At 44.3% G+C, this 131,792-nt stretch overlaps 1 protein-coding gene across 1 annotated transcript; it reads left to right on the top strand.

Annotated features, from left to right (window-relative positions):
- The first annotated feature begins 11,126 nt into the window (after positions 1–11,126).
- PCNX2 (pecanex 2) lies at positions 11,127–116,398 on the top strand. Its single transcript, XM_069954417.1, has 31 exons — positions 11,127–11,279; positions 16,004–16,191; positions 22,462–22,552; positions 23,959–23,995; positions 26,107–26,233; positions 26,650–26,773; positions 31,059–31,204; positions 33,057–33,210; positions 37,572–37,604; positions 38,372–38,543; positions 39,819–39,929; positions 44,752–44,843; positions 49,709–49,818; positions 50,639–50,741; positions 53,481–53,573; positions 56,224–56,374; positions 61,181–61,322; positions 67,739–67,916; positions 69,391–69,499; positions 71,033–71,162; positions 79,084–79,142; positions 82,958–83,173; positions 85,259–85,512; positions 85,726–85,959; positions 88,794–88,894; positions 90,071–90,215; positions 95,130–95,360; positions 104,297–104,571; positions 105,090–105,280; positions 106,847–107,286; positions 115,498–116,398. The coding sequence occupies exons 1-31, from the start codon at positions 11,127–11,129 to the stop codon at positions 115,549–115,551; spliced, it is 4,644 nt and encodes a 1,547-aa protein (XP_069810518.1). The 3' UTR covers positions 115,552–116,398.
- The last annotated feature ends 15,394 nt before the right edge of the window (positions 116,399–131,792 follow it).

Below are 131,792 nucleotides of genomic sequence, written 5' to 3'. Positions count from 1 at the left end.
ACACTACTATACACCATACTATACACACCGCACACTGCTATACACACACCGCACAATGCTATACACCATACACACACTGTACACTACTATACACCATACTATACACACACCGCACACTACTGTACACACACTGTACACTTCTATACACCATACTATACACACACCGCACACTGCTATACACCATACACACACTACACTACTATACACCATACACACACACTGTACACCACTATACACCATACTATGCACACACCGCACACTACTATACACACACTGTACACTTTTATGTACCATACTATACACACACCGAACACTGCTATACACCATACACACACTGTACACCACTATACACCATACACACACTGTACACTACTATACACCATACACACACTGTACACCACTATACACCATACTATACACACACTGCTATACACACCGCACACTACTATACACACACTGTACACTTCTATACACCATACTATACGCACACTGCTATACACCATACACACACTGTACACCACTATACACCATACTATACACACCGCACACTGCTATACACCATACACACACTGTACACTACTATACACCATACTATACACACACCGCACACTACTGTACACACACTGTACACTTCTATACACCATACTATACACACACCGCACACTGCTATACACACCGCACAATGCTATACACCATACACACACTGTACACTACTATACACCATACTATACACACACCGCACACTACTGTACACACACTGTACACTTCTATACACCATACTATACACACACCGCACACTGCTATACACCATACACACACTGTACACCACTATACACCATACACACACTACACTACTATACACCATACAAACACACTGTACACCACTATACACCATACTATGCACACACCGCACACTGCTATATACACCGCACACTACTATACACACCGCACACTACTATACACACACTACACTTTTATGCACCATACTATAGACACACCGAACACTGCTATACACCATACACACACTGTACACCACTATACACCATACACACACTGTACACTACTATACACCATACACACACTGTACACTACTATACACCATACACACACTGTACACCACTATACACCATACTATACACACACTGCACACTGCTATACACACCGCACACTACTATACACACACTGTACACTTCTATAAACCATACTATACGCACACTGCTATACACCATACACACACTGTACACCACTATACACCATACTATACACACACCGCACACTGCTATACACCATACACACACTGTACACTACTATACACCATACTATACACACACCGCACACTACTGTACACACACTGTACACTTCTATACACCATACTATACACACACCGCACACTGCTATACACCATACACACACTGTACACCACTATACACCATACTAACTATACACACACCGCACACTGCTATATACACCGCACACTACTATACACACACTGTACACTTTTATGCACCATACTATACACACACCGCACACTGCTATACACCATACACACACTGTACACCACTATACACCATACACACACTGTACACTACTATACACCATACACACACTGTACACCACTATACACCATACTATACACACACCGCACACTGCTATACACACCGCACACTACTATACACACACTGTACACTTCTATACACCATACTATACGCACACTGCTATACACCATACACACACTGTACACCACTATACACCATACACACACTGTACACTACTATACACCATACACACACTGTACCCACTATACACCATACTATACACACACCGCACACTGCTATACACACCGCACACTTCTATACACCATACTATACACACACCGCACACTGCTATGAACCATACACACACCGCACACTACTATACACCATATTATATACACACCGCACACTACTATACACACACTGTACACTACTATACACCACACTATACGCACACTGCTATACACCATACACACACTGTACACTACTATACACACACCGCACACTGCTATACACACCGCACACTGCTATACACCATACACACACTGTACACTACTATACACCATACTATATACACACCGCACACTACTATACACACACTGTACACTACTATACACCATACACACACTGTACACCACTATACACCACACTATACACACACACCGCACACTGCTATACACCATACACACACTGTACACTACTATACACCATACACACACTGTACACCACTATACACCATACTATACACACACCGCACACTGCTATACACCATACACACACTGTACACTACTATACACCATACACACACTGTACACCACTATACACCATACAATACACACACCGCACACTGCTATACACCATACACACACTGTACACTACTATACACCATACTATACACACACCGCACACTACTGTACACACACTGTACACACACTGTACACTTCTATACACCATACTATACACACACCGCACACTGCTATACACCATACACACACTGTACACTACTATACTCCATACACACACTGTACACCACTATACACCATACTATACACACACCGCACACTGCTATACACCATACACACACTGTACACCACTATACACCATACTATACACACACCGCACACTGCTATACACAACGCACACTTCTATACACCATACTATACACACACCGCACACTGCTATGAACCATACACACACCGCACACTACTATACACCATATTATATACACACCGCACACTACTATACACACACTGTACACTACTATACACCACACTATACGCACACTGCTATACACCATACACACACTGTACACTACTATACACACACCGCACACTGCTATACACACCGCACACTGCTATACACCATACACACACTGTACACTACTATACACCATATTATATACACACCGCACACTACTATACACTATACACACACTGTACACTACTATACACCACACTATACTCACACCACACACTGCTATACACCATACACACACTGTACACTACTATACACACACCGCACACTGCTATACACACCGCACACTGCTATACACCATACACACACTGTACACTACTATACACACACACCGCACACTGCTATACACACCGCACACTGCTATACACCATACACACACTGTACACTACTATACGCCATACTATACTCACACCGCACACTGCTATACACACTGCACACTGCTATACACCATATACACACTGCACACTGCTATACACCATACACACACTGTACACTGCTATACACCTTACACACACTGTGCACTACTATACACCATACTCAGGGGCGGTCTTGGCATTTCTGGGGCCCCAAGCGAAGTTATGTCTGGGGTCCCCCCCTCAACACGCATTCCAAAACAATAGACCGCTGTGTGTTGCCCCCAGTAGTATATACCCCTTTTGCGCTACCGCCAGTAATATATACTCCTTGTGTCCTGCCCCCAATAGTATATACTCCTTGTGTCCTGCCCCCAGTTGTATATACCCCTTGCTTGCTTCCCCCAGTAGTATATAGACCCCTGTGTGTTCCCCCAGTTATATATAGCCCCCCCCCCCCGTGTGCTCCCCCAGAAGTATATAGACCTCCTGTGTGCTGCCCCAGTTGTATATAGGCCCCCTGTGTGCTCCCTCAGGGGTATTTAGCCCCCCTGTGCGCTCCCCCACTTGGATATAGACGTCCTGTGTGCTCCCCCACTTGGATATTGACCCCTTTGTGCTCCTCCAGTAGTATATAAACCCCCTTTGTGGTTCCCCCAGTAGTATATAAACCCCCTGTGTACCCTTCCAGTATTATATAGACCCCTTGTGTGCTGCCCCAGTAGTATACAGACCCCTGTGTGCTCCCCCAGTTATATATAGACCACCTGTGTGCCTCACAAGTAGTATATAGACCCCCTGTATGTTCCCCCAGTAGTATATAGACCCCCTGTGTTCCCCACCAGTAGTATATAGACCCCTGTGTGCTTCCCCAGTAGTATATAGCCCCCCTGTGTGCTCATCCACTTGGATATAGACCTCCTGCGTGCTCTCCAAGTTGTATATAGACCCCCTGTGTGCTGCCTCCAGTAGTATATAGACCCCTCTGTGAAGCCCCAGTAGTCTATAGCCCCCCGTGTGCTCCCCCTGTTATATAGCCCCCCTGTGTGCTCCCCCCATTTATATAGACCCCCGATGTGCGCTCCCCCAGTTAAACAGACCACTGTGTGCTCCCCCTCCCATATAGTATATAACACAATAAAACAAACACTTATACTCACCTGGGTCCGGGCGTCTCCTCTTCTCTTCACTCTTGTGGCTGCAGGAAGGGTTTTCCCTGCGATCACAAGAGACCGCACTCCCCTTGTCCTGGTGCCGATGCTCCAGTGATGTCACTGGAGCGCAGACACCACAAGGACAAAGCTGCCACTTGTGACTGCAGGGAAAACCCTTCCTGCGGCCACAAGAGTGACAAACAGGAAGGGGGCCAGTGTCTCCCGCCCTGTCAGTGCTGCTGCATGTAACTATGAGCGCTCATTACGAGTGCTCATAGTTACAGTTCAAATGGCAGCGAGCGGGGCAGAGGCCCTGTCCAGCGGTCTTGAGCACAAGAGCGGGGCGTGGGGGCCCCCCTGGATGTTCGGGGCCCCAAGCGATCGCTTGGGGTGCTTGGTGCCAAAGACCGCCACTGACCATACTATACTCACACCGCACACTGCTATACACCATACACACACTGTACACTACTATACACCATACTATACTCACACCACACACTGCTATACACACCGCACAATGCTATACACCATACACACACTGTACAATGCTATACACCATACACACACTGTACAATGCTATACACCATACTATACTCACACCGCACAATACTATACACCATACACACACTGTACAATGCTATACACTATACTCACACTGTACAATGCTATACACCATAATATACTCACACCATACAATGCTATACACCATACTATACTTACACCGTACACTACTATACACACACAGCACACTGCTATACACCATACACACTGTACAATGCTATACACCATGCACAAACTGTACACTACTATACAACATACTATACTCACACAGCACACTGCTATACACACCGCACAATGCTATACACACACTGTACAATGCTATACACCATATACACACCACGTACAATGCTATACACCATACATACACCGCACAATGCTATACACCATACACACACCGCACAATGCTATACACCATACACACACTGCACAATGCTATACACCATATACACACCCCGTACAATGCTATACACCATATACACACACGCACAATGCTATACACTATACACACACTGCACAATGCTATACACCATACACACACTGCACAATGTTATACACCATACACACACCGCACAATGCTATACACCATACACACACCGTACAATGCTATAATACACCATACACACACTGCACAATGCTATACACCATACACACACTGCACAATGTTATACACCATACACACACCGCACAATGCTATACACCATACACACACCGTACAATGCTATAATACACCATACACACACTGTACAATGCTATACACCATACACACACCGTACAATGCTATAATACACCATATACACACACTGTACAATGCTATACACCATACACACACACCATATACACACACACACACACACCGTATAATGCCATACACACACTGCACCATTCCGGGCTGCACTGGGACTTTTCTTTAGAACACGATGCAGGATTTTTAAGCAATTTCCAAGTGATGTTTACGGTAGAGAATAGAATTTCATAGAAGGATTTACATGGTCAGTAACTGGTTAATATCTTTATCCAAAGCCAGGCTTGGGTCCGAAACACAGAAAGGTCTGAGTCTTATCATTATACTTTTTCTTTGTGTTATGTGTGTGTATGTTGTGTGTGAATGCAGCCTCGGGCTAGGGTCACACAAGGTTTTAATAGAAAAGGCCAGTATTTGTGCATCGATGGCCGTTGTTATGAAAGACAGCTGTCGTTTTTTACATAGTGTGAACCGAGCCTTATTCATCACAACAGTTATGCAAGAAAATCACAGACAGTATGTGAAAAGATTGGTGGAAACACTAGGCTAGGTTCACACTATGCTAACATGATGACAGTTTTATATGCAGGCCGTCCATTTCACTCTTTTAAGCAAAATTCTATTTAACTATAATACGAATAACCGCACCCTGAGAGTGTTAAACAACGGCCGTTATTTAGAATTTTGGGGTGCCTTCCCACGTAATGTATCGCAGAAATGTGTTGACAGTTTTGCAGTGAGATTCGTTACGTTCCAAGGTCCTGTCAGTTCCTATGTGAATACATACTTGCAGCGGATCTTTCAGATCGCAATATGTAATTCACCCGCCCCCTTAACCCACACCCCACCTGCACATACATTACCCATCCTTTCTCTTGCTTGCTGCGCGGGGTCTCGGCCTCCTTGCTCTCCCGCTCAGCCAATCACAGTGTGTGGGTTAAGGGGTCGGGTGATTTACATACTCACAGGGGTCTGAAAGATCCACTGCAAGTATGTATTCATAAGGAACTGCCAGGACCTTTGATCGTAAGGCTGCATTCCATTTTCCTCACGGAACATGGACGTGGAATGCCTGTAATGGACTCTCCCCCGCCGGGCAGCATCTGTAATTACATGCTGAGAGCGGGGGAACTGTACAGATATGCGCCGCGCTGTAATAAATCTGTCATTACAGCGCGGCGCATATCTGTACAGTTCCCCCACTCCCAGCATCTTATTACAGATGCTGCCCGGGCGGGGGAGAGTCCGTTACAGGCATTCCATGTCCGTAAGGTATAATTGGGAGTAAGAGAATGTGGGGGTCCAACCTCAGTAACCCCCCCCCCCCCCCCCCGGGTCTCTGTATTGGGCTGTGGCTCCTTTGTTTTGATTGAAGCTGAGAGTACGGCTCTATTCATTTCTACGGAGCCGTCGGAAAGAGCCGTACTCCGCTCCCTCTGGCAGCTCTATTTATTTTCTATGGAACTGCTGGAGAGAGCCGAGTACAGCATTCAGCTCTTTCTGATGGCTCCATAGGAATGAATAGAGCCATGGGTACGGCACGTGTACGGCTCCATTTAAAGGAGCAATGGGCTGATACTGAGATGGCTGGGGTGGTAGCGGTAACAGACAGCGAGCACGATGTCATAGATGGAAGACATAGATGGCACCCATCACACAGGGACTGTACACCAGCCGGCTATGAAACACATGTTACCAATTTATTTTTATCAGACAGCAAAATGCTAAGTGATCCATGTGAACCCTGACACGTCATCCGTGCTCTGAGAGGACTCCTTGTTCTTCTTTACAGAGACATTGCCTGTGTGTCTGGGGTCATTGTGCTGCTGCAGGATAAAACGCTTGGGCCATTTGGCCGCTAATAGGACGCCTCTTATTTTGCAGCATTTTGTCCACATCTGCCTAAGGCCTCTGTTCACACAAAGTAAAATAAAGATTTAAGGGGTACTCCAGAGGATTTTCAAATCAACTGGTGTCAGAAAGTTATACAGATTTGTAATTTACTTGTATTTAAAAATCTCCAGTCTTCCAGTACTTATCAGCTGCTGTTTGTCCTGCAGGAAGTGGTGTATTCTTTTCAGTCTGACATGCTCTCTGCTGCCACCTCTGTCCATGTCAGGAACTGTCCAGAGTAAAAAATAGCAAATCCCCATAGAAATCTCTCCTGCTCCGGACAGTTCCTGACATGGGCAGAGGTGGCACCAGAGAGCATTGTATCATACTCAAAAGAATACACCACTTCCTGCAGGACATACAGCAGCTGATAAGTACTGGAATACTGAAGATTTTTAAATACAAGTAAATTACATATCTGTATAACTTTCTGATCTGAAAATATTTTTCCCCACCAGAGTAGCCTTTTAAATACAACCGTAATTATGAGTAAACATAAAAAAACAGCTATATTTTGCAATAGCAAGTATGTTCATTAGTTGTAATCAGCTATGGCCGTTAATATATTATATACAGTGGAGCGCATTATTATATTAAAAATACGCCCATTTCCTTCACAAGGATCTCCGCACAAAGCATGCCTTCAGAACTCTCCCATAGAAGTCAATAGGTCAGCACCAAACTAGTGTCTCCTATTTCCACTGTGCTGTAAAGGGAGCTTCTAAATGCTGCTGCTAAATACAAACATAGAAACAATTTAGAAGAAAAAAAAACAGCATTTAGTTCCGTAGCTGGAACCAATCAGTGACAACATCCATATGTGTCTTGTCCTTACGTTACTGCACCCCCGCATCTCTGCCTTGTCAGTGCTAATGGGCCGAGGCCTGACCCTATACTGAGTGTCCAGCTGCCACCGCGAGGACAAGGTACCCTGGAGGGGACATGAGGAGGTAAGCAGCGATGCTGAGTATTATCACTGAGCGGCCATGCTGTGTATTATCACTGAGCGACCATGCTGTGTATTATCACTGAGCGGCCATGCTGTGTATTATCACTGACCCACCATGCTGTGTATTATCACTGAGCGGCCACGCTGTGTATTATCACTGAGCCGCCAAGCTGTGTATTATCACTGAGCCGCCAAGCTGTGTATTATCACTGACCCACCATGCTGAGTATTATCACTGAGCGGCCATGCTGTGTATTATCACTGACCCACCATGCTGAGTATTATCACTGAGCGGCCATGCTGTGTATTATCACTGACCCACCATGCTGAGTATTATCACTGAGCGGCCATGCTGTGTATTATCACTGAGCGACCATGCTGTGTATTATCACTGAGCGACCACGCTGTGTATTATCACTGAGCGGCCACGCTGTGTATTATCACTGACCCACCATGCTGAGTATTATCACTGAGCGGCCATGCTGTGTATTATCACTGAGCGGCCAAGCTGTGTATTATCAATGAGCGGCCAAGCTGTGTATTATCACTGAGCCGCCACGCTGTGTATTATCACTGAGCCGCCACTAAGCCGCCATGCTGTGTATTATCACTGATCGGCCACGCTGTGTATTATCACTGAGCGGCCACGCTGTGTATTATCACTGAGCGGCCACTCTGTATTATCACTGTGCCGCCATACTGTGTATTATCACTGTGCCGCCATACTGTGTATTATCACTGAGCGGCCACGCTGTGTATTATCACTGTGCCGCCATACTGTGTATTATCACTGAGCGGCCATGCTGTGTATTATCACTGAGCGGCCATGCTGTGTATTATCACTGAGCGGCCACGCTGTGTATTATCACTGAGCCGCCACGCTGTGTATTGTCACTGAGCCGCCACGCTGTGTATTATTACTGAGCCGCCACTAAGCCGCCATGCTGTGTATTATCACTGAGCGGCCACGCTGTGTATTATCACTGAGCCGCCACTAAGCCGCCATGCTGTGTATTATCACTGAGCGGCCACGCTGTGTATTATCACTGAGCGGCCATGCTGTGTATTATCACTGAGCGGCCACGCTGTGTATTATCACTGTGCCGCCATACTGTGTATTATCACTGAGCGGCCATGCTGTGTATTATCACTGAGCCGCCACGCTGTGTATTGTCACTGAGCCGCCATGCTGTGTATTATCACTGAGCGGCCACGCTGTGTATTGTCACTGAGCCGCCATGCTGTGTATTTGTGATTTATGTTTTGTATGATGTATGTGTGTTGTGTGATTTATGCCCGTTGTGTAATTTGTGTGTGTTGTATGATTTATCTTTGATGTATATGTGTTGTGTAATGTATGTGTTTTATGCCTGTTGTGTGATGTATATGTGTTGTGTTATTTGTGTGTTGTGTGATGTATATGTGTTGTGTTATTTGTGTGTTGTGTGATGTATATGTGTTGTGTTATTTGTGTGTTGTTGTGTGATGTATGTGTGTCATGTAAAGGGAACCAATTGGGCTGATATGGTTCCCTGAAGCAATGTATAAAGCTTTAAAACGGGATAAAATGGCGAGGTGGTCATCGGGGCGGCTCCCCACCTGTGTCTAGTCACAGCGCTGTGACTAGACACGGGTGGAGAACTGCCCAGATGACTACTTCCCCATCCGTGTCTGTCAGGAGCCAGGGGGATAAAAGTCATTCTTCCCCGGTATGTGCCACAGCTGCTGCAGGAGCTTTATACATTGCTCCAGGGAACCATATCAGCCCAATTGGGCTAATTGGTTCCCTTTAAGAGTCGGAAGGAACCAGCTAAGGGGTGGTGCCTGTAGGGAAACCTTCATATATATGTGGCCCTATAAGTTAGTGTAATGACGAGGGAAAAACCAAGGCCAGGCAACCATCCACATACAGCTGTTTCAGGGTGTTTCCCCTCATCAGTGTGGAGCAGGATTCTGGCTAGGTGGGAGCAATGCCTAGTAGAGCCATAAGAGAAACAGATCACTGGGAGACCAGCCAAACGATAACACTGTCAGCTTCTGGTCAAAGCGCTAAATACAGTGACATCCTAGGAGGGATTTCTGGCTAGCCCTGTGTTTCCAGACTCTTAAATGAGACTCCAGGGACTCCACTTTTTTGCATATTCATATTTCCCAGGGGGCAATGCACCAAGGATTTCACTGTATTGAGCTTTAACCAGCAGCTGGCAGTGTTCTCTTTGGCTGGTCTCCCTGAGATCAGTGATCTGTTTCCTGTAGTTGTGTGATGTATGTGTGTTGTGTGAATTATATGTTGTGTGAGTCATGCATGTGTGGTTTGATGTATGTGTTTGTTGCTTGTATGATTTATGTGTGTTGTACATCATCCCGTCCTTCCTATGCCCTATATGAGAAGTCATGTGAGTTATAGAGCAGGATGTATAGAGGAGCAGCCGACTCCATCCCGGCACAACTGCACGTGACATCAGATTATGTTCTCATCGCTTCACTCCATGAACAGGTCCTACACGGCCATCTAGTGGTGATCCCGAGAACTGCACCCCTATCTCTGCAGTGGAGCGGCGGCAGCGCCCCCTGGATCCGCTTACTCTGCAGTCAGTGGGTGATGATCCTGCGGGGGATACGCATTGCGATTCCTCCTTCCACAGTCATCCAGCTGCGGCTTCTCGCGTCCTCTCCGCAGCGCTGATGGGATCCCACGTCCTGCAGATCTTTAGGCAGGGGGTCTGGGCGGCCCTGACAGGAGGCTGGTACCACGACCCCCATGACAGCCAGTTCAATAACATCTGTCACTTGTATCTGTGGATCTTCCTGCTGCTCTTACCTCTCGCAATGCACTTGGTAAGTCTGCGTGTATATACCCCAGCACATGTGTATATATATATATACCCCAGCACATGTATATATATATATATATATATATATATATATACCCCAGCACATGTGTATATATATATATATATATATATATATATATATATATATATATATATATATACCCCAGCACATGTATATTGTATATATACCCCAGCACATGTATGTATGTATGTATATATATATATATATATATATATATATATATATATATATATATATATATAAATATACCCCAGCACATGTATATTGTATATATACCCTATCACATGTATGCATACCCCCCACATGTATATTGTATGTATACCCCAGCACATGTATATTGTATATATATACCCCAGCACATGTATATTGTATATATATATACCCCAGCACATGTATATTGTATATATACCCTATCACATGTATGTATACACCAGCACATGTATATTGTATATATAGCCCAGCACATGTGTATATATACCCCAGCACATGTATATATTGTATATATACCCCAGCACATGTATATTGTATATATACCCCAGCACATGTATATTGTATATATGCCCCAGCACATGTATATTGTATATATACCCCAGCACATGTATATTGTATATATACCCTATCACATGTATGTATACCCCAGCACATGTATATTGTATATATACCCCAGCACATGTATATTGTATATATACCCTATCACATGTATGTATACCCCAGCACATGTATATTGTATATATATATACCCCAGCACATGTATATATAGCCCAGCACATGTATATTGTATATATAGCCCAGCACATGTGTATATATACCCCAGCACATGTGTATATTGTATATATACCCCAGCAAATATAGTATACAGTATATTCATGTACCGTTAGTCCTATTACACAGAGCGATAATCTGCCGCCCGGCGCGCATGGCTGCGTGTTATAGTGAAGCGTGGACACCGGCTGATGAACATGTAAAGAAAAGAATAAATTATATACATACCTGTCCACGCACCCTGGAGCTTATGCCCCCTCCCTGGTGTCTTCCTGCCTTCTGCCCGCAGCCACCGGTCACTGGCCGCTCAGCTGATCACTGGCCGAGACGGGACAGAGCTGAGGCCGGTGATTGGCTGAGCAGCCTGTCACTTCAGAGACCGGTTGTGAAGTTTTACCCGCAGCTGTGAGCAGCGGGCAAAAGCCAGGAAGACACCAGAGGTATGAGTAAACTTTATTACTTTACTTTATTAAAGGAGAAGTCCGGCCAAAATTATTTTTTAATATGTTATTACTTATGGAAAGTTAGACAAATTTCTAATGTACATTAATTATGGGAAATGCTCATATACTGCATTTTCCCTTAATTTAGTGGATCATGGAGTGTTAGAATTCTCTCAGAAACAGTGACATCACAACGAAGGGTGTAATTCCCATGGAGTGTCCAGCAGGGGGCGCTCTATACACTCACCGGCCACTTTAATAGGTACACCTGTCCAACTGCACGTTACCACTTAATTTCTAATCAGCCAATCACATGGCGGCAACTCAGTGCATTTAGGCATGTAGACATGGTCAAGACAATCTCCTGCAGTTCAAACCGAGCATCAGTATGGGGAAGAAAGGTGATCTGAGTGCCTTTGAACGTGGCATGGTTGTTGGTGCCAGAAGGGCTGGTCTGAGTATTTCAGAAACTGCTGATCTACTGGGATTTTCACGCACAACCATCTCTAGGGTTTACAGAGAATGGTCCGAAAAAGAAAAAACATCCAGTGAGCGGCAGTTCTGTGGGCGGAAATGCCTTGTTGATGCCAGAGGTCACAGGAGAATGGGCAGACTGGTTAGAACTGATAGAAAGGCAACAGTGACTCAAATAGCCAACCGTTACAACCAAGGTAGGCAGAAGAGCATCTCTGAACGCACAGTACCTCCAACTTTGAGGCAGATGGACTACAGCAGCAGAAGACCACACCGGGTGCCACTCCTTTCAGCTAAGAACAGGAAACTGAGGCTACAATTTGCACAAGCTCATCGAAATTGGACAGTAGAAGATTGGAAAAACGTTGCCTGGTCTGATGAGTCTCGATTTCTGCTGCGACATTCGGATGGTAGGGTCAGAATTTGGCGTCAAGAACATGAAAGCATGGATCCATCCTGCCTTGTATCAACGGTTCAGGCTGGTGGTGGTGGTGTCATGGTGTGGGGAATATTTTCTTGGCTCTCTTTGGGCCCCTTGGTACCAATTGAGCATCGTTGCAACGCCACAGCCTACCTGAGTATTGTTGCTGACCATGTCCATCCCTTTATGACCACAATGTACCCAACATCTGATGGCTACTTTCAGCAGGATAATGCGCCATGTCATAAAGCTAGAATCATCTCAGACTGGTTTCTTGAACATGACAATGAGATTACTGTACTCAAATGGCCTCCACAATCACCAGATCTCAATCCAATAGAGCATATTTGGGATGTGGTGGAACGGGAGATTCGCATCATGGATGTGCAGCCGACAAATCTGCGGCAACTGTGTGATGCCATCATGTCAATATGGACCAAAATCTCTGAGGAATGCTTCCAGCACCTTGTTGAATCTATGCCACGAAGAATTGAGGCAGTTCTGAAGGCAAAAGGGGGTCCAACACGTTACTAGCATGGTGTACCTAATAAAGTGGCCGGTGAGTGTGTATATATATATATATATATATATATAAGTCAATGAGTACCCTTGACTTCTATATATAGTGCGCCCCTGCTGGACACTCTATTGAATCATTTGATGTGTATGTGAAAATGTTATGTACTGTACGTTTTGACTGAATACATTTATGGAATACTTTGGGGAGCAAGTGTCCTTGCTCCCCAAAGTATCCCATAAATGTATTCAATGAATACATTTGCAGAGCACTGAGCAGGGAAGGAGAGAGTTGCCCGTGCATCTACCTCCCCCCTCCCTCCCTGCTCGGTGCTGGGCACATATACACAGTACTACTCCCCCATTATCTGCAGATAATGGGGGAGTAGTAGCTGTGCTATCCCCAGCACATCGATGCCGCCGCTGCTCACACAAGGACTGCTCTTCATGGCCCCTCCTCCGCTTCCCCTCCTTCTCTTAGCTTCAAACTAACTATCCCGCGTTTTACTCCCCGCGCCGCTTCTCACACTATCCCGCCGCTGACTCCCCGCCGCTGCTCCTCACACTATCCCGCCGCTGACCGCCGCTTTCTGCTCCCACATATCGGCTCCCGGTCCGCCCTGCATGCCGGCCGCGTTTGAAGCCAAGAGAAAGAGGGGGAGCGGAGGAGGGGCCATGAAGAGCAGTCCTTGTGTGAGCAGCGGCGGCGTTGTGATGGGGATAGCACAGCTACTACTCCCCCATTATCTGCAGATAATGAGGGAGTAGTACTGTGTATATGTGCCCAGCACCGAGCGAGGGGGGAGGTAGATGCACGGGCAACTCTCTCCCTCCCTGCTCAGTGCCCTGCAAATGTATTCATTGAATACATTAATGGGATACTTTGGGGAGCAAGGACACTTGCTCCCCAAAGTATTCCATAAATGTATTCAATCAAAACGTACAGTACATAACATTACATTACATACACATCAAATGATTCAATAGAGTGTCCAGCAGGGGCACACTATATATAGAAGTCAATAGTACTCATTGACTTCTATATATATATAGTGCGCCCCCTGCTGGACACTCCATGGGAATTACACCCTTCGTTGTGACGTCACTGTATCTGAGAGAATTCTAACACTCCATGATCCACTAAATTAAGGGAAAAAGCAGTATAGGAGCATTTCCCATAATTAATATACATTAGAAATTTGTCTAACTTTCCATAATTAATAACATATCAAAAAATAATTTTGCCCGGACTTCCCCTTTAAGGCAAGGGCTGCACGGACATCACTAACTATTATATATAGAGAGATTCGCACTTGTTTACATTACTGATTGGGCCAAGTAATATGGCCCTTAGGCCATGAGAATCATACCTAATAACCAGCACCCATAGTGCTAACAACATAAACAACAAAAACAAACAAGCAAGCACAGGGAGGGAGTGTGAAGGAAACTAATGCATATACTATAAGTGGCCTTAAAAGTGACCCCTAAGCAGAGGGTAACGTATTTCCCCTTGACTAGTTATCACCTGTTAACCACTTGGCTGAAATAAGATCCAGACCCTCCACCTGGTGGTTAATTTCTTTTTGTTTTTGTGTTTTTGGGCCATGAGCTCCTCCATCCTCATCAAGTAAAGGGTCACTCTAGAAAAAAAAAATCTCTTAAATCAACTGTTGCCAGAGATTTGTAATTTACTTCTATTAAAAAAACTCCAATCTTCCAGTACTTATCAGCTGCTGTATGTCCGACAGGAAGTGGTGTATTCTTTCCAGTCTGACACAGTGCTCTCTGCTGCCACCTCTGCCCATGCCAGGAACTGTCTGGAGTAGAAATCCACATAGAAAATCTCTCCTGCTCTGGACAGTTCCTGACATGCACAGAGGCGGCAGCAGAGAGCACTGTGTCAGCTTGGGAAAAATACACCACTTCCTGCAGGACATACAACATCTGATAAGTACTGGAAGACTGAAGCTTTTTTGATAGAAATAATTTACAAATCTGTATAACCTTCTGACACCAGTTAATTTGAAATAACTTTTTGCCAGAGTACCCCTTTAATGTTTTGTGCCTCTCACTTACTATTTTCACAGGGCTTACCTCCTACAAGCTTTACACTGTGCCTTTACTGTATATCTACTACCATCCTGTTTGCAGTTATAAAGTTTGTAAGTTTTCGACTGCATCTTATGTTCGATAAAGGGATTGTGAATCATCTTAAAAAAAATAAAGAACAACCGAAAGAAGATGGGAATGTCACAAATTGCCGCTCTGTTCCTGGGTAAGAATTCTTCAAAAAATATACTTATAATTCAGTCTATTGGTATGCAACATATACTGGCATGTAAAGCACCAAATATCACACCAGAATTGTTTGTTATGGCTTACTTTTTCCTTAGTGTATGGATCAGGATATACATACATTATCTGAGGTCCATTTTACAGTTGTCAGGGATACGAGTTCTTCTTAAAGGGTCAATCTTTTAAATAAACTGCTGCTAGAAAGTGCCAGAGATTTGTAATTTTTTTTATTAAAAAAATCCAATCTTCCAGTACTTACCAGCTGCTGTATGTCCTGCTGTACTCTTTCCAGTCAGACACAGTGCTCTCTGCTGCCACCTCTGTCCATGTCAGGAACCATCCAAAGCAGTTGCAAACCCCCATAGAAAAACTCTCCTGTTCTGCACAGTAACCTGACGTGTACAGAGGTGGCAGCTGGAAGATTGGAGATTTTTTTCATAATTTTCTGACACCAGTTGATCTGTAAGAAAACATTTTTCGCTGGAGTATCCCTTTAAGGAGAGTGCCTCATAAAGACATGTGGAGACTTACAGGACATTCCTGTTCCACTGGAAGTTTAGGGAACAACGGATATGCAAAATAGCTCTCAGGGCTCTAAGGCAAAGAGGTGTCCCTTCAAGTCAGTGTTTCCTCTATCTAGGAATCTTAAAACATTAAATTGGCCGAGCCAAATAATCTCTCAAAGAGGAAAGTCAGTATATCTGCAGACAGCTGTTTCAGGGTTGTTGCCCCTCTTCAGCGCAGACCAGGGTGTTGGCTGGTTAGAGAGAGGCCTATTGACGTGGGTCAGAGGCAGGGGCATAGCTAGGATTTATGGGGACCCATAAAAAAACCTGTACCGGACATGAATCCTGCACAAGCCCCCCATACACATACTCACCTGGCCTGGCACAGTCCCTTGTTGTTCCATCATTCACTCAGCTCCCCAGTGCACGAGTAATGTCACCCATGTGTCGGGAAGCTGAGAGAATAAACACGAAGGGACTGTGCCAGGGGAGATTGAGTTATATAGCTAATTTAATAGTTTAGGTGTGTGGTACCAGTGCATAAGTTTAGAGTGGGTCTCTTTGTAGGTACAGATTGAGGAGATGGCGAATCTACTCCAAAGCTACACAGCTGTCCAAAATCTGTGGGCTTAGAAACCGGAGTGGTCCCCATGACAGCCAACATGTAATAATTCGTATATGTGTGTACTGCTCAGACCTAGGAAGGTGAGATCTTTCAGACAGTCTTTTACAAGGTAATAAAGTCAATGGGTTAACCACATCTGCAAATTGAAAAAGCCCCTTATCCAGGGGCGTAGCTAGGGGTTCAGCCTAGGGGGGGCGAGTGAGGCTGAGTGGGCCCCCAACCAACGTTACCCATAGGGAACCCCAGCAGGTGACAAGGATTTTTTTGAATAATAAAGGGAATATTCTTCTACATTTCTTATAGTGAATAAGGATACAGAGCCGTGTAAGAGGCTTCTACATCTGGAATATAGAACCACAAAAAAAGTAAAAGGGCTTAACATTAGAAAAATATAGCTGCCTTCTTCCACAGACAGCACCACTCTTGTCCTCAGTTTGATTCTCCTGGTGGCTGCAACCTGTGGGTGACAACCATCAGCCCTGAAGTTCCAGCAATACATCTGTCTACAGCGTCAGTTATCGGAGGATTGTACTACTGTACTACAACTCCCAGCATACCCTGAGGGCTGCAGACTGTCAACCTGGAGCCCCCCTTCCTCGACCAAGTGCATGCTACTGGTATATATATATGGTATTACCAATAATACCAGTATACAAGGGGGAAATATCGCCACAACCACTACCATCACCACCATATTGTTACTGACTAAATCCTCTATACTAAATCCAATAAAACACAGTACCAGATTACAAGTAACAAATAACACCACTACTTACTGACTAATACCAGCACATACCGACTAATACCAGCACATACCGACTAATACCAGCACATACCGACTAATACCACCACATACCGACTAATACCAGCACATACTGACTAACACCACTGCTGCAACTGAATAATCCACTGTACACAGAGCAATATCACCTCTTCAAGTCATTTAGCAGTAGCCCCAGCTCTACACAGGCTCTACACACCATATACATTACAGTGCAGATATATTTAGTGACTCACAGGTGGCGTCTTCTCTGATCGGAGTTCTTCCCTTTTCATTTTCTCCTCCATCCGTCCTGGGCCGTTATGAGAACTTCTCCGAGCCACGAATCCACAGAATCTGCCAGACAGACATATTAGGCTCCACACTCTTGACACCATCTCCATCTCTCTACACACTGCACATCTGTATTGGCCCCTTTACACCCTTGTTTAGTGGGTAGCCCTGACTCTTATAGATGGCTCCCCCCTGTATTGCCCCCTTATAGATGCCCCCCCTGTATTACCCCCTTATAGATGGCTACCCCTGTATCCCCCCCCCCCTTATAGATGGCTCCCCTCCCCTGTATCCCCCCCTTATAGATGGCTTCCCTCCCCTGTATCCCCCCTTATAGATGGCTCCTCCTGTATTCCCCCCTTATAGATGGCTCCCCCCCCCCTGTATCCCCCCCCCCTTATAGATGGCTTCCCTCCCCTGTATTCCCCCTTATAGATGGCTCCCCCCCTGTATCCCCCCTTATAGATGGCTCCTCCCCTGTATCCCCCCCCTTATTGATGGCTCCCCTCCCCTGTATCCCTCCCTTATAGATGGCTCCCCCCCTGTATCCCCCCTTATAGATGGCTCCCCTCCCCTGTATCCCTACCTTATAGATGGCTCCCCCCCTGTATCCCCCCTTATAGATAGCTTCCCTCCCCTGTATTCCCCCCTTGTAGATGGCTCCCCCCCTGTATCCCCCCTTATAGTTTGCGCCCTGCACAGCAGATTAAAAAAAACTAACACACAACTCACCTACCAGCGCTCCCCCGTCGCTGCTGTCCTCTCTTCTGCCCCCAGCTGATGCGTCCCTCCCTGGGGGATTCCCGGGCAGCGCACACATCCGGAAGCTGAGTGTGCGCCCAGGCCGGGACTTCCGGTACAGGAAGTCCCAGCGACGCGCACTAAGGTTCCTGATACGTGCGCTCCCTGGGAATCCCCCAGGGAGCGACGCATCAGACAGGGGCAAGATTGCCTCTTGCGGCCGCAAGCAAGACCGTGCTTGCGGTCGCAAGAGAGGCATAAAGGAGGGGGTGGGCTCGGCGGTTCGGGGGGCGTGTGCGGATGCGGAGCGCAGCCTCTTGTGGCTGGAGGCATAACGCTGCCTCCGGCCACAAGAATGATTGACACAGCCAGGAGCCAATGGCTCCTGATGCTGTGTCAATCACATCCTGGCCCAGTCGGAACTGTATGCGCTCATTAGGAGTGCGAGCGCATACAGTTCCGGCCACTACTGACGTGTTAATGCTGTCTGCAAAAGCAATAGCTTTTGCAGACAGCATTAACTGTCTAAGACCTCAGTGGGCCCCTGTCTGAGTGGGCCCGGGGGCGACCGCCCCCCTTGCCCCCCACCAAATTTCGCTACTGCCCTTATCCGATTAGGTGCGTACCACCAGAGAGTCCATGCTAGTGAAGAATGAAGGGGTAAGGAGAAATCAGTGGTGAATTTTTGGATTATAACTTAAAGGGGTAGTGCAGCATTCAACATTTATTCACTAAATAACGCACATTACAAAGTTATACAAATTTGTAATGTGTGTTATTTAAGTGAATGGATGGCCCCCTTCCCTGTGTTCCCCCCACCCCAGAAGTGTGGTGCATTATACTCACCGAATTACTGTCTACCTCAGCCGCCATCTTGTGTCGAAAACATCATCTTTTGGGAGGCCGGCCGGACCGCTCCAGCTCTCCCTCATTCCAGCTCCCCTCCAGCGCGTCATCAGCCATTGGCGGCAGGCCTCCCGAAGATGACGTGTTTGACCCAAGATGGCGGCCGGGGTCGACAGTGATTCGGTGAGTATAATACACCACACTTCTGGGGTGGGGGGAACACAGGGAAGGTGCCATCCATTCACTTAAATAACACACATTACAAAGTTATATAAATTTGTAATGTGTGTTCTTTAGTGAAAAAATGTTGAACGCTGCACTACCCCTTTAAGTCTAGTAGCACATGGAGACCATATGTGTTTTGTAAACTGGATAGAGCCTAACAGGGAAACTGCAAGCCAGGCAGGAGGGCAGAACTCCATAGAAAGGAATTTTGGTGGGCAGGGGCAAACCACAACTTCTCAATCTGAGTCAGTTTTTTATATGCATTGTGCGTGGCCCAACAAGGCATGTGGCAGAGGTGGCAGCACGCCCAGTAATAGTGCAAGACATTGGGAGTTGCCAGGCCTCCCCGTAGCTTACTACTCATCATCACTAATTTGGGAATCCAATGTCTTTTGGATGCCCATATTTACTGAAATATTGCCAGTTGAATAGATTTGAGTTCCCTAAGCAGCACTCTTAGGGAGTTTGATGTTCCCCAAATGGCCCTTTAAGGCCTGTGTTTACTGTGCAGCCAAACGCTCCCACAGCATCTGGGCTAGTATGATATGTGCTTTGTTTCCCTTCTTGTAGAAGCTCTGCTTGGAGTACAGCAGCGTGTGTTTAATCGTATGCCTTGATAAGTCCTTAAGGGGAGCCCTAGCTGCAACCAACAGTACGCAGGACTCCCACAATGGAAGGCGATGCTAATTATTGTTCTAAAACAAAAATAGTTTAGTGTCATTGATTGGTGCTTGATTGTCTTTTTCTGCCTAGAACCCAAAGCAATGCAATGGTCACGTATCACCAGATACCAAACCAGAGACTGAGACTCAACTTTGCCCTTGTTTTCTAAGAAATAAAAGGAGATGCACGCCTTGATGGAGTCTCTAGATACCTGATTTTTTTTTTGTTTTTTTGTTTTTTTTTAGCAGCGGCTCATTCAAACGCCAGTGACATTGTTGTGTGGGAGAACAAGGGGACGCCAATGAAACGTTAACCAAACCATGGTCCGACCATGAGATGGTCTCTATTGTAGCTTCCCTCAGAAGGCGAACCGTGGGGATATTTCTGAAGAAATAGACAATTCTTGTGTGTGTTTTATGGTGGTGGGAATAAAATAAAAACAGTTTATCTGCACGGTGGCCAATACGCCATAAATCATATAGCTGATAATTCCGGATAAGCTTACAGAATTCAGTAGAAAGTTGAAGCTGGTCTGAGGAGGGCGGTTTTCCAGACACCCAGTGCCTATAAAGTGTTCCTGAAAACAGGAGATTAAAATCTCCACCCAGGACTCTAGTCACGTCCGGATAGGTAGCCAATAGTTTGAGGACCCTGCAGAAGAAAGGAATCTTGGATCGGTTAGAGGCTTAAACATTGCAAAAAATTATGCATGTACCAGGGATAGTGCCTTCTACTATAACAAATCAACCCCCTGGGTCAGAATGAAGAGAAAAGAGGATGGCAACCCCTGCACATTTGCAGCCCAGTAATGATGAGTATGACTGTGGGAAAAAATGGTGGGCAAATCTACTGGTGGCCGAGAGGTCTAAATGTGTTTCCTGTAGTAAGGTTTCAAGGTCCTCAATTCCTTCAGCATTAAGCGCCGCTAAACATCAGAATTGAGACTGCTTACATTCAAGCGTCCATTCAGTGATTAGCTGCGCATCGCTAATGGCAAAGTGCGGCTGACGACTGTAAAGAAAATAATAACGTGTATACATTGCAGCAATTGGCTGAGGGACCTGTGACTTCAGAGACCGGCTCTGTAGTTGCATTGGTGGCTGGGGGAGAAGCCAGGAGGACACGGGGAGCATTAAAAATAAAGTATATATTTTATTATTTGAAACTTTTAAAGCGAGGGCTGCACGGACATCGCTAACGATCTCTGTGCAGCTCTTGCTGCATGATTACAGAGTTGGGTAATAGGCTTAGTAAACTAGCCGATCGGCACTCGTTTACATTTCTAAATGCCATGTAATACAGCCCTTTGCCTAAGTGGTGCCACATTTATTTTGCATATCCTTCCTTCCCGCTGCTACATAAATGAGCTTCCTTAGATCAGACATACTATTGCCAGACCGGCCCCTTTAAACTGTAGCTGTCAGGACTGCCCGCTTGGCAGATATACTACATCTAAATGTTCAGGTCCCTTTAAATCATAATTGTATTTGTTCTATACTGTGCTTAATCATGAATTTTAAGTCTAAACCGATAAAACTTGTTTTTCACCTTACGCATTATATTTACAGTGTTTTTTTTATTCATCTGTAGCATGAAAAAGGAAACTCATGAAGAGCTAAAACGTCAAGAAATTCAGCAGTGCCAGCAAGATATCTGTAACAATATTTCTTCCGATTCCTTGGTGTGTATGTTATATCGTATTATAGTGTTGTATCGTTTTTGTTTTGTGGCCTGTGTTTAGGAAAATACAAAGATAACATGACCGTAATAATAACATGACTCATAATAACATGACCGTAATAACAACTTGACTGTAATAACAACTTGACTGTAATAATAACATGACTGTAATAATAACATGACTCATAATAACATGACCGTAATAACAACTTGACTGTAATAATAACATGACTGTATTAACATGACCTAATAACATAACTTGGCATAATGTTTGTGCTCCACTTTTATGGAGTAGTTTCCACCAGACTTCTAGTATCCTTTTCCTTCATTGTCTGTCTTTTTTTTTTTTTTTTTTTTTTTAAAGTGACTTTGCTTTTAGGCTACGTTCACACACCATCTTTCTTTGCTCTTTTAGGCCACCTGTCATTTTGAAGTCAGGTAACAGCTATTATTTCATAATGATAGCTGTGATTGTACAAATAATGGGCAACAGTATAGATTAATGGCCGAAAATTTTTATTAAATTATTGTATTGCCCCCTAAAAGTTGTACAAATCACCAATATACACTTATTACAAGAAATGGTTATAAAGTGCTTTTTTTGTCTCTGCACTCTGCATCAAGGCTTCACTTCCTGGATAACATGGTGATGTCACTTCCTGGATAACATGGTGATGCCACTTCCTGGATAACATGGTGATGTCATTTCCTGGATAACATGGTGATGTCATGACCCGACTCCCAGAGCTGTGCGGGCTGTGGCTGCTGGAGAGGATGATGGCAGGGGGACACTGAGGGACACAGGGCACTGGAGGGACACTGAGCATCCCTCTGCCATCATCCTCTCCAGCAGCCACAGCCCGCACTGATCTGGGAGTCGGGTCATGACATCACCATGTTATCCAGGAAGTGACATCACCATGTTATCCAGGAAGTGAAGCCTTGATGCAGTAGTAACTGCAGGGAAACGAGCACTTTATAAGGATTTCCCGTAATAAGTGTATATTGGGGATTTGTATAACTTTTGGGGGCAATACAATACTTTAATAAAAATTTTCACTTCTTTTAATACCTAATTCTAGTTACACGTTCACATGATTCAGGATTATGACAAATTTCAAGGCTGTTATGTGAGAGTTGGATGTAAAGGAATATAAATGGCCAGTGTTAACTCTCACATATTTTCTTTTATTTGAGCTGTTAAAATGACAGAAAAGTAGAAAGAACTGCAGTTTTGTCAGCCATTTTAGTCTGTCTATCTATCTATCTATCTATCTATCTATCTATCTATCTATCTATCTATCTATCTACAGATAAGCCACATATGACTATACCCTTACATGTTTTCTTATAAATTCTGAATGGGAAATGACTCTTTATATGATACTATTTCTTTCTGTGTTTCAGGGGATACAGACGATGGATAACCACACAGACTTTAAAGGTTTCTAATGCTTTTTTAATTCTCAGTCCACTTACACAAATAGTTTTACCTTTGATACCATATGCACATAGTTGTTAGATTATACAGTGGTGCCTTGGATTACGAGCATAATTCGTTCCCATAAAAATTATTGAAATGCAGATAATTGGTTCCACACCCCAAAAATAATGATTTTCTATTCTTAATAACATTTAAAACTAATGAAACAAACTTTTAGAAACAGCTGAATATGTGATATTATAAGTTACAGTACAGTATACCATTCAGCATGTGGAGTATAATGTATAGTAACTGCATAAACCTGAAAACACTGCAGAAGATTGTAGATACAGGATGGAACTGCAGATCCCCATAATGCAGTAGCATAGTACAACAGGCTAGAATAGAGAAGCAGGGCTGCTGTCAGAGGTCTGTGTAGTCACATGACAGCAATGGGGAAGGGGGAGGGGTTCAGCATGGACCAATCAGGAAGTGAGAATTACAGAGCTGTGCAGGAGGACAGTGACAGAAACTTTTCTATACAGCAGTGTGAATGGCAGAGTTCAGGCACATTATAGCTGAGTGTAACCACAGGCACATTATAGCAGCAGTGTGTATAGCTGAGTGTAAATGCATGCACATTATAGCAGTAGTGTGTATAGCTGAGAGTGAGTGCAGACAGATTATAGCAGCAGTGTGTATAGCTGAGCAGGCACATTATAGCAGGAATGCAGGAATGGAGAGGATGGGAAACACAAGGGCTGACAGAGACTGCAGAGAGCAGGAAGGAATGAGCAGGGCAAATGCGGGCACATACATGCATCACTTTCTGTCCGGGGAGAGATGTTACAGCTATGAAGAGATTACCGCCACAGTCCTTTCCTCAGAGAACAGTGCTGGAGACCCCGCTATGTAGATTATTAATGTATCATAAATACTTCATTGGTTTTCATAAAGTTCATCAAAAACAAAACAAATGTGGAAAATGAAAACTTCTTGCTGAAACAAGTGAAATTTATTTACAGTGTATAGTACTGCGAAGATAAATGTGCACGTTTTGGTGCTGCACTGTACCCTTGTGTGAAATAATGACATGACCCGTAGGGCTGGTATATATATATAGTCTCTCACAGTAACAGGACCTCAGGTCCCATAATGCTCATTCCTAGGCTGATAACAGTAAGTCCGATGCCAGCAGGTAAATGATGCAGGGTTTTACCGTGATTCAGTAGTCCTTCAGCAGCAGTTATTACCAGTCCTTAGGCCAGTCCAAGACTCCTTACGCTCAACGCGTTTCCTGCGGTTCGCATTCATCAGGAGCGATGTAGATGGAGTATAGTCTTATTGTATCTCTATGGCTCTGATAGCGGCTTTGTGCTTTCACCTCTGTCCATGTCAGGAACTGTCCAGAGCAGTAGCAAATCCCCATAGAAAACCTCTCTGCTCTGGACAGTTCCTGACAGAGGTGGCAGCAGAGAGTACTGTGTCAGACTGGAAAAAATATACCACTTCCTGCAGGACATGCAGCAGCTAGTAAGTACTGACAGATTCGAGATTTTTACATAGAAGTAATTTACAATTCTGTATAACTTTCTAGTGCCAGTTGATTTAAAAAATATTTTCTGCTGGACTTCCCCTTTAAGGGTAGCTTCACACATACCAGATTCGCAGGAGATTTGCTCCTAGCTCCCGTCGGTCCCGCTCAGCCAGTCAGTACACGGCAGCACTGATTGGCTGAGCAGGACTGACGGGAGCCACACATGCAGCCGCGGCGCCAAGCAGGTAATTTATGCTGCGGGCGGTGAGGGGTTAAAGGGGTCGGGTTACATACTCGCAGCGGAATAAAAATTCTGCTGTGGGTATGTAACCCCATTGAACTTCTCACCACCAGGATTCACAGCGGATTTCACTGCAAACTCGAAGCGTGAAATCTGTTTTAAATCCGGTACGTGTAAAGGCACCCTTAAACAGATTTTTGTATTACACCCTAGCAGTATAAGACTATTTTAGCGAGCTGTTTCTTTACCATAATGTGAAGCATGTAGTTTTCATTTGCAGCAGTTTTGCATCACAGTGTTACAAACATTGATATTGTGTGATAACAAATTTTCCTTTACTTTTAAAATCTGCAGTTGTGGCTGCACCGGGAGACCATGGTGTGTGCTGTGAACATCTGTCAGAAAAAGGGGACTCCGCTCTAGAAGATGAACAGTTGAATATTGACCAAAACATTTGGGCATCACCAGATCAGTTTCCAAAGTAAGCAGTATGGTTTTATGTGTATATTCTAGTTGACATTATGGGAAAGATTTATTTAGATGTTTACGGGTAGATTCACACACCGCATCGCAGCAGATTTTCTGCTGCAGATCCGCAGCAGATCAGCAGCAGATTTGGTCTAAAGAACTGAACTTAGCATCAAATCTGCACCATTCACCAGTCACACACATCTTTATTTATAGTGTAGCTCTAATTAGAAAAAACTTTTGATATGACTCAGAGACCTGTCAAAAGTTTTGTTTGGTCGAGTTCTAGTGTGTTAAGAACGTGACCGTTCCTTGTTCTGAGTCTGGGTGGCTCCATAGACTTACATTATGTGGCCATCCAGGTCACATAATACTGAATCGAGAGAGACCGCGCCAAGTTATATAACGGAGTTATGTAACATTTTACAGTGATACTGATTTAAACTCAGAAGCAGAAACATCAGGAAACCATGGACTACTTTCTGATGATCCTGAAGAAGAGTCACAAGCCTCAGAAGTCACTGAGAAGCCAAGCAGGTGTGGCACGCCATATGTAAGTACTTCCATCAAATGACTTTCACTGTATGAAGTAGTATTTTTTATCGCAATTTCTGTGTTTTCTGTGTGTTACAAATGGAACTGAATATGGAGGTGGTTGGGGGAAGATGTGGAAAATTAGGTTTAAAGAGACACAATCACAAGAAAAAAAAAAAAATCAGCAGGGGTTGTGATCGCAGAAGCAGTTTTGCATTAGATTCTCTGTATTTTTTTTCCTAAGTTTTCTATATTTATATCAGTGTTATACATATGGCCAAAGTGTGGTCCATGTTACCTCCGTGCTGATATGTGGTCTGTTCTCTGTTAAAAAAAGAGACCAAACACAAAGTCCCAGTCCTTTGTGCGCTCACACAAGGAAAGACAACTATTCATTGTGCAGGTTGTATATCAACTGAGGGCAATTAATTTAGGCTAATTATTACCAAAAGACAATCCTCTGTATTATGTGTAATGTCACCGAGTAGTTACAGAGGTTTTGGTGCTGTTTGACTGGAGAGCTGGCCATTTAATGCAAGCACCCCCAGGATTCTCAGCTACTGAATATGGACATGCAGCAGCTGTACACATGCAATCATACATATGGCTGTCAATCATTACTAAACCATGTCTGTGAGCGCACAAAGCACTGTAGCTTAATATCAGCACAGAGGGAGCATGGAGATCAGGTTGACAGGAAGGGAGACATCTAGTGGCGATATGTAAACCACTGATTTAAAAATAGGAAACTCAAAAAAATATACAGTGAGTATATTGCAATATACTGATTTCTTTAAAAAAAAAAAATCTAAATTAGCGACAGTGCCTCTTTAACGCAGAGAAGTGTACATACATGTATTATTCAAATGGGAAAAAATGCCAAAAATGTGCATCAAAAATTGGTGCAATAAGCCCTGCCCCTTTCTGGTAAACCACACCCCCTAACTGAGCAAGAGCTCAGGGAGGCAGGCGCTATTGTTGTGCACGGCTAGAACACACATGCTCTAAGACCTCAGCAGGGCTCTCCATTTTTAGGAAGGGAAGTAGAGGGAGGCTATTATTCTTCAATTGTAGCCACAGAAACTGTAAAGGTAGCGTTACTCTCTAAGTTAATATAGTATACAGCTGTGTCGGCGGTTGCTTAGCTGTTTCTGAGGTGACAACTTCCCTTTTACCTTTTATGAAATTTTAGAGATTTTAATATCTATTATATCTATAAATATCTAAATCCCTGGGAACATGGGGAGGCCTAAAGGACAAGTCTGGCGAAAATTTTTATTAAAGTATTGTATTGCCCCCCAAAAGTTATGCAAATCACCAATATACACTTATTATGGGAAATGCCTATAAAGTGCTTTTTTCCCTGCACTTACTACTGCATCAAGGCTTCACTTCCTGGATAACATGGTGATGTCACAACCCGACTCCCAGAGCTGTGCGGGCTGTGGCTGCTGGCGAGGATTATGGCAGGGGGACCCTGAGGGACACAGGGCACTGGAGGGACACTGGGCATCCCTCTGCCATCATCCTCTCCAGCAGCCACAGCAGCCACAGCCCGCACAGCTCTGGGAGTCGGGTCGTGACATCACCATTTTATCCAGGAAGTGAAGCCGTGATGCAGTAATAAGTGCAGGGAAAAAAGCACTTTATAAGTATTTCCCGTAATAAGTGTTTAAACTTACTGATTAAATTGGAACAAAATCAGGATGAAGGGTTACCTTTTCTTAATCTCTTGTGGAGCGTTAACACTGACTGATATGATCTGTTCCTGGGGTCGTCCTGTCTCTTGGGGGCCGTATTGAGGGTAAAAACAACTTTCATTCTGGTTGTGTGGAAAGGTGTCAATGAGGCAGAGCCTAGAGCATCTGTGCCCTAGTCCTGCAACGTCTCTCTCCCTGCCTTCATCCAGCCCAGAGGCATGCCGAAAAAGAAGAAAGCTGGGGATAGAGGGGTTGAAGGCCTAGGGCACAGATGCTCTAGGCCCCGCCTCTTTGACACCCTGCTGTGCCACACCACTGGAATTAAAGCTGTTTTTACCCCTAATACCGGCCCCAAAATGTTCTCCTTTTCCTCTGTTTTGCAAAAATTTAAGTGTTGCACAATATCGTGGTAAATACTTGTAATCAAAGTATTTTAGGAGTGATACCTTTATTGGCCAACAAAAAATTGTTAGAGTTGCACAAAAAATGTGTCCTTTCTATATGGCTCACAATTCACCACTGTTCATCAGTTCTATAAACTGTATTTGGAGAAGCAGCAGCAGGACTCTCAACTTCAGTCCATTCTTCTCTCTGCAGTCATACAATAGGAAGGAATGCCTGATTCCTGGCCCAGTACTAGTGATCAGAGGGCATCCCACCTCCTGGGGCCTCCAGCAATCTTACATTTATCTTCTTTTCTAATAAAAAGGCAAAAAAATGTAAATTGTGAGAAACCCCCATTCATCTAATATTTCAGATTTGTAATTTACTTTCATTTAAAAATCTTCAGTCTTCTAGTACATATTAGCTGCTGTATGTCCTGCAGGAAGTTATGTATTCTTTCCAGTCTGACAAAGTGCTCTCTGCTGCCACCTGTCCATGTCAGGAACTGTCCAGAGTAGTAGCAAATCCCAGTAGGAAACCCCTGGAAAGACTGGAAAGAATACATCATTTCCTGCGGGCCATACAGCAGCTAATAAGTACTGGAAGACTGGAGAGTTTTAAATAGAAGTAAATTACAAATGTCTGGCACTTTTTAGCACCAATTTATTAGAAAGAAAAATATTTTCGTTTGAGTATCCCTTTTAAGGGAAACTTTAAAGTTAAAAGGATCTTAATTGCTGACATGTCCCTATAGTGCACAGGGTGCTGAGGATGAAGGCAAGCTTCTTACCTTCATCTTTGGTGACGTTTCCGTACTATTAGCAGTTTAATCCATATGCTAATTAGGCGTTTAGGCAATGCTTCCATGGACAGCCCCCTCCTTCTAATGAATATAGTGCACCAAAACGCCTAATTAGCATATGGATTGACAGCTAATACCACGGAAATGGCCCCGAGGATGAAGGTAGAAACTTCATCCTCAGTGTCCTGTGCACTATAGGGAGATTCTTCTAACCTGCTGGCTTGTGGCATTGACTGATGTGCGAACAAATAGATCAATGTAATCCACAGCTCCAATAAAGTAAAACGATCCAAACTTTATTGCGGCATATAAAATCTTTAACATTGAAATCCCGCCGACCCGTTTCGGGGAGACCCCCATTATCATGGCAAGGTAACAACAATACATCCTTTTATATGCCACTATGAATGGCGCCATACAAACGAACCGCCTAGCACGTCAGGGTAATTGCATCACATGATCAACAAAAGGTCACAATATTAACCCTATACCAGCAGTATGCAAAAGGTAGAAAGATAATATTGCAATTGCAAGTTAAATGCATAGTAGTGTGAATGGTTACCTAAACTATCATGTCCCACTTGACATTGCATCAGCGGATGTGCATCCACTAGATGGGTACTGTTCCCCATGTTAACCCCATACCAGCAGTATACAAAAGGTATACAATTGCAGGTTAAATGCATAGAAGTGTGAATGGTTTCCTAAAGTACTTGATTGCAGAGTAGAAGGGTAATATGATACATCAATAAAAATAACATATAATTTTTTGTAATTCAGACGCTTGGGGAAGTGGGAGTCTAATTGCAATCTCCAAAACGCTTCCCGCATACATAGGAGGCTGCAGTTTTTGTAGCTTCTCAATAATTGTGACCTGATGACATTCCACGTAATTCTACAAAGATCTACGGGACTGTAGCCTCTGTGCACCCTGTACTGTATATCTGCAATATGTTCCAGAATTCTAAACTTCGCTTTCAACTTCGTACTTCCGACATATTGCAATTTACAGATGGGACAGCAGGCCAAATACACCACGTAACGTGTTACAGTTTACAAAACTTTTTATGTTGCATGACTGGTTGATAACAATGGAATAGAAAGAAGACTGGTTCTGTACAAAATGACACACTATGCATCTCTACATCGCACATTTATAACACCAATGTGTATTTGTGGACACCGCATCCTCTACCACACTAGGTGAGAACATGTTCTCCAGGGTCTTGCCCCTTCTGGCAACACATCTCACGCCATTGGTAAGTACTTGTTCACATTTGTTATCCTAGTATAGTAAAGTGACATACTTCAGGATGATGCGTTGGATATCCCTAAATTTTGCACTATAGGGGGTAGGAAAAATTGACTTATGTGCGTTTACTGTTAATATAATTCAGCTTTGTTTGTTTGTCTTGCAGCCATTAAGTCATGAATCTGAACATTCTTCTAATGTCATATCAGAGACCAGTGTTCCAAAAAAACAGTTTTATAAGATTCACATATTTCCTGGTAAATGGATTAAGGTTTGGTGTGACCGGCTGACATTGTTGGCGCTGCTGGACAAGTAAGTGTGTCAATCAGAAAAGCATTCCCATCAATCTTAGTGTCCAACACATTTTGTGAAATATGGCGAAGAAAATCAGAAAACAATTGAGAAGAAGTTCCAGGTAGGGCTGGGAGATATGACCAAAAAATAAAATATCAGGGTATTTTTTAACTTTACTTGCGATTCACAATTTTTTTAAAAAAATTTTATTTGCTAAATAAACAGACAAGCAGCCTCTACTATTTTAATGGTGTTTAAGGCAGCAACTGTATTGCTACACACTAAAAAAGCCGGGTTCACACTATGTGTGACACCGGCACCAGCTGCATGAACTTCATCTCTTTTTAATTGGGTGTGCCCACATTTAAATTCCCCATAGCAGATAATGTCAAGTGTGGTCGGAGCCGCACTTTACATTGTCTGCACTGTCAATTTTGTGCATCCACTATTCTAAGGAAAGCATCCGCAGAAAACTAACATGTCACTTTTCAGTGCGGCCGCAAGGAATCCCTGCCGGAGTGTATACTATGTGTATACACTCTGGCCAGGATTCCGTAGAAGTCAAAACAATGTATTTATTCAATTAATAATTCAAATTAATAATTGCAATCTGCAACAACGTCCGGTATTAGTTGAATAAATACATTGTGGGAACAAAGTCTAATAGTGCCTCACATAAGCAGTTATAAATAGTATTCAAGCCACCCATACCTACCCCAAAGAAACTCTTTAAAACTCCACTGTTATTGCTCATGGCTTCCCCGCATGTTTTTTTGACACCTCTCTCATGTTTATAACCTGCTCCTTTTCTCCAGTCAATTGGGGAGATTTAGCAAACTGGTGTAAAGTAGAATTGGCGCAGTTGCCCCTAGCAACCAATCAGATTCCACCTTTCTTTTTTTAAAGAATCTGTGAGGAATGAAAAGTGGAATCTGATTGGTTGCCAGGGGCAATTGCACCAATTCTACTTTACACCAGTTTGATAAATCTCCCCCACAGTTTCTAAAATTTAGGAATTATTTTTAAGATGGCACCAGCCGGGAAACTACAACTCCCGGAATGTTTCACTCCTTCTTTATTACTATCATAATGCCAGGCGGCTCAGCCAATCACTTGGGGGTGTCTCATCTCAGCCAAAAAAATACAACTATACAATTTCCCTCTTACTAAATAATTTTTGTATAAACATTTACATAAAAAAATAAAAATATACATATATTTGGTATCACCACATCCATAAGGACATGAACTGTAATATTATCCCATTATTCATCCCACATAGTGAACACTATACAAATAAAAAGGAAAAAACTACACCAGACTTGCTGTATTTTGTAAATTCTTCTAAATATTTTGTTAATGTTAATCCACCTGTTATGATTTACTGTTAGGCTGTGTTCACACAATATCAAAAATAGAGAAAAGGTGGACGCTTTTCCATCTGTTTTTTCTGCAGTTTAATTGATTTTAATGCATTAAAGTCAATGGAAAGACGTCAAATGCACACAGTGTATGAAATAATAAAATAACACTGTCTGTGCGGATGTCAAAGTAATGATCATTACAATTATTTGCAGACTTTATTTTTTAGTTGTTCACACACAGTTTTAATTTTTTCACCGTCCTTTGCTATTACATTTGGTAGACTTTTTAATTATAGACACATCCAAAGGCCAATTAGTCCCCCTTACCTTGAATAATGAACCAAGAGCCGTAATTGCACTGAAGGGCGGCCAAACACCAAAATAATTTTTTTCTTTTTACAAGCAGAGGAAAAATAGTTGTGTGAACATAGCCCAAAAGTATAAGTTGATATTTAGTGTATCATCATTATTATTGTTTCATCTGTGTTATTTGTTTTGTTTTGCAGAACGGAGAATGTTGGCGAGAACATCTTGGCCGTATTTTTAGCAATTATTGTGTCACTTTTTGGGTTTTTAGTTTTGCAGACAGATGTTTTTAGAGATTTTTGGGTATTCCAGTTTTGTTTTGTTATCGCTAGCTGCCAGTTTTGCCTTCTCAAGGTAAGGACATCCGTATTCTTATTCATATTGTTACTCATTAAGCTCTCTTTGCTCTAACAAGATAACATTACGATGGATGAAAACAAATGTGTATTGAATCTCACCGCTGGTCATAACACACTGATTAGATATTTACATTTATATCTTGATTTTTACCCTAGTGCCGGAGGGCCACTGGTTTAGCAATATGTCCCTTTAACTGGCTGTGTAGAGAAATGCATCAAACCACACTTTACTTCACCAACACTGTGGCCCCAGCAGTCAAATCTTAAAAAAGGCTCTCAAACATAACTTGCTGCTCTTGGTAAGGGTCCTATTACACGGAGCGATTTTTAACGATAAACAATCGCAAACGAGATTGTTTATCGTTAACCTAAAATCGTTCACCATATTACACAGAACGATAATCGTTAGTTACGATCGTTACTACGATCATTATTGCGATCGTTACTATGATTGTTTATTCCTTCTGATCCCAGCAAAACAATGAACAAAGTGCAATTACACTGAACAATTAGTGAAAAATGGAGAACTTGAGCGAATGAATGTGGAATTACAGCAAATGATTAGCAAACGAATAACGATTATTTTAGGTTCAGATCTAAATCAACGATCAACGACATACGAACAATTTTTTGATCGTTGCATGCAAATCGTTTAAATTCAAACGAGTTAACGATTTTTCGCACAATAATCGTCCCGTGTAATTGGGCCCTAACAATTCTTCCAATACTTGTTATTATCTATTTAGTCACCCTTTAGTTCTCTGCTGCTGCTTTCTGCTGAAGACACAAAAAACTGTATGTGGGGTTTTTTGTCTGTCTCGCCTCCTCCCCCTTCCTTCTGAGGCTGATGTATACATTTCCCTATCTGCAACTTTATAATGCCAGGAATGATAATCAAAGCAAGTTCATTAGCAACTTGACCTCAGATTAACCCGCACAGCATAACAAGGAAGCTACAAATAAAAGCAGATAAAGCCTGCCAGGGACTACTTTACATAAGCCGTCTCTAAAGGGAGGAGGGGGAAGGGGGAGACAGAGAGAAAAGCTAACACACACATTTTTGTGTCTTCAGCAGCTCAGAACTGAATAGATAACAAGTACAGAAGGAACTGTTGGTCTCGCCATTGGCAGCAACATGTGAAGAGTTATGTTTAAGCGGAATACCCCTTTAGGCTATGTTCACAGAGTGTATTCTTTTTTGACAAGAACTTTTCTTGTAAAAAAAGAATACATTGTGTTGAATACTATGGGGAACAGCGGCCCCAGTTCCCCCACGGCCGTGAAAATAATTGACATGAAATGGTGCAGGAAGTAGTGTATTCTTTCCAGTCTGACACAGTGCTCTCTGCTGCCACCTTTGTCCATTTTGTTTTGTGCATTTACCTCCCCATCCACCTCTGGTGTTGACTCAAAAAAACTGAAAAAAAGCCTTTTGTGACCCCCTAATAAATGGAATTATACAAATCTTTATTGACAAGTAGCAGAGAAAGTCATCATTGAATTGTAGGCATATTACAGATTTTAATACCTACAGCATGCCATCATGTCTATTCATACATTTATCAACAGATTTAAAGTGGATCTCTAACTTCCTGACTGCTAATTAAGCTAGTGGCACCACTGGATAGATATAAAGCATTCAAAACATACCTTTGTTTCCTCAGTCTGTGTTTTTACAGTGATAAAAAAACCTTCATTTGAGCTGTGAATGGTGTCAAAGAGGCGGAGCCTATTACTCCTTGGGTCCTAGTACTGCTATGCCTTACTGTACTGTATGCAGAGTGTAAGTGACTCATTGTCCAGGCGCAGGCATACAGCATGGCGTAGCAGCTCTAAGGTAATGATTGATCTTTGACACTATTCACAGCCCAAATTAAGGTGTTTTTTAATTAAAACAAAAACACAGACACAGGCAACAAAGCTATTTATATCCATCCAGCAGTGCTTTCAGCTCAGTAAGTTGTCAGAGGGTCTCAGATTCACTTTAACTGTGAATTTTTCCCATTGCAATCCACTGTGAAATGTGTGTGGTAAAATGAAGCATGTAGTACAGGCTATTTCTCTGCGGTGTGCAGGTTGTATTTTATATCAGGAGAAAGGAAGAGGTAAAATATTGTTCCTTTATTAATAACAAATTAATAATTTTGAACAAAATGTAATTTGTCACCACACTATTGTACAATGTGCATTGAATGTGACTGTGCCATTTGGAGGCAGGATTCAGTAAACCTGACCACTTCTAAGACTAGTATATTAGGGTATATTCCAGGGATGGGGAACCTTCAGCCCTCCAGCTGTTGCCAAACCACAATTCCCATCATGCCTGGACAGCCGAAGGCTGTCCAGACATGATGGGAGTTGAAGTTTGGCAACAGCTGGAGGGCAGAAAGTTCCCCATCCCTGGAATATTCCCCATCCCTGGTATATTCAGACAATGCAGCTGTCACGTCAGGGAGGTACAGTCAGCCCTCTCAGAGCCCGGACCTCTGTCCCTGCCTACTTGATGTGCTGCCCTAAGCGGCAGACCCCAACTGGATGATGGTCTATGCACTGTGCTGGGGCTGTTAATGGAGAGTGGTCAGCAGTCACAACCAGCCAGGAACATATAAGACACTAATCAGAACCAAAACCAGAGTCCGGTAACAAGCCAGGGGTCCGACTGAGAGAGCAAGTGCAAAACAAAACCAGAACCAAAGGGAAACTATAAGGCAAGCTGAGGTCAGAAACACATACAGAAGCAAAGTCATAAACACATACAGAAGAGAGGTACAGAATCAGCAGACAAAGCAGAGGTCAGAAATACATACAGGAGCGAAGTACAGAATCAGGAGATAGAGCTGAGGTCAGGAAACACATACAGGAGCGAGGTACAGAATCAGCAGACAATGCCGAGGTCAGAAACCCATACAGGAACGAGGTACAGAATCAGGGGATAGAGCCGAGGTCAGAAACACATACAGGAGCGAGGTACAGAATCAGGAGATAGAGCTGAGGTCAGAAAACACATACAGGAGCGAGGTACAGAATCAGGAGATAGAGCTGAGGTCAGGAAACACATACAGGAGTGAGGTACAGAATCAGGAGACAATGCCGAGGTCAGGAACATATACAGGAGCGAGGTTATAAACACATACAGGAGCGAGGTACAGAATCAGCAGACAAAGCCGAAGTCAGAAACACATACAGGAGCGAGGTACAGAATCAGGAAACAAAGCCGAGGTCAGGAACACATACAGGAGCGAGTTCATAAACACATACAGAAGCGAGGTACAGAATCAGCAGACAAAGCCGAGGTCAGAAACACATACAGGAGCGAAGTACAGAATCAGGAGATAGAGCTGAGGTCAGGAAACAGATACAGGAGCGAGGTACAGAATGAGAAGACAACGCTGAGTTGAGAAACACATACAGTAGCGAGGTCATAAACACATACAGGAGTGAGGCACAGAATCAGCAGACAAAGCCGAGGTCAGGAAACACATACAGGAGTGAGGCACAGAATCGGCAGACAAAGCCGAGGTCAGGAAACACATACAGGAGCGAGGTACAAAATCAGGAGACAAAGCCGAGGTCAGAAACACATACAGGAGCGAAGTACAGAATCAGGAGATAGAGCTGAGGTCAGGAAACACATACAGGAGCGAGGTACAGAATCAGCAGACAATGCTGAGGTCAGGAAACACATACAGGAGCGAGGTACAGAATCAGGGGATAGAGCCGAGGTCAGAAACACATACAGGAGCGAGGTACAGAATCAGCAGACAATGCTGAGGTCAGGAAACACATACAGGAGCGAGGTACAGAATCAGGGGATAGAGCCGAGGTCAAAAACACATACAGGAGCGAGGTACAGAATCAGCAGACAATGCTGAGGTCAGAAACACATACAGGAGTGAGGTACAGAATCAGCAGACAATGCCGAGGACAGGAAACATGAGTAGAGATCAGTTGTTCTAACTTTTCCGAGGCAGGATCCACATCTTTCTGACATTGATAAGACAGTAGATGTGCTATAAATTACTAAATTGAGAAAACATCTTTAGTGGTCCATGGATACTGTAGCTCTGTTTTAAAGGGGTATTCAGTGTAATATAATGCATCAATATTCTGCCATATTTTGTTCTGCTATATCAGTCTAGATAAGGGCTATCAGACTACAGTACAGACTATAACTAATATGCTTAGTCTGAACAACATTAGGTCGTGGGAACATCCAATTGGCAGTTTCCATTTTTGTCTGGTTTGGTTAATAAAGTAATTAAAGAAAGTATTTGCTTGTTCTGTGCTTTAAATGTATACATGAATAATATACTAACTGGACCGATAAAATGTTTTGCTTTTTGTTTTCTACGCCAGAGCGTGCAGCCAGATCCAGCATCACCAGTCCATGTAAGTTGGAGGAATCATATACAGTGGTGCCTTGGATTACGAGCATAATTCGTATCGAGACTGTGCTGGTAATCCAAATCCACTCTTCAACCAAAGCAAATTTTCCCATAAGAAATCATTGAAATCCAGACAGTTGGTTCCACACCCCAAAAATAATGATTTTTTATTCTTAATAACATGTAAAACAATTGAAACAAACATTTAGAAACAGCTGAATATGTCATATTATAAATCACTGTAGAGTATAGCAATCAGCATGTGGTGTATAATGTATAGTAAGTGCATAATCCTGAAAAAACAGCAGCAGTTTGTAGATACAGAATGAAGCTGCAGATCCGCATAATGCAGTAGCGTAGTACAACAGGTTAGAATAGAGAGGCAGGGCTGCTGACAGAGGTCTGTATGGTCACATGACAGCAATGGGGAAGGTGTGTGTGTGTGTGTTTAGCATGGACCAATCAGGAAGAGCTGTGCAGGAGGACAGTGACAGAAACATTTCTATAGCAGCAGTGTTAATGGCTGAGTGTAAGTGCAGGTACAGTATAGCAGGAATGGAGAGGATGGAAAACACATGATTTGAAAGGTGAGGGAGACTTCCTGGGTCAGAGTACAGTGCTGTAGACCACACTATGCTATATATATTATTGTACTTTGTTTCTAAGTCAGTATCTTGTGTATTTTGTATATAAACTTTAATAGTATTCAATTATGAACATACAAATGATAAAATAACATTTGTCTATGTTTGTTATACTTTTTTTTTCCAGGGCTACAATCAAATAATAACATACAGCAGACCGGTTTATTTCTGTATTTTTTGTGGCCTTATTCTGCTTCTGGATGCTGGAGCCAAATCCACAGGAATGCAACATCCCACCCTTTATGGATTTGACTTATTTTCTCCAGATTTGTTTCAGTCATTAAGAGATCAAATTATTGGTAAGCTTCTTTTGGTTTACAGTACAATAAAGGTGTACCCCGGTGAAATCTCTCTCTGTGGGGTCCAAATGATCACAGGACTCCTTGTTCTTCTTTACACTGAAGAGTCATTGCCTCTGTGTCTGGAGTCATTGTCCTGCTGCAGAATAAAACGCTGGGGTCTTGGTTCAAACAGTAAAATAAAATTTAAAGGGGTACTCCAGAGGGAAAAAAAATAGTTTTCAAATCAATTGGTGTCAGAAAGTTATATAGATTTGTAATTTACTTTTACCTAAAAATGACCAGACTTCCACTACTTATCAGCAGCTGTATGTCCTGCAGGAGGTGGAGTATGCGTTCCAGTCTGACACAGTGCTCTCTGCTGCCACCTCTGTCCATGTCAGGAACTGTTCAGATAGAAGTTAAAGGACAAGTGCCATGAAAAACTTTTTCCCAGTAATTGAAGCACATTACAAAGTTATATAACTCTGTAATATGCTTCAATCACCTATCTGCCTCCCTTCCCTGTCTTTTCCCCCCTCCACCAGGAAGTGTCCTGACTCACACAGACCTGATTACTGTCGTCACTGTCACCAGGCAGCTCCTTCTTGTGAGGATGAGTCATCAGCAGGAGGGCTGCTCTAGGTCCTGTTACACCAGCCTCCCCCTCCCCTCCTTGTCAGGTGACTCTGCTTTGCTCAGCTTATCTTCTCTAGTGACATGACTCCTTCACGGCAGCAGGAGAGAGGGTATGAGGGGAGGGGGGAGCTGCCCATGTGCCGGAGGGAAGATAAGCAAGTGAGATGTGACAAGTGATGGCTTGCAGTTGTTCAGCCAATGGGAGCTGAGCAAGCCTGTCACCTGACAAGGCAGGGGAGGGGGGAGGCTAGTGTAACAGGAGAAGGAGCTGAGAGAAGAGCTTGGTGACGGTGACAACAGTAATTAGGTCTGTGTGAGTCAGGACACTTCCTGGTGGGGGGTGGAGGGGGGAAAAGACAGGGAAGGGAGGCAGATAGGTGATTGAAGCACATTACAGAGTTATATAACTTTGTAATGTGCTTCAGTTACTGGGAAAATGTTTTTCATGGCACGTGTCCTTTAATTACAAATCTGTATAACTTTCTGACACCAGATTTTTTTTGCCGGAGTACCCCTTTAACCTTTAAGTTGGTTCAAGTGACAACTTGTGGTCATGGATCTGTACAAATACAATAAACCTGCACTGTCAAATCTTTTTATTGTTAAAAAGATTTATTGTAAACCACCAAGCTGTTTATTACTGTTCTTGTTTTTCAGTATTTGTGAGCTGTTTTCCTATCATATCACTTTTGGGTCTTTTTCCTCAAGTGAATACATTCTGTGTATATTTCCTGGAGCAAATTGACATACTTTTGTTTGGTGGGACTGGTAAGTTTTAACATATAAGTATATATATTTTTTTTAAAATTCTGAGTTATTAAATTTTCAAATATATTAAAAATAACAACCAGCAATAAGTGTGTGTGTGTGTGTGGGGGGGGGGGGGGGGGGGGGTCTGGGCACCACCACATGACTGGTATGGAGTTTATAGCCTTCCTTTGTGGTTTATTTAGCAAACCATAATTTTTTTAAGAGGTTTTCTATTCCAAAAACCAGCCAATGCTAGTGTGGCGGGATGGTCGGGTTTTAGTTTTGTCCGGTGTAAAACCTTCCAGATTTACTTAGGGCATGCCCTCATTAAAGAATTTGGCGCGAAAAAACAGACACAACAACAGCTTAAAATTCTAGGACAGTAAAGGCGGTGGGTGCAGCTCACTATAATCTCCGGGGCCGAGGTCACAACTAGGCAGCGACTACCTTAATCACTAAATGTCAAACAAAGAATAAAAGAAAGAAGCCTGAACCTCAAAGCTAGTATGGGTATGCAGATGGATAAAAATTGGTATGTGAAATGAAAATGGATAAGTGAAAATCAACAAAATTACAAGAATACAAGCAGCTCACTAAAATCACAGGCAATGACAACCCACAGGCAAAATCACAGGCAATGACAATGACAACCTAAGTTACCAAAAAAGAAAAGGAGAGAGAGAGGAGCCTGGATGTCCAGGCAATATACCTAATGTCTTCTCGATATTCCAAATAAAATGTAATTTAATAATAATAATAATAATAATAATAATGATAAAAATCTCATAGCATGGATCAATGCATCAGTGTATAAACAGAGATACACATATAACTACTAACAAACACAAATATTAGAGATATTAGAAATAAAATCAGTAATACACAGTTTAAAATGTAAAATGTAACTATAGGGCCATTATAGTGTTATGCTAGTCACAGCCATTGTATTGGAATCTATTAAGCGCTATAGAACTACAAGTCTCAGCTGGACTGTGCTTAAAAAAAAAAAATTGGAATAAAACCAAACTGGGCAGAGGCAGACCTATCACTTGTGCAGTCTGTTCAGCTGCACAGGGGCCCAGGCCAATAGAGGGGCCCCCCAGGCTCAGACTCTAAAGTGTCAGCTCAGCATGGCACATGTCTGTAGTGTGCCCCCCAGGCGGCATCAGCACCCGGGAAGTGTGGGCCCCATGCGCCTGTGGGGCCCCTTTAGTGACTGGATGATGTGCCCAGTCGGGGCTGGTTCTCCTCTCCTTCTGCACACTGCTGCTGACACCCCCTCCTGTACTACGCTGTCTGGCATACCTTGTGTGAGGAGGAGAGGAGAGAGCATGTGATGACAGGGGCTGGAAGGATCCTGCAGGCTTATGACTGCCAGAGACAGGACTGTGAAGAAAAGCAGCAGCAGTGAGTAATTTTTGTCAGTGTGTCTGTCAGGCTGCTGAAAGTTGTAAGATAGAGGGTGGACTGTGTAAGAGAAAGCACATGTATCCCACCTGTGCAGCCACAAACAGTACATGTATCCCACCTGTGCAGCCACATACAGTACATGTATCCCACCTCTACCCAAGCAGTGATTAAGGGCCCATTTGTTCTATCCCCTATTAGTGCTTTTCTGGGGTCACTTCCACACTCTGAGCTATATTCTCTCATCCCCCACATAGCATCCAGTGTACAATGCACCCAGGACCCTCCAAGTAAAACAGCTGCAAACAGTACAACTGTAAGCATTTACTGCAGTCTGAAGTCGTCAGGATGTGCTGGGATTTGAAGTACAAATGAGCAGACAACTCAAGGGGTTGTCCTCTCTGAAACTTCAACTCCCAACATTCTCTGAGAGCTTCATAAGTGTAAGGCATTCTGAGAGTTGTAGTTATTGTTATTCAGGCAGCTGTGGTCACATATACATCAGTACATAATTGGAACAAGGTCAGCATATCGCTTCTGTCAGGTTCTTTATTTGGGTGCCCCCCCATGATCAGTTCTATTGGTGGGCCACAGGTACCCCAGTCCCACACTAGGGCCTGCACAGACTACAGTACAGTCCTTTAGTGGGTCCTGGCATCTGTGCTGTGCTGTAGGGCCCTCCCGAGAAACCAGGACCCATGTACCGGATACCCCGGCATACATATATGTGTGCGCCTTCAAGGCAGAAAGGTGGAGAAACGAATAGGTTATGGGGGTGCCCAAACACATTTTTTGCACAGGTTCCCTTTGCAGTCTGGGTCCGCCCCTGAAACTGGGATTACTGGAATTGCACTGTACTGTCATAAGTCTCAGCTGGACTACACTGCAGTGAGAGTAGAACCACACTGAACTGGGATTGCTGTTATTGCACTGTAGTACCACAAGTCTCAGCTGGACTATACTGCAGCGAGAGTAGAACCACACTGATAAGCAATGAAACCAAACTGGGATTGCTGGCAGTAAATGGAGTGCTGGTTCTCTACTCCTGGTTAGTCCATGGACTCTCTACTCATTAGCATAGGGGAGAGATGTTAAAGGAGAAATCCAGACAATATTGTGATATTGATGTTAAATAAAGGTACAGTGCACGGCGGCACCTCTTACCTGTCCCTCGGCTTCAAGATGTTGTCAGGCCGGTTGAGTTCAGATTAGGCTTAGTTTAAAGTCACTGTACCACCAGGCCTAGGCTGAAGCACTGGAGGCAGCCGACCCACCCTTAGTGAGAGGAAACCCTAGCCCCTCTATGATAGGGTTCCATTGATTCTAATGGAGTCACGTCATGGAGGGGCTGGAGTTTCTTTCCACTAAGGGTGGGTCAGCCCGCCTCCAGTGCTTCAGCCTGGGCCTGGTGGTACAGTCACTTTAAAGCGACTCCGTACCCACAATCTGTCCTCCCCAAACCACTTGGATCCGTTCAGGAGGGGATGCAGTTTATGTCATAAAAACAACTTTTAATCTGGCAGCGCTGTGTCTAACGGCCGGGGCTACATTTGTATATGCATTAGGCTGGCACAACCTCTCTGTCCCTCCTCCCCACCCTCCTCATCATTAGGAATGATTTAGGAACATTTACTGCTGTTTGAGCTTTGCACAGGTGTATTAACGATCCAGCCCATGTTCAATATACACACAGGTGGGGAATAGGAAGCAATCTGCCTGGAGTATTCCTAATGCTGAGGAGGGTGGGGAGGAAGGACAGAGAGGTTGTGCCAGCCTAATGCATATACAAATGTAAGCCCCAGCCGTTAGACACAGAGCTGCCGGATTAAAAGTTGTTTATATCACTATAACTGCATCCCCTGCTGAACGGACCCCAGGACAGATCTTGGATTAAAAGCAGCTATCCAAAGGTACAAGTGGTTTGGGGGGGTCAGATAGTGGGTACAGAGCTCACCAGCTTATCAGCAGCATGGCCTTGTTTTCCGATGGATGCAGGAAGCTGAGATGTTAAGTCGCTGGGTCCTAATGCCAGTGGGCTCTCAATCTGATCGTTGGTAACGGGGCCCCTGGCTACATGCGGTGGATGTATAGATGAATAAAATGTATGCCAGTGCTGTGTATGTTCCAAACACGTTTCAGAACCACTCCTGGGTTCCCTCCTCAGTGGCTGAAAATTGATGCATTATTAGTAAATGAGGCCAATGTGCCTGAATTCCCACAAGATCACTATAGCCAATCACTGGTGATACACAGTGGTACACAGTAAAAGGCTGCATAAGCCAATGAGTATTGTGGGCATACGTACACATCATTTCGCCCTTTTTTTCTCCCCTTGACCAAAATGTGCCTGATGAAAATCCCTTTTATGGGGTCTTTTTTCTATACAAATCTTTGTGTTCTTCTATTGTTTGTATTTTGAATTACCATATTTCTTGGACTATAAGATGCACCCCTGGTTTTGACAACTTAAAACAGGAAAAAAATACTACATTTTATTTAAATGTCTGGTGGACTAAGGAAGTGGAAGGGTTAACTTGACTATCTTTGGTGGTCTATGTTTAAAGAGAGGTTAACAGGAAAATGTGTCAGAGACCCCCACTAATCATTCGAACAAACGGAAAGGCAGGTGCCTGAGCGCTTCACTCCCCTGCTTGCTTCAACCTCTATCCACCCTCAATAGATGGGCTCTATTAGAAGTCTATTGAGCATGTCTAGTGCAACTAGATGGAGACTGCAGTAAGCTGGGGAGTGATGTGGATTACCGCACACTTTCTCCCACTTTTTCCAATCATTGGGGGTCTCTGCAGCAAGACCTCCATTGATTAAAACATTTGCCATGTATATACAATCCCTACCCTGCCACTATTTATGGTGAAAGAAAGTGCTCAGTCCGGGACCCCTTTTTGCGCAATGCCCAGGGAGCGGGTAGGAAACAATACCATCCACTTACCTTCCCCTGGGTATCCGACTGCTTCCTAATCTTGAGGCAGCACTTGAGACGTGACATGGTAGGCCTGCTCAGCCATCCAGTGGCAGAGGTAGGACACCGCTACAGTCGCTGAATGGCTAAGTGGGCCTACTACATTACTTTTTAAGTGCTGTCTCAAGACCAGGAAGTGTCCGGACACCGGAGAGATGGAATGCAGACTGCAGGGCTGGAGCTGGGGGGATAAGTGTATGTTATAGATTTCACCCACCCCCCTGGACATTGCCGAAAAGGGCTGAAGTACCCCTTGAAGTAACTTTTAACATGCCTACTAGTCATATGACTAATCACATGATTGTGATATAATGGAAGGTCCTATAGGACCTTCCTAGCTGTTCTGAGTGATCTTTCTTACTTCTATATGGGACTCTTGGGACTGTTTTATAAGAGCTTGCTGTTAAACTTTCTCTATGAAATATAAATCGATTTGTCTCACTTGTATTACAGCAACTACTGGATTCGGGTCCTCATTGTACAGCTTACTTCGGAGCACACTAGTTGTTGTCGTGTTATATGGCATTTGCAGCTACTCCATGAAGGTACATTTCAGCTCCTGCCAACAGAACTGAAATTTAAGTGTACCTGACCTGTCACAGACCTGTCAAAAGCTTTGATCTGGGGGGGGGGGGGGTTGTCACTGCTGAGATTCCCACTGATCAGGAGAATGACCTAGAAGACGCTTCAATTTCCCGCTGTCAATCATCTCCATTCAGAGAACCTGTAGACTTATAGTATCCTGGACAGAGATTGATGTAATCCAAATCGGCTACCATGTGCTTCTCCAGGCTCATTCTCCTGATCGTGGGGTCTCATCAGTGAACCCTATTATTTCTCTGAAAACTCTTGACCCCCTTCTGCCTGGTTTCCACACTTCTCACCGTACAGAAACTGCCCTCACTAAAGTCTCTAATAACCTTCTGACAACCAGATCCAATGGCAACTACTCTCTGCTCATTCTCCTTGATCTCTCTGCAGTCTTGGACACTGTAGACCACCAGCTTCTCCTTACTATGCTCCACTGTATTGGCTTTAGGGACTCTGCCCTCTCCTGGTTCTCCTCTTACTTCTCTGACCGATCCTTTAGTTAATCATTTGCTGGCTCCACCTCTCCATCCTCTCTTCCTCAAAGGGTACTATTACATGGAAAAATTATCGCTCCATGTAATAAATACAACGATCAGCCGATGACAACGATCATTGGCTGATCGTTGATATAGGTTTGGACCTATTTCGTCCGGCGCCGACCGTGCACCGCTACGTGTAATAGCGGTGCGCGGCCGGCGACTGACGATATACATTACCTATCCACGTTCCAGGTCTTCTTCTCCACGGGTCCCGCACGCTCTAACTTCAGAGTGGCCTGTCAGCTGACAGGCCGCCCGGCCAATCACAGGTCGCGGCGGTCCCGGCCTGTGATTGGCTAAGCGGCCTGTCAGCTGACAGACCACTCTGAAGTTAGAGCACGGGGGACCTGTGGAGAAGAAGACCGCAGCAGCAGCCCTGGAACTTGGATAGGTAATGTATATAGTTAAGCAAGGGCTACAAGGACATCGGTAACGATGTCCCTGCAGCCCATGTTTAACGATTATCAGGCCGTGTAATAGGTCCAGTAAACGAGCGACGATCTAGCAGATCACTGCTCGTTTACAAGTATTATCGGGCCCTCATCGGCCCGTGTAATACCACCCTTACTGTTGGGTTTCCTCAGGGATCAGTCCTGGATCCTCTCCTTTTCTCACTCTACACATCCCATGGGACAAACCATCAGCAAATTTGGCTTTTATTACTATCTGTATACTGATGACACCCAGCTATACACCTCCTCCCATCACCCCCACACTCCTACAAAACACCTGTAAATTTCTGTCCACCATCTCTAACATCCAGTCCTCTAGAATGCGGTACCTCCAAAAATGTCAGACTCATTCCTAATATAATCAAAATGTGTGAAAGGGAGAACACTTAAAGCATAACCTTTAGGCTATGTTCAGGGTGCCTTCACACCTACCGTATCGCAGTAGAAAATCCGCTGCGGATCCGCAGCAGATTTAACTAAATGAATGAACCCAGCATTAAATACGCACTGTCAAATCCGCTGCGGATCCGCAGCAGATTTGTAAGTGCGGATTTGATGCTGTGTTCATTCATTTAGTTAAATCTGCTGCGGATCCGCAGCGGATTTTCTGCTGCCATACGGTAGATGTGAAGGCACCCTCACACTGTAAAAGTACGGGCATTGTTGCCATCGGCAACAACAGCCGTACTTTGTGCGAGGTGGAACAATGCCTCTACTTCAATGGGATCGTATCGTACATTGTATACGCTCCGGCCAGGATCCCATGCAGACCCGCAAATAACTGACAATAACTGACATTCACTGAATTGCAGAAAGAACTGTCAGTTCACACAATGAAGCAAGCGGCTTCGGCCACAAGCTTTATTGTGTGCTGTGGGAGGTTCTGATGTGGGCGTGCGCTGATGCGCCCGCATCAGAACCCTGCGGCCGGAAAGATTACCCGGCCGGCAGAGACCGGCCGGGTCACGGAACTGGCCGGTCTCTTTACGTTGTGTGAACATAGCCTTATTAGATATAGTGTAAAAAGATACACCCGCAAGTGTGAGTCCTGTAACAGTACTGTACACACACATAAAAAGGTCTAATGGAGAATCACTCCAAAAACAACAACTCCAAAAAAGATTTTTTGAGAGGGATTAAAATAAAGCTCGACTCCAAAAATAAGCCCTGGTCACAGTCAGCTCCTCCAGCTCTAGGCTATATCATGTAACGTCACAGAGAATAGGCATAACCTAGCTCCCTACTGCCCCGGACAAGTTCCCCCGCTAACTCTGACTACAGCAGGACAAATCCATTCCCGAGTTCTCAGATTCGGTAAAAATTGCTCAATATGAGTTCCAAAAGAAAAAGCTGCTCTGTGGAGTACAAGAAAGGTATTGGTATTCATGGAAAAAAATAACACCTACTCTGAAAATAAGCCCTAGCCCTTTTTTCAGAGAAAAAAAAATGGGACTATGCCAGGACTGTGATGGACTGATTGGTACTCAGGCCGCTGGACTGTATCTGGTTTGTCATATATCACCAGTGGGTAGCCTCAGAGTATTCTCGCTATTGAATTAGCTGCTTTTGGAGTGATTCTCCATGTTTGCTTCGGGGGCTTTTCTAGTTGTGTGTTGTTCTTTATGCTATATCTAATAAAAGTTATGTTTTAGGCCTTCCATCTTTCACACATTTTTGATTATATTTTGCTGGGGATAATCAATCTTAGGACAGTGGTGTTATACAAACCCTGACAGCAATCACGTCTGATACACAAAGCTTTAAACGTGTCTTCAAAACTCATCTGGTCACCCATACAATTGCCATTCCCCTACACTTTAAGCCGGGACCCCGCTACAGCGTTGACTGGCTGAGCGGGCCTGACATGTCATGACCCAGTCCCCACTAAGACCAGGTCCCAACGCAAATGTTGGTGGTAGAAGGGGGTAAGGGGTTGCATGTCCATTTCTTTAACCCCTAGACGACCCAGGGCGTATAGTTACGCCATGGAAGTCTGTCCCCAGACGACCTAGGGCGTAACTGTACGCCCTGGGTGTTTCTCCCGCTATGAAGCGTGCTCCGGAGCGGAGCGCGCTTCATAGCAGGTGGGGGCCGGCTGCAGTGAGCAGCCGGGACCTCACCGGTAATGACACGCTGCAGCGATCGCGCTGCCGCGTGTCATTAACCCCTTAAACGCCGCGATCGCTGCGCGATCGCGGCGCGACCGCGGCGTTTAAGTGTAAGTGACAGGGGGAGTCCCCTGTCACTTACCGATCGGGACCCCCGCAGTGTGACTGCGGGGGTCCCGATCGGTAAAACGGACTGCAGGAGGTCTCTCACCTGCCTCCATGCGGTCCGATCGGCGATCTGCTACTCTAAGGGCCCTATTCCACCGGACGATTATCGTTCAGATTATCGTTAAATCGTTCGAATCTGAACGATAATCGTTCGGTTGAAATGCAGTTAACGATTAACGACCGAACGAGAAATCGTTGATCGCTTTATAAGACCTGGACCTATTTTTATCGTTGCTCGTTCGCAAATCGTTCGCATTGAATAAGACATCGTTCGGTCGTTCGCAATAGATACGAACGCAATAGCGAATAAATAGCGAAGAGAAACGATTGCAATTACGATCATAAGTAACGATTATCGTTCCATGGAAATGACCGACCGTTTTCAGGTCTTTCGCAATAGCGGTCGTTTGAGATTGTTAATTGTTAACGATTATGCAAACGATAATCGTCCGGTGGAATAGGGCCCTAAGCCTGCACAGGCAGGCTCAATGAGCAGATCGCCGATAACACTGATCAATGCTATGCCTATGGCATAGCATTCATCAGTGTAGAAATCAGACTAATGTATGTACAAGTCCCCCAAAGGGACTTCAAATGTGTAAAAAAAAAAAAGTTAAAAACACTAACACACAACCCCAAAACCCCTCCCCCAATAAAAGTTCAAATCACCCCCCTTTCCCATTATATAAATAAAACATATAAAAATAAATAAATAGATAAACATATAATATACCGTAGCGTGCGTAATTGTCCGATCTATTAAAATATAACAAGCGTCATTGCGAATGGTAAACGGCGTACACGAAAAGAGGGAAAAAGTGCGCGGATTACCGATTTTATGTTACATTATATATATAAAAAAATTAATAAAAAGTGATCAAAACGTCCGATCTTCACAAATATGGTATTAATAAAAACTAGAGATCATGGCGGAAAAAATGACACCCCATACAGCCCTGTAGGTGAAAAAATAAAAACGTTATAAGCGTCACAATAGTCCCATTTTATTTATAATTAATTGCCAAAAAAAAGGATTTCATTTAAAAAAAATATATAACATTAGAGAATCTGTGTAACCTGCATATGGATGTGTTCAGACTGACCTATAGAATAATTGTATCATGTCGCTGTTACCATATAGTGCATTACGTAGACACAGGAACCCCCCAAACGTTACCATATTGCATTCTTTTTTGCGATTTCACCAATTTATATCTTCATAAATAATATATTTGGGATTCCATCATACATGTTATGGTAAAATGAATGACGCCATTACACAGTACAACTATTCCTGTAACAAATAAGCCCTTACATGGCCTGTAGATAAAAAACTGAAAGTGCTGGAGCTCTTAGAAGGGGAGGAGGGAAAAACGGAAACACTAAGATCAAAATTTGCACGGTCCACTGGGTCATTTTTTTGGGGGGGGAGGGGTTTTTTAATAGTTTAATGATTCTCCTGTACAAAAAAAATGTTTACTTGTTTTACAACTGGCCAGTATCAACTATTTTATATTTATTATGGTAAGCGTACTTTGTCTTGTTTTCTTAGGAGACATGGAATATTAGACACATACCACCAATGTTTTCTGTTTTCTGTGGACTTTTGGTTGCCCTTTCATATCACTTGAGCCGGCAAAGTAGTGATCCTACTACTATAATGTGAGTGAAGGTTTCAGAATGTAATTTCTTTATATTTCTTTAATGTTTCATGATTAAGATAAATGGTATATTTAATTATATATAACATTTACAGTGTGGAATTCTTCAAATGTACTCCTCAAATGTATGTGCTAGCCACAGAGTGAACAGAGCCCAAGCTTAAAGGGGTACACCAGTGATATTTTTTTCTTTCAAATTTAAATGTCACAAAGTTATATAGATTTGTAATTTACTTCACTTAAAGAAATCTCCAGTTATCCAGTACTTATCAGCTGCTGTATGTCCTGCAGGAAGTGGTGTATTCTTTCCAGTCAGACACAGTGCTCTCTGCTGCCACCACTGTCAATGTCAAGAACTGTCCAGAGCAGGAAAGGTTTTCTGTGGGGATGTGCTGCTGCTCTGGACAGTTCCTGACATGGACAGAGGTGTCAGCAGAGAGCACTGTGTCAGACCGGAAAGAATACACCACTTCCTGCAGGACATACACTAGTTTATAGATCACATGACTTTGACACTGACAGTTGATTGGTTGCTTACTGTCACACAAATAGCAGTGACTGCAGACAGACAGCATATGTTTGTTTGTTATCCACGATTAGGAAAAACATTGTTGCTTTGTACCAAAAGCAGTGCCCCAGGTTGCGTTTGGTATTACAACTTTGCTCCATAATCCCTTTAAATACGTCTATACAGTATTTTAAAGCTCTGCATCAGAAGAACAGAGCACTGTGCTTATGCTTATCAAGGAATTTTGAGCCTAAGAACAACATGATGATGAAAGGTTGAAATTTACATTAAACTTCATTCTTTTTTATTATAGGTCTTTTATTAAGTGCAAACTGTTTCCTAAAAAGATTCATGAAAACATGAAAAGTTCAACCAAACATGAAGATCCTTTACCAGAAAAGTTGAAAAGCTCATTGGTAAAATATTTTGTATGCCAAATGTGTGTGACTACTAACCTATACGAGTTTTTTATTATCAATTAAGTGCACACTAAGGAATAAGCACAGAGACTTAAAGTAGATTCCGCCACAGGGCCTCCGCTTGAAGTTCCGCCCGTCCTTAGACTTGCTGGCAAATTCTGCCATCCGCTGAAATTAACATTTTTCTAAATTTCAATTTTTTATATTATAAAAATAATCCTGAGATTTAGACGTTTTCATTTTTATCGCTGGGGCTAAAACTAAGCTGAGGGTTGAGGCTTCCTCTTGTGTCTGTTATGATAAGGAGGAGTCTGCTGTAAAGTGATCTGTGCAGCATTGCAGCGACATGTGACACCAGTAGATAAGGGAGACAATAGCTCCCTGTGGAATGTTCTCATCACAGGTCACAGTGCCCAAAGCTGTAATGTCTCACATTCATCTCTAGGGGACAAATTCTGTTTATTGTCATTTAAGTCCTTGAGTCTTGCTGTAAAGCATGTCACTAAACGCTGTTAAAAACAGCTCAGGCAAGATGGCCGCCACCATAACAATGTACAGAAAGGGAAATTCCAAAAAATTACTGTTGAAAAGTAGAAACTGATTAGAAGAAAAGATAAAATAAAAGAACCCTTTGAAAGTGCTATTCCTAGGAAATAAAATTTCAGGTAAATAGGTCCCATGTCCAAACTCTTATGGGGTGATTACATTGTATTAACCCACCCTTAGAAGCTGTGTTGTGCTGTCTTTACCTTCTTACTGTGCAGCCTCTTCTAATTCCCTCTGCCATCAGGGCCGACAGGTTACTCGTTCATTTTAGGAGTTTCAATGTAAGCGCCCTGAGCTGATGAAATGTGCCATGTACTGGCCCCGAAGGAAGAGGGTGCCAACAGAGACTACAGAGTCAATATTGAAGAGGAAGAGACAGCATTACACAGCTTCTAGGTAAGGATCAGCGCAGGATCACACAAAGGAATTCTTTTTTTTTTTTTTTCAAGTAAATCTAGCACTACTGTGATTTTTAGTATTTCCTAAATGCCGACAGAATGCCGAATCCTGCGGTGTCCTTCTTTTTCGATTCAGTAGTTTTAATTGACGTTTTTAAAACAGTAACAGAACAAACAGATTAGCATATATACACGGACGTATCCCACCAGGACACACTGTACTACACTAGGAAAACATTTAAAAAGTCCGCTTGAAGACAATATGTAATAATACAGTAAACAAAAGAAGATCATCCAAGTCCATGTGAACACAGCATACAAGTATCTTAAATGACCATTTATAAAGCCCTGGGCAATTTCCATATGTTACCAGACATGGTACATGGGGAGGACAAAGAAAAAAGAGGAAAATGGTGCAATCAATACAGACATAAACACAAAGAACTGGGGCACAGAAAGTTTCGACACTAAGCAGTGAGTGAGTCTACGGGGCTAGGTGTCTAACTAAGCACTTATTTGCTCTTCCAACTACTGTAGCTCAAGTGCAAGACAACAAATGTACTGTATGCATGTAGGTGCTGAGGCTTAGCAGTAACCAATGCTAATGCGTGCTAATACAGGAGTTGCTTGAGTTGAAGATAGAGAAAACCAGCTAGAAAGCAGAAACTGGCATCCTAATCTGCCCCCCAAAAATTGAGAAATTGGGCGATCCCAATGCTATAATTCTCTCATGCATATATGTGTTATTCAGTGCAGAGATCACCTCCTGAAGATCAGGAATTATTTGGGATTTCCAGGGCTTGGTGACAACTATTTTAGAGATTATAAAAAAAAAATTGCAGCAGAATGATCTAAATTTAAGAGAAATCTTGTCTAGTCCTATAAAAAGAAGCACCAGGTTTGGGGATCATGCTATTAGGGCCAGAATTAGTACTTGCAATAAGGTTTTACATTTTGACCAATAGCTGCAGATGGACCAAAGTATATGGAATATCATAGTGTCCTTCTTTTTAAAACCCTCTGTATGGTGGAGCTCACTGCTTCATCCTGTTTAGAGTTAAGCCCAACTGGAGAATGTTCAAGTCTCATTGCTAAGCATTTGATTACTGGTGGCTAAAGAAGTTGAAGTTGAAACCCTAGGGAGTCCTGAAAATAAGCTTCATCAGCTGCTCAGCCGCCATTGGCTGTTATGCTCAGCCAATTGCGGCTGAGCAGCTAATGACGTGGCAGAGGGGGGCCGGCATAAGGGACGGCTGGAGCGGTCCAGCTGGCCTCCCGAAGAGGACGTTGTTCGAACCAAGATGGCGGCCAGGGCCGAAAGTAATCTGGTGAGTATACTGCACCACACTTCCAGGGAAGGGGGCCTTTCACTTACATAACACACTACAAAGTTGTATAACTTTGTAATGTGTGTTATTTAGTGAATATTTTTTTAAACGCCGCACTACCTCTTTAAAGATAAGGACACCACTAGATTCAGCTCTATGGCTCCGATCAGGACATATTCAAGGTTGGTGCTAGATTTCCTTTAAGGCAAGTATATTTCACAGTATAACACCTTTTGGGCATGGGACTTATTTACCTGTAATTGCATCTCCCAGGAATACACCTTTGGATATTTTTTCAATTTTTGTCATCTTGACAAATTGTCCTGCCCAATATAATCCTAGGGGTCAGATAAGAAATCCGGATAGATTTTCCTGAAGTGTGAAGGGGGCTTTACCATTTATCTTCATGACAAAATGTAATGCTTACAGCAGGGAAAATCTGAACTGTTTTGTTTGTCCTTCAGAAAGAAATCCTCACGTCAGATCTAATCGTCTGTACATTGGTCGGCTTTTTAACCTTTTTGGTCAGCACTAGCACCGTTTTTCTCTTCTTAAGTGTAAGTACTGTAGTTATTTAGAGAATATAAATATGTTCATTAATATGATCCACGGGCAGCATAAAATCCTGACAGGCTCCCTTGTTAGTGACTGCTATGTTTTACTGTAAAAGTTTTGCAGTGTATGGCAAAAGCAACCTAAGGCTGTCTTCACACTGCCTCTTTTGTTAAAAACGCCTGAGGCCAGATGTTAGCTGAGAGTCAATGGAAGTTTAGGATTTGCCTTGCACACATGGCGTTTTTTTTCTTGGTGTTTTTCTCTCCTCTCTAGTATTTTTGCAGCTCTGTGACAGTTTTGGAAAAACGCAACAGGCCAAGGGTTTGGCGTTTTTTCTGAAAACTTTGGAGTGTTTCTCCCATAGACTTCAAAGGAAGTCTTCAGCTCCACTAAAGAACGCCATAGCCTATACATATGGTGGTTTTTAGTGGCGCTTTTCATGCAGAAAAAACACCTCTGTCTGGTCCCTGGGGGGTTAACTTAACCCACTGTGGTCCAGGGAGTGACAGTCTGGTCCACAGGGCATCTTCTATCTTCAGCAGAGCCTGGAACACTGAGCTACCAGGCGTGTCAAGTGTGCCAGGTTCAGCCTCTTTAAAGGAGAAGTCCAGCCAAAGTAATTTTTTGATATGTTATTACTTATGGAAAGTTAGACAAATGTCTAATGTACATTATGGGAAATGCACATATAGGGCTATTTCCCTTAATTTAGTAGATTATGGAGTGTTAAGATTCTCTCAGATACAGTGACGTCACGACCCAGGGTGTAATTCCTATAGCGTGTCCAGCGGGGGGCACTCTATATGTAGAAGTCAATGGGACTTTATTGTTTCTGTGGATGTCTATGTAAACTAATGTAATGTAATGTACAGTGTGCTTTATTGAATTAATACATTTATGGAATACTTTGGGGAGCAAGTGTCCTTGCTCCCCAAAGTATTCCATAAATGTATTCAGTGAGTACATTTTGGGGGGCACTGAGCAGGGAGGGAGAGAGGTGCCTGTGCATCTACCTCCCCCCTCCCTCCCTGCTCGGTGCTGCTGCCACATATACACAGTACTACTCCTCCCATCATCTGCTCATAGTATGAGAAGATGATGGGGGAGTAGTACCAGGGCCGATCTCGATCACCGGTAAGCCCGCCGAACCGCGCCGCACTGGACTATATACACTGAACTACTACTCTCATCATCTGCTCATAGTATAAACAGGTGATGGGAGTAGTAGCTGGGTTATCCCTATCACATGCTTGCTGCCGCTGATGCTGCTAGGTGCAGGGGGGAGCCGCTCATCACAGTGCAGTGCAGCCATTATGCCCCCTCCGCTCCCCCTCCTCCTTCTTCCGGGATCCGTGCAAACTTCCCCCTAACCCATGGCTGACTCCCTGCCTGGCCTCCACTCTCCACTCACACATACCGGATACTGGTGCTTCCCGGTGTGTGGGAGAGGACGGTCAGTGAGGACACCGGGAAGCACCGGGAGCTGGTATGTGTGAGTGGAGAGCGGCGGCCAGGCGGGGAGCACATCTGACATGTGTCAGATGTGCTCAATCTGATTCAGGTCTGGGGAAAGGGTGGGTCAGTCCATACGTTCAATGCCTTCATCTTGCAGGAACTGCACATGAGGTCTAGCATTGTCCTGCATTAGGAGGAATCCAAGGCCAACTGCACCAGCATATGGTCTCACAAGGGGTCTGAGGATCTCATTTCGGTACCCAAGGGCAGCCTCTGGTGAGCACATGGAGGGCTGTGCGGCCTCCCAAAGAAATGCCACCCTACACCATTACTGACCCACTGCCAAATCGGTCATGCTGAAGTATGTTGCAGGCAGCAGCTCGCTCTCCTCGGCCTCTCCAGACTCTGTCACGTCTGTCATTTGTGCTCAGTGTGAACTTGCTTTCATCCTGTTCTTCCTTGCACAAAGGCGGAGGTAGCAGTCCTGCTGCGGGGTTGTTGCCCTTCTGCGGCCTCCTCCCCATCTCCTGGTGTACTTGCCTGTTTCCTGGTTGTGCCCCCAGCCTCTGGACACTCCGCTGACAGACACAGCAAACCTTCTTGCCACAGCTCATATAGATGTGCCATTCTGGATGAGCTGCACTACCTGAGCCACTTACTGTATGTGGGTTGTAGAGTTCATCTCATGCTACCACGAGTGTGAAAGCACCACCAACATTCTAAAGTGACCAAAACACCAGCCAGAAAGCATCGGTACTGAGAAGTGGTCCCCACCTGCAGAACCCTCCTTTATTGAGTGTGTCTTGCTAATTGCCAATAATTTCCACCTGTTGTCTATTCCATTTGCACAACAGCATGTAAAATTGGTTGTCAATCAGTGTTGCTTCCTAAGTGGACAGTTTGATTTCCCAGAAGTTTGATTTAGGGTGCCTTCACACACCGAATCCGCTGCGGATCCAGTGTCCGTTCAGCAAATGCCGGTTACCGGACACTGGATCCGCAGCGGATTTTAGCTGCGGATCCGGTGTGTGTGAAGGCATCCTAACTTGGAGTTATATTGTGTTGTTTAAGTGTTCCCTTTATTTTTTTGAGCAGTGTATATTATAATCTTCCATTTTCCTTTATACATAATATTTTGATATACCTGAGTATTCCTATGACAATTTTCATAATGATGATATTTTGTTTTCCATCCAGCCAATTCTCAGTACTGTGTTGCTTGTTATGGCGTTGATTGTGGGTCTGCTGGCACACTACATAATACCACAACTACGAAAGCATCACCCATGGCTATGGATTGCACATCCTCTGCTTCAAAACAAAGAATACAGGCAGAGGGAAATCATTGGTTAGTATGTTTTTTTTCAATCAGACTGTAAAACAAATGTGTAAAAAATTGCACTTTTTAAGAAATTGGGGATACCAACAGTACACCACATCTCAGTCCAGTTCAGGGGCGTAGCTAGGGGTTCAGCCTAGGGGGGGGGCGAGTGAGTCTGAGTGGGCCCCCAACCAACCTTACCCATAGGCAGGGGCGTAACTAGAAATGGCTGGGCCCCATAGCAAACCTTTGATTGGGGCCCCCCCTACCCCAAATCCACCCCTACCCCTGACCGACCACTACGCCATCAACACACCCAGATCTACACAGGTTCTGTACTCCATATAAATTACAGTGTAGTTACATCAGGTGACTCACAGGGGACGTCTTCTCTGATCGGAGTTCTTCCCTTTTCATCATCTTCTCCATCTGTCCTGGGCCGTTATGAGAACTTCTCGGAGCCACGAATCCACAGAATCTGCCAGACAGACATATTAGGCACCTCACACTGACACCATCCTCATCTGTATACAAACTGCACATCTGTAATGGCCCCTTTGTACCCTCTTTCAGTGAGTAGCCCTGACTCCTTGTATAGGAACATATATATATATATATATATATATATCCCTTATAGTATATGCCCCCCTCTGTGTAGACAGCTTATAGATTGCCCCTTGTCCAGTGCTCCGTATAGATGGCCCCATGTGCATCACCTATATCAGGGGTAGGGAACCTCGACTCTCCAGCTGTTGCAAAACTACAACTCCCATCATGCCTGGACAGCTAAAGCTGTAGTTTTGCAACAGCTGGAGAGCCGAGATTACTTCTGTGTAGTCCTCTTAGAGATGACCCTGTATGTTGTCCACTCCCCCATATAGCCCCCTTATGTTGTCCAGCCCCCATAAAGCCCCCTTATGATGTCCAGCCCCCCCCCCGTATAGCTTCCAGTGTTGTCTATCCCCATCCCACATAGCCCCCAGTATTATGCATCCCCAGCCCCCACATAGCCCCCAGTATTGTGCATCCCCATCCCCCATATAGCCCCTAGTATTGTGCATCCCCCCACATAGCCCCCAGTATTGTGCATCCCCATCCCCTATATAGCCCCCAGTATTGTGCATTCCCAGCCCCCACATAGCCCCCAGTATTGTGCATCCCCAGCCCCCACATAGCCCCCAGTATTGTGCATCCCCAGCCCCCACATAGCCCCCAGTATTGTGCATCCCCAGCCCCCACATAGCCCCCAGTATTGTGCATCCCCAGCCCCCACATAGCCCCCAGTATTGTGCATCCCCAGCCCCCACATAGCCCCCAGTATTGTGCATCCCAGCCCCCACATAGCCCCCAGTATTGTGCATCCCCTTCCCCACATAGCCCCCAGTATTGTGCATCCCCAGCCCCCACATAGCCCCCAGTATTGTGCATCCCCAGCCCCCACATAGCCCCCAGTATTGTCCATCCCCAGCCCCCATATAGCCCCCAGTATTGTGCATCCCCAGCCCCCACATAGCCCCCAGTATTGTGCATCCCCAGCCCCCACATAGCCCCCAGTATTATGCATCCCCAGCCCCCACATAGCCCCCAGTATTGTGCATCCCCATCCCCCATATAGCCCCTAGTATTGTGCATCCCCCCACATAGCCCCCAGTATTGTGCATCCCCATCCCCCATATAGCCCCCAGTATTGTGCATCCCCAGCCCCCACATAGCCCCCAGTATTGTGCATCCCCAGCCCCCACATAGCCCCCAGTATTGTGCATCCCCAGCCCCCACATAGCCCCCAGTATTGTGCATCCCCAGCCCCCACATAGCCCCCAGTATTGTGCATCCCCAGCCCCCACATAGCCCCTAGTATTGTCCATCCCCAGCCCCCACATAGCCCCCAGTATTGTGCATCCCCAGCCCCCACATAGCCCCCAGTATTGTGCATCCCCAGCCCCCACATAGCCCCCAGTATTGTCCATTCCCAGCCCCCACATAGCCCCCAGTATTGTCCATTCCCAGCCCCCACATAGCCCCCAGTGTTGTGCATCCTCAGCCCCCACATAGCCCCCAGTATTGTGCATCCCCAGCCCCCACATAGCCCCCAGTATTGTGCATCCTCAGCCCCCACATAGCCCCCAGTATTGTGCATCCTCAGCCCCCATATAGCCCCCAGTGTTCCCCTCTGATAAAAATAAACAAAATACAACTCACCTAACCACACGCTCCCCCGTCGGTCTCCTTTTCTCTCTTCCCCTGACCAATAAGCCGCTCCCTGCTGAAGTCCCAGGCAGCGCCATCACTGAGCTCAGGCTGCGCCCCGGTGGCTGGGACTTCCTGTACAGGGAACGCAAACCGGAAGTCCCAGCCGCCGCGGCGCTCAATGATGGCGCTGCCCGGGACTTCGGCAGGGAGCTGCACATCGGGCGGAAACTCTTGTGATCGCAAGCAAAACGCTGCTTGCGGTCACAAGAGTGATTGGGAAGCCTATGGTTTCTCGCGCTGTCAATCACGACACTTAACACCCGGGAGGCCCGCTCGGCCCCCGGGTGCTTCAGACAGTCAGCTCTGGGGGGCCCAGGCCACGGGCCCCCTGGTGCCAGGGGCCCCGTAGCGGCCGCTACGGCTGCTACGGCGGTAGGTCCGCCCCTGCCCATAGGGAACCTCAGCAGGTGACAAGGCTTTCTGAATAATAAAGGGAATATTCTTCTACATTACTCATAGTGGATAAGGATAAAGAGCAGTGTAAGAAGCTTCTGTACATTTCACATATAGAACCACAAAAAAATTTAAAGTGCTTAAGATTAGAAAAATATAGCTGCCTTCTTCCACAGACAGCACCACTCTTGTCCTCAGTTTGTGTGTGGTATTCGACTGAAGTGAATAGTGCCAAGCTGTGATACCACACACAACCTAAGAGCAGGGGTGGCGCTGTTTTGGAAGAAAGCAACTATGTTTTTTTTTCTTAATTCTGGAGAACCCTTTTAACCAGATTATCTTTGCCTAAAAATAATAGTGGTATAGGTAATATGTTTTTAGACATTAAGGCTATGTTCACACTGCGTATGAGTCCGGCCGCATTTCGGCGTACATGTACGGCTGAAACTACGGGCGTGGGAAAAATCGACATGCGCCGGATGCGTACGAACTGCAAACATACGCCCGTAGTACAGTTATGCTTCCCTAGCTTGTTTCGAAGCGATCTGAAGTAGGTCATTTACTTGGAAATCTTCGCCCAGCCCAATAAAACTCACAGAACCTTTTGGATCGAAAAATCATGTTCAATTTGGCTGAAATAAGTACTTTGTACGGGACCGCATGGAAATCCACGGCCGTGAGTTTCAACATTTCCATCCTCAAACAATGGTCTTGTTCATTTTTCACGGCGCCGTATACGATCCGGCCGTAAGCTCATACGTAGTGTGCATTGTGCGGCCGTATATCGTATACTTTCAAGCGAACGCATCAACCTCAAAACTACGTGCAGAAACATACGCAGTGTGAACATAGCCTCAAAGGGGTGAGTTGTTGTGATCATACATGTACAATCCAAGATATGTGATGAGCTGCTAGATATCCATTTCCTATCTATCTATCTATCTATCTATCTATCTATCTATCTATCTATCTCATTACAGGAGGAGATATATGAGGACAATGATCACATGTCCTTCATGCACCAGCATCTTCTCAGCCCCGCCCCCTCATGACATCACCACAGGTCCTTCATCCACAAGAATCCTCTCCAGTTCTCAGCCCCGCCCCCTTATGACGTCACCACAGGTCCTTCCCCATCGCTCTGCAGGCTGTCTGCAAAAGAAATAGCTTTTGCAGACAGCATTAAAGAAGCAGTTCACTTTTTATTTTTTTCGCCCCACTGGGTAGCCGCTGTCATGTATACTTACAGAAGATGATCGGTGTCCCGTTCCCGTCGGTCAGTTCCGTCCCGCGGTGCCGTTCACATCGGGCGCGCGCTCACTTCCGCCGGCTGCTGCGAGTCCTCTTCTCTGCCCAGTGATTATACGCCGGAAGTCACTCGCTTCCATGCATTCTCCATGGAAGCGCGTGACTTCCGGCGTTCAAATGACAAGGGAGAGAAGAGGAGTCACAGCGCCGGCGGAAGTGAGCACGCGCCCGATGTGAACGGCACCGCGGGACGGAACTGACCGACGGGAACGGGACACCGATCATCTTCTGTAAGTATACTTGACAGCGGCTACCCGGGGGGGAGAAAAAAATAAAAAGTGAACTGCTTCTTTAAGCCTCTGAGACCTCAGTGGGCCCCTGCCAGTGTGGGCCCAGGAGCCACTGCACCCCCCAAATTTCGCTTATGGTCCAGTTCAAGGGGTACTCCAGTCAAATTTATTTTTTTTCTTCAGAACAATTGCGGTCATAAAGTTATAGATGTTTGTAAATTCCTGCAGGTAGTGGTGTATTCTTTCCAGTCTGACACAGTGCTCTCTGCTGCCACCTCTGTCCATGTCAGGAACTGTCCAGAGCAGGAGAGGTTTTCTATGGGGATTTGCTACTGCTCTGGACAGTTCCTGACATGGACAGAGGTGGCAGCAGAGAGCACTGTGTCAGACTGGAAAGAATACACCTCTTCCTGCAGGACATACAGTAGCTAATAAGTACTGGAAGACTGCAGGTTTTTTTAAGTAGAAGTAATTCATAAATCTGTATAATTTTGTGGGACCATTTGATTTGAAAACATTTGTTTTTCCTCGGAGCACTACTTTAAATGATTTATAGCTTTACCAGAAGGGACTTACTTCTGTATTTTACATTAGTGTGTATAGGATTTTTCCTGCTATAAATTTAACATATGTTTTTATTTTGTTCTTTTAGATGCCGCCCAGTTAATGTGGTTTGAAAAACTTTATGTTTGTCTTGTGTGTTTTGAGAAGTACTTCTTGTACCCATCAATCATATTAAATGCGGTTACCACCGAAGCTTTTTCAGTCAGTGGTTTCAAAAGGTTTGGACAACCGTAAGTTCCTTTTTACCTACTATCAGTCTAAAGCTACCTTACCACTAGGTAAAAATTAAAGGGAACCTGTCACCCCCCGTGCCGGGGTGACAGGCTCCCGACCCCCCGTTAGAGCCCCCTATACTTACCTAATCCCGCCGGGTCCCGCTTCTGGAGGTGGTCGGGGGATGAAGATCTCAGCCGCTGCAGCCCGGCGCGCGCGCTGAGAGATGAGTCCAACACCCATAGAGAATGACAGGAGAGTCCAGCGCTCCGTCATTCTCTATGAGCGTTGGACTCATCTCTCAGGTAAGTAAGACTCATCTCTTAGGTAAGTATATGGGGCTCTAACGGGGGGTCGGGAGCCTGTCACCCTGGCACGGGGGGTGACAGGTTCCCTTTAAGGCAAACAACGGCCATTATTAATGATCATTTCCACAATGGCCGTTATTTGCCCTTTTTTTTACCAATTGGGAACATAGCTTCAATGGGCGTGTCACGAGTGGCTGGGGGAAGATAAGACACAAGACAGTGGGCCCTAAATCTGACCCCACCCACTGTCACCTGCCTACTTGCCTCAGTCGACCCTAGGCGGTCGCGGACAACCACGAAGACAATCCCTATACTGGATACGTGCAGAACATAAAACGCAGACAGACAGACAAACAAAATGCGGAGAGTCAACTAGCCGAGTCAGGAACCAAACGAGCAACGCAGTACAAAATCAGAACCGAGCGGAGAGTCAGGGGACAGGCAAAAGGTCAGAATCCAGGCAAGACAAAATGGAGAAGGATAGGAGAGAATACAAGGGACTGGGGAGCTGGGATCAGGAGAACTAATAGCCAGCGATAACCTGCTGGCTACACCGAAACTTTATACTGGACCAGGAGCCCGGACCAAAGGCTGATTGGTCCGGCCTCCTGAGTCCAGCCTCACTGCAGCTGTTGCACTGCAGGCTGAGCGGCCGGGCGACCTGTCACTCAGCCTGAGTGCAAAACACATCAGCTGCGTGCCGGCCGGCCAGCTGACGGTCACGTGACCCCACGGCGTCCCCGGTTGCTAGGGACGCCGCCGGGTCTCCGTGACGTCACTCGGCCCCGGCGGGCGGAGCAGCGGCGCGCTCCCGAGCCGACAGCCGGAGCCGAGCTGGAAGGAGACGCCGCTGGAGCCGGACAAGGTAAGTTCCTTACATTACCCCCTCCCCTATGAGGGGCCTCAGGACCCTTAGTAACAGGACCTGGTTTAGACGGGTTGTGCAAATGATATTGCCGAATGAGACGAGGTGCATGCATATCCCTACTTGCTACCCAAGTGCGCTCCTCTGGGCCAAATCCTCTCCAATGAACCAGATACTGTAAAGAACTCTGAACTCGGCGAGAATCCAGAATCCTCTCTACCTCATATTCAAGTTCACCCTGAATAATCAAAGGAGCAGGAGGAGCAGACGGTAACACGGGATTAATATATTTTTTTAACAGAGACTTATGGAAGACATCGTGAATTTTTAGACTCTTAGGCAACAGTAACTTAAACGAAACTGAGTTGACAACTTTTACTATGACATAAGGACCAATATATTTAGGAGAAAGTTTACCAGATGGTGTTTTCAATCTCAAGTTTTTAGTAGAGAGCCATACCTTGTCACCTACCCTGTACTCAGGGCCAGATATACGTCTTTTGTCTGATTGTTTTTTACAATTTTCTTGGGCTTTAACCAGGTTCTGAAGAGCCTGGGCCCAAACTGTGCACAGTTTTCTGTAGATTTTTTCGGCGGATGGATTAATGGACTCGGCCGCATGTACAGAAGAACAACGAGGATTAAACCCAAAATTACAAAAAAATGGTGACATTTTGAGAGACTGACTTTCACGATTATTCAGGGCAAACTCTGCCAAAGACAGGTATTCTCTCCATTTCTCCTGTGACCCTGCAACAAAACATCTCAAGAACTGTTCCAGTGACTGGTTAACCCTTTCCGTCTGACCATTGGACTGCGGATGGAAAGCTGAAGAAAAGGACAAGGATATGCCCAGGCGACCACAAAACTCCCTCCAGAATTTAGACACAAATTGTACTCCCCTGTCAGAAACAATATTCTCTGGTACACCATGTAAACGTAAGATATGATTAATAAAAAGAGAAGCCAAGGTACGAGCATTAGGAAGCTTGCTGAGAGGAATTAAATGGCACATCTTAGAGAACCTATCAACCACCACCCAAATCACAGTTTTACCCTTAGAGGGTGGTAAATCAGTTATGAAGTCCATTGAGATGTGGGTCCACGGTCTAGCAGGTACCGGTAGGGGTTGGAGAAGTCCCTCGGGTAATCTGCGAGGAACCTTGGACCTGGCGCAAATCTCACAAGCCTCCACAAACAGCTTAGTATCTCTGACCCAAGATGGCCACCAATAATGACGAGATAATAAATACTTAGTACCAGCAATACCTGGATGACCTGCCAAAACTGAACAATGTGTTTCTTCCAGGACTCTCAAACGAAGATTTGGGGGAACAAACAGTTTGTTCTCCGGGGTATTTCTAGGCGCCATAGATTGAGACTGGACGACTTGGGCAGCCAGATCGGGCTGCAGTATAGCCACCACCACCCCCGGAGATAAGATGGTTTCAGACTCCTTTATGGGGACTTCATTGACGTCGAAACTACGAGATAAAGCATCTGCCCTTACATTTTTAGAACCCGGTCTGAAGGTGATTTCAAAGTTAAACCGTGTGAAAAAGAGTGCCCATCTGGCCTGTCGTGGAGTAAGACGCTTAGCTTTATCTAAATAAACCAGGTTTTTGTGGTCGGTTAAAACCTTAACTTTGTGTTTAGCCCCCTCTAGAAAGTGCCTCCATTCATCGAACGCCCACTTAATGGCAAGGAGTTCCCTATTGCCTATATCATAGTTGCATTCTGCTTTGGAGAACTTTCTAGAGAAATAGGCAATGGGTCGGAGATTGGTGAGAGTTTCAGGACCCTGTGAAAGAACAGCCCCCACCCCTACCTCTGAGGCATCCACCTCGACAATAAAAGGTTGCTCAAAGTCAGGTTGAATCAACACCGGAGCTACAGAAAAACATCTTTTAAGTTTGTCAAATGCCAGAATGGCTTCAGGAGTCCAGTTATCCACATCAGCTCCCTTTCTGGTAAGATCTGTTAAGGGCTTAGCAATCACTGAAAACCCCTTAATAAATTTTCTGTAATAGTTAGCAAATCCCAAAAATCTCTGTAAAGCTTTAAGATTCCTTGGGCGCTCCCACTTGGTAATGGCCGTCACCTTAAGGGGATCCATCCCAAAAGAACTAGGGGTGATTTTATATCCCAAAAAAGAGACCTCCTGAACACCAAACTGGCACTTTGACAATTTAGAAAACAAATGGTTAAGTCTTAGGAGTTCCATAACCTTACGAACATGACCAACATGCGAAGACCAATCTGGAGAGAAAATCAGGATATCATCCAGGTATACCACTAAAAAACGTCCCAGGTAGTCGCGAAACACATCGTTAACAAAACGTTGAAAAACTGCAGGTGCATTACACAACCCGAAGGGCATGACAAGGTATTCGAAGTGTCCTTCGGGGGTATTGAAGGCAGTTTTCCATTCATCGCCCTCCTTTATACGAATCAAATTATAGGCCCCCCGGAGGTCAATTTTGGAGAACCACCGGGCCCCTACAATCTGATCAAACAAATTAGGAATCAGAGGGAGAGGATGTTGATTTTTAATCGTGATCTTATTTAATTCCCGATAGTCAATGCAAGGGCGTAAGCCACCATCCTTTTTGCCCACAAAGAAAAACCCAGCACCAAGGGGAGAACAGGAAGGACGGATGTGACCCTTATGTAAACTCTCTTTAACATAATCACGCATAGCCTCTCTCTCTGGTTTAGACAAGTTAAAAATGCGTCCTTTCGGGTACTTGGATTCAGGAACTAGATCAATAGCACAATCGTATGGACGATGAGGAGGTAGCTCGTCCACCGATTTTTCATCAAAGACATCAAGAAAATCAGATAGAAATTCAGGGAGCTCTCCTTCTAACGAAGAACATTCGGTTAAATTCAAAGAAATACAATGGGCGGCACAACCTGGTCCCCATTGGACAAGTTCTCTGTTTACCCAATCAAACACAGGGTTATGCTGGGTCAACCACGGTAAACCTAAAATAACATCAGAGGACAAATTGTCCATAACCAAAAAATCTATACACTCAGAATGGATCGACCCCACTTTCACTTCGAGAGGAGGAGTAATATATTTTACCCTTCCTTGGGCCAATGGGGTAAAATCCGCCCCCGTGATACTCAGCGGGCATTTAAGCTGAAGCGGGCATACCCCCAGACCGGACCAAAACCCGGAATTAACAAAATTAGCGGATGCCCCTGAGTCAACATGGGCAAACCCCGAGATACATCTCTCGCCCAAGCATAGCGAGATGGGAACCATCAATTTATTCTTATCGAGTGGTACCTGTGCGCCTGAGTGACCCCCTCGATAGTCACTCAGGCGCTGGAGTTTTCCGACGATGTTCCAGGCCTGGAGGTACATTCCCGAACCCGGTGTCCAGCTTTGCCGCAGTATAAGCAAAGATTATGCTGCATCCGATGGGCTCGTCTAGTTCTTGCATCGGTGGCGCCAATTTGCATAGGTTCCTCCGGTGGTGGCAGCAGGGAGGAGGGGTTTTTAGGAAAAGACACAGGAGAGAAAGAGGTACTACAGGGTTCAGAGGTGCACTTCTCCCTTCGTCTGTCACGCATCCGGCGGTCTACCCTAATGGCTAACGTCATTGTCTCTTCTAACGTTTCAGGGGGAGGATAAGCTATTAACAGGTCCTTCAACTGGTCAGAGAGACCCACCCGGAACTGGTAGCGCAGAGCGGAGTCGTTCCAACCAGATGGGATACACCACTGGCGGAACTCTGCGCAATAATCTTCCACTGGTCTTTTCCCCTGTTTTAGGGACGTCAATTGTCGCTCGGCCACTGCAGTCCTGTCAGGGTCATCGTACAATAGTCCCAATGCCGAAAAGAAAAAGTCCACAGAAGTTAGTTCTATGGCGTTAGGAGGGAGAGAGAATGCCCACTCTTGTGGGGGACCCTGCAGGAGGGACATGATTATTCCCACTCTTTGGGCCTCATCTCCTGACGAACGGGGACGCAGTCGAAAAAACAACCGACACCCTTCTCTGAAGGTTCGAAAACTCTTTCTATCCCCCTTAAATTTTTCCGGGAGTTGTACAGGCGGTTCAGGGGGAGAGGGCGTGGTCATCGTAACCTGTCGAGGAGCAGCCTCCTGCTCCTGAACCCGTTCAGCGAGATTCTGAACCAATGTGTTCAGATTCTGCATCTGTTCCACTAGTGCCTTCATAGGATCCATGATAACAAATCGTTGGCACACGTCACACAAAATTTTAGGGCTGGCTATTCTGTCACGAGTGGCTGGGGGAAGATAAGACACAAGACAGTGGGCCCTAAATCTGACCCCACCCACTGTCACCTGCCTACTTGCCTCAGTCGACCCTAGGCGGTCGCGGACAACCACGAAGACAATCCCTATACTGGATACGTGCAGAACATAAAACGCAGACAGACAGACAAACAAAATGCGGAGAGTCAACTAGCCGAGTCAGGAACCAAACGAGCAACGCAGTACAAAATCAGAACCGAGCGGAGAGTCAGGGGACAGGCAAAAGGTCAGAATCCAGGCAAGACAAAATGGAGAAGGATAGGAGAGAATACAAGGGACTGGGGAGCTGGGATCAGGAGAACTAATAGCCAGCGATAACCTGCTGGCTACACCGAAACTTTATACTGGACCAGGAGCCCGGACCAAAGGCTGATTGGTCCGGCCTCCTGAGTCCAGCCTCACTGCAGCTGTTGCACTGCAGGCTGAGCGGCCGGGCGACCTGTCACTCAGCCTGAGTGCAAAACACATCAGCTGCGTGCCGGCCGGCCAGCTGACGGTCACGTGACCCCACGGCGTCCCCGGTTGCTAGGGACGCCGCCGGGTCTCCGTGACGTCACTCGGCCCCGGCGGGCGGAGCAGCGGCGCGCTCCCGAGCCGACAGCCGGAGCCGAGCTGGAAGGAGACGCCGCTGGAGCCGGACAAGGTAAGTTCCTTACAGGGCGTTCACATATTCTATAAGCTTGTCTGTATTGTGGATCTGCAATTACGGACATATTTATGGCCCATTGATTGCTGTTCACGCTGCCACAAAAATACTGACAATTTCTAGTATGAACTATAATTGTGACACAGGTTGTCCCATAGAAGTCTATAGAACCATACGTAAATTTTGCGTCGATATTGCGTTACATGTGAAACTGGCCTAACATTTGTTTGAAATATTCAGTTGAGAGACTGGCCATAGCCATAGCGATGGAACTGTATGAATTGGATTGGGACATAACATTGTTCTCTTGTGTTTCTGCAGAGTGGATGCATTTATAATAGCAGTGTCCGGAATGAAGCTGCTGCGCTCCTGTTTCTGTAACCCTTCACAGCAATATATCACATTAGGATTCACCGTTATACTTTTTCAGTTTGATTACAGTTCTATTTCAGAAAGTTTTTTATTGGATCTCTATGTTATTTCTATCCTGTTTTATAAGGTAAGTATGTGGTTTGTACTGGACAGTTTCTGGTGTGCTTTGTATTTTTATTTTATTGCTAATTTCCTTCCTATATAGAAAATGCTTTAGTAGTAAATACCAGTAATCCACACAACCTATAGGACAGTGGTGGGCAATTCCTTTTCCGATGGGACCAGACTAATATACCCTCTGGATACAATTGTTCCCTGAAAAATGAGCCTTTATCAGATGACCTTGCCTATAGTGCCCCTCAAATTCCCCATACAAGAACTGCTGTCTTCCTGTAATCCCCAGGTCCCCTCATTGAACATCACCATGCCTCAGCTGAGTATTATCTTGTGACCTGAAAGCACTGTGAGAGTCTTCTCTTTTGGGATCTCAGAGCAGTAGACAGGAAAAGCAGATTCAGGGCAGGCACACTGCTGAGCACAGTGCCGCATTGCAGCGTTTGTGGGACAGCACTTATGCATACCTCCCAACTTTTTGGATGGCCAAAGAGGCACACTTGTGGTTCAATTTATTAAAATTTTACAGACAAATGTATTAATTTTTTGGAAAACCATAACAAACATTTCCACATAGGAGAATATGAAGCGCATCACAGTGAGCAAATATTAAGGACACAGTTGAGGTGCCAGATCGTTTGACTGAAGGTCTATCTTATTTGTTCTTTGATTCTGTTGGGTAACGTCACTATCAAGCTTTCCCAGAACAAGAAGAATTACAGACATATCTATACATTTTAAATTAATAATGCATCCACACCTACAGGATCTGCTGCAGATAGATACATTTAATTACATTGATATCTGCAAATCTGCAGCAGATCCTGTATGTGCATCCTTATGTCCCGCTCACACATCAGTAACCCTGTCTTTAATTTCAGGCCTTCAGATTATGAATGTGTTTCAGTAACTGTCCGCATTTGTAGGGACCCCTTGTCGGGTTAGGGACACGGGCGCACAATGGCTTAATCATTTCTTATGGCACAGATTATGACCCCAAAACGGATTCATGACCCCTACAGATGTGTGTATTGGGACATATGAACTACTTGAGTGATATGGTCTGTGAAAACAGCCATAATGTCACATGACTCATCTGAATATAACAATTTTAAAGATCCAACTTACACCACATGATGGAATAATATAATAGAAGTTTGGGTCTATTATACAGGAAGAAACCAGACACTTTCTAGAGCAACATAAAAAGTTTATTAATGCAAATTTAATTCCTAGGTCAAAAAGAGGGAAAAGTAAGGGGCAAAGAGGGACATGGGTCAAAAGTAGGGACTTTTCCTCTAAAAGAGGGACACTTGGGAGGTTTGCGCCCGATGATTTTAGGTCAGGACCTGAGCAAATGATCAGCCGATGATCGTTTCATCGAATGATTGTTCTCTCTATTACACCGAGTCATAATCAAGTTTTATTCTGTTGAACCTGTTAAACTCTCAGGTTATTCATTTTGCTATTTATTTTGTCTTTTCTAGATGTGGGACCTTCTTCAAAAGCTGCAATATGTCTTCACATACATTGCACCATGGCAAATAGCTTGGGGATCATCATTTCATGTGTTTGCCCAGTTTTTTGCTGTACCCCGTATCCTTTCTTATTTATAAAAAATAAATAAAAGCAGAAAGGTAACTAATGTAAAAAGTAAGCAAAATTATATGTATTCAGTAGAAGAGAAGAAACAATGGTGGTGTCTAGCGCTGATTTCTAAATGTCACAGACACAGTCCCCATTGTCACAGACACAGTCCCCATTGGCAGGTGAGTATAGACTATATAGACTGTATTGGTAGACATTGCATTTCATGGTCTGTAACCTGAGAAAGATGGCTCCAAAACTGTGGAAACGCATTGTCTAGCAAAAAATCCTATTTTCTATACTAACCTGCCATTTATTTCCAATGTGAACTGTGTCAGGGTTACTAGGAAATCAATGCTTGATTGATACCACCATTGTTTCTTCTCTTCTACTGACTGCATCCTATCCGGATCCATGTGTGAACTGTGGGAGGTGGCCTGCTGCATCGTACATGGTATGATAGGGGATAATAAGCTGATCACTGGGGGTTCTAATCTCTAGGACCGCCACCAGTCCTGCGAACAGGATTGCAATCACCTCGCAATAGAAAGGTCACTGTGCCAGTGTGGCCATAACCCCATTCATTCCCTAAGGCACCAGAAAATGCTTTATAGCACTGAATAAGCACTTTAAGGCCACGACCACACAATTTCCTTTATTGGCTGCTTGATGGCTGTTTGGGTGTCAATTTCGTGCCCAAATAATGTAAGTTGTTTAAAAACTATGTCCGTTATTTGTTAAATAATGGCCATTATTCGGGCACAAAATGACGTCTGTCCAAAAAATTGTCCGTCAAATGGTCAAAAAAACGTTGTGTAGTTGCACCCTAATAGTATTTATTTCATGAGGGTTTGTCCACACATGGTGCAAAAAGTCTGCTATAAATCTTACAGCAAATTCATATATTGCATATGGGGCAGCAAGGGTACATCGTTACGTGTAATAGCAATGCGCGGCCAATGGCTGATGATTGTAGTATAAAACAATAAAGTATTACCTCACCTTACCACGTTCCCCCGTGTTCTTGGAGGCCTTCCCCGGTGTCTGCAGCTCTGCCTTCTATTCCCGTTTCTACACTGACAGGCTGCGGCCCCTCAGCCAATCATTGGCCGAGAAAGGCAGTGGCCAGTAATTGGCTGAGCATCCAGCAGCCTGTCAGTGTAGAGACCAAAACAGAAAGCAGAGCTGCAGACATCAGGGAAGACCCAAGGACAACAGGGAATGTGGTAAGGTTAGTCAATACCTTATTATTTTACACTAAAGGCAAGGGCTGCTCAGACATCGCTAACAATGTCTGTGCTGCTCTTGCTGCCCAATGGTCGGGCAGTGTAATTACTCTAGCCAATCATAGCACTTTATGATTGGGCCGTGTAATTGGACTCTTAAGTTCCTTAGTTCTGTGGCTGCTTACACCGTAGTAGTCCAGATTTACTTTCCACAGCAACCAATCACAGCTTAGGTTTTACATTGATTATGTTTTAGAGGTCTGGTAAGCTGTGGGATGTACCTAATTATATAAAACTTAACATAAATTATATTCAGATTCAGGAATGCTTTTATTCCAAACATTTGCAACATCAATATTGTCCAGTCCCCTGAGCCCCTTTCTTGGAAGTGTCATCTTTATTGCGTCATATGCAAGACCAATCAAGTATTGGGAGGGAGTTAACAGGTAAGCAAACTCATTGTGGTGACATTAACAGAATATGGACCAGGACCGTAGGAGGTTGTCATGGCAACTGCTAGGCCTATGTGCCTGCCATGATCCAACTATAGAATTATCCTGTCTACAGTAGGCTGAAGCAATAGAGTGCAGATCTAACAAATCAATGCAGACCATGCAGTATATAATGCATTGATCAATATGAGTTATCTCTCATACAAATCCCCATAGGGGGGGGGGGGCTACTAATTAAACTTCATGAGCAGATGTTTAAAAAAAAAAAAAAAATCCATCCCATATTAAAAATTCTAATCAACCACCCTTTCCAATTTTTCAACACCCGTATACTCACCACAGGTGATCAGTGTCCTGTGGCGCGTCTTCGTTCCAGTCTTGCGACGCCGTTCAAATCTAGCGCGTGCTCACGTCATCCTCTTCTGTGACCCCTCTTCTCTCTCCTGTGATTAAAGACCAGAAGTCACGCTCTCACATAGAAAATGCATTGAAAAGTGTGACTTCCGGCCTTCAGTCACAGGAGACTGAAGAGGAGTCACAGGAGCGGGTGATGTGAGCGCATGCTAGATATGAACGGCGCTGTGGGACACTGATCACACGTGGTGAGTACACGCACCAGCGTGCAGGGGTGGCAGATAAAAATTTTTGTTAACTGCTACTTTAATATTTTAACAATAGTAAGACAGAAACTGTATGAGTTAAGTATTGTTGTAATTGTACCAACATGAGGAATATAGATCACATGTCAATTTTACTGCACAGTGAACCGCATAAAAACTAAACTCACCCAAATGATTAAATTGCCTCTTTTTTACCTCATCAATATTTTTTTTCTGCTATGCAGTATATTATATGGTGATGTGAAGGTTGCACGGGAAGGAAGAAAACATTAAACATTTACTGTGTCATCAAAGGGCTTTTCCAGTTTAAACTTACTTGTCCCCCCCCCCCCCCCCCATCTCTAGATTGGTGCCCCGGCTACTTTGTTATGAATGGAGCTGCAGGTCAGAGTGGGGCCCACAGGTCCGTTCCTTCTCTGTGGAGTTGCTGGAGATATCGGAGTACAGCACTCAACTGTTTTTTTAACGGTTCCACAGAGAATGAATGAATGTACTGTATAAGGCTGGGTTTCACATCCTGACCCATGGCTTTGCTCAAAACAAAGGAGCCAATCTAGAGATCCCTTTTTATTGTATTGTATTAGGTATTTTATTGTCCCCCAAAAGTTATACAAATCACCAATATACACTTATTAAGGGAAATGCTTATAAAGTGATTTTTCCCTATTCGCCCTATGACAGCACCCCTGGAGAGCGTCCTTCCCCTTCCCAAAAGACAGGAAACAGCCGCCAAGGATGAAAGCTTTAAAAGGGGCAGGACCGACCCCAAACTCCAGTTCTGTTTCCTGTCTTCTAGGAAGAGGGAGAGTGAGACTGCAGTCTCACTCTCCCAGGAAGGATCGCCGAGGAATGAGAACTGAGGCGCCCGGTCCCTATGATTAGTCCTCAGGACAACGGGTTACCTGTGCCTGGCGTAACTCTTCTGGGGGAAGCCGCCGGCCAGTCTGGATTGTCCCGGTCCGTCGGGCCTCCTGTTCACCCTCACCTCTCGCGCGGATGTCAGCAGGGAGACGCGGTGAGTGCCGGTCTGTCCGGGCGTCCTTTCCTGGGCCTCCCAGGGCGGCAGCCTGGTGTCAGGTACGAGCGCTCCTATAGGAGCGCTTCCGGGGTCTGTCGTGCGTCCCGGCTGGCGTGTGACGTCACTTCCGCGGGACGTCTGACGACTTCCGGTGCGGCCTAGACGCAAACGGCGGCCTTTCCTGGAGGGGACAGGGAGGCGGCCGATCAGCCAGGTACGATACCGAAACCTCCGGGCGGGCTCCGTTAGTGGGAGGGGTAGGCGAGGGGCCGTGCTCCGAACCTCCACCGGAAGTGGAGAGGGAGGGGGCAAAAAAGCTCCCTTTAAAAGGAACAGGAGGCCTAGACAGAGGTGTGTGCTCCTCGGACGGGACGCCAGCCAGTTCCAGGACCAGGCAGAGTGGAAGTTTTTCCCGTGTATACTGCCCCTTCTGCTGATTCTGCAGCATGGAAGAACCAGAGCACACTGAATCCCAAGAGACCGGGTCGGAGGTGACTGTGATGGTCGGGTGAGAGGGGTTGTACCCCAACATGGTTTATTCCCCCTATAATGGTTTTCATATGTATTTTAGGAAGGTTCCAAAAGACCTAAAGCTAAAAAAGAATGTGCCATGTGTAGGAAGAAATTACAATCATCCTATTCCAAGAACCTCTGTAATACATGCATTACTAAAGTCATGCAGGAAGAAGCTCCATCTTTCATGGCTACTGTTAAGTAAGAATGTATTTTTTAGGGGGTTCTTTTTTCGGAGTTTTTTTATTATTACCCCGAATGGTTTTTTTCTGACAAATTCTTAATTCCTTGCAGAACCCTCATTAAGAATGAGATCAGATCCTCCATTTCATCTGACAAGCCTTCTACCTCTACCTCTCAGCTAGAGGTTTCTGCGCTGTCTCCCTCTGGTCCTATGTCTCCTCAGGAGCCTATCCAGATTGAGGATGAGGAGGAGGGGGAATACAGGGAGTCTTCTGATTCTGAGGAGGATTCTGCTGGAAAAGCGTTGTTCCCTATTGACAGTGTGGACGCTTTAGTCAAGGCTGTTAGAAATACTATGAAAGTGGAGGAATTCAAGGAACAACTGTCTGTACAGGACAAAATGTTTGAGGGTCTGGCTCCTAGGAAAAAGAAAGTATTTCCATTACATAAGAATATTAAGGACTTAATCCAGAGGGAGTGGAATAAGCCAGACCGGAAGTTCTTTGTTCCCAGAACCCTCAAACGAAAGTATCCGTTTGATGAGATAGAAACGGAATATTGGGACAGGCCCCCTATGGTGGATCCAGCAGTAGCAAAAATTTGTAAAGGGGCCTTCCTTCCATTTGAGGATACTGGAGTGTTGAGAGACCCAATGGATAAAAAGGCTGATGGGTTTCTTAGAAAGAGTTGGGAGGCGACAGCGGCTTTATTTAAGCCTGTTGCAGCTACTACTTCGGTTGCTAGGTCAGTAAAGATGTGGTTAACTGACCTTGAGTCTAGTATTAAAGATGGTACTCCTAGAGATGAATTAATTAAGTCTCTCCCATCTCTTGCTAATGCCTTAGACTTTATGTCAGATGCATCTGATGACGCACTCAGACTTATAGCAAAATCCACGGCTTTCTCTAATTCAGCCCGTAGGGCTTTATGGATTAAGGACTGGAAAGGGGACATGGCCTCCAAATCACGCCTCTGTGCTATGCCATGTCAAGGTCAATTTCTCTTTGGCCCAGCCCTGGACACTGTCTTAGAGAAGGCATCTGACAGGAAGAAGGGGTTCCCTTCAGTTGGGCCTCCTCCGGCTAAACGGCCCTTTCGTGGCAAGGGTAGGGGGGGAGCTCAATCTTCCTCATCTAGGGGGAAAAACTGGAAAGCACAGGGGAAAAGCAAAAATTTTTTGTTTCCCAAAGATGCGACAAGTAAAAAAGATGACAAGCAATGACGCCAGGCCACCTGTGGGGGGACGCTTGACCCTATTTCACCCAGAATGGGAAAAGATAAGCAGCAGCAGATGGGTGTTAGATTCAATAAATGTTGGTCTAAAACTAAAGATGTCGTCTCTCCCAGGTGGTCGTTTTGTCATTACAGATCTCAACAGGGATCCTCAAAAGCAGTCAGCTCTAGAATTAGAGATCCAGTCTCTTCTCCTAAAAAAGGTACTAGTCCCAGTCCCTCAGTCAGAGATAGGGAAGGGTTTCTACTCAACCCTATTTTTAGTAAAGAAACCCAATGGAACGTTCCGAACTATTATAAATCTGAAAGACCTAAATCAGCATTTATGCTACGAGAGGTTCAGGATGGAAACGATTCAATCGACCATCCTGAATCTCTCGAAGGACTGTTTTATGATGACACTGGACCTGAGAGATGCATATTATCATGTTCCAATTTTTCAGAGTCATCAGAAATACTTAAGAGTGGCAGTCCGAATCCAAAAGGAGATACGTCACTATCAGTTCCAGGCTCTCCCTTTCGGGCTTTGTCAGGCTCCCAGAGCCTTTACAAAGATTATTTCAGAGGTAATGGCCCACATAAGGGAGAGGGATGTGCTGATAGTCCCGTATCTGGACGATTTTTTGATCATAGGCCCTTCAGTAGAGATACTGACTCAACAGGGACTACTGGTACAGGAAATTTTAGCCAAACTAGGTCTAGAAGTAAATCTAGAGAAATCTTGTCTAGTACCAAGTCAGATATGTTCCTTCCTAGGGATCAGCCTCAATTCAATAGTCCAGACGTCTTTTCTCCCCCCGCAGAAAGTCTCAAACCTAGTATCACGGGTGATGGAATTAAAGAGAAGGGGCTCCTGCACCATCAGACAAGCAATGTCGGTTCTGGGGTTAATGACCTCAGCCATTCCAGGGGTTTGTTGGGCCCAATACCACTCCAGGAGGCTCCAGGCTCAGATTCTGGAGGTTTGGGACAAACACAGGTCTTCTCTGGAGATGCAGTTCTCCCTATCTCCACAGGTTTTGAGGTCGCTGGAGTGGTGGTTGGATCCCCAGAATCTATCCAGAGGTGTCCTCTGGGAAAAGGAGGAGATCTTCCAGATCACGACAGATGCCAGCCCAGGAGGGTGGGGAGCCCATGCGGAGGCCCTTCTGTTGCAGGGAAAATGGAATCCCAGGGAGGCAGAAGATCCACAAAATGTCAGGGAACTAAGAGCAGTGTTTTTTGCCCTGTTAGGCAGTTTAGGAAAGATAGAAGGGAAACATGTAAGAATACTGACGGACAACTCCACAGTAGTGGCTTACCTCAACCATCAGGGGGGGACGAGATCAGACAAGCTCATGAAAGTGTCTCACTTCATTTTCAGGTTGGTAGAACAGAAGATTCTTTCCCTATCGGCCCTCCACCTGAAGGGTTCAGAGAACGTGACCGCAGACTATCTGAGCAGAGTCTCTCTGAATCAGTCAGAATGGTGCCTCAGTCGGACAGTGTTCAGACAGATCACGGAATTATGGGGGAATCCAGTGATAGACCTGTTTGCCAACAGAGCCAATCGTCAAGTTCAGAGATTCTACTCTCTGAATCCAGTAGAGATGCCGTCAGGAGTGGACGCATTTGCTCAGGATTGGAGCAGAGATCTACTATATGCCTTTCCCCCCATACGTATGCTTCCCAGAATGCTAAGAAAGGTGAGGACAGACAGGGCCCTTATAATAGTCATTGCTCCCTTTTGGCCAAGAAGGGTATGGTTTTCCTGGCTGAGGAAACTCTCAATAGCCAGGCCATGGGTTCTTCCAGAGACCCAGGATCTCCTATTCCAGGGCCCAGTTCTGCATCCCACATCGCAGCATCTTCATCTGACGGCCTGGCTGTTGAGAGGCAACTAATGATGGATAGAGGTCTGTCCCCATCAGTTATTGATACACTCTTAGCTAGCAGAAAGAAAGTTACTTCACAGATCTACCTAAGGACGTGGAAAGTTTTTTGTAGGTTTATGGGATCTCCGATTAATGTCCTCAATCCACCTGACATAACCAAGATTCTAGAATTTCTACAAAAGGGTCTAGAATTAGGGCTAAGCACCAGTACCCTAAAGGTACAAATTTCAGCTTTAAGCGCTCTGTTTGACTTTCGTATTGCAGACCACCAATGGATAAAAAGATTTATAAAAGCATCAGACAGACTCAGACCCACAGTAAGATCAAACATCCCTCCATGGGATCTAAATATAGTGTTGTCGGCCCTGGCCCTCCCTCCTTTTGAACCTTTAGAGGAGCTTTCAGAGAAAAATCTATCCCTAAAACTTGCCTTTTTATTAGCTATAACTACGGCTAGGAGGGTAGGAGAGATTTCAGCCCTGTCTATTATCCATCCTTATATGACGGTACTAGAGGATAGAATCATTTTATCTCCTGATCCAGCTTTTTTACCCAAGGTGGTTACAGATTTCCACCGATCGCAGCAGGTAATTCTACCCTCCTTCTGTCCCGATCCAAAGAATGAGGGAGAACGTAGATTCCACAATCTGGATGTAAGACGTTGTCTCTTATTCTACCTGGAAAAAACTAAGGATTGGAGGAAATCTCAGAGGTTACTCCTTCTATTTCAGGGAAAGAATAGAGGTCAGGCTGCCTCCTCTAGATCGGTAGCTAGATGGATTAAGGAGGCCATTAGCTTAGCATACTCCTCGTCAGGATTAGCCCCTCCAAGGGCTTTTGGGGCTCATTCAACCAGGGCAATCTCGACATCTTGGGCAGAAAGAGCAGCAGCATCAATATCTCAGATCTGTAGAGCAGCCACCTGGAGCTCACCACACACCTTTTTTAAGCATTATAGACTGCAGCTTCCAGGGTCAGAAGACCTTTCCTTTGGGAGAAAGGTGCTTCAGGCTGTAGTCCCTCCCTAATAAGAAAGCCTATTCTAGTCTCCAGGGGTGCTGTCATAGGGCGAATAGGGAAAACGTAAATTACTCACCGGTAATTGTTTTTCTGTGAGCCCATGACAGCACCCCTCATAATACCCACCCAGAAAGAGAGATATATAATGTATTATAAATTGAAATCGTACAAATTGGAAAGAGGGAATAAGAGTTATAAGAAGTAAGGAGAAATGAAGATAAAATTAAACCTTAGCTTCTTTTTTCATTTTTTTTTTTTTTTTTTTTTCATTTTTTCAGCCCAAACAAGGGCAGATGGAAAAAGATTTTTCTCCGTGGAGGGGAAAGTGTTTTCTCTGCTGGAGAGCAGAGCTCTGTTTTATTCTAGATTCCTGAAAACTTGTTGTGAACTGGAGTTTGGGGTCGGTCCTGCCCCTTTTAAAGCTTTCATCCTTGGCGGCTGTTTCCTGTCTTTTGGGAAGGGGAAGGACGCTCTCCAGGGGTGCTGTCATGGGCTCACAGAAAAACAATTACCGGTGAGTAATTTACGTTTTTCCCCTGCACTTACTACTGCATCAAGGCTTCACTTCCTGTAATAAGTGCAGGGAAAAAGCACTTTATAAGCATTTACTGTAATAAGTGTATATTGGCGATTTGTATAACTTTTGGGGGACAATACAATACTTTAATAAAAGTTTTCACTGGTCTTCTTCTTTAAAGGGTTAAAGTAAGTATAAAATGAGTCAAGTAAGTAATATTGCAGAAGGCCCTATTCCACGGAACGATTATCGTTAATAAACTCGCTCCAACGTCCGCTCGTTAACTATCACTAAATGATTTTTTTTCGAACTATAATACATAACACACGTGGGAACGTGAACGATATATGTAGTGTAACAATTATTTTGCAGTCGTTACATGGTTGTTTAAAACGTTCGCCGGGCTGATCATGACCATACGACACCTACTTTTTTTTTTAACCTTTTTATGAACGACTGAAAGATTTCTAATTTTACGAACCGATTAGCGAATTATCTTTCAAAGACAAACGATTTTTTTTTGACATGCTGAAAAACAATTTTGAACGACTTACCAACGATTTTATAGTTGTGGTTCGCTCGTTTACAGCTATTCCACGGAACGATTATCGTTAACGAGCGGTCGTTGGAGCGAGTTTATGAACGATAATCATTCCGTGTAGGGCCTTAAAGTGAATGTACCATCAGGCTCAGGCTGAAGCACAGGAGGCGGGCTACCCCACTCCCAGTGGGAGGAAACCCTAGGCCCTCTATGATATGGCTCCATTGATTCTAATTTCCTTCTACTGGGGGTGGGTTGGCCTGCCTCCAGTGCTTCAGCCTGGGCCTGATGGTACATTCCCTTTAAGACAGAGACCAGGAAAGGGCTGTACAGCTTATATTCACTTTTGTGAAATATTCCTCCCCAGCTGTGTGTTTATCTTCTTTTTATCATCAGCACCAAGAGGCTTGATAACATGAATACAAGACTTCAGCATCAGATTGAAAAAGATCCAGGTAAGCATTTCAAATACTTAATGACAGATATTATATGTTTCTTTGTTGTAATTTAAACAGAATCTTTTACTGATGTAGGCCACAGTTTTAGAACAAGCCTGGGATTCTCCTGAACAGGTTGTTGAAGAGGAACTCTAGATAAGAAAGATTTAACTCTGTTTATCCCCCAACCACAATCTAAACCTGCGTGTAATAGGTGTCTATTCCATGAATTGGTCAATTTTGTCTGCAGCACATCCTGACTCACCCTGAAGCTGCTGAAAATCCTCACTGCCTGCTCCATGCTGTCTCCACCCCTCTGTCCTCCCCCTCCCTTCTGAGACACAGGTCAAGCCTCATCTGTAGCCCTATCCACCTTTGACATCACACAGTGATCACCTGGCCAAGGCCGGGGGAACAGCTGCATCTCCTGAGTAGTAGACTGGACATACAGCAGCTAATAAGTACTGAAAGAGTTTTTTTTTATAGATGTAGATTACAAATCTCTGGTACTTTCTGGCATCAGTTTATTTAAAAGATTTTTTTTTTTTTGCTGAACTACCCCTATAACAGATAAAGTCCCCTTACGCTGTAAAGCATTATACTGGATGAGGTACAGCTTAAGGCCCCCTTCACACGTCCGGAGTGGCTCCTCACCGTTAATTGCTATCCCATAAAGAAGTATTTTGTCCCATAGAGACACTATTAAAATCCAAATAGTCAATGTCATCTCCGGCAGACAAAAAATAACTAGCTAATAACATAACTCGGATATTTGGGATTATTTGTTTTGTTCACAGCTCTTTTTGATTGGGACTCGCCTTCTTTACGCTTTTTCTTTTTGAATTTTTGGGATATTTCCTTTCCTGATATTTTTTGTTAACCCTTCTCTCAGGAAGACCTTTAATGCTCTCTTTTCTCGTCATATGGCATTTGTTTGGCTTACCAAAGAAACAGTTCTGGATAATAAGGAGTAGATGGACTCTCCCCAACTGATGAATAAAATATTGGATTCTCTTATTTTCTTAAAAGAAATGGAAATCCGGCAACTTAAGCAAGTCCGCAGTATCTTTATTTAGCTTCACAAGTTTTAAAATCCTCAATTTTTTTCATAGCATCTTGCTATGATCAACATCTACGTCAGTTTAACTAGCATGGATTTCTATCATTACTAGTGCTTCAAGCTGAACTGGTTGCTAAAGATAAAAACAATACATTTATATTAATGAAGTTGTTAGGGCTGCGGCAGTGCTGCACCTGATCTCCCTGCTTAGTGCAGACGCCGGAGCCCATGTGTGCAGGTTCGGCGCTGCCTCCTCTTTGGCCTCCAGGGGCGCCTTACCCAGCCACACTCCTGTCTCCTCCCGCTCTGCCCAGCGCGTGCGTCCCTGCCTCTTAGGTCACGTGCGCATCGGCTCTCGGCAATTTAAAGTGACAGTATGTCCCTACTTGCTGCTGCACCAAAACACTCCCCTATAAATACCATGCCTTTTTTATAAAGGAAATAAATAATTTGTTTGGTAGATGCTGTTTACCGTCTTTAATGAGGATGCATTCCATGCCACTTAACCCCATGGGGGCCACATCGATGTCTCAATGTACCCATCCCACCAAGGAAGGGGGTTAAGTGTCCCCCTTCCTTTCTGGGATGGGTGCAGTACTGAGGGGAGAAGGGGGGATACTCACCCTGACGTCTTCTTTCTTCACCAGAGCCTGGCACACTGAGCTACAAGTGTGCCAAGCTCTGCCTCTTCAAAGCAAAAGACAGTTTTCCGGGACACTGCTGCAGTCGCAGATGACAAGCCACAAGTGTTATTTCAGAGAGTCGGTGGCTAAAGCAGTGTCCGTGCTCAGCTGCTAATTGAAAGTAGACACAGAGAAGAAAACTCTCTGTGCCATGTCTACCACCCACTCCAGCAATGAAGGGTTCACTTGACCCCTTCCTTTCTGGAGTGGGTGTATTTGGGTTGGTATTTTGACCCAAACACAGACTTCAGCATTGAAAAAAAGACATTCACACATGAAGTCAAAAACACCAGAAAAAAAAACGCAACTGCATGAAAAAAAAACGCCATCTGCCATATTGGCATTTTTTGTGGCTTTGTTTTTTTGGGACGTAAAAAAGGCCAAACAAAAGTGCTGTGTGATGACACCCTTAATAGGTTTTTTTTTACAGTTTCGGACCAGAAATATATATATATTTTCTGTTCTTAACTATCTTTTATGATAAAATGAAGAATGTCATTAAAAGGTCTATTTGTTCGCAAAAAATTAAAATTAGCCCTCATACGACCCATTATGTAGAGTTTGAATGTAAGGAGTTACAAATTTGTCAAAAATCTTGTACAGGAGAAGAGGTTAAGACTGTCTTGGTAAATGTCTCCCAATGACTCACAGGTCCTGCTCCTTCTCTGTCTTCTGATGCTCAGTACTACACTACAGCTTGCAAGCTGCACATCAGAACATCAGCCCTCTCTGCCACTCTGGGCCCCTGAAGGCGCTGGGGCCCTGCCACTTGCCCGGGCAAACCCTGTGCTGATTCCAGCCCAGGTATCTAGGTGCTGTGGCTGCAGAACAAACCCAAATCACTACCCCTTACCCACCACTAGTATTGAGCAGACAGTTGGATGCCGCCCTTTGGTTGCCAGGAAACATTCATCATTCAATCATTGAGGACTGGGGACCAATGTGAAATCGGCTGGGCTGGAGAGCTAGAAAAACAGAATGCTGGATCACAGCAGTGCCGATAAGTATGTACTGCTGTGTGATCTGGAAACTGACAGCACAGATATATGTATCTCCTATATGTACAGTGAATCTTATATGCATACCTGTGCTGTCAGTTTCTATAGCTGCACTAACAATATGTGGACTGTTCGTGCAGCCCGTTCATAAGATTTTTTGTGTCTTGTGTCGGCCCCCAAAGCCGAGAAGTCTGTTCGTCTAAAAGGATCCTAAGAGATTGATTGAAAGGGAGTCAGTGGTCACACACTGTCAGGAGCATTGTAAATGTCCTGATACGTTTAGCAATGGTCAAAGGCCATTAGAGACTGGGAGATAAAGTGTGCTGCAAGTAGAGAAGGAAAAAAGTGTTTCTACAGGTCACTACACTAGTGGCGAAGCAAGTGGCTCCAGGTGGATGAGACCTAGTTATTAAAGGGATTGTAACCCATGCATTTTAATAGATTTTCTATAGTTTACATTAGAAATTGTTGTAAATTATAGCAGAAATCTACACCTAACTGAAGACGCTCCAAGGGGGAGATTCATCACGATGTGCCTCTGACGTATGCCACAGAAAAGGGGCCTTACCCCCCGCCTCTCCTGATGGGTGGACAGAGGGGCGCTGCTAGGTGGGGAGGAGGCGTGGCAGATGTATCATGATTTAATCATGATACAAATCTACACCTGCTCCCAAGCTGAAGTGGTTTTGTTCCAGGCTCCGGAGTGGGCTTCTTAGTAAATCCGTCCGGGGGAAAGGGGGCGGGGCTATACAATTACGCCAATTTCCTACATTGATTTGGTACTTCTTACTCCAGTAGCAGCATGAAAGGTTCCAACAACAGATGGTGGCCAGCTTAGCTGCAACCTGACCACTAGGCATCAAGAAGAGACTGCATAGTGTTTTTTTGCAATCGTCCTACCATTTTTAGAGACTGTGTCCACTCACTGTGAGAGAAGCCATCAGTCTGTGTACCTCAGATACTGAAACCATTATGCACATGTACAGTGACAGTAACTGCTAAAGATGTTGTGCCTCGCTGTCTGAAGAACTTGTGTCCGCGACATTACCGTGGGGGAAGTATTATGTGTCTCTTTTATTAATTTTTCTCCAGGAAATGATAATGATAACTTGAATTCAGTATTTTATGAACATCTGGCAAGATCATTACAGCATTCTTTGTGTGGGGATTTAATATTGGGAAGATGGGGCAACTATGCATCTGGTGACTGTTTTATCCTAGCCTCCGACTATTTAAATGCATTTGTCCATGTGATTGAGACTGGGAATGGATTTGTTACATTTCAACTTCGAGGACTTGAATTTAAAGGTAGGTAATAACCTTTCTATATTTGATGACCCCTTGTTTGTATACTGTACAGGAAAAGAGGAATGCGGCTCAGTGTTAGCCAGTGAAAGTCTGTGTAATACATGCAATAAATCTGGCTTACCAGAAATATAAGAATTGCAAGCTGTCAGAGTACACAGGCTCCATCATCAGGCAAGGTTACAAATGAAGAGTATGTATTAACTTGAACAGAATCTGAGCTTCAGTTACATAACCCCCCCCCCCCCCCCCGCCCCAAGCGTGTACAAGTAAGACAAACTCTCTTCGCTATGTATTTTAGTGCTGAACTGGTGATTAGTGTGGGGGTTGGGGGTTGGCACCCCGCTGATCAGGACATTTTGCCCAAAATACCCCTTTAAGTCCTATTGCCAAGTTCTGTTGTGGAAGTTCAAGCTCAAGCGCCACTTAGCCATGCCTCTCTGTGGCATCATCACCGCATAGGCCACGTCCCTCAGCGGCCATTAGTGTGGGCCCACTAGTGGGGGTGGGGCCTAGACCTATGGCGGCCTTTCCAATGACTGCTTGGGGGCGGGGCCTATGCGGTGATGATGTCACAGGTGTAGCTTATGGTGCGTTTACACAGACAGCCTGCAAGGCTCAATGAGCAGAGCGCCGATAACGCTGATCAATGCTATCCCTATGGCATAGCAATGATCAGTGTAAAAATACAAGTAGTGTATGTAGAAGTCCCCCAAAGGGACTTCAGATGTGTAAAAAAAAAAAAAAAAAGTTAAAAACACCAACACACTACCCCAAAACCCCTTCCCCAATAAAAGTCTAAATCACCCCCATTTCCCATTATATAAATAAAACATATAAAAATAAATAAATAAACATATAATATACCGTAGCGTGCGTAATTGTCCGATCTATTAAAATATAACAAGCGTCATTGTGAACAGAGAACGGCGTAGACGAAAGGAGGGTATTAATAAAAAACTAGAGATCATGGCGGAAAAAATGACACCCCATACAGCCCTGTAGGTGAATAAATAAAACTGTTATAAGCGTCACAATAGGCCCATTTTATTAATATTTAATTGCCAAAAAAAAGGATTTCTTAAAAAAAAAAAAATATATATATATATATATATATATATATATATATATAACATTAGAGAATCTGTGTAAACCTGCATATGGTTGTGTTCGGACTGACCTATAGAATAATAGTATAATGTCGCTTTTACCATATAGTGCATTACGTAGACACAGGAACCCCCCAAACTTTACCATATTGCATTCTTTTTTACGATTTCACCTATTTATATCTTCATAAATAATATATTTGGGATTCCATCATACATGTTATGGTAAAATGAAAGACGCCATTACAAAGTACAACTATTCCTGTAACAAATAAGCCATTACATGGCCTTGTAGATAGAAAACTGAAAGTGCTAGAGCTCTTAGAAGGGGAGGAGGGAAAAACGAAAGCGCAAAGATCAAAATTTGCGCGGTCCACTGGGTCATTTTGGGCCTGGTCCTCAAAGGGTTAAATATTAAAGGGGAAATTGGATTTTTTTTTCTTTCAAATCATGTCTGGAAAGTCCAGAGTAGCAGCAGAGTAGCCCCATAGAAAAGCTCTCATGCTCTGTAAAAAAAACTGACATGGACAGAGGTGGCAGCAGAGAGCACTGGGTCAGAGTGGAAAGCATACACCGCTTCTTGCAGGACACACAGCAGCTGATAAGTTCTGGAAGACTGGAGATTTTTAAATGGAAGTCAATTACAAATCTGTATAACTTTCTTTAAAAGAAAGAAAAATCATCAGAGTTCCCCTTTAAGACTGGTGTACAAGTACCCTTGTCTTGATAAATGCCCCCAACTGTGAGTAGACATTTACGTAACTTCTTATAGCGGCAAGCAAACATTGAAGTTAAGGGAAAAAAAATAAGACTCTGCATGTAGATAAGATTAATGTTACAAAATGCAGATGTAATATAAACAAAACAACAACGGAAGAGCAGAGGATTAGAGTACTGGTTCTTTTGTTACTGTTTTATTTTTGTTGTTTTATCTCAGACAACCCCTTTTAGGGTGTCTGTTTTTTTTTTTTCCCTAAAGGAACATACTGTCATCAACGGGAGGTGGAAGCAATAACTGAAGGTGATGAGGAGAACAAAGGATGCTGCTGTTTTCAGATTGGACATTTGCCAAATGTTCTTTCCTGTAATGCTGCTTTCAACTTGAGATGGCTAACGTGGGAGATAGCGAGAAGCCAATATGTTCTGGAAGGATATAGTGTGATTTATAGTAACGCAGCAAGTCTCTTCCAAGTGTTTGACCTGCGGAAAATCCTTATCAAATATTTTGTAAAGGTATGCATTGCAAACTGAATATTATGTACGATTTAGTGCAACTGAATACAGTGGAACCTTGGATTACCAGCATAACTCCTTGTTTATGATCCAAATATATATATATATATATATATATATATATATATATATATAATATGTGTGTGTGTGTGTGTGTGTGTGTATGTATATATTTATTTATATTTATTATATTATTTTGCATTGTCTCCACAGAGCATAATCTACTTTATTGTAAGATCACCCAAGCTGTTGTACTGGCTGAGAGATGAAACCATGCAGAAAGCTTTGCAGCCATTCGCAAAGTGGAATCACGTGGTATATGATCTGGCAATTTTCAACATTAATGTGGATGAAGATTACATTCCATGCTTGCAGGGTATTACACGAGCCAGCTTCTGTGGTGTCTATCTGGACTGGATTCAGTACTGCGCCAAAAGGGAGACAAAGGTATTGCTTGACAACGGAAAATGTATATTCTGTATATAGTGGAAATGTCTGTGGTGCACGGGCAGGCATTGGTAGGGTGCGTTCACACTGTGGAATTCTCAAGGAATTGTAGAGGAAAGTTTTCTGCTTGAAATTTCTCGTCTATTCAGCTCTGGCAGAACAGGTGTGGAATTTTAGCAGAATGCAAGCAGAATTTAAGCCCCCATTGACTTCTATAGGATTCCTCTAGCAGATTTCGCCCAAAGAAGTGACATGTCAATTCTTTGGGCAGAAAGCAGATCTGCGGCAGAAAATTCTGCTGTGTGAACTACAGAGTGGAAATCCCATTGAACAATGTTTACAGGAGAAATTTCAAGCTGAAATAAGAGCGAATTCCTCTTCAATTCCTCACCTAATTCCTTAGTGTGAACCCACCTGTACTCCAGAAATTAATAAAAGGCCTGTAATTTGCTGGTCTCAATAAATTCACCACTGTTATCATTATATATGTATACATGACTAAATTTAGTGAGTAGTACAAACATTTATTTATTTTATATGTATTTACACATTTCAAGTTACAGTGATATATGGGTGACGATATTTAAAGGGGTACTCTGTGCTAGACTGGGAAAAATACACCACTTCCTTCAGGACATACAACAGCTGATAAGTAAATGGAAGTAAATTTTAAATCTGTATAACTTTCTGTAGTTAATTTAAAAGAAGAAAGAAAAATTGTCAGAGTTCCCCTTTAAGGCTATGTTCACACTGCGTATGAATCCGTCCGTAGATCGTACGCCGCCGTACATGTGCGGCTGAAACTACAGGCGTAGGAAAAATCGACATGCGGCTGGATGCGTACGAACCGCGAACATACGCCCGTAGTAGAGTTATGCTTCCCTAGCTTGTTTCGGAGCGATCTGAAAGAGGTCATTTACTTGGAAATCTTCGCCCAGCCCAATAAAACTCACAGAACCTTTTGGATCGAAAAATCAAGTTCAATTTGGCTGAAATAAGTACTTTGTACGGGACCGCATGGAAATCCACGGCCGTGAGTTGGAACATTTCCGTCCTCAAACAATGGTCGTGTTCATTTTTCACGGCGCCGTATACGATCCGACGGTAAGCTCATACGTAGTGTGCATTGTGCGGGCGTATATTGTATACTTTCAAGCGAACGCATCAACCTCAAAACTACGTGCGTATATTCGCGGTTCGCACTACGGACGGAATCATACGCAGTGTGAACATAGCCTAAGACTGTAAATTACAAATATTTATAACTTTTTGACTTGATTTCAAAGATTTTTTTTTTTCCCCACTGGAGTACCCATTTAAGCTATATACTGATTATTGTAGTTTGGGGAGTTTGGGAAGTAAAAATGCATAAGATATTTGAAAATAATTATTAATAGAATAGTACTATTTAAGTAAATAAAATTGAAACTTTTAGTACAATTTTGACTGTTATGAATAGGACTATGACTTGGTAATTAATAATTGTTTATTAATATCAGCAAAAGCTTACCTTCAGGGTATGTTCACACATTTTATTTCTGCCATATGTTTGGATGGCCGTTGTTTTGAGACAAAAATATGGCTGTATTTTGATAATTACGACCGCAAGTGGTCATAATTTGAGCATGGTCATTATTTATTGTCGTAATTAACAAAGTACGACCATATTTACACCTCCAAATCACAGCCATCCTAAAAAACTACCGAAAAGAGGCGTTGTGCAAACATACCCTTATAGTAACACATAATAAAATTATATCATTAACATTCTGCTATATCAAGTCATTTAAATATTTAGTTGTTTAATTCCCACTTAGGCCATGTTCACACAACATATATTTTCGTAAAAGTACGTTGCCCATTGCAACAACGGCTGTGATTAATATGAAAATATATGTTACCTTGGAATCCCCGACAGAGTGAATACACATAGTATACGCTCTGGCCGGGATCTCTAGCTGCGCAGCAAACAACTGACATTTCAGTTTTCTGCGGCTGCTATTCATTGAATAGCGGCCGCAGAAGACCCTGTCAGTGCACACAGTGGCGCGAGTAGCTCCGGCCGCCAGCTCCATTGTGTGCAATGGAGAGTTCTGATGCGGGCGCACACTGATGCTAGCGGTGCTAAAGATCATCTGACCAGTACTGCAGTAACGACCGGGATGATCTTTAATAAGACCCGGCCGGGTCACGGAATGGCCTGTCTCATTTTTTTGATTGAAAATATCTTTATTACAATCAGTCGTCGTCAGGCATACATAAACTGTGACGCAGCACAGTTCAATAAATAAGACACTACATACTCAGCACCATGGTACAACATACAGCACAGGCTCCCTACGCTATACATCATACCACCCGCTACACTAACATTCCCGCATACCTTAACAATCCTAAAACAACAAACAATAAAGCAATACAGACAAGTGATGGGGTAAGGGGGGTGGGAAAGAGGTGGGTAGGGAGGGGGAATCACAGGCCCGAAGCTTTATTGAAAGACGACACAACACAAGGGGAGAGGGGGGAAGGAGAGGGGTATCAATCCTCTTCTTCCTGGTCCGATCTGTCCATGATGGAATAGTCTCTAAGCAGGCTGTGGACCAGCCTGCGGCAGTCCAGAAAGGACATCCTCTCCTTCTTCAGAATGAGGCGGTTCCTGGCAAGCCATATAGCGTCCTTAAAACAGTTCATAAGGCGCCAGGCCTCCCGGGTTGCCTCATCGCCGAAATTCCCAGGGAACAGGCCGTACAGCACCGCGCAGTGCGTTAGCCTGTTCCTGGGCACACAGTCCTGTCTCATACAGCATGTGAAAATAGCCTTATAATGTATTTCAGAAAGTAGCCACTGGCGAAGACTCGTTTTTGGTAACGCTTTCCTTTGGACTCTGTATATTGGGGAGAAGGCTTCTCGCAGCAGCGCATCAGGTGCCATTCAGGTGAATCTTTCACTTACATGTATTTTAAATATGTTTTGTGATTACAAAAAAAACTTTATTCACACCTTCTGCCTTCTGTCAATTCTTTCAAATGAGTAAATATAACCAATATTTTTTTTTACCTCTTTATTTTGTGCTTATTCAAAGTGGCTGAAAGCCTGTGCCGCCACATATGGTCACCTAGACATGTTCTGTTACTTTTGTGGCATCAGCAAGGGACTCAATGTGGATGAAGTGCAAGAAATAGAGACCCCTTCCTTTTTAAAATGACCTTGCCTTATCCTAGATCAGGGGTTCTCAACTGGCGGACCGCGGTCTGAACGTGGCGCGCGGAGGCCAGCTGTCCGGACCCCTGCTGCAGCTCAGTATACCTGTCTTTTGAGCTGCGCTCTGTACAGTAACTATGTGCACATGTAATGAGCCATTGGCTCCCTCCCTGTCAGTCACTCTTCTGGCCGCAGCGGTCACAAGAGGCCCCTCTTTGTATCTAGTGCTGGCGCTCGAGTGACATCACTGGAGTGCTGGTGCTAGGACAAGGGGAGCGCGGCCTCTTGTGACCGCTGCAGTGCAGCCACAAGAGGGGAAGAGAAGAGGAGACGCCCGGACCCAGATGAGTTTAAGTGTTTATGCTATATGGGAGGGGGAGCAAAGGGGGGCTACATACTACTGGGGAGCACAAAGCGGGGGTTTATATACTACTGGGGGAGCGCACAGAGGGGCTATATACTACTGGGGGACCGCACAGAGAGACTATATACTACTGGGGGGGTGCACAGGGGGGGCTATATACTACTGAAGGAGCGCAGAGGGGGCTATATACTACTGGGGGAGCGCACAGGGGGCTATATACTACTGGGGAGCGCACAGGGGGGCTACATACTACTGGAGGAGCACACATGGGTCTATGTACTACTGGGGGAGCACATAGCACCAACAACCCTTTCTATATTCATACTCCATCTATAGTAGAGAATTGTGTAAATAATCACTCTATATAGTGCCACCATGTTCTGGCTTAGAAGAGTAAATGCTTTGCTGAGATGCTGTGAAGGAAATAAAGTACTGTGTACTACTGGCTGAAATTGAGTGAATGAGAATTAACTGTGCACTAAGGGGGCTGTTAGGGGCTCCAAGACAGCTACTTGGATATTAACATTGTCCCAATTTTTCTTTTAGTTTGGATGCATTTCTCCATGGACTACATAACCTATTTAAGGGTCATTATCAGATATCCAAAGAAGAAGAATGGGTGTTTGCAGATATGGACTTACTACACACAGTCATTTCTCCGGCAATTCGGATGGCCTTGAAACTCCATCAGGTATGTGTGTAGTTCTGCTACTTATTTTATAGCTTCAGAAACTTGGGGACAGAATAGTTTAACATTTCTTAAACATGTACATTTAGAAAAAAGATTAAGGGGTGATTGAGGTAGTGATGAGGAAAGGAGATGACCCATTTTGTTTAGCTGTACCAGGAGTTTCTAAACAGAAATCAATGGCTAGGAAGTAAAATGTGTCCAAGTTTTATCCAATAAAAAAAATATGCAAATGTTAACCCTTACTCTGTGCTGTAACTGTCTTCACAACTGTCAAAGTTGGAGTGGTGATGCGTTTTTGCCGCACTTCGGCCCGCCTCACCACTACCTCCTCACAGCTTGTCTTGAATATTAATGGTGCCTGTCCCCCTGCCTCCTGGCGACATCATCTTTAGCTTTCTGGTTTCTGGGGATAGGCCAAAGCCTATCCCCTCAATGGCTTTGCTTAGTGTCGCTCCGACGCACTACGGCGCATGCGCGAATCATGCCGCGGGAGCGCGCAGTACACAGAACCAGGAAGCTAAAAATGATGTCGCCAGGATGCCGGGGGATGGGCGCCATGAATATTCAAGACAAGCTGGGAGGAGGTAGTGGTGAGGCGGGCCGAAGTGGGGCACGAAGACAACACCACTCCCCCTCTTTGACAGTTGTGAAGACAGTTACGACACAGATGGGGACAAAGTACAGGACCAATTTGAAAGAAAGGAATGACACAGCAATAGGAGACACAGACCTTCATCACACTGTCAACACCTCAGAACCAGAATAGGTGCTGACAGATTCCCTTTAAATTTATAAACAAAATTGTAAGGTTAGAAATAGAATTTTTCTATCGCAAAGCAACATATCTGAATGTACAGGATTTTGGCACAACTCTTTTAAAGTTTTCTCCAAAAATATATAAAAAGTGTAAAAAGCAGATTGTAACAAATATTTTTATAGGTATTCCATAGGAATGTCCATAAATATTTCCTTATAGACGCAAATAGTTCCTTATAGACCCTTGGTCAGGTGATCACTGTGTGATGTTAATGGTGGGCGGAATTACAGATTCTTCTACTAACTTCTACATCAAGTCTACCTAAAGTACTGTACTATTTTTGCACTAAGCACCTGTGAGCAGGCCTGTATTTAGAGTTCATGCTGCCCTAGGCACTTTGCATGCTGAGGCGCCCCCCTCGGCACTGGCAGGTTACATGCATGATATATACCCTGGCACTTAGGTGGCACTCTGCTTGATGCTCGCTGTTCCATCAAACAGACGTGGTGGAGGAAGGAAGGAGGCTGGGCACATCTTAGTTTTGGGACCGGTTCTGTCCAGTGTTGGACTTGGGTACCTGGGGCCCACCAGAGGAAATGATCCTTGGGGCCCACCAATATAGAACCAGTGAGACACGACAGGCTGACCCTGCCCTTCCCTGGATTCATCTGTATCTGTGACAAATCCCTACATTTATAAAGCTCTCAGGGTGTGCTGGGAGTTGTAGTCTCTGAGAGGACAACCCTATAATAAATCACTGTATGTAGAGTCTCCTGGGGGCTGCAATCTGTGGGTAACAACCATCGGCCCTGAAGGTCCAGCAATACAGCTGTCTACACTGTACTACAACTCCCAGCATATCCTGAGGGCGGCAGAATGTTAGTACATGCTGGGAGTTGTAGTGCCAGCAGTTGTAGTTTGGCCATAGGTGCATTATACACTGGATGCTTTGTGGCATATAAGAATACAGAGATCTGTGGGGGCACTGGACCACGGGTGCCTAGTGGCAAATACGGCCCTGCCTGTGAGCAGTATTGTTATTATAACCTGTATTGTTTTGAAGTTCTCTTAAACGAGAAGTCCGGCGAAAATTTTTATTTAAGTATTGTATAGCCCCCCAAAGTTATACAAATCACCAATATACACTTATTACGGGAAATGCTTATAAAGTGCTTTTTCCCCTGCACTTACTACTGCATCAAGGCTTCACTTCCTGGATAAAATGGTGATGTCACGACCCAACTCCCAGAGCTGTGCGGGCTGTGGCTGCTGGAGAGGATGATGGCAGGGGGATGCTCAGTGTCCCTCCAGTGCCCTCTGTCCCTCAGTGTCCCCCTGCAATCATCCTCTCCAGCAGCCACAGCCCGCACAGCTCTGGGAGTCGGGGCGTGACATCACCATGTTATCCAGGAAGTGAAGCCTTGATGCAGTATTAAGTGCAGGGAAAAAAGCACTTTATGTGCATTTCTGCTAATAAGTGTACAGTATATTGGTGATTTGTGTAACTTTTGGGGGGCAATACAATACTTTTATAAAAGATTTTGCTGGACTTCTCCTTTAAGTAAAGTTCACATTTTGGTAAGTCATCTATTACGCCGAACCTGCACCTCACACCAGTTCTACCAAGGTCTGGTTCCCGTGTGTTCGGGGGTGGGTACTATCACTCCTGGCCACCGTGACAAGTTGACCCAAAACACCAGAGCCCACCAGCTGCACACAACACTGCACCAGCACCCTGGGCCATGGCAGACTTATACGTCTTAAGTTTACAGGATCATTTTTAGCTATGTGCCAGTTTTGTGGAACAATCCCTGTTATTATAGAATCTTTAAATATTTGGAATAAGTCTCTGTCTTACACAGTACTTTTGGATTCTAATGTTTTTGAGAAGATATGGCTTTACGTCCACGATTCCAGCAGAATGTCTTTTTTTGGGATATGGATATATAGAATTGGTATTAGTAACAAACACTCCACCTGGGAAAAATCAGGACACAAAAAATTGTCATCAGCTTCTGTCAGAATAAAGAAGAATTATTGCTTTGGTTTTACTATCTCAACAAAACATATCACGGGATAGCAATATTATATTAAAGTGTCACTGTCGTTTAACAAAAAAAAATTGTCATAAAGACATGTTAAAAGTTTTGATTGGTGCGCGTCTGAGTGTTTAGACCAATGTTCCCTCTAAGCTTCAGCCACTGCTGAACGGAATGGCAAGAGAACTGAACAATGGTCAGGCAAAGTTGGGCAAATCAAAAACTTAACACAGGAACATCAGTACCACAGGCTCTATACACTATATACATTACAGTGCAGTTATATCAAATGACTCACAGGGGACGTCTTCTCTGATCAGAGTTCTTCCCTTTTCATCTTCTTCTCCATCTTTCCTGGGCCATTATGAGAACTTCTCCAAGCTACGAATCCGCAGAATCTGCCAGAGAAATATATTAGGCTCCTCACTCTGTCACCATCCTCATCTCTCTACAAACTGCACATCTGTATTGACCCCTTTGTGTCCTTATTTAGTGGGTAGGCTGACTCTATGTGACCCCCTTATAGTATATGCCCCCTCTGCCTCCTTATAGATGGTCCCTCTGTGTATTCCCTCTTATAGATGGCCCCCCTCTGTGTATTCCCTTTAATAGATGGCCCCCTGTATTGTCCCCCTCATAGATTGCACCCTTATCCGCCTTATAGATTCCCCCCCCCGTGTTGCCCCCCTCATAAATGCCCCCTTACGTTGTCCCATGTATAGATGCCCCCCTCCCTGTGTTGTCCCCCTTATAGATGCCCCTTGTGTTGGCACCCCCTTATGTTCCTCCCCTGTGTTATCCCCTTATAGATGCCCCCACTAATATCCCCCTTATACATGCCCCCCTAATTTCCCCCTTATAGATGGCCCCCCTAATATCCCCCTTATAGATGGTCCCCCTTATACATGCCCCCCTGTTATTCCTCTTATAAATGCCCCCTGTTATCCCCCTTATAGATGGTCCACCTAATAATCCCCCTTATACATGCCCCCCCCCCCCCTGTTACCCTCCCTTATAGATGGTCCCCCGTGCAGATAAAAAGAAAAAAAAAAACAATTAACCTAACAAATCGTTCCCTGTCGTTGCTCTCTTCTCCTCTTCTCCCCTGGCTGCTGCTCTGCTCCCTGGGGGTGTCCCGGGGATTCCCGGGAAGCTCAGTGTGCTCCGGGGCAGGTACTTCCGGTACAGGGAGCGTCTCTAAGACACGCTCCCTGTTCCGGAAGTCCCGGCCAACGCACAATGAGCTTCCTGATGTGTGCGCCGTCTGGGACACCCCCAGGGAGAGGAGCAGCAGCTGGGGGCCGAATTGCCTCTTGAGACCCTCAACAGAATACTGCTTGCGGTCACAAGAGGGATTGGGAAGGGGAATGTCAAGCCAACCTCACATTCAGTCTTCTGATAGGCTGCAGGACAAAGGTTTCTGCAGTCTGTGAGAAGGAATGGCGGGGCAGGTACAAGCAGTGCCACCACCGCCATTCTATCTGTATCTGTGTCCAGAAGAGGACGCGGATACAGTGTTCTTTGTGAGCTGCCGCCCAGAGATCTCAGGCCTCCCTGCCAGCTGAGCGGCCGCGCGCCGCACAGCTTACAGGGAACGTTGGTTCAGACCCGTACCGATTGTGAGAACAAGCGAGGAGAAGACTGTGCTGCAGTGTATAGACTTACATTAGGAGTCCGACTTTATGTGAAACAGGACGGGGAGCTGTGATGATCGAATTCAGTAGGGGCTGCAACCTCACTATGCAAATGAAATGTTCTTTAACAGCTTTGGGAGGGGAACTGGTAGGAATGCTGTTAGTGGAAAGTAGGCAGAATAAGAGGACTGTGATAGAAAGATGAGGGAAAGCAATGCATTCTGGAAATAGTAGAACTGCTCATCCAGGAAGGACAGAAGTAAAGCTCCCAAAACAAATCGATTTTGTGGTGGATTTCAGAACTGGGGCAGACTGGTAACTGACGGTATATGCTTTTACTAGCTCTCGGAGTACCCCTTTAATTCTTATAAAACGGTTCCTTACAGCACATTGTCATTCTAGAAATATAACTTGATAATTTGCATATTGATGTGAAATGTAAAATCTCACTGATAAAAGTTATATTTTTGCATGTGTGTAACAGAGTCAGTTTGCTTGTCCAGAAGAATACGAGGATCCTCCTGCACTTTACGAAGCAATCAAAACATTTGGAGAAAAAATTGTCATTTGTGATGAAGAAGATCCTGCATGGAGGTCTGCTATTCTGTCTAATAAGAAAGAATTGCTGACTTTGAGACACGTTGTTGAAGATGGAAGTGATGAATACAGTGTCATCATGCTTCACAAAAGCTACCTCAACTTCAAAGTTATCAAGGTACAAAATAAAGGCAATTTTTACACAAATACTGTATTTTCTCCATTGTCTTAGACGTCTGTTTACACAGAAAAGTTATCTGACAGATTATGTGCCAAAGATTTGAAGCCAAAGCCAGAAACAGACTATAAACAGAGATTAGATCATAAAGGAAAGACTGAGATTTCTCCTCTTTTCAAATCCATTTCTGGCTTTGGCTTCAAATCTTTGGCAGATAATCTGTCAGATAATCTTCCTGTGTAAATGGACCCTTAGAGGTGTTAATGAGTACCTCTTACTAATATGATTACTGCCATCTAGAGTGAAAACTTTATATATATATATATATATATATATATATATATATATATATATAAACTCATATTGAGCAATACAGCCAGTTGCTTACTGTTAGTGGTTTTGCCATAAAATATCCCCTATCCTGTGGAAATCTGGGCATTAGTGGCTAAGTAGGAGATCGCGGGGGGTCAGACCTCTGTACCCCCCGCTGATCTCCATATCAGGCCCACCAGCTCAGTTATGGATGAGCCATGGGTATGGCACGTGACCGGCAACTCTATTCATTCTATGGAGCCACTGAAAGAGACGAGTATGTGGTGTCCCACTAGGGGTGTTACTGTTGTATACAGCCTTCGCAAAAGTCTGTACTTTTTGTTTTCTAATTATTGTAAAAGTAGTATTAGTTGACCACTAGATGTCGCTGTATTATGTATTGGTATATGGAAGCTGCAAAGCTGAAGGATCGCAAAGGGTTATTGTGTTTATGTGTACCAGAGTCTGTAGACCAGTAGGGTTTCTGCTTTTACCTCTCCTCTCTGTTCTTCTATTGCACTCTTTTCACCCAATCACAGCGCACCATACACGCTGTAGAGGAAGTTAGTCCCTTGGGTGGGGGACGAGCAAGAGCTTTCCATTCGGGATGGTGTTGAGGAAGGACGCAAGCTAGATAGCTCTCCAAAGCAGTCTTGTCCGGGCCCTGGCCCTCTGCCAGGTCCCCAGAGTTCAGTTTTAGCCAGTCCCTCGCATGGGTAAGACGCAAGACAGCACACTGTTACCAACCTTCTCACAAGTATCTACACAAAGCACTATACAGTGTTAAACCTCTTAGGAGAGGACCAGCCAAAAGATAACCTCAACCCATGCCGTGGACAAGGAGAAGTCACAGTGCAGGACTGTATCCACTATAGAGCCAAAGAGCTAGGAACTGATCCAGGTGAAGCAAAGTTGCAGTAAGCCTATCAACTACATCTCGCAGTACGGGTGTCAGCAGGGAACCCTCAGCATCCCGCTTAGCCCAGGTAACCAGGTCTGGGGCCTGTGTCACCCATTAGTACGGTTCGGCCAATGCTAGTGGGCATAAGGTGGTGTGAAGACTTAGGTGAATATACAGGCACAGGTGTTCTTCTTCATCTACAAGTATTCTATTGTATCCTCCAACATCCCGGCAGAGCACACTACTACATCACACCTGTGTGCCCACCTGGCACTGGCATCACGTGACAACATAATAAGGTCCGGCTGTATCTCGGCCATCCACCACAGGAGTGGTGTCGCACCACAACACCTAGCAAGTGACCGGTCGTCCCTCCGATATAACACCTACGGGGGGCTCACCACAAGTATATCGCTCTTCTGTCGTACTTGGCTCTTTCTGTCAGCTCCATAGGAATTAATAAAGCCGCGGGTAAAGCGATATACCCACGGCTCTATTCATAATACAGAAACCGGAAGCCCGATATAAAGATCTCCTACTTTTCCGCATCCTGCGCATAGGGTAAAAGTGAATTATACCCTGGAATACAACTTTAAAGGAATGGGTAAGTTACAGGACCAAGACAGATTATCAAGCTAGGGGCTATTTAGTTTACAAAAAAGACACCTAAGGGCGATCTGATCACAGTGTACAAATATATGAATGGACAGTACAGAGATCTTTCTAGTGATCTTTTTACACCTATGGCTATGTTCACAACTACTTGCCTACTCCCCCGTGCCGGTGAACACGTGAGCCGGCCGGCACAGGGGGAGTAGGCGAATTTTGTGCACCAGTACAGACAGGATTCTTCCCTGTAAGAGCAAGGGAGGCCTAGATGCTTTTTTCTATAATTATAATATTACAGGTTATGGGCCTCAGATTACATGTGATAGAACGCTGATCCAGGGATTATTCTGATAAACAGCCACAGGAGGATAATATACTTTATTTTCCGGTGTATAAGACAACCCCTGACTTTCAAGAAGATTGTCAGGGGTTCACCTTATACGCTGAAAAAAATGTTAACTCCTGCCTGACCGGAGCCCTGCTGCGGTCAGGCAGGGGTTAACTGCAGCTAATTTTTTTTAAAAACAAACAAACAGTTAACTCACCTGGGGCCCATTCCCAACCTCTGCGCCTCTTGTATCGTTCCCGGCGCAGGCAGCGTGACTTACAGGCTGTGTGATCCCGAAGCTCCAGATAAGCATCTCATCGGAGAAGCTCAGAGACGCTTGGCTGCGGGGAGAGCTTCGGGGATCCCCAGTGCAGTCAGTGAACGTCACACTGCCTGCGCCGTTAACAGGACAGGAGGCCCACAGAGGCCGGGAACGGGCCCCAGGTGAGTTTGTTTGTTTTTGTAGTGGTCGCCCCCATACGGTGGATCCTGGGTTGTACGCAGTGAGCACTGGAAAGACTTCACATACAACACAGCACTGTATACGATTGCTGGAGTGCATATGTGGTATCCCACCACAGGTGTTACTAGTCTGAACACCCCTCGCAAAAACCTGTAACTCAAAGTTAAGTGGTAATGAAGTCATGTATAAGTTTTGCCACTAGATGTCAGTAGTATGTGTATTCATGTACGTATATTGCACAGCTGTAGTGAACTAAGGGTTATTGTTTTGTTTATGATTTGCACACCAATGAGAGCTGCTCTTCTCTTCCACCTATCTTCTTTCTTCTTACACTTGTCCACCACTCACAGGAGCTGTTACATACCCTGTAATGTATAAGTGAGTATAGACCCTCACTTAGTCAGTCTTAGTCAAGTTTCTGTAAAGAGAGGATGCAAGACAGGAAGGTCCCTGCTGTAGTCAAGCTGGGCCCTGGCTCTGCCAGGTCCCCTGTCGAAGACCAGTAGTCAGGTCTCGAGTGTGGTAGTGGACAGAAGTATGGAAGATACAGAGACTTTTCTTCTTTGAAGCAAAACTTCTACCTCTAATGCAGTGCTAAACACCAACAGAGAGGACAAGTCAGGGATCACCCCAACCCATGCCATGAACAACTTAAACACTGTGCAGAACAGTATCCTACAAGCTAGAGGAACTGATCTGGATAGAGCAAAGCAACCAAGAGCCTATGTACTCTATCTAACAGCGCAGGTAAAACCAGGTAACTTTGGACACCTTAATCAACTCAGGTAACTAGGTCTGGGGCTTGTGTCACCCTAGTAAGACGGTTCATGCGACACTGTAGGGCAACAGGTGGTTACAGCGACAAAGGTCAAAACATGGGCATTCTTCTTCTTTCAAGTATTCTCAAGGATCCTTCTACTTCTTCTAAAGTTCCGGCAGAGCACAGTACTACATTGGGTTGGGACTCTCAAGACAAACTCCTCTCCTTTGAACTCACTCTATTCTTCTCAAAACGCAACCAAGTCAGCACTGCTACTCTACTTTCACTACCTCTGCAGTTCTCGGTGCAGATCTAGCCAAGTCAAGTCCAAACTGACTGTCTACTTGTATGCTAACATATTCATCATTAAAGGAAGAGTTTATTTAACCAGGACTCAGTGGTTATTGTACTAGCACCTACACAGCAGCTACACCGCCCTGGGTCATCTCCCCTTTCTGTGGGGGGGCGATACAGACAGTCCAGGTGGGTCATCAATCCACTCCGGACCATCGTGATAAGCGCCCAAGGGACCCATCACAACCCAGCAGGTCACCGACGAGTGGGAAAAGGTATAGCCAACCACAAAAAAACTAAAAGCAGGTGTGCTCTATACCAGTGTGTTGATTTAGCATTTGCCTCACGACACTATACTATCTGGCTGAACTATACTCCACCGACCAACCACCATTGTAGTGGAGTCGCACTCTACCACCTAGCAAGTGACCGTTCGCAGCTGCTACACCACCTACACGCCACACATATACAGTACAGTAGTAGTACAGTCAGTGCACCACCATCTTCCATCCTTCACAGTGGTGGGGTGGGGGGGCACTATACAGTAAAAGCATGAATGAAGAATCCAGTGCATTGTGCTACCTGTCTGAGACATTGTTACTGTGTGGTGGCAGAAGGAGCGGTAATTGGTCTTTTGCTTAGTGGATTTTATTTAGTAACCGTATGATTCCCCTATTGATCAGCTTTTATCAATGATAACAGAACAGTTGGCTCTGCTCCCTATAGCATCTACTGCAGTAACCAACGGCGCTGCCAGACAGAAAGCTGAGCCAAATTATTCTGGTTCCCTTCCCACTGTAGTGCGGCTGCCGAACAGCTGGTGCTCACCAAACAACAATTAATAACCTATCCTGTGGACCAGGGGGCTTATCAGGGCATCTAGTCCTGTACGATTATATATTTGTGTGCTATGTATTCCCATCCAGGGTCTTTTGTGTGCGTTTATTACAACTTTATGATCTGTATGTAAGTGCAGAGACACTATGTCACTATTGGATTTGGCTAGGTTGACCAGATTGAAGATTTTGCCACGTGTCATTGTGGAGAGGCTGGTGAAAATGGTGTTCATACAAGGAAAGAAATGTCAGCCATATAGTTCTATATAGCTGGCATGATGGAAAAAGCCGAGGCTATTTCTTCACTCTTTGGGAATGCATTGTGCAAGCGTCTGTGCTTTCTGCTTCTGCCCTGACCCATTTTTGGCTTCTGATAATAAGAAGCTCAGCAGGAGTCCTGGGAAAACGTTCTGTTAATTGGCGACAAGAAGTCACTATGTAAATCTAATGAGTTACCTTCAGACAGTCTGGAACTGACATGTTTATTCTTCTTAGACCTATATTTCTTTGTCATAATGGGCCTGGGGATACTTTTCTCTGCATCCTCATTTGTTCTCCGAAAACCAATGACTGATAAAATCCTCTTACTATGGATTAACTCAGCTGCAGCATTTCAAAATCTGCTTTGAAAAATCCTGTAAAAACATTGTGCATTGCTTTTAAACTGGTAGTGAAATTACAGGTAAGAAAAACCTGTTCAGTCTATCTGCATCATTTGAAGGGGTATGCTGGTGAAAAATGATTTTATTTATTTATTTATTTCAAATCAACTGGTGTCAAAAAGTTATATGTATTTGTAAATTATTTCTATTTAAAAATCTCCAGTCTCCCAGTACTTATCAGTTGCTGTATGTCCTGCAGGAAGTGGTGTGTTATTTGTAGTCTGACACAGTGCTCTCTGCTGCCACCTCTGTCCATGTCAGGAACTGTCCAGAGCAGTAGCAAATCCTCATAGAAAACCACTCCAGCTCTGGACAGTCCCTGACATGGACAGAGGTGGCAGCAGAAAGCACTGTGTCAGACTGGAAATAGTAGACCACTCCCTGCAGGACAGACACCAGCTGATAGGTACTGGAAGACTGGAGATTTTTAAATAAAAATAATTTACAAATCCGTGTAACTTTGTTAATTTAATTTTTTTTTTACCAGAGTATCCCTTTAACTATAGTATAGTATTATGTTCTAGTGCACAGAATCACTTTATTTCTCACTTTGTGGCCTTATTCATCTTCAACCGTAGATGAAGCATGACCAAAAAAGTTGTCCCCAACATCTATAATTTTTTAGTATTTCTATTATTGGATATATTTTCCTGTTTACGATTTATAAGTGGTCCGGATTGTTTTCTTTACTCTCAGATGTCGTCTCTCCATGCTTCCCTGCCTTCTTCCACTTACTCTGTTTTACTGAAATATTGAGGCACCAAGACTGCAGCTGCATCTCCCATTGATGTGCATGTCTGTTCCTCTCCATACTTACTTTAGGGACTGGAGAGGGAAGAGGGATTGCAGGTTGCTGGAAAATGAGGAGGATGTCATTGTCTCTTTATAATATACTAGAAAATGTACCCGGCGCTGCCCGGGTATAAAGTGTCAGTGTGTTAATTAGATTTGTTCTATGGTGCCCAGGAGGTCAAGCTAAAGGTATTGTTTCATCTGAGTTAATCAGTGGAATTAGTGTATACCTGTAGTGCATAGTTGGAGGGGTTCTGTATACCCACAATGTATAGTTTTTAGGGGTCTCGCATATCTGTAGTGCATAGTTGGGGGGGGGGGCTGTATACCTATAGTGTATAGTTGAGGAAGGTCCTGTATACCTACAGTGTACAGTTGGTGAAGGTCCTGTATACCTGTACTGTATAGTTTGGGGGTCCTGTATACCTGTAGTATATAGTTGGTGCTGTATACCTGTAATGTATAGTTGGTGGAGGTCTTGTATACCTGTAGTTTATAGTTTGAGGGTCCTGGATACCTGTAGTGTATAATTGGTGGAGGTCTTGTATACCTGTAGTATATAGTTCGGGGGTCCTGTATACCTGTAGTAAATAGTTTGAGGGTCCTGTATAACTATAGTATAGAGTTGGTGGAGGTCCTGTATACCTGTAGTGTATAGTTTGGGGTCCTATATACCTGTAGTATATAGCTGGTGGAGTTCCTGTATACCTGTAGTATATTTGGGGTCCTGTATACTTGTAGTATAGAGTTGGTGAAGGTGCTGTATACCTGTATTATAGAGTTGGTGTAGATCCTGTATACCTGTAGTGTATGGTTTTGAGGTCCTGTATACCTGTAGTGTATAGTTTGGGGTCCTATATACCTGTAGTATATAGTTGGTGGAGTTCCTGTATACCTGTAGTGTATAGTTTTGGGGTCCTGTATACCTGTAGTGTATAGTTTTGTGGAGGTCCCGTGCACTTGTAGTGTATAGTTTTGGGGTCCTGTATACCTGTGGTATCCTGTATACCTGCAGGGTTGTATTTACCCGTATGGCAGTGTTATTCAGTCACAGTGTGTCGGTATTGGTCATGTCTGGTATGGGGGTGTTATCCAGTCACAGTATGGCGGTATTGGTCAGGTCTGGTGTGGTGGTGTTATCCAGTAACGGTATGGTGGTATTGGTCAGGTCTGGTATAGCGGTGTTATCCAGTCACAGTATGGCTGTATTGGTCAGGTCTGATATGATGGTGTTATCCAGTCACAGTATGGTGGTATTGGTCAGGACTGGTGTGGCGGTGTTACCCTGTCACAGTTTGTCGGTATTGGTCAGGTCTGGTATGGCAGTGTTATCCAGTCACAGTATGGCGGTATTGGTCAGGTCTGGTATGACAGTGTTATCCAGCACAGTATGGCGGTATTGGTCAGGTCTGGTATGGCAGTGTTATCCAGTCACAGTATGGCGGTATTGGTCAGGTCTGGTATGACAGTGTTATCCAGCACAGTATAGCGGTATTGGTCAGGTCTGATGTGGCAGTGTTATCCAGTCACAGTATGGCGGTATTGGTCAGGTCTGGTGTGGCAGTGTTATCCAGTCACAGTATGGCGGTATTGGTCAGGTCTGGTGTGGCGGTGTTACCCAGTCACAGTATGGCGGTATTGGTCAGGTCTGGCAATGTTATCCAGTCACAGTATGGCGGTATTGGTCAGGTCTGATATGACAGTGTTATCCAGCACAGTATGGCGGTATTGGTCAGGTCTGGTGTAGCAGTGTTATCCAGTCACAGTTTGGTATACCTGTTGTGCCCTGTATATACATGTACTGTATGGATGGAGTAGGGGGTCCTGTATATACATGTACTGTATAGATGGAGTAGGAGGTCCTGTATATATATGTACTGTATAGATGGAGTAGGGGGTCCTGTATATACATGTACTGTATAGATGGAGTAGGGGGTCCTGTATATACATGTACTGTATAGATGGAGTAGGGGGTCCTGTATATACATGTACTGTATAGATGGAGTAGGGGGCCCTGTATATACATGTACTGTATAGATGGAGTAGGGGGTCCTGTATATACATGTACTGTATAGATGGAGTAGGGGGTCCTGTATATACATGTACTGTATAGATGGAGTAGGGGGTCCTGTATATACATGTACTGTATAGATGGAGTAGGGGGTCCTGTATATACATGTACTGTATAGATGGAGTAGGGGGTCCTGTATATATATGTACTGTATAGTTGGAGTAGGGGGTCCTGTATATACATGTACTGTATAGATGGAGTAGGGGGTCCTGTATACATGTACTGTATAGATGGAGTAGGGGGTCTACCAGTTATTACTGTGGATGTTGTGAGGCAGCTTCCCTAGCAACCATTGCTCCCTGTGAAAATGAAAGCAGTAATCCTATTGGTTGCTAAGGCTCCAACTGCCGTGTCAGCTGCAGCTAATTATATCACCTGTGTTTGCAGTGAGGCAATTTTCCAATTCATCTCTATGGGGCGCCTCTCTTTCCCCTCCCCCTCCCCTCCTGTACATCTGGCGGGGACGGGACCTTCGCAATAACCTTCCCGGGCACCCAATGTATCTGTGTGCCAAATTTGGGGTCAAACGGTTCAGGCGTTTGGAAGTCTATAGAGGACAGACAGACAGACAGACTTTGATTTTTATGATATAGATATATTACAGAATTCATTACATTCACAGCTATAAAAGATAGAAACATGACCAGTTATTCCACTTGTTTATATCATATAATAAAGTATTAGAAACACTATGGGGGAGATTTATTAAACTGATGTAAAGTAGAATTGTCTTAGTTGCCCCTAGCAACCAATCAGATTCCACCTTATATTTTTCAAAGAATCTGTGAAGAAAGAATAATGGAATCTTATTGGTTGCCAGGGGCAACTAAGACAATTCTACTTTACACCAGTTTGATAAATCCCCCCCTAGTGTAGCTGCTGTCTATAATAATGTCCTATGGTTGCAGGTAAATAAGGAATGTGTGAGAGGACTTTGGGCTGGACAACAACAGGAGCTGATCTTTCTCCGGAATCGGGATCATGAAAGAGGAAGCATTCAAAACAACAAACATGTTTTAAGAAATTTAATCAACTCGTCCTGTGACCAACCCCTGGGGTATCCCATATACGTATCTCCGCTGACTACATCTTACCTGGGGACACACAGTCAACTCAAAAAGTTATTGGGTGGACCAGTCAACTTTGACATTATTACCTCATGGTTTCAAACAAAATGGCTGATGTAAGTATTGCTAAACCAAACTCTACCAAACAGTCATCATCTCTGGTAGTATAAAAGGGTAGACGTACAATGTAATATGAGGGAAAAGCAAACTCCTGTAATGTAACTGACAATTGTAATTACACATCTTTCAAAAATGGATTCTAGACTCCTATTAAAGGGGAACTTTTTTTTTGTTTCAAATCAACTGCGTAATTTATTTCAATTTTAAAATCTCCAGTCTTCCAGTACTTATCAGCTACTGTATGTCCTGCAGGAAGGGGTGTTTTCTTTTCAGTCTTATATAGTGCTCTCTGCTGCCACCTTGTGTCCATGTCAGGAACTGTCCAGAGCAGTAGCAAATTTCCATAGAAAACCTTTCCTGCTATGGACAGTTCCTGACATGGACAGAGGTGGCAGCAGAGAGCACTGTGTAAAACTGGAAAGAATACACCATTTCCTGAAGGTCATACAGCAGCTGATAAGTACTTGCTGACGTTCCCCTTTTCTAGTGATTGTGGGTTGTTTATTACTTTCAGAATGAAAAAAGATTATGATAGAAGCCACAATGATGGAAGCATTCATGAAGAGGCTCCTTGTGAAGGTGGATTGTCATCAGTAACCATCAACTCAGAAAGCATTAACAGTGAAAGCTTCCAGAACTCACCAAACGCTTCTCATACAGGCTCAGGGACCAAAACATTGGAGAATAAAGTCCATCAGACAAAAGGTAGAATGTTGTCTTATTGCAGAACATTAAATCCTATGGCAGCAATGCCGCACTGCTAGAAGGAGCTGTGGAAAGGAAACCAGTGCGACATCTCCGACTAGAAAGACTTGGGATTGTTGCAGTGCCGCATCCTTACATTGTCACATTTCACCTGCTGATCATTCCATTTAAATTTCATATTTGCAAGATTTTCCAACATATTGACGTATTGGCACATTGCCTCCAAATTGACTTTCCATTGTAGCGGGTAAAGAACATGGGTAACATTTTTACAGATAATTGTCCCAAAATTAAAATATTTATTTTCCTTTTTTTTAAATTAAAGGATTGTATGGTGTATATATATTTTACAGTACACATTTTTATGAAATAGTGTTCTCTTCCATGGCACTCATTTTTTTGATACCCTGTAAATGCCAGCCACAGTGCCCATAAAGTGGTGCTCTGTCATTTTTTCTTTTTCAAACCAACTGGTGTCAGATAATTATATAGATTTGTTAATTACTTATATTTAAAAATCTCCAGTCTTCCAGTACTTATTAGCTGATGTATGTCCTGCAGGAAGTGGCATATTCTTTTCAGTCTAACACAGTGCTCTCTGCTGCCACCTCTGTCTATGTCAGGAACTGTCCAAAGCAGGAGAGGTTTTCTATGGGCATTTGCTGCTGCTCTGGACAGTTCCTGACATGGACAGAGGGGTCAGCAGAGAGCACTGGAAAAAATACACCACTTTCTGCAGGACCTACAGCAGCTGATAAGTACTGGAAGACTGGAGATTTTTAAATAGAAGTAAATTTCAAATCTGTATAAGTTTCTGACATCAGTTCATTTGAAAGAATTTTTTCCGGAGCACCCCTTTAAAGGGAACTAATCACACAAAAATTGGCTATTAAGTTAAGGAAACGTGCTGGTAGATCAGCCTTCGGCTGTCCAGGCATGATAGGAATTGTAGTTTTGCAACAGCTAAAAGGCCGAACGTTCCCCATCCCTGGCATAGAGTGTCTGACCAGTTACTAACAGTGAGTGAGCATTGCCGGTCACATACACAGCACTGTGCAAAGTCGCTATAGTAATGTGAACATTTTGGCGCTGGGTATATCTGGTGTTTGCAGGGTGGGCCCCTAGAATAAAATATTCCCTGGTGGGCCCAAGGTAACCCAGTCCGACACTGCTACCAGCTATAAACGCCCACAGTCCTAAGCAGCTGCATTAGAGCTCCCCTAACACCAAACCAGCCAGTATATCTTATAGTCAAGGGTCTTGTGTTTTCTGGTCTTTATTTGTTACTGTGCAATTATTAATGCTGAGGGTTTTTATCAGAAAGAATAAGAATTAAGTTTGAAGCTTGTTGGCTTCTAGTGGCATTGTGGTCTTGTGGTAGGCAACTGCTCGCCAGGTATGGTGAATTACATATATATATATATATATATATATATATATATATATATAGCACCACAGCTTTTAGTATAAACTGCCCCTTCTGATAAATATTATTCAGAGAAAAAGCTTCATTAGGCCATTGGATTCTTTATCTTTTTTTTTTTTTATCTTTTTTTTTTTTTTTAGGAAAAAGAAAATATCGGAGTCAGTCGGCCTATACACATTCATCCTTAAACCAAATCCATCTTCTTTCCAGCCTTTCTGGGCCAAACATGGAAAAATGCCCTACTACCTGTCCAGAAAATTATAAAGGGGTGAGAAGATTATCCTCCAGCCACCACTGCTTAACCAATGCCTCTCGCTCCCAGTATCCTCCCGCGGCAGTGTCTCCTGCATCAGCGGTCAGGAATATTCATGAGCAGACAAGAGAGCTGCACGAGTCTGGCCATACATTATCCACCAACTCTACTCTTAGCCTTCTCTTTGGAAAGAAAGGATTTTCAAGTGCATTAGTTTTGTCTGGTCTTTCAGCTGCCGATGGGGATAACACGGCCGACACTCTGTCCTCCAGTAGTGTGAATCTAGTGGTGTGCTCACATTCTAGAGCCGCAGATCAGTCCACTGAGGTGAGTGAATAGAAATAACTCAAAATCCATCATTTCTTAAAGAGGTAGACTAATTAAAAAATATATATTTTTAAAGAAATCAACAGGGTTTGTGATCACAATATACTCTCTTTATTTTGAAAGTTTTCTAAGGATAAATTAATGTTATACATATGGCTAAACTGCGGTCCATGCTCCCTCCGTGCCAATATTTGGTTGTTTCTTTGTTTTCTATATCAACTGAGACTAATTATATTAACTTTTACTAATTCTATTATCAGCCATGCAACTTACCAGGAGACAATGCTTTTTGAGTAACAATTCAGTTAGTATGTCACTGTAGGTTACAAAAGTTTTGGTGCTGTGTGACAGGAGAGCTGACCATACAATGCAAGCTCCCCCAGGATTCTCTGCTACTGGATGTGGACATGCAGCAGCTGTACACATGCACAGTGAAGACTTGTCCCGCTCTGTGCACACTCAGGAATCGCTGTCAATCATTACCAAGCCATTTCTGTGAGCGCACAAAGGACTGGGACTTCCTGTGTTTGGTCTCTTTTCTCCACAGAGAAAAGACCAAATATCAGAACAGAGGGAGCCATCTAATGGCCATATGTATAATGTTAATTTAAGTCTGTAAAAACTTTTCCAAACATTCAGTTATTTTCTTAGGGTACAAACACACAGGACGTGAAACTCGCTGCGTATCCTGTCCTGGTTTAGTCAATGGCAGACAAAATCGCAGCAGGGATGAAGATCCCTGCTGCGATTTTGTCTGCAGTCCGCCCCGTTAACCCCCCGGCCGCCGGAGCATATACTTTCCCTGATCCCGGCTCCGGCTTACTCCGGGAGTCCCGGTGTTTTCAGCAAGCTGGAGCAGGACCAGGTAAAGTATAAGCTCCAGCCAGCCGCCCCCCCGCAGCCCCGATCAGCCGCCCGCAGCCCTATTAGCCGCCTGCACCGATCGCCCCTCTCCCCCCCGCAGCCCCGATTGCCCGGGGGGGGGGGGGGGGCGGCCGGGGCTGCAGGGGGGGGCGTTCGGAGTGGCCGGGACTACGGGCGGCCGGCTGATCGGGGCGGCTGGCTGATCGGGGCTGCGGGGGGCCATCGGGGGAGCCATCTGGGCGGCCTGGGGCTGCGGGCGATGTATGGCCGGGGCTGGGGGCAATCGGGGCTGCAGGGGGCCGGGCATACATTACCTGGTCCCGACTCCTGCTTGCTTCGACTCCTGCTTTACTGCGTGCGATCACAGCCCCTGTTTTATTAATTTGGCTTATCTTAATTATGGCTATGTCTGGGTGATATTGCTTAAAAATAAAATCACATTTTTAAATATTATGGACAATTCTCGATTTAAATCTCAAAGTGTTTTTTTTTTATTTACCATTATTTTTTATTGTCACTTTGACGTCGGAGGCTTCAGTGAGGCCTCTGGTTGTCCCTCTGTCCTTCCCATAGATGCTGCAATGGTTGGTTGATTAATTAACGTTACTGCAGCATCAGTCATAGGCTGTAGTGACGGGAAGGGGTTAATGTACCAGCAGAGCAAATAAAGAAAGTTTTTACTACTACCAGATCAGTAGCAGTGTAGTTAATTCTTCACTGCGCCACGCAGTTCCGGTAATAGCCTCACTTCATTAAATATGCAAATAGATTTGTTTGGTGACTTGGAGGTGGGCCCAGTGTACAGACTTCTTCTCCTATGTCCCAGAGCCAGGCTGGGAACAGACTTAAAGCGTAACTGTCATTTCAGGGTAATTTTTTTGAAAACATTAAATATCAACAGTACAAGCGATTTTAAGAAACTCTGTAATAGGCTTTATAAACCAAAAGACTTTCCTTCTGGACTGAAAAAGCAATCTCCCAGCCTCCCCCCTCTCTTCAGAAGAAGCAGGATTTCTGTCTCCATTATGTGGCTATGGAGAGGGGAGGGGCTGTTAGGAGTGACTGAGCACGGAGCAGTCTTGCAAAGCACAACACCCTGGAATCTTCTCTCAGTAAGTTCATAGATAAGCACTGACCTTTCTGACCCCAGAATCCTACGTTTTAGGTGCCCAGAGAGTCTACAAACAGCTGACCTTCATGTCACCTCTTCCTGCTCCCTTATCTCCCTCGGCCCCTCCCCCTTCCATAAGGATAGAATGGGAGAGCAGAGCTTGTTTTCCTGATAATGCACAGATAAGAAGTCAGGGGGGAAGGCTGGGAGATTGCTTCTTGAGTACAGAAGGAGGCTTTCTTAAAATTTCTTATACTACTGATTTCTGCAATAAAAAAAAAATATAACAATTACGCTTTAAATAATAAGCAAGTGTTATGGTGATGGGAAGAGTAAGTGCAGGGAAAAAAGCACTTTGGGGGAGAATTATCAAACATGGTGTAAAGTGAAACTGGCTCAGTTGCCCCTAGCAACCAATCAGATTGCTCCTTTCATTCTTCACAGACTCTTTGGAAAGTGAAAGGTGGAATCTGATTGGTTGCTAGGGGCAACTGAGCCAGTTTCACTTTACACCATGTTTGATAAATCTCCCCCTATATGTGCATTTCCCGAATAAGTGTATATTCGTGATTTGTATAATTTTTGGGGGGCAATACAATACTTTAATATCTTACCATATCTTTCTTTTCTAATTTGGAAGCTTGCCTATGGAATTACTCTGAAAGCTTGCAAATCTAATTTTCTGGTTAATCATTAAAGGTTTCACTCCTAAATTACTCTGGTCTTTTCTGACAGCAAAGTATTTATCAGTACATCGCACTGACCTTTATAATCCACTGGAGGGCAGAAAACTTCAAATGTGCAAAGACAATCAAATCGGCGCAACAGTGCTAATAATTCACCACTAGAGGGCAATATAATAAAGATAAATATGTTTCATAGGATAAGTAATGTTATTAGTCCACTAGAGCAGAAGTTTTACAGCACCTGCCACTATTATTGACACAATTAAATATCCAAGAAACATCACTTTTCTGACCAAGGTGCTTCTTTTCTACAGAAACAGGAAATATAAATATAGCACTATGTTATCCATGCTGGCATGTTATTTCAATCAATAATACAACCCCTCTATTTATTTCCAAGGAATAAAGGTGAAGTAAATCTACCAAGATTTTAGAGCCATAACCTATTGAGCCTTATCAGGCATTGTACGGATTGGATACATAAATCAATGTTCTAAACAACAGTAATTAAAGGTGTGGAAGCCAGTACCATTAGGCAATAAGAATGAATAATCACTAAAAAAAAAATAAAAAAATTCCCCTTAAATGTAGCTTTTAAAAAATGTATTTATTTTAGTGGGGGGAGGGGGGGGCATTTATCAATGTCTGTGTTATGCCTAAAATTGCTGAAAAGTAGCAAATCTTCTTTTTGTTTTGTGACATTTCATTAGCCTGCAATAGGAGGGAAGAGGCATGGCATTGCATGAAGGGTGGCACATTCTCCTACTAAGAATATACAGTACATGGTACATTGTATCAGTAGTGCTGCATGCGTGCAGCAGCACTGGATCAGAGCAAGGGAGAGGGGACAGCCCTGCAGTTCTCCACATGAACTTTGGTGCCAGCAGAGAGGCCTATGTCGCCCCTTACTACTGCCACTTTATTATCATTATACACCTATTTTAATGAAGTTATATTACAAAGTAACATAAAAACAATGTTTATCGTTCAATAATTTTTATTGAAGATTTTTTTTAAGTAATATAAAGATATTACAAACTTAGTAACATGTGATAAAATATATGAAAGCAATGTTTAAAAATAATTTGAAAAAAAAAAAATCATTACTCTCCGCAGTACCCCTTTAATTAATCCTCTTTTTACACTTTCTCAGTAATGTATCCTCTATGCTCTATGCTCTCTGCCCGGATTCCAGCTCAGATCATGTAAACCTCTTTGCCTTAAGAAACTCTGGTAAAAAAAAACAAAAAACGGTATTATAAAGTTATACAGATTTGTAATTTGTTTCTATTTAAAAATCTCCAGTCTGACGCAGTGCTCTCTGCTGCCACCTCAGTCTGGGTCAGGAACTGTCCAGATCAGTAGCAAATCCTCATAGAAAACGGACTTATGTATCTGCGTTTTTTTTTTTTGTTTTTTTAAATATATGTATGTTTTATTTTTTCTTTTGAAAAACTTCAATAAAAAACATTGAACCAGAAAACCTCTCCTGCTTTGGACAGTTCCTGACATGAACAGAGGTAGCAGCAGAGAGCACTGTGTCAAACTGGAAAGAATACACCACTTCCGGCAGGACACACAGCAGATGATAAGTACTGAAAGACTGGAGAGTTTTGAATCGAAGTTGTTAGGATGGGGACTGGAAAGACAAATAGACGGTACAGTCCCTATCACTGACACCCGCCCCAGCTGTTCCTACCTGCTTGCCACACTCTGCCCTAGGCAGCAGCGGACAACTTGGCGGTGTTCTCTCACCTGCGGTAAGGTAAACACACAAAACAAGATGAGCTGAATACACACAATAATAAAGGGTAGTCAGCAGTCCAAGGTGGCAATGTTCGGTATACTCAGGTACAAAATCAGGGTCCAATAAGAATTGTCGAGGTCAAAAAGCCAGAAAACAGGATAAACAGGTCAGAGGAAATGCTAGCTCAAGACACACTAGGCTCTATCACAGGAAAGGAACAGGAGACAAGTGAAGCGTTCCTCTTTGTGATGAATACATTGTTCTCATAATTTCCTCTAATATAATGAATGTCCTCACCCTTGTGGCATACACAGAGCAGAGCTTTGAGCCAGAGCTATTATGCCTCCACTGTATCTCCTTCTTAATATAAATATTATAATTATAATTATCCTGGAGGTTTCCCTGTTATAAAAACTCCAGTCTTATTACTCAATAGTCAAAGTCGGGCATATTTGGAGTGATGTGCATGTATACGGTTAGCAAAAGGGCCATTCCTTTGTTACAGGTGTTACATTCGCACAGCTTTAGGTGTATAAATAAATTGAAGGACATATATTATATTTTTTATGGTATATACAAATGCGTGTCAATGTATATTTTTCAGTTATGTGGTGAAATTGCAGTTTTTTGTTTTTAAAAAAAGACCTAGCATACTGACATGAATAAGAAAAGCTTCAAACTCTGTAAACTGGACAATAATTATGCTTAGGTTTTTTTTTTACTGGTTAAAGTTAAGATCCCATACTATAATATTAGATATTTATTTTTATTTGATAGTGTAAACATTTTATACAAAAAAATAATTCTTTTGTTACGGGTGTTACATGAAATGTTACGGGTGTTACATAGTACAAATGTTTTCAGTCTCCTGTGGTTTCTAAAAGTAATATTCTCAATTTTAGACACATTTAAGCCCTTTGTATATGTTTTTTAAATATTTATAGGGAGTGTGGAAATGTTTTTTTAACACATTTACTGGAAAAAAAAGTTGTCTTTTTTACATTTGTATCTTCGATGTTTATTATAACTTGAAACTGTTACTGTTAAGGCAATACAAATCCCATTTACTGGGCCAGAAGGATACTAATATGTCATATTAGTACAGACATCTCCTTCCTCGCACATTCTTTGTCTTGTTTGAGAGCCACTTCACAACATCAGTTAGCCAACTGGATTATAAAGCAAAGCAAGGACCGCAGCTATACCCCTCCCCCAGCTCTATGTGTGGGAATTACCAGAAAGCAGGTAGAAGCCACCTCCCACTTGGTCCCCTAGCATGGCAGCTTCTTTAATAGCATGGGGTACAGGCAAACACTGACACCTGTCAATGAACAAGTGTCCTTCAATCCCTACCATTAACATACAGTATCTATATTCTATAGTACCTGACATTTCCCTTGATCATTAGGTTCTTTGTGGTCTTACAATTATAAGAACGCTTTAGGTCACATTAAACTGTTTTCAGACCTCACAGCAATGTTTCCAATTCCAAAATAAGGATTTCTAGAAGTATCTTTGTATTAGACACACTTTATCTCAGGTCACCCAGATGGACCGCAGCCTCTCTAGGACCTGCACAAGGAGGGATCTCTAAATTTTATGGGGCACTTATTATGTTTAATAATGAGTATAAACCCTCTTACTGTAATAAATGGTAATTAGAATGACATCACTCTTAGGCTGCGTTCACACTACGTATATTTCAGCCAGTATATTTCAGTCAGTATTGCAACCAAAACCAGGAGTGGATTAAAAACACAGAAAGGATCTGTTCACACAATGTTGAAATTGAGTGGATGGCCGCCATTTAATGGCAAATATTTGCTGTTATTTTAGAACAACGGCTGTTATATTGGGAAATAATGGCCGTTATTTACTGTTATATGGCGGCCATCCACTCAATTTCACCATTGTGTGGACAGAGCCTTTCTGTGTTTTTAATACACTCCTGGTTTTGGTTGCAATACTTACTGAAATATACTGACTGAAATATACGTAGTGTGAACGCAGCCTTATACTGTCACTGAATGGGGAGAGGCTTTTGGATGGACTAAACATTTATCTAAAGTGATTAAACATTGGGAGATGTCTCAAAAGATTGTTCTAAGATGGTATCTCACCCCTTCTCACATTTCCAAAATAGACCCTTCTCACCCTCCGTAGTGTTGGAAAGGTTGTGGCCTGTACTTACCTTCACATGTGGTGGTTCTGTCCAATAATACACTCCTTTTGGTAAGAAATCTATGACATTTTATCAGCCATAGCCAAAAAGAGTTTAGACCCTGACCCGGCTTTAGCTGTGTGTTTTCTCAATCCCACAGGTATCCCCCACCAGCAAGAATAACGGTCAGTCACACAATATTGGCATCTAGGTTGACTATAGCAAAAACATGCAAACTTGCCTACAATCCCAATGTTAGTAAGACTCTTAGGATCGTATTAACAGCTGCTGCTGCTGCAATAGGCACTTAACCTGAAGACACACCATCTTGGGGAGAGTGGTTTCGGAATCACGTTTTTCATGGTTTTTAACAGCTTAAAACATAAACAAATTTCCACATTGAACCAATGATTAGAGCGGTCTGCATATTGTCTGACGGAATTCTTACCACAGGATTGGTAGATTAGTGGATAATAGCTCCAGGCATCACATTTACCACCACCACACCAGACCTGACCAACACCCCCATACTGTGACTGGATAACACCGCCATACCAGACCTGACCAACACCCCCATACTGTGACCGGATAACACCGGCACACCAGAACTGACCAATACTGCCATACTGTGACTGGATAACACCGCCATACCAGACCTGACCAACACCCCCATACTGTGACCGGATAACACCGGCACACCAGAACTGACCAATACTGCCATACTGTGACTGGATAACACCGCCAGACCTGGCCAATACCGCCATACTGTGACTGGATAACACTGCCACACCAGACCTGAACAACACCCCCATGGGGGGAGGGGAGGGGCTTTAAAATTATAAATGACCACTGCTAAAAACAATGGTGATTGGGTTGAACAAAAATATCCATAAAAATACTAGCTTAACAGAAGTAGAATGCATGCTTATGTTACAGGTGTTACGAGGGTAAATGGTAACGCCCGTAATAGCAAATGTGTGACACCCATAAAACTGAATTAAGGATGAAAGAAGTTTCAAAAACCTTAAACAATTTAATCTTGTTAACTGGCATGTCCATAGCCTTACTTTCCCCAAAGGGTTTTGTACAAAACAGGTTTGTTAGATCACAGCATAAACCTTTGTATCTTTTTTTTTTTTTGTTACGGGTGTTACAAGCTGCGGTTGTTTAGTAGAAGTATAATTAACAAAAACAGGTAAAAAAAAATTCTTCCAGATATCTGCCATGACCTATCAGAAATATGTAGATTTAACTTTTATTCAGTGAAGGTAAAGTTATAAAATTAATAATTTCAAAAAATGGTGGTAAGGCTCAGTTTGGATGAAATAGCCCAAAAGTAGATCATAGACCAGTATGACCATCTATGGTAATAAACTTGTGGCTATAACATTACATATCCACATGAAAACAGGGGATCCTTGTCTTCCAAGAGAATGGATCAGAGGTAAAGCAAGCATGCTGCTGGTTTATGGATATGTTATGGCAGTCCCATAGCAAGTAAATATTCTACCGCCACGCCATTCAAGAGACCCACATTCCCATGTAATTAGATGGTAAATGATAATATTGGGATAACCCCTTTAAACATATCAGCTTACAAATCAGGATCTATAGTATGGTAACTATGCCATGTCTCTTTCAGAACGTCTACAGGACTGGTGACATTGAAGAGCCTACAGATGCAGGTGAAAAATGACCCAGAACGAGGTGAAAAAACCCCCAACACGTTTACTGCCATCTATGTCACATTAATAAAACCAAAGCGAATGGACAGAGGTTATAAAAACTGCTGGAAAAACTTTCCTGAACTCGGGAGGTGAATTGGATAAGCGGCACTGATATCCATTGCACTTTGACTTGTCACTACTATACCATTATACCACTATAGAGTTCCCTTTATAAACATTCGCATGGATGAGAGATGACACATATATACAGTGCATAAACGACACTGCTAGATAATGTATAGGACTGTAGTACCTGCATAGTATATACTGATGGACTGCTCATCAAGCAGTTTATCAGTCAGTGGGACACATGAAGAAGCAATTTATATATTATATGTAAGGAAAGTCTTCAAGCTACAGTACATTTACTATAGAGAAATGCCTGTCTAAAAACTTATATAACTTAATAGACAGATCTGTTACCATATTCAGTCTATTAATTCAGTATTATTATGAAGGACAACTCTAGCAGTAGCTAGATGCCCATAGAAAACCTCTCCTGCTCTGGACAGTTCCTGACATGGACAGAGGTGGCAGCAGAGAGCACTGTGTAAGACTGGAAAGAATACACCATTTCCTGCAGGACATACAGCAGCTGATAAGTACTGGAAGACTGGAGATTTTTGAAAAAGTAATTTACAAATGTGTAAAACTTTCTGCTACCATTTATTTTATTCGCCGGAGTTCCCCTTTAACATTTTGTGCAAGATATTCCGTAGCCCACTTAATGAAATGTGTTTTATGCTTGAGAGAATCATCGGGCAGAATCTATGTATAAGACCAGACATGCACCCATAAAATATTATTTTTGTAATTGCTTGCATTGTCATACATCATGTGGGTGACTTTCGACCTCATATGTTTCAGCTTTTTACATGAGCTGCTATCAATTATAATACTTTATTGTGCAACCTTGGATTGAGCATAAGTTATTCTAAAAATGCGCTTGTAATCCAAATCACTTGTATATCAAAGCACATTTTTTCCATAAAAAAATAACTGAAATGCAGACGATTCATTCCACAACCCAAAAACAAGGTAAGTAAGGTGTTCTGTATCAATAAAGAACGCTGTATAAGTAAGAATGGGTTAACTCTTCCTCCACACACACAAGTTCTCAGGTGGCTGCAGACCTGCTGGTACCAGCTATCGGTGAAGGAGTTGATTCAGGGGTCAGAGGGAAGCAGTGGTCATGCACCATCCAGCGCCATGTGTAGGCAAGATGGCGGCAACAAGTGCATGGCAGGGGTGGGAGATCTCCAGATGAGGCCCCATATAGTTGAAGCACTCTGGATCTAGGCTGAACACTGGAGTAGGAGGGTGCTAAAGTCTCACTCACACTCAGTCCTCCGGCAGCAGGGAGAAGAGATAAGGCTGAGCTGCTCGCTCCCACAGGAGGATCTCCACAGTTCTATAGGGTCCCTGATACGGAAGACTATCGGAGGAGAAGTTTATTAGGTAGCAGTGGGTTAATATGAGAAGCTTTCTACCCAGTACAGTAACAGGATGTGGACTCGTATTACCAAATCTTGCTTGTTTTCCGAGTTATAATTTTGATTGGCTTGTCTTGCAAAACGCTCTCAAACCAAGTCACTTGTCATCCAAGGCTTCACTGTATGTGCAGAGAGCCTCTCAGACCAGTACAAACCATCTCTCACCACAGCTTGTTGGAGAACAGCACTGCTCATTCTCTTCTGTATAAAGTCTGCTAGCCGCCATGTCACATCACAGTATTGAGGCTGGGAAACCGATCAGGACCTTCTGCTAGGTCAATAGATGTAGGCGCTAAATTGTAGGCTGGGAACATGATGAAGTGTTCCTAAGTGTTGAAGAACATCATGAAAGCTGGTGTGTGTTCCTACAGAGACATTAAAGGGGTAGTGCGGCACTAAGAAATTATTCACAAAATAACACACATTACAAAGTTATACAACTTTGTAATGTATGTTATGTATGTGAATGGCCCCCTTCCCCGTGTTCCCCGCCCCCCGCCCGTGGACCCGGAAGTGTAGTGCATTATACATACCTAATACTCATCGACCCCCGTCCGCGGTCTTCTGACATTGATGTAATCTTCGGGAGGCCGGCCGACCCGCTCCTGCGTCCCTCATGCCAGCCTCCTCTGTCGCGTCATAACTGTGCTCAGGCGCGATTGTCTGAGCATAACTGTGCTCAGCCAATCGCGGCTGAGCATGGTTATGACGCACTTCCTGCAGGACATACAGCAGCTGATAAGTACTGGAAGACTTGATATTTTTAAATAGAAGTAAATTACAAATCTGTATAACTTTCTGACACAAATTTTCACTGCAGTACCCTTTATTTGGTATTGACTACACACAATTGTCTTGAGTAAGAGCGGCATGGTTCAATATTGTAATAGTTGTCTGCACTTTCGGATTAGTTTGACAAGATAATCTTGTCTCGTTTCAATATCATATGTAATATACTAGTTAGGAATATAAATGTGCATCAAAGATACATCTCTTACATCTAATGTCTGAATATAAATAGGTGTAAACAAGAGGAAACCTAAATGGTTTTTCTAACACTTTGGATTTCCTATTTGTAAGTGTCTCCTTATTGTATTTTGCAGCGGCTTGGATAAATACAGTTAAAGGGTTATTCCCACCCCCCTTTATCTTGCACATGGCTTTGATTGCTCAACTTCCTGGTTTCCTCGGTGGGCGGGCTCCTTCACTGATTGGTCCTCTTCACCAGCAGCATTACTGCAGTATTAGTGCTGGCATCATGGCTGCTGGCCTGTGCTCTGCTGTTCTGTGCTGACCTCAGGCTTCACAGAGCAGAGAGCCTTCAAGTGTGATGGATTACTGCAGATAAGGTGGCTGGCAGGGGCACCTGTACAGACATTGATGCCAGTCATCAGCCTGATTACAGTGGTTGGGAACCTAGACAACCAGCTGTCTACACATCAGACACATCAGGGGGCCTGGCAGGGAGCCAGAGCTAAAAAAAAAGTAATAAGAACCAATTGCAAAGTTTCATAACTTTTAGTTAGCTAAAGTTTTAGATATAGTTATGGAGATGGGAATACCCCTTATTAGCATTTTTTAAATTAAATAGCATTTTTTTCCAATCATTTTTGTAATTGGCTTTATTAAAAATCTTGCACCATTTGCCGCTTGCATGTACAGTATCAGGCTGAGTTCACACTACGTATATTTCAGTCAGTATTGTGGTCCTCATATTGCAACCAAAACCAGGAGTGGATTGAAAACACAGAAAGGATCTGTTCATACAATGTTGAAATTGAGTGGATGGCCGCCATATAACAGTAAATAACAGCCGTTGTTTTAAAATAACAGCAAATATTTGCCATTAAGGGTATATTCACACGAACGGGCTCGCAGCGAGATTCTCGCTGCGAGCCCGGCAGGTCCTGGCAGTTCCCATACACTACATACTTGCTGCGGTCTAAACGACCGCAGCAGGTATGTAATTATACCGCCCTTAACCCCCTTCTGCTCCCGCCCGGCTCCCCCGCTGTAAGCATACATTACCTGTCCTTGCTGCACGGGTCCGGCGTCCTGCTCTGCCACCCGGCCAATCAGTGGCTGCGGCTGGGCAACACACTAATTGGCCGGACAGGAGAGCAGGACGCTGGACCCGTGCAGCAAGGACAGGTAAAGTATGCTTACAGCGGGGGAGCCGGGCGGGAGCAGAAGGGGTTAAGGGCGGTATAATTACATACTCGCTGCGGTCGTTTAGACCACAGCAAGTATGTAGTGTATGGGAACTGCCAGGACCTGCCGGGCTCGCAGCGAGAATCTCACTGCGAGCCTGTTCGTGTGAATATACCCTAAATGACGGCCATCCACTCAATTTCAACATTGTGTGAACAGAGCCTTTCTGTGTTTTCAATCCACTCCTGGTTTTGGTTGCAATATGAGGACCCCAATACTGACTGAAATATACGTAGTGTGAACCCAGCCTCACAATGCATAGCAAGCTGTGTGTTGCCTGGCTTCAGTGTGGTGTCCCCAGCCTCTTATCTGAGTCAAAAATCCACTTTCATTTTATCCAAATTCAGTTTAGATGAGGATTAAGAAGACAGAATTAGCTGGAGACCACCAGGAAGCTTCTGTCTCACAGAACTGACACTGAAGGACAAAGTGCAAAATTTTAAATAAAAACAAATAAGTCCTGTGTCTAGGCATGGCCTAGAGTACCTGTGCCCTAGGCCTGCACTGCCTCTCCATCCCTCCTCCCCGCCCTCTTCACCATTAAGAATGCCCCTAGATCAGTCATGTCAAACTCTGGCCTGTGGTGCCATTACTTTTGGCCTGCCATGCTTTTCTATTGCTGTGTTAAATCTGGCCCTCCTGATGTTGCAGCAGATTATAATATGGGTGGTCCGGATGGCCGCTTAGACCGCCCATATTATAATCTCATAGGCCGCAGACTATTTTAGGGACTGGCTTCTATATAAGACACTATTGGGGAGGCCTGGCTACTTTATAAGACTATTGGAGAGCGCTGGCTTCTATATAACAGACTATTGGGGAGGGCTGGCTACTATATAAGAGACTATTTTAGGGACTGGCTTCTACATAAGAGACTATTGGAAGGTTTGGCTACTATATAAGAGACTATTGGAAGATTTGGCTACTATATAAGAAACTATTTGGAGGGCTGGCTACTATATTGGGCACTATTGGGATGGCTGGCTACTATATAAGACACTATTGGGAGGGCTGGCAACTATATAAGACACTATTGATAGGGGGCTACTATATAAGACACTATTGGGAGGGCTGGCTACTATATGGGATGCTATCGGGGGGCTGGCTACTATATTGGGCACTATTGGGAGGGCTGGCTACTATATTGGGCACTATTGGGAGGGCTGGCTACTATATAAGACACTATTAGGAGGGCTGGCAACTATATAAGACACTATTGATAGGGGGCTACTATATAAGACATTATTGGGGACTGGCTACTATATGGGATGCTATTGGGGGGCTGGCTACTATATTGGGCACTATTGGGAGGGCTGGCTACTATATTGGGCACTATTGGGAGGGCTGGCTACTATATAAGACACTATTAGGAGGGCTGGCAACTATATAAGACACTATTGATAGGGGGCTTCTATATAAGACACTATTGGGGGTGGCTACTATATGGGATGCTATCGGGGGGCTGGCTACTATATTGGCCACTATTAGGTGTGCTGGATACTATATGGGTCACTATTGGGAGGGCTGGCTACTATGTGCAGTCCTAATAGTAGACCTGGCTCATATGTGGGGCACTATTGGGAGGGGGGGCTACTACATGGGGCAGAATTATGGGATTACCTACTGCTTGAGGGATATAATGGGTAACTACCGTGTGGGACAATTACTTTAGGATAGGCAGTGTCAGAAAAGCCACATGCCATTTTCATTAAATATTAAGGTTGGCCAGCAACTTTGTCCAATTTTTTAATTTTGGTCCACTGTGTATTTGAGTTTGACACCCCTGCCCTAGAGGGATTTCTCCTAATCACCACTTGTCTGAACACTGCACATGGGCCTTAATTATCCAGCACCTGTGCAGTGTTCAGACAAGTGATGATTAGGAGAAATCCTCCCTAGGGGCATTTCTAATGATGAGGAGGGCAGGGAGGAGGGACAGAGAGGTGGTGCAAGCCTAGCACATAGACACTTTAGGCTACACCTATTGGACACAGGGCTGCAAGTTTGAAAGTTGTTTTTTAGGACAATAACTGCATCACCTGCCGAATGGATCCCAAGACAGATCTTTGATTAAAAGCAGCTATCTAAAGGTACAAGTGGTTTGAAGGGGGCAGATTGTGGGTACAGAGTCAGAGAGTGGGTACAGGGAGGGCACAGCTGGCTATAGTCAGGCTATTCATGAATTGGGGATTGCCGTTTGAACATTGATTTTCACAGCAAAAATGCCAGTCTATTAACACAATATATTAAAGACGTTTTTAAAATCAATTATGTTTTGTAAATATAGAAGATTTTCAAAAATGTACACTACTGTTCAAAAGTTTGGGGTCACATTGAAATGTCCTTATTTTTGAAGGAAAAGCACTGTACTTTTCAATGAAGATAACTTTAAACTAGTCCTAACTTTAAGCAAATACACTCTATACATTGCTAATGTGGTAAATGACTATTCTAGCTGCAAATGTCTGGTTTTTGGTGCAATATCTACATAGGTGTATAGAGGCCCATTTCCAGCAACTATCACTCCAGTGTTCTAATGGTACAATGTGTTTGCTCATTGGCTCAGAAGGCTAATTGATGATTAGAAAACCCTTGTGCAATCATGTTCACACATCTGAAAACAGTCTAGCTCATTACAGAAGCTACAAAACTGACCTTCCTTTAAGCAGATTGTGTTTCTGGAGCATCACATATGTGGGGTCAATTAAACACTCAAAATGGCCAGAAAAAGAGAACTTTCATCTGAAACTCGACAGTCTATACTTGTTCTTAGAAATGAAGGCTATTCCATGCGAGAAATTGCTAAGAAATTGAAGATTTCCTACAACGGTGTGTACTACTCCCTTCAGGAGGACAGCACAAACAGGCTCTAACCAGAGTAGAAAAAAAGGTGGGAGGCCGCGTTGCACAACTAAGCAAGAAGATAAGCACATTAGAGTCTCTAGTTTAAGAAACAGACGCCTCACAGGTCCCCAACTGGCATCTTCATTAAATAGTACCCGCAAAACACCAGTGTCAACATCTACAGTGAAGAGGCGGCTGCGGGATTTTGGCCTTCAGGGCAGAGTGGCAAATAAAAAGCCATATCTGAGACTGGCCAATACAAGAAAAAGATTAAGATGGGCAAAAGAACACAGACATTGGACAGAGGAAGACTGGAAAAAGTGTTGTGGGCGGATGAATTTAAGTTTGAGGTGTTTGGATCACAAAGAAGAACGTTTGTGAGACGCAGAACAAATGAAAAGATGCTGGAAGAATGCCTGACGCCATCTGTTAAGCATGGTGGAGGTAATGTGATGGTCTGGGGTTGCTTTGGTGCTGGTAAAGTGGGAGATTTGTACAGGGTAAAAGGGATTCTGAATAAGGAAGGCTATCACTCAATTTTGCAACGCCATGCCATACAGAGTGGACAGCGCTTGATTGGAGCCAATTTCATCCTACAACAGGACAATGACCCTAAACACACCTCCAAATTGTGCAAGAACTATTTACAGCAGAAGCATCAGCTGGTATTCTATCGGTAATGGAGTGGCCAACGCAGTCACCAGATCTGAACCCCATTGAGCTGTTGTGGGAGCAGCTTGACCGTATGGTACGCCAGAAGTGCCCATCTAACCAATCCAACTAGTGGGAGCTGCTTCTAGAAGCGTGGGGTGCAATTTCTCCAGCTTACCTTAACAGATTAATAGCTAGAATGCCAAAGGTGTGCAATGCTGGAATTGCTGCAAAAGGAGGATTCTTTGACAAAAGCAAAATTTGATGTAAAAACAATGTTATTTCAAATACAAATCATTATTTCTAACCTTGTCAATGTCTTGACTTTCTATTCTTTTCACAACATATGGTGGTGAATAAGTGTGACTTTTCATGGAAAACACAAAATTGTTTGGGTGACCCCAAACCTTTGAACGGTAGTGTATATAAATATTTATATATGTATGACTATATTCACATAAAGTCAAAAATAGAGAAAAGGAGCTGCTTTTGCTATTTAAAAAGATGTCAGTTTTTGCCACGATTTAATTGACTTCAGTGCAATACATTTAGGTCAATAGGATGATTGATGTCGATGTTGTCTGCGCGGACGTCAAAATAATGATCATGACATTTACTTTTGGATGTGTTTTGCCAACATTGGACGTTATTTTTAAGTTGTTCACACAATTTTTTTTACACGCGTCGGCAGCGAGCTAATCTCTGTGTAAACGCACCATAACTCTTCCCTATTTCATCTAAAGGCTTATTCATATGGGTAAAAAAAATCCTTTTTTTTTTGTTTTGTTTTTTTTAGCAGAAGCTGCACCATACCAACATATTTTTACCTTGTCATAACCAATAAAAAGATCTTTTTTTTTTTTTAAAGTGTTTTTGTTTTCTGAAAAACCGTCTCCTGCTGACATCAGTGGGAGAAATCACAGTGTAAATAGCCTGTAGAAGTGACGTCATTTCTTTTTGGCAGATCCACCTGTGTGCTTTAGTTTTTTTCCAAAATAAATCAGACAATTCAACTATAATAACCTATTGTTTGAAAGGAGAATGAGACAATGAAAGAAGATGTTTAATATACATATACAACCTTACCTCACACACTCATGACTTCACTCTATGGCCAGCTATAGCATTCACACCTATAGACAACTGGTTTATGTAAAGGTTCATGATGATTCTGAAGTGGGAAAAAGTGTCAAATGATTCTCACATGAACAGAGACGTGACTGCAGCAGTAGGCTTATTTCTATGTGTGGTAGGAAAGGAAACAACAGAGATGAATTCAGTGTCCTTATGGCACATGCTGGCCAGTCACAGTCCTTATGGCACATGCTGGTCAGTCATAGTATCCTTATGGTACATGGTGGGCAGTCACAGTATCCTTATGGCACATGCTGGTCAGTCACAGTATCCTTATGGTACATGGTGGGCAGTCACAGTATCCTTATGGTACATGGTGGGCAGTCACAGTATCCTTATGGCACATGCTGGTCAGTCACAGTATCCTTATGGTACATGGTGGGCAGTCACAGTATCCTTATGGTACATGGTGGGCAGTCACAGTATCCTTATGGTACATGGTGGGCAGTCACAGTATCCTTATGGCACATGCTGGTCAGTCACAGTATCCTTATGGTACATGGTGGGCAGTCACAGTATCCTTATGGTACATGGTGGGCAGTCACAGTATCCTTATGGCACATGCTGGTCAGTCACAGTATCCTTATGGTACATGGTGGGCAGTCACAGTATCCTTATGGTACATGGTGGGCAGTCACAGTATCCTTATGGCACATGGTGGTCAGTCACAGTATCCTTATGGCACATGCTGGTCAGTCACAGTATCCTTATGGTACATGGTGGGCAGTCACAGTATCCTTATGGTACATGGTGGGCAGTCACAGTATCCTTATGGCACATGCTGGTCAGTCACAGTATCCTTATGGTACATGGTGGGCAGTCACAGTATCCTTATGGTACATGGTGGGCAGTCACAGTATCCTTATGGCACATGGTGGTCAGTCACAGTATCCTTATGGCACATGGTGGTCAGTCACAGTATCCTTATGGTACATGGTGGGCAGTCACAGTATCCTTATGGCACATGCTGGTCAGTCACAGTATCCTTATGGCACATGCTGGTCAGTCACAGTATCCTTATGGTACATGGTGGGCAGTCACAGTATCCTTATGGTACATGGTGGGCAGTCACAGTATCCTTATGGCACATGGTGGTCAGTCACAGTATCCTTATGGCACATGCTGGTCAGTCACAGTATTCTTATGGTACATGGTGGGCAGTCACAGTGTCCTTATGGCACATGCTGGCCAGTCTCAGTCCTTATGGCACATGCTGGTCAGTCACAGTATCCTTATGGCACATGCTGGCCAGTCGCAGTCCTTATGGCACATGGTGGGCAGTCACAGTATCCTTATGGTACATGGTGGGCAGTCACAGTATCCTTATGGCACATGCTGGTCAGTCACAGTATCCTTATGGTACATGGTGGGCAGTCACAGTATCCTTATGGTACATGGTGGGCAGTCACAGTATCCTTATGGCACATGGTGGTCAGTCACAGTATCCTTATGGCACATGCTGGTCAGTCACAGTATCCTTATGGTACATGGTGGGCAGTCACAGTATCCTTATGGTACATGGTGGGCAGTCACAGTATCCTTATGGCACATGCTGGTCAGTCACAGTATCCTTATGGTACATGGTGGGCAGTCACAGTATCCTTATGGTACATGGTGGGCAGTCACAGTATCCTTATGGCACATGGTGGTCAGTCACAGTATCCTTATGGCACATGCTGGTCAGTCACAGTATCCTTATGGTACATGGTGGGCAGTCACAGTATCCTTATGGCACATGCTGGTCAGTCACAGTATCCTTATGGCACATGCTGGTCAGTCACAGTATCCTTATGGTACATGGTGGGCAGTCACAGTATCCTTATGGTACATGGTGGGCAGTCACAGTATCCTTATGGCACATGGTGGTCAGTCACAGTATCCTTATGGCACATGCTGGTCAGTCACAGTATTCTTATGGTACATGGTGGGCAGTCACAGTGTCCTTATGGCACATGCTGGCCAGTCTCAGTCCTTATGGCACATGCTGGTCAGTCACAGTATCCTTATGGCACATGCTGGCCAGTCGCAGTCCTTATGGCACATGCTGGTCAGTCACAGTATCCTTATGGCACATGCTGGCCAGTCGCAGTCCTTACAGCAGGTGCTGGGCAGTCACAGTGTCCTCATGGTACATGCTGGGCAGTCGCAGTCCATACAGCAGGTGCTGGGCAGTCACAGTGTCCTCATGGTACATGGTGGGCAGTCACAGTATCCTTATGGCACATGCTGGTCAGTCACAGTATCCTTATGGCACATGGTGGTCAGTCACAGTATCCTTATGGCACATGCTGGTCAGTCACAGTATTCTTATGGTACATGGTGGGCAGTCACAGTGTCCTTATGGCACATGCTGGCCAGTCTCAGTCCTTATGGCACATGCTGGTCAGTCACAGTATCCTTATGGCACATGCTGGCCAGTCGCAGTCCTTACAGCAGGTGCTGGGCAGTCACAGTGTCCTCATGGTACATGCTGGGCAGTCGCAGTCCATACAGCAGGTGCTGGGCAGTCACAGTGTCCTCATGGTACATGGTGGGCAGTCACAGTATCCTTATGGCATATGCTGGTCAGTCACAGTGTCCTCATGGTACATGGTGGGCAGTCACAGTATCCTTATGGCATATGCTGGTCAGTCACAGTGTCCTTATGGTACATGCTGGCCAGTCACAGTATCCTTATGGCATGTGCTGGTCAGTCACAGTTTTCTTATGGTACATGCTGGGCAGTCGCAGTCCTTACGGCAGGTGCTGGGCAGTCACAGTATCCTTATGGCACATGCTGGGCAGTCAATGTCCTTATGGTACATGCTGGGCAGTCACAGTGTCCTTATTGTAAACGCTGAAGTCATGGATCCACTGGACCACCTCTAGTGATGGTGTAAGCCGGACCAGGGAGCGGAGTCTAAGGGGCTGCTGGTCTTCACCAGAGACCACCGCATGGCAGACTGGCCTTCCTGTGGCAGGCAACCCCCAGTTCACTACCCCTAGCTTAGCTTGCTAGCAGTGGCAGGCGAGGTGTAGCTGGAAAGCTGGGACCACAATGCTTAGGGTTAGCATGCAGAGGCTCCAACAGGGGAGCCAGGGAAAGTGCTGTAATTTATAGTCAAAGACTGCTGTGCAGCAGCCAATTAGGGTCACACTGGTCCTTTAAAGTTTACCGAGCCAGCATGTGCACACATCCTAGGAGGCAGGTATATGAGGGCCAGCGTGCAGGAGCGTGGCTGGGTGAGTGAACATGCAAGGCGGTTGTAGTGCAGGTGGACCTGCGCCCTGACATCAGGTATGCGGCATCCTCTGGAGCCACAGAAAGAGAGAAAGAGGGGTGGAGATGGCTGTGGCCCAGGGTATGGATCGTGACCGCATCTGTGACAGCACCCCTATGGCTTTGCCCCTTTTCTTGCCTGTAGAAACCTTCTCAGGAGATTACGGTCCAAGATATTACACTCAGGTTCCTGGGATCTTTCCTCAGGATCGAAGCCCTTCCAGTCCATTAAAAACAAAGTTTTCCCCTTAAAGGAAAAGTCCGGCAAAATTTTTTATTAAAGTATTGTATTGCCCCCTTAACAGTTATACAAATCACCAATATACACTTATTACAGGAAATGCACATAAAGGGTACAAACACACACACCGTATACGCAGCAGATTTGGTGGTGCAGATTTGATGCTGTGTTCAGTTATTTAGATCTAATCTGCTGCGTATCTGCTGCGTATCGCAGCAGTAAATATGCTGCGTATACGGTGTGTGGGTTTGTACCCAAAGTGTTTTTTTTCCCTGCACTTAATGCTGCATCTTGCTTCAAGCGACTCTGTACCCACTTTGTGACCCCTACAACTACTCATACCTTCCTGTAGCTGATGATAAGTTCTTGCTGGTGGTATGTTTATCATCACTGGTGTCGCTTTCCAGTGCCCGAAAATCATACTTTACTGTAGCTGGAACCGTGTCTAAGAGGCGTGGCCTAGAGCGATCATGCCCTAGGCCAGCACCGCCTGTGTGGTGGTCTTCTCTGTCTCCCCTGCCTCCCGCTAACCGTCCTCTGTCCGGCGCCCAGTCATGGCAATGATTGCGCATGCGACGCCTCGTAACCCCCTGGCGCCGACGCAATTACGTGTTTGGGTCACCGCGCCATCCCTGCCCTGTGTTTCTGAAGTTCCTGGCCTTTCCCCGCCTCTCTTGCCTGTCCCCGACCCCCCCCCCCCCCGCATACCATGGTGCTGCCCGCTGCCACCATCAGCTGGTCGTCTTCCTAGCCCATGCGCCATTGTGCTCCCAAGTCGCGCACGCGCAGTGATGCTGCCGGCTTTCTCCAACTAGCCGCGTGCATCACTGCGCGTGCACAGGTTATGAGCGCGATGGCGCATAGGCCGGGAAGAAGACCAGCTGATGATGACAGCGGAAGGCACCATGGTATGTGGTGGGGGGGCGGGGACAGGCAAGAGAGGCGGAGAAAGGCCAGGAACTTCAGAAACACAGGGCGGGGATGGCACTGAGCGCCCACACCAGAGAGACGGCGGTGACCCAAACACGTCATTGCGTCAGCACTGGGGGGTTACGAAGCGGCGCATGAGCAATCAATGCAATGAATGGGCGCCGGACAGAGAGCGGGCTGAGCGGGAGGCGGGGGAGACAGAGAAGACCACCACACAGGCGGTGCTGGCCTAGGGCATGATCGCTTTAGGCCACGCCTCTTAGACACTGTTCCAGCTACAGTAAAGTATGATTTTCGGGCACTGGAAAGCGACACCAGCGATGATAAACATACCACCAGAAAGAACTTATCATCAGCTACAGAAAGGTATGAGTAGTTATGGGGGGCACAAAGTGGGTACAGAGTCGCTCTCACTTCCTGGATAAAATGGTGATGTCACTTCCTGGATAAAATGGTGATGTCACCACTCTACTCGCAGAGCTGTGCGGGCTGTGGCTGCTGGAGAGGATGATGGCAGGAGGATGCTCAGTGTCCCTTCAGTGCCCTGGGCAGCAGCCACAGCTCGTACTGCTCTGGGAGTCGGGTTGTGACATCACCATGTTATCCAGGAAGTGAAGCCTTTGCAGTAGTAAGTGGAGGGGAAAAAAAAAAAAACACTTTATGTGAATTTCCTGTAATAAGTGTATATTGGTGATTTGTATAACTTTTGGGGGGCAATACAATTTGTTAATAAAGATTTTCGCTGGACTTCTCCTTTAAATATCTTCATAGTCAGGATGTTTTTAACAGTGTAGATATCAGAGGTAACTGCTTACGGAACAAAAGAGATAGGAAAACTTGAAAAACTATTGAAAATCACTAGCTTTAAGAGGGAGACATGGAAAGAATTTTGGATACGCATGGTGGGAGGCAGACAGAGTTTGTAGGTAACAGAGTTGATGCATTTTAACACCGAAAATGGTCTAAGAAACCATGAGCCCAACCTGTAACCTGGGATTTTCAGTCGCACATATTTGGCAGTAAAACCAGACTTTGGCACTGAGAGCAAAAGGTATGGAAGGCCTCCTCTTCTTGACTGCCCGGGGCTTCATCCGACCAAATGCACACATTAGGGGTTGGCGTGTCTGTTTCCAAAAAGATGCAAAATCCTTGACTAGTTAGTCCATTGCTAATACCTTGGAGGATGTAGATTAAGGCAGAGGTGGACAAGGATGTCATCCATAGACCCCCCCAAAAATGGAGGTCTCCATGTATGTATTTTGTATCCTTGCCCCTCTACCTTGTTTTTAAATGTCCTTGTGTGTTCATGTTTTTTTATGGGATTATTTGGGAGCTGTGATTCAATAAAAGTTTAATAATTACATTAATTTGTTGTTATTTTGGTCTTATAAGGCTTTATTTTGGTTGTTGGGGGAGGGATGATGTGGCGAGGAGTGTTCTCTTGACCATGTACATCAAAGGCCCGTGAGAGAGCATCCAGATGTTTGTAGAACAATTCTGCCCATGGAAGCAGACTTGACCAGTTGTCCTGGCAAGCAGAAACAAGATCACAGACATAATGTCAGGACTGTGCCTCGGCGCTCCTCGGTTCAGGCTGTGCAGCCGAGAAGGTGCTGAGTTTGTGTTTTTGTTCAGTGTTCTGAACCTTATCTGAACACAGGTGTTTATTAGGTTTGTTCAGCCCCACCCGTCTTGCTTGCTATGCCTTGGCAGCATCAGGGTTAACCTACTGCTGTGCAGGTGAGCTGTGTTGAGGATCAGAGGCCAGTCCAATCAGCTGCTGGACTGAGTCCCTGATCCTCCATAAATAGTAGTGAGCTCCAGCAATCCTTGCTGGTTATTGTAGTTCTATCACTCTTGCCCAGCTTTGTATTGAATCTCTGTGTTTGACCTTTTGGCTTAGTCTGTTTTGACTATCTTTGTTTGCTGCCTGCCCTGAACCTTGTGCCTGTATCTGGACCTTCCTGTCGCTTTGTACTTTGCTGCTCGCTGTTACCGATCCGGACTGTTGACTTTGATTGCATTGTGTTTGTTTGTCTGTCCTGTTACGTGTTATTCACCTATTTTAGTTCAGGGACCGGCACCGTGTTTGCCTGCAGTCACCTAGGGCTGTCTTGTGGCAAGTAGGCAGGGAGAGTGGGCGGGTTCAGCTTAGGGCTCACTGTTGTCCTGTCTGCCTATCTTGCCAGCGTCCCAGTGCTAACAGAATAACAAGCCTACAAATTTTTGTCCTTTTGACCTGGCTATGGAGTCTATAAAGGCCATAGTGGAACAAATGCAAGGTCTAAACCAGCGTGTCTTAGACCCTGCACAATGTGTGCATTAACAGGAGTCTTCCCCTAGGCAAAATGTTATGATGACTGCTGCGGTTCCTCCAGAAATTCTTGTTCAGCTCCCTGAAAAGTTCAGGAGACAGAAAGGCCTTTTGAAATTTCAGGGAGGGCTGCAAATTATTTTTTCGACTGTCCTCCAGTCCTCTAGGTATGACAGTCAGAGGGTGGGCCTTATTATGTCCCTCTTGCAAGGACCCCCGCAGTAGTGGGCTTTTTCTTTGTCTCCAGAGGCCACTGAATTGACCTCTGTGGAACAGTTTTTCTCGCCACTAGGACTACTATATGACAATCCTGACAGGGCAGCAGTAGCTGAGAGACATTTGACGACTCTGAGATAGGGAAAGAGACCGGTGGAAGAATACTGTGCTGAGTTTCGCCAGTGGTGGGTTCCATCTAAGTGGAACGATCCAGCACTTAGGTGTCAGTTCAGACTGGGGTTGTCATATCAGCTTAAGAATTTACTCGTAATGTATCCTACCCCTGACACCCTAGAGGAAACTATGACATTGGCATCAAGGTTGACAGGCGACTCAGAGAAAGACTTAGGGACCAGGAAACCTCTGAGTCTTTTAAATCTCTTCCTTTTGCTAATTCTGCTCCTAAGTGTAATCCTCCTGTTCCTCTGTCTCAAGACAAACCCATGCAGCTTGGTGGTGTAGATGCCAAGACCAGACAAGCTCACTTGTCTCCAGACAAAACCTCTGTCTGTACTGTGGCAAGCCTGGTCACTGTGTGAATGTTCCTCTAGGCCTGACCAACTGGCGCAAAAGCTGATCGAGGGAGTCACAAGATGATGTTGCCCATCATGTTGTCCTTGGGTCACAAATGCATTTCAGGTTATGCTCAGGTAGATTCTGGGACTTCTGGCAATTTTATTAATTCTGCATTCTGGTCAGATTTGGGGATATGCCCTCTTTTGCTTAAATGTCTGTTGACTATGACTGGTGCCTGGGGTAAGGTCCGGTACGTAACCCCTCACCTTGATGTACAAGTGGGGTCTGTTCACACTGAAACTCTTGGCTTAGTGGTTAGCACTGTAGCCTTGCAGTGCTGGAGTCCTGGGTTCAAATCTCACCAAGGGCAACATCTGCAAAGAGTTTGTATGTTCTCTCCG

The sequence above is a fragment of the Dendropsophus ebraccatus genome, chromosome 15, assembly GCF_027789765.1.
Source record: "Dendropsophus ebraccatus isolate aDenEbr1 chromosome 15, aDenEbr1.pat, whole genome shotgun sequence".
Taxonomy (NCBI): domain Eukaryota; kingdom Metazoa; phylum Chordata; class Amphibia; order Anura; family Hylidae; genus Dendropsophus; species Dendropsophus ebraccatus.
Note: the sequence above shows the minus strand (reverse complement) of the source record. Positions and strands in the feature narration are given on the sequence as shown.

Coding starts and splice junctions, on each gene's coding strand:
- PCNX2 (XM_069954417.1), top strand. CDS start 11,127: ATGGGATCCCACGTCCTGCAGATCTTTAGGCAGGGGGTCTGGGCGGCC. Junction 39,930..44,751: donor ACTTTTGTTTGGTGGGACTG/GTAAGTTTTAAC, acceptor CTTGTATTACAG/CAACTACTGGATTCGGGTCC. Junction 61,323..67,738: donor TTCAAAAGGTTTGGACAACC/GTAAGTTCCTTT, acceptor GTGTTTCTGCAG/AGTGGATGCATTTATAATAG.